The sequence below is a fragment of the Aptenodytes patagonicus genome, chromosome 15, assembly GCF_965638725.1.
Source record: "Aptenodytes patagonicus chromosome 15, bAptPat1.pri.cur, whole genome shotgun sequence".
Lineage (NCBI taxonomy): Eukaryota > Metazoa > Chordata > Aves > Sphenisciformes > Spheniscidae > Aptenodytes > Aptenodytes patagonicus.
The window spans coordinates 12,729,446-12,844,806 of record NC_134963.1 but is presented as its reverse complement, the minus strand read 5'-3'; the positions used below and the strand labels follow the sequence as shown (position 1 = coordinate 12,844,806).

Here is a 115,361-nt window from a genome sequence, read left to right as displayed (position 1 = left end):
TGGAGGTTAGGGGAGGGGCAGGGCAGCAGCCGCCTCTTTTCCTCCCTCATCATATAAGGCTTAAGGAGAGATTGTGTCTTGGAGACCTGTCTCTAGCCAGGAGGTTTTGGCAGTCGGGTACTACGAGAAGTTTTGCTTTTCATTTAGTTTGGACAGTTGATAAACAAACTTGAACTGGAATTCAAATCATTTTTGTAATATTTGCGTTACGATGCTGAACATGCAAACCTGGAAGATATTAACTGCAGCTCCGTAGGCAGCCTGGGGGCAATGCCAGTCTCTGGCAGCAGCTTCCGGTGGTGCTCGCGCCGGCTTTGGAAGGCACGCTGACCCTCTGGAAAGGCTGATGGCGAAACCCCCCTGCTAAGCCCATCCACGAGGCAGCCAGGGGTGTCTGCCTCAAAGGGAACCCACTGCTCGGCCACCTCCTTCCTGCCTGGCAGGAGCTGGCTTGGGGCAAGAGTCAGGCATATAGGGGGAGAAGAGCTATTTAGAGAAATTTAATTACTTCGACTCCGCTCAGGTGGGGGGGAGGGACAGTCAGCAACAGGAGGAGAGGAATGCCTGCAAAGGCACCAAGGATTTCTTTGCTTCATGTAAGAAACCTCACGGAGCAAGATCAGCAATGGGAAAACAGGCTACATGGTGCACGGCATTAAAGAACAGGGTGGGAAAGAACAGAGGAGAGGAACAGGGCTGCGTGCAAGACAGGAAAAGGAAAGAGAAACATAGGTGTGGGTGAATAAAGAGCAGGAGAGTATGAGGAGTAAATAAAGACAACTGGGATAACTGGAAAAAAGGAGTGAGGGAGGAGAGAGACCACCCCAATTACCACAAAACAGCAAGAGGGATTGGAGCCTCGGGGCGGGGGGGGGGAAGGAAAGAGGTCTGCATGGGATGGAAAATAAAAGTAAAACATCAAGAGAACTTGTAGCATAGTGAATAGGGATTCAGCATAAAACAGAAAAAAGGAGAGGTCTCTGAAGGACAGTAGGAGATTGCAGGCTTCCACTCACTGTCCTGGAAATGATGGCTAAGGGGAAAATCGGACAGCCCTTCCTGCTATTCTCCCTCTCTACAAGCTCTAAAAACTACTATGTGGTGTCTAGTCTCCATGATCCTATCTAAATCGGTCCAGCAAACAAGGGAGGAAACACTGACTGCTCAGCTCTAACACCTGAGCTGCTCTGCGCACCGAGAGCACCCAGCACCGCACCAGCCTGGCCCCTGCGCAGGTGCCACCTCTCTGCAGCAGCTTGCAAAGGGTCCCCCTCTCCGAAGAGGAGCTGAAAACATTTTCACTTCCCATTATTTTCTTTTTCTTAACACAACACTCCAAAGACTGCATATAAAGTGACAGAAAACAACAACAGATTTGAAAAATGAGACCTCTCTCCTCAAAGGTGCCCTGAGCTCCACCTTCCCTCTAACCTCTTAGTTACCATTTGTCAGAGACTTTCATCAGTCACTGCTTTCTGCTCCATCCTTGCTCCTACCTAACCTGTCCCCAGGCCTCACTCCAGCAAGCCATGTAAAGGGGACCCTTACCAGAGCATCCGCTGTTAAGAGGCTCTTCCCCAGCCCGGAAGCGGAACATTGCCTCCTGCTCATCCCCTCCTCACCTGGAAGCTCAGAGCTTCCCACGGGATGATACAGAGGGGCCCATTTCCCCACTGTTAGAGAAGAGAGATGAGGACGGATGCAACAGAAATCCACCAGATGTGCTAGACTGTTTTAAAGAAGACATTGACTAAACTGTTCCTTGTGCTCACTGAGGATAAGGCAATGGGCTCAGTTGGCACAGAAGGAGATAAAGGTTAGATATTAGGAGAAACTTAGCAACTACGAGGATGGCTAAAGATGGGAGATGTCGGTCAGGAAAGCCAAGGAATCCCCATCCATGAAAATTTTTAAGAACAAATTAAGCAAATGTCGGTTTGGTGATCAGGTTCTATTTTGTCCTTGCCTGTTGCAGAGGTGACCTCTTGGCACCACTTTCAATCCTCAGTTTCTACAGTTTCTTCCTTACGTGAGGTGAAAGGACAGAAAGAGTTTGGAGTAAAGGAGGCAACAGTGAGGGCTTGTCTAATAGAAAGGGGAGTTCTGAGCGTGTTCCAATGCATAGATGGAAGCTAAAGAGAGGAATAACACAGAGAAGTTTAAAGGCTGTGGTCCACGGGCACGTGTCAGGGCAAGGAACAGTGCAGCATGGGGCCAGGCTGTACCAAACACCACCAGGACTGGAGAAAAGGTCTGGGACCGAGTTGGGTAAATAGGGGTAACAGAAAAAGGTCTGGGTCAGGTTTGAGAGCATCAGCCAGCGCAACGGCTGCCAGGTATCTTAGACAAAATGGGTTTCTGTATTAACATTTTTAAAAAGTATTAAAGTTCTGTATTAAAAATAAAATCCTGTGTCCCAGGGGGGGAAGAAAAAAACCCAGACACACCACCACACCGGACACAGCTTTTCCAGTGCCTCCCTGCAGTGACACTGGTGGGTGCCTTGCAGCCCAGTCTGCTGGGCCTCTAGTAACCAGCTTCTCGGGCAGGGACCAGTGATGCTGCACTATCAGTTGATCTGCACATCCTCTGCAGGTCTGACGCATGTGTGAATTATTTATCCAGGGCTGAAGTCAGCACCATGCCAAGGACCTCTCAAATCCACCTTAAAGATAGCAGAGTCCAAGGGAACACGGCAGCAAGGGGAGAACAGGTCTCAGGGGAAGGAGGACTGGATCCTCCGCTGAGATGCTTGCAGGAGGCAGAAAACCTAGGTACTGGCACTGTCCCAGAGCAGCACCAGAAGGAAGAGGCACTTACAGGAGCAAACAGAGAACTTTTGGCTCAACACACAAACGGGAGCTGAGCAAGCAGAAGCTGTTTCTTCATCCCCTCTCTTTCAGGACATAATCAATTTCCTACCTCTGCTATGACACTCACACTGGCTTTTAACTCTCCCATTTCTTCAAGACTTATTTTCTAATCTAAGCTGACGGGACCTTTGCTCCACAAATCCCATCAGCACTTCTCAGAAGACAACTTTATAGCATTCTGGTACTATGGTGGTGTAAAGTAACTGAGACTACACTGTTAAACTTAACAGCACAAAATTGAGAAGGTTTACAGATTATTTGGAGGAACAAACAGAAAAGAGCATCTTTAAAATCCAGGGTGCGAGCTGGAGCTCCTGAGACAGGAAAGGTTCAGACCAAGGCAAGTGTAGAGGACAGAAATACACGCTGTAAATCTCCTTAAGCAGCTCAGCCTGTCCTGGTTCCTCAAGGTTTTCCCAAGGTATTTTGTTTGTACTTGTCACATGACTTACATCGGGCATCACATCCTAATCAAGACGGACACCAGTGTCTTCCCAGGCAAAGCTCCCATCCTCAGATTGCAGGAGCGGCTTAGCTGCTTTGTACACGTAACCCCTGCCCGAGCCTCCTCCCTGCTGACCGGGGAACGGAGGCAAGAGAGGCTGCGAGGGTCCAGGTGCACTTGTGGTGCACCAGAACGATCTCTGGTCATTCCTCTGTTTGCCGTAGAAGAATAGTCTACGGCAAGCCACAAACTCGCCCAGCGGGTGTTGTACTTAGAAGAACTCCCGGTTTTCTACAGCAGTGCACCCAGAACAGACGCTCTGGGGCCAGGAGTGGTATCCTCCAGAGACAGAGGGTTTCCCCCACCCAGGGCACAGCACCTTTGCTCAGGCTTACAGGCTCCTGATCCTTCCAGGCTAGGGAATGTGAAAGGAGGCAGCTGTTACTAAAGATTCCAGCTGCAGCAACCTACACCAGCTTTTAAATATGTTGAGTTTGGAACTGGAAAAGGCTCAAAATCCATTCTTTGGTCCCAAGACACAGCGATTCCCCCTGCCCACAGACCCAGTGAGCTAACGTCTCACTGAAGACAAGCTCTGATTCTGCACTGCTCATAGTCTAGTGGGAAATACTTTGCTCCTGCTGCTACTTGTCCATTCTTGCCCTTGTATCTTTTGCTCACTTTTCACAGCCTTTAAGCATTTATCTTTTCACGCCTTTGCCTGCTCTGGATTTCCCTCAAGGCTGATTTTGCTACATCAGGGTCCTTATGCCATTTTCTTTTTTTTGATCCCAGGCAGAACTTTCCCACCTACCTCATGCCCTTGCAGTTCCATGAGCTGAAGTAAATGGAGTCACTGACCCTTTTCCCACCAGGAGCAAGAAGAGATTCACGAACTATATTCCTCAGAGCTCCCAGCTGGCTGGTGGCCAAGCCACCACAACGGCAAAGGACCAGCTCCCTCCAAAGTAGCTGTCCAAAACATTCTTCAGTGCAAAGCTGGGATGCAAGCAACGTGGAGATACTCTGACAAAAGCAGGGGGGGATGCAGAGGAGCCGCAGGAAGCCTCTCTCACCATGGAGGTGCACAATATACATTGGAACCATCCCTTTACTAAAAGTAGGAATGAAACAGTAACCTCTGCAATTCAAAGTCTGTCGGATACATGTATCAAAATGAGGAATATTAACATTAAAAACCCACTTAAGGTTCCTACAAAACTTTAATCTAATTAAATGTTTTTAAGATTTTAGTTCCATCTACCTGCCACAGTCCTGATCTATCAATGAGCAGATTCTGCTCTCCTGTTTGCAGGAACGAGCAGTACAGCTCTGGAGACACCAGAAGAGAGGAATCTCATGAGTTACACTGGAAATAGTGGGATCATACTCAGGCTTGTGACATCCTGACTCACTGGACTTGTAATCTGATTATACGCGTGTTTTTGGAAGCCCTGTTTAGTAACGTCCTGCCCTGCTCCAGCATTTCCCCTCTGGGGATCACCAAGTTTTCTGCTTCACAGACACCCTTGGGGTTTGGAAACTGCCCACTTGTGATGGATGGAAACAGTGACACGTCTTCCAAAACCTCCCATCGATTTTGAGTGTTTGAGTCAAAAAGCTGGAGATGCAGTAAACGTTCCTCTTTCCAAATAAGGCCTGGGGAAGCTCCGGGCATGCAGCATTTTCTGCAAAACAAGCATGTGGTGTCTCAAGGTGTGCACCCAAGATCTGTGTTTCTTTATACATAGTGGCGTAGGTGACAAGGTCGAAAGCGTAACACTTGGATAATCTATACCTTCTCTATGTTTTTAGCCGCAATAGCACCCTGTCCCCTGTTTACTGGCACTCTGCTAGACACCAAGAAAGCTAGTACGAGTGTTTTCCTATGTCAAAATTTATCATGTTCCTGTGACATAAAGTGTATTTAAAACAAATCACATTTTAGAGGGTGAATCTAAAAAAGCCTCTCTGGTGTTTGAAGAAACCTGGAGATAGAAGAGATGTTTGCTGGGAGAGCAGCTCTGGAGCCAAGCAAGTTTTTGAAGTTGGAAAGCTCCTCTTACACACTCCTGCTAGTCAGACAAAATGTGCTCGAGTTCGTTGGTCATTCTGGAGCCTGAAAGCAATGCAGCGTCTGGTAAATTCATTCCCAGATGCTGGGGGAACAAGGGATTGTGGGAGACAGTTTAAGATGGGGAGGGATTTACTGCAGAACAGAGAAAAAGCAAATCAATGAAAGTTTGTTCTGCCTTACTTCCCCCCCCTTTTTTTTTTAGTGAGGCTGCAGTAGGAGAAATTTTGGGACTTTATGCTTGTGTTGCTTTAAGGATAGGAATGCTGGAAACAGAGGTATTTGATACCTTTGCTGCTAATTACAGTGCAAGCTCCCAGTGTCCTGACAATGCCCTTGTCCCTGACCTGGAGGGGCCTCACTGTCTCAGGGTCAGCTGTAATTTAGTTTTAGGTCAGACCTGGGACTCTCCTGCCAAACTAACTGCACTTTGTTTTGAAGTAGAAACCATTTACTAGCAAGTCTGAGACCATCAAACTCATTTCACTAACGAGAAACAGGAACGAAGTGCAGAGCCCCAGAGACGAAGGTCAGTGTTCGACACAAGGAAAGCTCAGCTGCATCATGAAGGAAGGGGCTGTTCTGCCCACCAAGCCACACAAGCGCATGAGCTCAGATCTTCTGCTCCCTTCAATTACACATGTTTATTACAAAAATACCTAGGGACCAACTAAGCCATTCCAGTCCCCGAGCAGGCACAACGGTCCTGTCAGCCCCGCACCTTAGAGAGTTTACCACACAGTTGCTGCACTTCGCAGGAGGCTTGAGAAAGAGGACCGAGCTCTTCAGTAAAGCTCATGAGTTGTTGGTGCGGCTCCTACTTCTTCTGACAGATTGGCCGGGTGATTTGGGCCAAGAAACTCCGTTTTTCTACTTGAAAACTCAGATTTTTTTTTTTCTTCCCTACCTCAAAAAAATTAAAAATGCTTTGAGATCTTCAGAGAGAACATGCTGCAGAAAATAACCCAAAAGCTGTAAAGGGAAATACTTTTTAACTTCCTCCAAATAATCAGCGCACTCTAATTCCCAGGGAATGAAGTATTTTTTCAAACCAACAGATTTTGATCCAATCTTCTTCCCCCTCACCATATTCATGGACAGAGATTATACTGTCACGATACCGCATAGCATTACCTGAAATTAACTTGTCACTTAAAGAACCATTCTTTATAATTTGTGGGTTAGTCTGAGAGCCCAGTGCATTTTGCATATTTTCAGAGTCCCTGCTCTTTTGCATTTATGTAGACATAGGACTGGGTTTGCTAAAGAAAAACCTATCCAGAGCACAAATTTTTTTCTACTCTGCACATCACTGCGACAACAGGCCAACTTGCACTTACAGGAAAAAAGCTGGATGAAAAATTTGTGCCAATTTACTAAACAGTAAAGGTCTTTTGACAGCAAAGGAGTGTTCCATGTCCAAATCTATGAACACATGAATGAGACAGACAAGTATAGACCCAAACACGCTCTTTGGGAACAGCAAAACATCTTCAGCTCTAGATGCTGGCCACAGTTGGGGCTGGTAATCAGATGCAAGAGACCACAGCTATAGTGAGAAACAGGACCGCTAAGGGATGTTCAAATCTTGCTTTCATAAAAGTTGACTAGAAGACTGCAACGCACCCTGACGTGCGTTAACACTTGTACGCTGCCATGCTTGACAGCTGCAAGGCAGTGTGGTAGAAAGAATTACCAGTCTTACAGACTTTCAAATGAGTTTAAGATGCCATACCACCATTGCCAGACACCACAGGTCCCTAGGTACACGTAAACCCAAATCTCTCCTCTCACTATTGGTGCCTCTGCAAATATCAAACCAGCTTCCAAGAGCTCATCTTAATTACCAGGGTTCTTTGTGGGACAGGTCCCAGCTACCCAAGAGCTGGGTACCTCCTTCGTGACTCCCGGAGAAAGCCACGTGTTTCAGGAGCAACGCAACTGCCATGTACCAGGAACAAGGCCCTGGAGCAGAGCAGATAGCCTTCTTGGCAGCTGGCCCGCAGCACTGGACCTCGCTCCCAGGAAAGATTAGAGGGAGTAAAAACCTCATCGCCATCAGAGCAGAGCACTCAACCTGCTTCTACCAGGGATTTCTCACAAGAGCAAAAAAAATCCAAAAGTGTCTCTACAAATAGGAGGCTGAGGGAACAGAAAAAAGATAACCCAGTTAATGTCATGCATACAGCTTTGCTAACAGCTCGGGTAATGCTGATCAGTGAAGGACAGGCAGAAGCTCTGAGCAGAGCCTGTTTTACACCAGGAAGATTACCTGACTAACATCTGGACAGAGAATTGCCTCCCCACATAAAGTCACCCAAAACCCAGAGCTGCAGTTGCAAAGCTTCCAAGTGAGGTTTTTTAATTTGGAAGTTGAATAGCATGAAATATATTCTATCCCCCAGATGACCTTCTTGAACATGCTTTTTTTTTTATTTTCAAGGCATGGCAGAGGACAGAAGCTACCCTCAGGTTCCCAAGTAGCACAATTTATACCCTGAGGCAGGTGAAAGTACAAACTACTCGGACTCGCTTAGACTTTGTGTGCTTTTGGACTCTCCTGCTACTTCAGGTGTCACCACATCTGTGTAACCCCTACAGCAAAGAGGAAAGGAGAGGGTTTTCACTGGTTTCAAGGAAGGCTGAGCTCTGCCCACAGACAAGGTAATTTTCTGTCTACACACAGAGCACTCTGCACAGACAAGCTGTTTCCCAAGGGTGCAGCAGAGCCCTTTCGGAGGCGGCTCCCAAGGCTGGAGCTCTTGTGCAGCAGGGCAGGACGTGGGCTCACCCCCCAGCCCAGCAGGCTCCCGGGGACAGGGCCATAATGACCATGGACTGCACAGTTAACTGTACAGAGGTCATCTCCTGTCCTACGCTCCACTGCCACCGAGGTAGGGCTCTGCAAGGTGGAGCACGGAGCTCTGGGCAGGGCTGCGCGGGCGGCAGCCAGGCCTGGGAACTCAGGAGCAGCAAGGAAGGAGAGGATGCTGGAGTGGAAGTGATTTGAATTAGAACAAACTGGCTGCTGAATAGAAGCTTTTATTCCAGCATGGAGAAGGCTTTGTTAGTCAAGCACATGTGATGCACAAAAGCCTCCACTTGAATTCATTGAGTTTTAATTGGTTCTCAGGTGGGGGAGGAGATGGGTGTTAGGAATTAGGGATTCCTTAAAGAGGCAATATCATTAAATCTTAACGCCTCTTCCCGCTCACCCTCAGCTTTGGCTTAGGAGTCTGGCCTCATTCAATTGTCTTATGTTAGAGAATCAGAAAAACTGAGGGAGAGAAAGGGTGGGAGGGGGACTCACTAATAAAGCCTAAAGGGAGATCAATGAACAAGGAGGGTGAGGGGCAGGAGGAAGACTGAAAAAAGAAAGAGGCTGGTTGGGAAAGGAGGGAGGTCACACGCAGGCAAGGAAGGCAGGAGAACCTCAAAGGGATGAGGGAAAGAGAATGATGACATTCGAGTCAGGGCTTTCTTTTCTCCCTGCATTCCTTCTTTTATTGAACACTTGAAACTTCCCTTGGAGATCCTCTAGCTTGGCTCTGTGAGCTCGTGCTCCAAAATAACAGAGTCGATCACCACAAGGAAGGAAGCAAATCCTGGGATAGGCATGGGGTGCGTGTGCATGGGGAACGACGGCAGTGAGAGAAACCTGCTTGGAAGGACCTCGCAAGAGCTGCTGCTTGTTTTGCCAGACACAGCACGTTTCAGACAGAAGTTTTGTTACTAAGAGCCTGCTGCAGACATAGCTGAATCAAGGTCCTTGTGAGTGAAAGAGAAAGGGAGTAATCGGGAGCCAAGGAGATTTCAGTCGGCATTGTAGGAGGTACAGCACGCTGCCCAGCTTACGAAAGGGACCCTGGGTACCTGCAAGCCAGACCCTGACAGGCAACTGCTACACTGTGATGGGGGACACACATCTTACAAATGTATAATGATTTCCATCAGTCCAATACACCATAGGAGGATGAATTAATGTTTTACCTATTACATCTGGAATTTAGATAGGTAAGTGAATGACATACCAAACACACTGCCAGCAAACACCAACTCAAACACATTTTCTTTTAGAGTTCCTGACAGAAGAATGCTGCTTCTATATTTAAGCCAGTTTATCCTGTATAAAGCCATACACAGCAGATATTATTTGCAGAAAGCACTGCCTACTGTTTTACTATAATTCTTCATTACAAAATTAGACTGCACAATCTCCGCTTGTAGACACCATGGCACTAATCTCCCCCAAAACAGGGGCACTGCAACCAATTACTATACGGACTCAAACGGGAGGTCTCTGACTTCTGCTCGAGAACAGTGTGGGGTGCTGAAAACAGCATTCCCGTGGTGGCTTCTCTCTAAGAGACTGTCTGATCCAAGTCACTTACTGTGGTGTGAAATCTGAAGGAAACACAAGATCCTCCACTGACACAGCTGTGGTACAGGGTAGCTCTCACATACACGTGGGTTATTCATGTTTTTCAGGGCACAGAAAAAAAAAAAAAAGATCAGTGAATTCACCCATTGAAAGTGTCATAGGATCCAGTTTTCCAACCCCCCCTCCCTGAAATATGAGCCTAAGTATCATTTAGAAGTGACACAGAGTCTGAGTCTCATTTGGTCCTTAACTCCAACTAAAAGCAGACGTGGTCTCCACCTGGCAAAGGCATTCGTGAGCAGTGGGCCGCGACAGTGCCTGGCATCGGCTACACAGAAAGCGTTTAACCACACATGGAGAACAGCTAACACTACTTGCCTTGATTTTTAATACTGCGAAGTCTACACTCTGACTCTGCCAAGCTGCCTATTGTCATCACTTGACCAGTGACAATCCACGAGAGCCCTGCCCTACAGGAGCAGCAGGGCTTTCCTCCAACAACGGAGTCTCCCCTGGAAGACTCATGTAAGAAAAAACAAACAAAAAGCCCCACAAATTGTATTAGAGATACTTTTTTTCCCTTCTAAGCAATGTTTCTTGTGTGCTTCAGTTTGCCTCTTCTCATAGCGCACCCGCATTACAGGTAGCATACACATTACAGACAGATTTATTTCATTTTCTATCTTATGAGTTTTAATTAATCCACAGGCATAATTTCAAATAATATCTGACTCCCCTGAAGCAACCAGCTGCTCTTCATCATCAACAGTAACATTTGCGAGTCCATCTTACTGTGCATAGTTCTAAACATGATCCCTGCCTCGTCAGAAAGCCACATCGCTCTGCAAAGGACTAAGCAATTGTACTGTTTCCTACAACCCTGCATTCAATGTTAGAGACAGAGCAACTCCTGTGACTGTCTTCCCAGTAACAAAATGTAGGAAAAGGCTGTCGCGGTAAGGATGGGCAAGGTCACACCTTCAAGATTGTTCCCTGTATTTATCCTAGACTTGTTGCCCTGGATGCATTTGCCCTCCTCCCAGCAGTTTTCTAGTAACAGCCTTTCCTGTAATTGTTTCCTTCTCTTTCAGATACATTCAGTTTATCTTTATACTTCAGTGCAGGAGTATTGGTTTTCCTGATACCACCTTGTTTCTCAACAGTTCCCTATTTTGTAGCTTCCAATAGGATTAGACCAAATGCCATTTCTGCCTTTGGAAAGAAAAATAATTAAAAACCCCTCCTATTATGCTCAAAAATCTTGTTGCTCTCCTACAGCTTTCTGTAGGCGCCTTTGGTAGTTGGGATCCTCTTGCAACATTTTTCCTAGCGAGTACCATTTCCACAGCCTTTTGGTATGCGACAGCAGGCACTTCTGAACTGCTTCACTACACAAGCCACAGATTTGTCTGTCACAAACACTGTCAGTTATCACAGCATCAAATTTGCTGTGTGCAGCAGGTCTCTTTAAGACTGCCATGAATTGAAAATTGTTTTCCTACCTCTTCTCAATGCCTGATGGAACAGGTATTTCAGCAATCAGCAGTGGCTTTGGGGCAAAGTGTGACTGACACATCTGTATCAGCTATCCAGTTAATTTTATTCCCGGCCTGTTTCGTTACATTAAACCTCAAGGTGTTCACCATATTTTCTCCTTTCCAAGCAGGAGAGAGAGCAAAACCATCCTTTCAGCTCCAGAAGAAGTTTAGCTATGGCTGCTCCACCAATTAGACTGGCTTCACCTCAGAGGTCCTCCTGTAACCAGAAGATTGCCTCTTTCTTTGCGAGTACTAACATTATACAAAGACAATCCTAAGCAAAATTCAGCCCTAACAAGGTATCGCTGCCAATTTCAAGAGGACCACAACAGATATGTCCTGTGCCAAGCCACTGGTCAGGCACAAGTGTTTACCTTCTGTTATCCTCTGTGAAGCAGCAGATTTATGTGGCTGCTGACATGGTTTCAAGAGTTATAATATGAAGACCACCTACAACACAGGTCTTTACAAAGCCGGTCAGAACGCTAGTGCAGAAACATGCTCTACCCTCCTTGGAAATCACCTATTTCTGCTCCAGTGGACAAGCCCTCGCAAGGACTTTGGGAGCACCCATCCTTTGCTCTGTCGATGGCCACATCAGCATCCTGTGCGTAGCCCAAGGGTTTCCTCCGGCTTGCCTGGCAGCGAGACAGCTTGCAGCTTCCCATGCTTCTTCATCTGAAGCTGCAGCCCCCCGGCAGGCTCCACATGCAGGCTCCTGCCCCAGCCCACGCCAGGGCTGTAGTTGCTGCAGGACCAGACATCCGAACACTCACAGCTTCTCTGGGCCCAAAGGCCACGTCCAAGTTTGTGCAGGAGGAGGACAGAGCTGCACTAGAGCCGGGCACTACACATTACAGAGACAGAATGAGGCTAGGATGACTAATGAGAGAAGCCAGCGCTGCAGAAGCTTTCCAGCCCAGTGCCCTCACAGGTTTCTGTGCAAGATGGTAATACTTTGCACATTTGTTGGTGTAATATTGCATGCTTACGTTCCTTAAACTTGCACGAGCCCACACCTCCATGGCCTCACTAGCCAGCGGACCTTGCTTGGAAAGATCTTTACAAATGCACATCGCTACTGATAAACAACACACAAGTTACCACTGAACTTCAGGGGAGTGCTCTGCTACTTCAGTACATTTGCCCATTGTACCTAAACATGTTATTTCTCTGAATGATATCAGTGCTCCGTCTCCTGTGTTTTGACAGGTAAGTAGACAAGGGGCACTGTGGCTTTAAGAAGGTCATTTCCACTGTCCTGCCGGTGTAATTAGCCTGCTAAAGAAAGGGCAGAGGCTGGAAATTGGATTGAGAAACCAGGCTTTAGCCGCAGGATGAAGGCAGAGCCCCAGGATTGTTATGTTAATCACCTGAGCTCAGCAGGCCCTGCCCTTCAAACCAGTACAAACCCAGTGCAAACCCAGGATCCCTCTGCAGAGCAAACCCAGCCTCGCTCAGGCTCCAGCTGCCCTACATCATCTCTCTCAACCTCTCGGGATGCAGGAGAGACCTGGGGCCACCCAGCACTGGGAGGGGATCCTCTGCCTGGCCACAGCCACAGCCCGTGGTCATACAGCTCCTCTGATCCAGAGCACCGGGCCACAGCTGCCGGCAGGGCGAAGACTAAATGGGGGTCATGGGTGACGCTGTGAGCTGATGGGCCAGGGCTGCTTTACACCAGCTGAGGATCCAGCCCCGGCCGTGCTGAGTCAATAAGCACGTCTGACAGCACAGATTGCTTACTGCTATTTCACTGATGAAAAATAGCATTAAGAACAATAGGCCAGATTCGTATCCGGCATAATAACGGCTGTAGGCAGTGGAGCTGCAGGCGAGTTCGGTTGGGTGCCAGCCCCTCTGCAGCAACAGCATGAGCCCCCTAGGTCCCTGGGCTGCCAGCTTGTGCTCAAGTTCAGTGTCTTCAGCACCAGAGCTACCCCAAGTTAATCCCAGGGGCAAGTCCTGGGGGTACAGCCCCCCAGCCTGCCCCTGCACTCTCCTCAGGAGTGCAGCCACGCTCTATACCAGAGCTGTCACCTGCACCAGGCACTGGCATCACCTCCAGCACCAGCTGGTGCAACACCACCGAAGCAAGAGGCACTGCACAAACCAGCAGCAGTGGCGAGCCTGGCCCAAGGTGCCCCGTTTGCTGAAGGGATGCATTTGCGGCACAGCCAGCAAGAACTGGCCATGAATCGCTCCCAGTCACAGCCGGCTGCCTGCTGCCTCCTGTTTTGTCCTCGCTGCCTCTCCCCTCCACGGGAAACAAGGCTGGGGTTTACCTCACTGCGCTTTACTAGCTTGTGTCCCCTGGAAACATGCCTTTTTGTCCCCTCTCTGCTCAGAGACTTTGGGCTAGCAGCCTTCACTGCCGCCACCACCAACCACCCACCTTCTTTTTAAGGCAGCGACCCAGGCTGGCCATTGTCCCCTCCTTGCTGCCCCTATTTTCTTAGGGCGAGCTCGCGCCTCTCCCCCGCGTCGGGCCAGCTGGGGCTCCGCGTTACCTCCCTTGTTCTTTGGCGCATTTTTTCACTGCGCCCCTGCGCTGCCAGGGAGGGGGAGGGAGAGGAGGAGGATGGGAGGGCAGCGTCTGGCCCCACATCCAGCGCGCCGGATGGCATGGTTTTGGAGAGGCCTGGCTTAGTGAAGTTATTCAAGCCAACGGCAGCCTGGCAACCAGGCGGCCACAATGGGAGCGCAGGAGGAGGAATGTTTCCACATGCCTGATCAATGGGAGCAAGGGAGACAGCAAAGCAAACAGAAGCTGGGAAAGAGACACAAAGAGAAAGCAGCCTTTTCTCTGCTCAGTTCCTTTCATTTGTCACAGCTCTTTGTGCAGCTGATGACAACGGAGGCCCTTCGGAGGCTAGTTTTAGGGAGTTTGGTTTTTCTAATTAAATAAAACGCCGTGTCCTTTTTCTTCACTTGTCACCTTCCCGCTCACCACGAAAAACCCTAAGACCAGCCCCATCTGCGCTTGAGCCTCCCACTCCATGCACCTCCCGGGAGCCCCAAGCACCTCTTTCTCCCTGGGAAGGTAGAAAGGCACAATCACGCCCTTGCTTGCTCAAAAGCAGCTCCTGGGCTGGACACAGTGCCCTGTCCAAGCGCCGGCAGGGCCCTGCCCAGGGGGCCGGCAGGGCCGAGCAGCACATGCCACCCGCGCCCCGCTGGCTGCTCATTACAGGAATAAAGAGCCCAGCGAAGGACAACTTCTCTGGAGGTGGTGTGCTCCTGGCAGCAGCTGCTGACGAGACTAACGGGCAACTTTCTATGGGAACGAGGCAGCGTTCAAAATAGGGTTAGAGGAGAGTTGCCTTGGAAACTTGGACCATTTCTGCTGAGGGGCTACAATTTCCCTTGATAGGTCCCAGACAGGATTTACCTGGGAGCAGACTGTGGGACAGAAACTCCTGCAATCTGCAAAGCAGCTGCCCCAGAGGGGGGATGGAGGTGAAGGAGGGGTTTCTGGACAGAGGCACCAGCTTGCTGGTGCTGGGCTGCACGGTCACAAACAGCAGCCGAATCCAGCCGTGTTGCGTAACCAGTGGTGGGAGCCTGAAGTTGTTTCCTCTAATTACTATGCAAGAGTTCACAGCAACAGGCCTCCTCTGTGCAGGAGTTTACAGGAAAGGTCCTCCCCAGCTCTAAGGCTACACTAAGCAAACCAACAGGAGAGAAAGTTTGTAAGCTTTCCTGCATTAAGGCCAGAGCAGAAATTATTCTGTCTCTTTAAAAAAAAAAGTCTACCTGGACGTACGTAGCCCTGAAGAACAGAAAAATCTGGCTGCTGAGGAATAAGCGACAGGACACCTGCCTCCTCCACACCTCCACCAAAACGCAGGCTTCCCCTCCTGCGACCAGCTCCATCCCCAAGTGGCTGGGGCTGCAGCTCAGCTCCAGCCCTCTGGCCATCACGTGTGCAGGAAGAGGATTAGTGATCCTGCCTGTGCCTTAGGAAGGGGGACCTTTAGTTATAAAGATGGCAACATTTAGGATCTCACCAGTCCTTTGTTCACAGTTAGGTTCAGGATGTGACCAAACTGAAAGGGAACTCCGGCAACATGAGTCAGTGAATGGCAGCGTGAGCTCAAGGAAACAGAATGAAACTTGGTCCTAATCATGGATGTAGCACTGGCTCAACAGCACAGGAAGATTCCTGCCCACTTCCAACAGCCAAAGACACAAATGGCTAAATACAGGCTTCTCAGTCCCCATGGCCAGATGTTCAGAGGTGCAGGTTTACTCACTGTCAGGCTCTCCAGGCAGACAGCAAGTTCTTCTGCCAATACTTGTTTCTATTCCCAGGATTGCTGCTGAACCCTGGGATAAACCTCTTGGCTCCTCAGTAGTCCTGTTTCTCAGTCAATCAGTGGGGCTAATATTGGACCAGACATTTTGACAGTCAGGCTCTGAAGTGATAAGGACATGTAGTCTTACCAGCCCTGATGCCACCCCACCTGACTAGCACTTCACACCCTGCATCTCCACCCAGCCCTCTCCTTTGAGGGTTCAGGCACACCCCTGTTGCCTGGTCATGTGAAAAAGGATCCCATGAGCCATTTTGCATGAAAACTGAATTCCAGCACCGTGGGGGTTTCCTCTGCTTCACTCTAGAGGCATCAAGGGGGTGACATGCTGCCTCAGTTTCACTGTTTCCCCCACCTCCCAACAGCGTCACATATGACGTTTTGCTGGGTAGTGTTTGTGAGGTGTTTGTTTAACAATGTAAGTGCCTCTAAATAATAATAATAAATTACTAAAGAATAGGATTCTACCCTACCCCATGTCCCCTTAACACTTGTTTGCTCCATATAATCAGCAAACTTGCTTTTGGGAAGCGTCTCTATTTCCATATCAAGTATATCACTGCCATCCCACAGTCCTACCTGGCTCTTCCACTGCCCCCAGACATGCCCTAAGTGCCAGCCTGCAGCTGAATGAAGATCAGGAATGTCCCCTCCCCGACTTCAGAATGAAAACTCACTCCACAGGCATTGCCTACTGCTTCAAAATTATTCCAGCACTCCTTGAGTGCCTTCTTGTAAGGAAGGAGAAATCCACCTCCACTCCTGCTCAAAGGATTGCTTTCATTAGGGCCTCTATAGATTTGCAATGGCAAGTATTTGACCTGCGTCAAAAATATTCACGAGACTCTCACATGCATTCAGTAAGGGCAGACAAGCAAAATCCTCAGCTCATGTTCTCCTGGGGTCTCAGGGTGCTGATGGCAATATACATCCTAATTACAATATATACCACATTGAGAATGAGACCTTGTCAGCTCTGGTGACTCTTTCTTTGAGTCAAAGAAACAATCTGGAAGTGATTGTGATTATTTCTCAGTAGATCAGAAAAAAGTCTAACCACGTGAGAGTATTTTTAAGTAACTGCCCTTTTCCCTGGCCTCAGTGAGAAGCTTCCAAGACAGGCCACAGGGATGATTTGAACTGTACAAGAATATTTAGACACTTCCAGAGCTCAGGTTGTGTAGAACAGCAGTGTGCTGCTCCTATACCATGGGCGAGGGGGGGGAAGTCTTGGGTACAAAAACTGCCAAGATAGTGCATTACTGTATTCACTAAGCTCCAAAACAAAAAGATTGCCCTTCTTTACAAACAGTGCATTTGAAGTGTCACAGCATAACATGCATGGGACAAAAAAAGCAGGAAAAGCAGCATTCACTCACCACAAACAAGCACCACAGAATGCTAACCAGTTACTGCAGCCTTCCAGAAATGTTGCAGAGCAGCGCAAAATGCAACCCAAGTGGTCCCTTATGAGAAAGAAAAGCAAAGTGTACTCCCTTTTAACACGATCACTGCAAGGCAAAGCAGTTCTCACATAGCTAGTGCTCTTCTTTCACTCTTGCACCTGCTGTGAAGACACCGTCCTGATAAGTAGCAGCACTCTGGTCTGCCTCTCTCAACAAGACCCTTCTGTGCTGCCTATGGATTCATCTCAAGATAACATTCTTTGGTAGAAGGACAACCTGCTGATGGACACATGCAATTAGTAGCCTGCTGACAGGCACCCTTTCAGCCTCTCTGTGGCCCCTTTTACTCAGGTAAAGCTGGCACAGTGATCCAGCCACCCATCCTTTGTTACAGCTCTATAAAGTGGAGGAAATAATTCAAAAAGTCTTAAAGGGAACCTTAGGGTGGGAAGAGAAAACATCACAGGTATTTCATAACTGAGGGAGAAGCAGCATTTCATCACTGTTGAAATGGCTCCCACTACTGAATCAATAAATGCTTGAGCTTTTTATGATTCTCTTTAGCACAGGTAATACCACAACAAAGCAAAGAGCTACCACCTGCAAATATATAAACAAGTAAATCTCAGAGGGGAGAAGGTGTGGGGTGGAAAAAGAGCATTTCTTTCAGGGACTACTGCATTAATCCCAACTGAAAGGGGAATACTTCCTCTAATATCCTTCCTTTCAGTCTTCTGACAATGTGACCCTGATGCAGACAGCACACAGATGATGCAGACAGCACAGACAAGGCAACTGGGATGGTGGTACTGCCCCCCCCGACCTGCTGGTGTCCTGCAAGGTATACAGCGCACACCTTAACCAGTGACTAGATCTCCAGGCAGCCTAATTACACGACCTTGCCACAAGGGTCAACCCCTAGGGCGGGAGGAAAGGAAATCCTTTCAGGCATATCACGTCAGAGCTTCTTGAGATCCTTCCCACTTACTCATGTCTCAGTCCCACTAGCACACACGGGCCAGAGCCTTGTACAGTTGTTTTCTGAACAAAACTAGAAGCAAAGTGATCCCAACTCATTTTGGTATGGATCAAGCAAAACAACTTCACGTGGTTACAGGACAGACTGCAAATACTTATTATAACAGCCTCTTCCAACCGCAGCCGTAGATCCCTAATGAAAATCAGAGAAACCCATCCCCTTGGGTACAGTCTGTTCATGGCCACAGCACACGTGGATGCCAGAGACAAAGCACAGGGCAGATCCAACCCTGTTTCCTTCGCCACTTGAGACCCCGACCTTGACCATCCACTTGGCAGAGGATGTACGCGGTGTTCCGAGATTGCTCCCCCCAGTGTTCAGGCTCACAGATACGTCACACAAAACACAGCCCAGACTTACCACAGGTGGTATGTAATTGTGAAAAACAGCCATCCTGTCTGTAAAAATCCACCAGTCTCCCCTTAGCCTGCCACAGCCCACTCAGACGTCCCTACAAAACCAGGGAAAGTGGCTTTTAATCTTTTCTCATTTGCAGACCCTTACAGGTTTTTCACTAGAAATACGGAGCTACATATAGTGAACTTCAGCTTACCAAAAATACACCACATTTCTCTTGTCAAAGCACGTAGTAAGAATCCTTCCAAGCTAGAGAAGCAGAAGTTAAGCTGGGTCAACCAGGATAACAAAAAAAACCTACAATTCACTGCCTTTACCTAGGGAAGAAATGTTCCTCTGCTCCAGTGAAAAAGCTGTGACTTCCAGAGAGCTCAGGCATGCTGACTTCTACAGCCCATCCTTCATTTCGCAGCGATCAGCTAGACTGTGCAGTACAAGGGAGAAATCTCTTCTGGCTTGACCATCTGACTTAATGTGGGGGACCAAAGAGCAGACACGTGAGTGCTACCCATAACCTCCACTGGAATTAAAAAGTCATTCATACAAAGCCATCAGTAACCTCCGATACCCTGCCAAGGTCTATGACCAGACACAGAAGTGCCCTCCTAACAGCTCTGCAAATTCCCTTTTAGAAAGGCTGTGACAGCTGATCTCTGTTACACCACTTAGCACCTGATGAGCAGCAAATGGGAAGGGGATGCTTACAGGTGACCACAGCGATACGCTTCCCAATACTGGAGGCCTGTCAGTGGCAGAGTCCTGCACAGTTCTAGGGGAAAGTGGATTTCATCACCCTGAAATTCTGCCAGTACAGCAGGTCAGCCCTCTTCTGCATCGTCACTCTGTCCTGCTGGTTACAGACAGCTGGCTCTGACTCCAGGAGCAGCAAAAGCTACTATCTCATTTCCTCTGTCATCTGTATTGTCTTAGCACTAAAAGCCGTATGAATCCACAGAGTTAAATCCACCCACTGCTGCTATTCCAGAAGCGTATGCATCCTTCTATCCTATTAAAACTGCCACACTAATGGTGCCCAGCAGCAAGTCCTCCATGCTGCCCATTGGCCATTATAGCTCTTAGTGGTTCTCTCTCATGCTAGAAGAGTTTGTCAGCTTGTCTCACACCCAGTTCTGGGGATACCGGTGTATCCAAAAGGCATCTCACAACACCTATCACAAAAACAACCACAGGGCTGAGCACTGAAACTGGCCACGGGATGTCTGCCCACAGCTCCGAGAAGCTAATTGGAATCAGGCTGGGCTGTATGGACTCAGTAATTAACAAAGAATGTACCTGAAGCCAGTATATTAAGGGGTGAGAATGCATTTCAGGTCTAGAGAATCAAACCATTGTAATCAGAGAAGAAAAAAAAAAACCTGAAGTAAAATCCTTGCATAGACCTTGACTATTCCCTTAGCAGGACAAACCTGATGACTAGTTGTTGTTTACAACGATAAGGTCAGAGGAAAGGCCATTTCCTCTCAACAATTGTCAGAAGGGATTAAAACCTGCATTCAGGCTTGCTTTGAACTAGCAGGTACTCCATTCCCCGATGGTATCAGGATCCATTCAGCGAGGTCTCAAGCAGCCTCCAGGGCATGTCTCCATAATGCCCCTATTGTGGAAATATGCAGGACTGCTTCCTGCATTCACTCTATCTTTATGAAGCTTCACCCTTGTGGTCTGATACCCAGGTCAGGAAGCAATCCTGCAATCACTGTTTAATTAGTCATTTCCCAAGTCTGCCTCAGTTGAGAGTTGCTGCTGCTTGTCAGCTTCTGAAGAGGGAGGTTGGGAATCAGAAACATCTGATTGGGAAAGAAAAGTTGCTCGCAGGGTTTGAGACGCGTTTGTACAGCAGCTCGGCATGCCACATGCTCCATTTCCACTTTTTTTTCCCCTAAGTAGAAGGATTTGAGAGGATGAAGGGGCCATTGCACCTTCTGCAAGTCAAGGCAAAAGCTGATTTATAACAAAAGTGGTTTTATTTTTGTTGATTTGTTGTTATGGGCTGGGCTTTGGTTGGCTTGGGTTTTGTTTTGGTTTGTTTTTTTTCTCCTTGAGAAATAGCGTCTTTGATACAAAGCACATACTTCAAGAGAGGTCTGTTCCAGGAATTCCAGTTGCATACTTTCCTTTGTGGAAGTCAGTACTGAGCCTGAGAGGTTGGATACATGCAGCTTCGGCTTTTCCAAATGAGCTCACTGGAAGAGGTACTTCTTGCCATACAGGCACCAATTTGAAAAGAATGAGAGTTACGTAGTATTAAAATATTTGTCTAGATAATGAGGGTTTGTGTGTGGAGGAATGCTAAAGGAAAAATATGTTTGTTGAAACCCAACTGTTTTGAAAAACATGGTGATTTTCTGTTCAACAAAATAAATGAGGTATTTCAATAATGTCAAAAAGGCCTATTTTGGCATTTTCAGTGTATTGGACGTTGTTGAGAAAAGCTTTTCAAAACAAAAAAACCCAATTATATAAAAAGTTACATAAAGCTATATAAAGTAACTTTTTTCAGTTTAAAGACACTGAAATCAGAGGAACTGCTCTGACCAAAACAAAACAAAGTTTTCAGAGTTTCATTTTGTAAGAAAGTTTGATTTAAAACATGATTCATTCTGGAATGGAAAAGGTTTTGAAATCTCAACATTTCCCAGTAAAATGAGAACTTCTGTCTTTCTCTAGTTCCAGTTTCCTTTGCTGTAATGAAATAATTGGAAAAGTGGTGTACATGATAATTTCTTGTGACAGTGGGACAAACCTGCTTTTGATAAGTGTGTGTGAAGCAGAAAAAAAAAATTCAGAAGAAGAAAAACCCTAACAGATCAGTAATCCCACTGAGAATTTTACATAAATTTCAAGAAACAATACTGGAATTCACAGAATATTGGTATGAGGGAAACTGACTCCAGTGGGGAGTAGAACTGGTGAGGGAGTTATAACATGAATTATTATATCTATCATATAAGAAGTTCCTGCTCTCTCCCTGGATCTAGCGTGTCACTTCTTATAACCTTGTTCAAATCATATCTTGTAACATGCTGTACTGGGCTAACGCACATTGCTTGCAGCAGCTCTGAGCACAGGCAGAAAAAAGATGTATTTGCTACAAAAAATTGTGCAAGTATGTCCTCAGAAGGGCTTTTTTTCCTCTTTCTCCCACTAAGGCTATACTAACCCTGGCAACAGCCAAATCCAGAAGACACGGGGATGAGATAACGTCACATGAGCATTCTTTCTCCTCAGCCACTCCTTTGCCACTCAAGGAGACAAGCGGCATCTTCTCCATGCTCCTTTCCCCTGATTTCCTGACAGTTTCACTTTCTGCAGCAATGTATCTGGGATTACCCTATGCAGTCTTCTGTTACGTGATCTTCCTCTTAAGCTGAGGTTTCTTGCAAGGTGCCAAAACACAATAAGAAAAATTATTTTTAAGACCCACACTGATGAGAGAAGGATGCAGAAGAGAGCTGTGAAGAGAGCTCAAGAACACCTGTGAGGTTATCATCTCCATCCCCTCACCTGGGGGAACAAAAGCTCAGCATCCAGCATTACCATAGCACCAACAGCCATCAATAAATTGCTCTCATAAGAAAAGAACAGATGTGACAAAGATTGTTCCAGGGTCTATAGCAGACCACAGCCAAAGCAGAAGAGTCTAAATGTGCTGGGCTGGGATGGCAAGGGAAGTCACAACTGGGTTCCATCTAGGGGGAATTGTTCTTACACTCAATTCATCAATTTATGGGCAAGCGATTCCACAGGCAACGTTGACTTGATTAAACAGAGCCATAATGACAGTGAGTGTAGGGAAGCATCCAGCCAAGTATGCAAACTAGCCTTCTCAGCCTAGAATAAAAGCTTCCTAACCAATAATTTCATGCTTTTATCTATACGATCATTAATACAGATACCAAACAATGCCAGCTCGACGTGGTGTCAAAGGCTCTGACAACCTCTAATTGATAATAAATAATTCAATTTCTGTCCCAATCCAAAACTGCTGAATCTTGGGACAGGTTCCAAATAAATGATTAAAAAGAACTTTGAATGTAATTATATCTAACACAATTGGGGATATTGCCCAGATGAAATTTACAGCAACTATTCAGAGCTACCAAATTTCAATGACACTGGCAACTCTTTATGCCTACTAGAAAATGAAATGTTCTTTACTCAGGCAATGGCACAGACTGCATTTTTTATCTGACAGCTGTATGCCAGCAACTCACCCAGGCCAACCGTGCTTCCCACAGAGGTGCAGTGTTTCCCAAAAGCACTTGAGAAAATTTGGAAACAGGCTTTTACCACAGCCCGATCTTTATTGTTCTGTACATGCAGAACTGGATCTTCTTTCTGATACAGCTGATTCTTCCCCTCCCCCAAAACTGCTTATGTTACAATTAACAAAAGTTTCTTAAGAAACTAACACCTGTAGTTCCTGGAGTGAAACTAGGACGAAGTATTTCAGCAAGGAAAGTGACCATCAGCACAATTCTGAAGTGATGAATGCAGCATCTCAGAGGCACACCGATTGTTCCCAGTAATTCCCAAACTCCAAAGCCAGAAGGAACTCTGAACACTTATTAGTGAAGACACAGGACACATATTTACAAGAGCATCCTTATACAAGATTTGACTCCTATTTTTCTCTCACTTGCTTAAATCCTTGCTGAAATCTTAGTTTCTGCATCTGTAAAACAGGGATGATGACATTCACTTTGATTTCTTTGGATGCAAATTGTTTTGAATGCCAAATTTTTCTTTTTTTGGGTGAACAATGTATGTAACTGACCTGAAGAAGTGGTGACTCTTAAGAACTTTTTAGATCTGCAGCAGTTACCTTACGGAGCTCATACGGAAACAGTAGAAATGCACTTGCCTTGTCGAACCTGTCCCGTTTCTTTATAGCCAGTCCCTTCTAGAACATCCAGCATCAGCATCACTGGAATCCCCGTGCTCACAGGCGGGACAGCGACAGCACCAGTGTGAAGATGTACAAAGAGATCTGTATTGCCTGTCAGAACTCTAATCTCTCCCTGGACCTACTTAGGCATATTTCTCAGTCTTTACAATACAACTTGCTATTTGTGAATACAAAGTGACAGAAGAAAACAGCTTCATTGTTCACAACACACTGTTCTGGACTTTGATGCTCACTGTGTTTACCTGGCAGAGTGGTCAGAGACAGCAGCCAGCCTGAAGCAAAGGCAAAGAGATCACCTGCAATGTCTGCAGGATCATGAGAACATCTGAGAAAATAAAGTAACTCCATAATTTGGTGAAGTTCTCAACTGCCATGACCAGATGAGCCAGGCTTTCTTCAAGAAAACAAACATAAGGGAGAGAGGGGGCAGATGAGTACCAGAAGTGTGCCTGCATTATCCAGAGCTGCACTGTGTGCCCCACATCACATAGGTACTACATGCAGCCTGCTACTCTCCGGCAAACCTAAAGGCACTGCTGTGCTCTGAACAATGTCAGATATTGCCCAGTTAGACACCTCTGTATTAGTCGCCACATGACAGAAAGAGGCATTTATATCATTAATTGGAAGAGCCAGTTACATTAAATAGGAGACAATTTAACGGATTTAACAGATCTTGGATCTGCAGTTAGTAGACCACTTAAACATACGCTTAGCTTGAAGGAAGGATGTAGTCCTACTGGAATCAGTGGTTTATTAGAGCCTATGGGACCAGCTCATATGCTGAGGTCAGAGCTGGGACCTCAGTTCCTGCTGGATATTCACTTTGCCTCACCTACAGAAGAAAATTCTGTTACAGGTGAAAAACCAAGTGACTCTCTATTGTACATCTTCTTATACTAGATACTTTCTCTGAAGTATCTACTACCAACCCCTGTAACAAAGAAAATGTTATATAAACCTACACTCCAATCTAGTGGTGACAAGCTAATAAGAATGATGAAACTTTGCTGGCTTCCTTTAAAAAGGTAGAAAACTTATAAACTACTATTAAAACCTAATATTTGAAATGACTAGATCTTCTTTCACAGCAATATTCACCGTAAATTATGTTAAGTTATATAAAGTAAGTTATATAAGAGTAAGTATATATATACGTAAGTTATATAAAAGGGAGAGTGGCTAACAGAAAAATTAAATATCAGAAAATATAAGGATGCTTTCCTTATGCAATCTCAGTTGCACGCACGAACTAGCCAAAGATCTCATATGTCTTCAGAGCCTTGGTGAGGTTGATACTATTTTTCTAGAAACCCTGGATAGTGGAATAGTGGAACCCAAGCACAAAAATACTGTAATGTCAGAAATCACTCTGGAAGTTGATGGGAGAACTGGATTGAGCTCCGTGACCCTATAATATTTTCACTGCCGGGTCACAGGTACAGAGTGTTTGTTCACAAAGTAACTTAACAATCATTAATACTTTGTGGTTAAGCCATGTATCTATAGGAAATGTTTTCCAAACACTTTGTTTTGCAAAGTTCATTAAATGGGATTTTGCAGCAGTTCATTCAGAAATTCCACATGGCAGAGTCCTTTTTGAAAGAGGAGAAGCCAGTGGCAGTAACAGAGTATGCAAGTTAATATCCTGATTTCTCACTGCATGCCTGCAGGTTGGAAAGGGCAGAGGATCTAGAACAGCTGTATGCTTCACCTCTAGAAAACCAGGCAACACATCCCTGCTAGCAGCTCTTCGGCTGAACGGAAGGGGCAGCACTGGAAGACTTAATCTGATCTGTTATGTCAAAAAGAATTTCTCTACTAAAAAGCCCCTACAAACAAAACAAGAAGGAAAAGCATTTCAGAGCTCCAAGAAGCATCAGAAATGGGATAAGACAGAAGTAGAAATGCAGATGTATTAAAAATGTCATCACCTCTTTAACGTGTTTTGTCTTGTCAGCTGTAAACATCCATAGTTGCTCCATTTGCACTGGTACAGAAGATGGGAAAAGGCTGAGCTTGTAGCACCAGCCGTACTCCGAGGACTGGGTAGCTGGCTCCAGCCTTTCTGAACAGACACAGGGTGAGTGCTGCTGAGGTGAACTCAGTTTAATAGGTTGCTACTTACAGGCTTAGACTGATTTACAGGTGTTTGCCCCGAAATATGACCATCCATGTCATCACTGCTAATCCTCTCCCATCTCTGAAACCCTCCCACTTTGACAGATAGCTATTTTTGGAGGAGAAAACCACATACATACCAAAAAGCAACAGTGCTCTCTAAATCTCCTCCCACAGGAAGGAGATTTAGACTGACTATCACATACCTGACAAGTTGTCTAGTACAGCACAACACCAAAAGCCTCGGTTGCCTCTGTCACGGCGGGTGTCAGCCATCTGCATGCGACAGTAATAACAGGGATGTCACAGGGAGAGCGCACACAGACCTCGCATCCTCCTCCCCTGCAGCCTGGTAGAAAACCTCCTGTTGGCAATGCAAAGCCTAGGAAGCATAGCTGGGCTGCATCCTGGGGAGCAGTACTTTCCATCTTTCTCTGCTGAAGACTTCTCTTCTGCTTGCTCTCTCAGGCTTGTGACCTCTTTTCTGCAACTGAGTTTCCATCCAGCTTGCAACCCAGTTTTGGATCCTCATGCACTGCTGGAGACCCAGCCTGATAGATCCAATGGCCGGAGCACTGTGACACTGTACCCGGTGAATCAGTTTCTATTCCCTGCATATACTGCTCCAGCAATGTGGTAAGGATTTGCAGACATAAACGAGAACAAGGTTCACAGTATAGGTAATCTAAACAAAAAAATTATCTTGGGATTGAAAGTAAGTTTACAAAAGTAGATAACCTTTTTTTACTTAAGTAATATATCATAGGTACTGACTGCATTGCATACATCTGTCTCTTAGCTTAGCTTAGCGACTGCTGAGTACAGCTTCTAGAAATCTACCACTCACAGCAAAATACAGTTTCTAGGAGCTCAAGGCCATGCCAAGTCTCACATATTGAGCACAAGACCCAGTATTCTGGCTGCTATGCTTTGCTCCATACCCACAGAACCTGCATTTTAGCTATTTTGAAGCATAGCATCCCCTTCTCTCTGTCGCTTTGGGATTTTCATGTGGCAGATATGTTGGTTTGGCAGGTCACGGTGAGTTTCATAACTTTGCCAGGTACCTGGGCACACTGTGGGAGAGGTGTCTTATCCATGAACCACAACCAGGAGAACTGCTGCTAGAAGGAACAGCCTAGTGTTGGGGGCCCTTTCCCATCACGTAGCCCAACACATCTACCTGGTGGGAGATACACAAACCTATCACAGAGCCCAAACGATGACTCCGGGCACCAGGATCTCAGTCAACTCAGTGTATTCCATAACTTAGAGAATCAGATGTATAGGCACAGGTCTCCCATTTTGGTGGTCTGGACTCTGAAAAAAGTCCAGAAAGCTTCTAGAAATTTTCGCAGACTTTCCAAGCACCCAAGCAAAAGCCAAACATGAAGCCAAACTACATAAGTTAGAGACAGAGATAAAACTGAATGAAAGTCCACAGGGATTGTGAGTTTCATATCCAAAATAGCAGAGAAAATTCATCTCCGCACTGCTGTAAATAAGTCACATTGGAGCTCACAACACTGCAGGAACAATTCCGTCCAGGACTCCCCACTTCTTTTCAGTGCTACAGAACCAATACCTCCAGTAAAAGCTGACAGTGACTCTGAGTGCTGACGGTGCAGGGATCCCATTCCCTGCAGCATGGAGTACAAGGGACTCCTCACACGCTTCAGGTTTCATCTCCATCTCTCCTATTCTTGGCCTTAAAAGAACAACAATATTTTGAGGCATCTGGGTGCGTGCCAACACACTGCAGACTGCCCTTCAGTTTCTGTGGATGCTACCACTCTCCAAAAGTCTTCCTTGGGACAGACAGTTGCATATGTGTATTTTTACCCTGTTCAGTTTTCCCAGTGGCTTCCTCATTCTACCCCCTCCTGGCTCTTTCTGATACATCCTGCTTCTGTTGTTCCCGTGCTATGTGAGCAGTTCTCTGTCTATTCTTGCTTCTTTTTGCTCTAGCTCTGCGCAGCAGCTATTTGTTAGTTACTCAGAATTCTAATAATTTAGGTCAAAAAGCCCGGTGAATCTGATGTGGTTTGTTTCACATAAAAAGAGTGAAATTGAAAACCACCTTATTCTTCTCAGCTGAAATGCTGCATCCCTATTAATTCAGGTGTATAAATAACACTCACTAATGCTGCATCAAGGGCTCTGCTGTGTGATTAAACCTGCTTCCCTGACCTGTAATTAGAAACTTTGCCTCTGAAAGGCAGTTTGCAGAGAGAAAAGGAGAAAGAGAGAGAGAAGGAACCAGCTCTCAGACCCAACAATTTTGTTCTTAATAAATTATTCAGAGTTTTTGAAAGTTGAGCTGGATTTCCATCTGCTACCATTAAAGACCCAAAGGGAAGAAGAATTGCAGGATTCTCACAGCAGAACACAACAGTACAGAGCATGGGGCTGGAAACAAGAAGCCAGCCGAGAAGTTCACTACATCCTCTGCCTGTCCCTGTTCAGCTGCTGCCTTTGCACGCCTGGACTTCCAACAGGTCTTGGAACAATGCAGAGTGACCCTCCACCAGAGTCCCACTGAGCTAGAGTCTCACGTGTTTGGGATATAACATTAGAAGAAAACCCCAAAATTCAGTGAACGCTTTACGAATATCAGCAGAATCAGACAATGAACACGCAAAATAGATGGTGATGGACACGAGTACAGAAGCAATATAGAGACCAGGCTGCATGGTCCCACACAAGTAATATATAACCTTTTCAAGACAAGTAATTTAAAGATTAATTCATTAATGATTAAACTGATCTTTCGCCCCAGGGCCAGTTCAACAGTACAGACCATTGTACTACTAATGATGGTAGTCACTGTGAGTTGCAACCCCAAAGGTACACCTGATGTTATAAGGTGAACTTCTCACTTGGAAGTGTGGAGATAGTAAATATATTTTTCTCCTGGAGTCATAGTAAGAAAAGTACTATTCCTTCAGCCAAATATAGATTCATTTTAACAAAAAAGCAAATAAAACATTCCAGCTTCTACAATGTATGTCAGTAATCTTTCCTCTTTCTACAAATTTGGGATAGAACAAGCTTTAGAGCACTGGATAACACAAGAACTGGCCGCAGGATGAGAGGTCTCTGGCCTTGGGTATTTGGCAGCTGTTTCCAGAGTTCTGCTTGATTTCAGATCAGAGAGATTTTGTGATGAATTCCTCCTCTGGTTACACCTATAATCTTTGTGTTGAGGGTGTGACTGACATCATCATTTCAGCCTTTTATGTTTTCAGGCTCAAGTTTGCAAGGCCTCACACTGGGAGGGAATCAAGAATCTGGTAGTTTTCTGTATAATTGGCTTTTTCTAGGAATTTCACAAGGTTGATCCAGGATTTCAGGGAAGCCTTATGAATTGAGACATCAGGTTTAAGGGGACTTACGTGAGAGGAGAAACCTAGCATTTACATCTCAAGGACCCTTTGGTCAAAATACCAGACCTCACTGAATTCTCCAATGCTTTATGTCTTCTACTGTGTTTTAGACATCCACAATTTTAACTCGAAGAAGAGGTTGGACCTACCAAAATATTAAATTGTCACTAGTGGAAATGTCTTCATCCCAGGCTGCCTAAGTTTGTAAATGTATGAGGTGCAGAGCCATGGAGACCACAACCCTGGTAACGAGGGTGTAGGACTGCATGAAACAAGAGTCCTTCAAATTCAATAACAACAACTTTAAGTAATCTTTTGTGTTTGTAATGTGGTAGAGTCCAAGTTTATCACAGAGCTGCCAGAACTTAAATCTGATATAAAGTACTTTGGATTAGACAGCGCAGCAGAAAGAGCTTTACTGGGGTATTGTGACAAGTTTTATGAACTTCTTAAAGAAACAGAACCTGGAAATACTAGCAACGTTGTTAAGTTATTGCCTTGTGGGCTTGAACACTCAGCACTAAGAAGGAAAGAGGAGAAAAGTAACAACTTCAGAAAATAGAGCAGTACTTGGAACTTACATTAAGGCACATTTGTTTTTCAATTAGAATTTTAAGTCAGTTGTAGTTAAAGCTGAGTCCTGTGAATCCAACATGCTCTACCTTCCTCAAATGCAACCATGGGCTATCCTCCCCCCATTTTTACAAATCCTCAGAGTAAGTCTAGTATCACTTCACCACTCTTTCCTCTGAGAGTCTTTCTCATCTTTTAACATTGGTGGGCAAGTACATGAACAAAGAGGTAAAAAGAGCTAGGAACTTGCCATACACCAACTTCCAGAGATCACCTGCCTCTGCACTGTACTTTCACACATAGGGACTGCCCGGTAGCCCCTGAGATGCACCACCTCCACACCAGCATGGAGAAGAGCAGCCAGGCAGGCAACTTCAGCTGCTCTGCAGGGACCAAGTTCACAGTTAGCTGCTTGTGTGGCTCTGCTCAGAGCTCTGTCCAGCCCTGGGCTCCCCTCTAGCCTGCCTGAGTTACTAACCAGTTTCTCTGGTTTTCAGCAAGTCATACATCAGCCAGAACCAGCCCACATGGTTTGAAACAACCTTTCCCACTTGCTGCCTTGGTCCCCCTCGCTCTTGGCAGCTCTGTCAGCATAACTGCTCAGTGCGAGATGGCTGGCCTGCCCTCTATTTCTCATTTCTTGAGGGCAGTTCACTATCTACAGCTGTTCCTTTGAAGATTTTGCTCTCTCATACAGGGATTTACTCCATAAGCCGCACTCCCCCCCTGCACAAATGCCTCGTATGCCACTTTTCCAAACCTCTCAGCTCCCCCCCTCCAATGCCTGGGGCATGTGCATGCCCCCAAGCAGGCTGTGTATGGGTTGCTGTGATTCCAACATTTTCCTCTTCAGGAATCCCTCATTCTCTCCTACAATAGCATTTTAATGCCCCATCTACCTCCTTACCCTGAGTAAATGGGTCCTCTAAACGTCACTATCAGGGTTTCTGTGCACACCTACACTACTGCTATAGCGGGGTACCCTCAAGTCCTTCATATCGGGGTTGCTGTGTCCCCCCCATCCTTTTTCCTTCTAACTTTGGATCTTCATTCTCCTCCAGTTCTGCAGAGGTTGCATACAAGTCCCGTGTTTATCTGGTGGCAGATCTTTCAGTGTGCTCACATGATAACTTTTCTGGAGTCATAGACAGAGATGAGATAAGGGTATTGGTATGAGAGTGCTTTCAGCCAGTTGCTTCATCTACAAATGCAGCGGTATCTGAATTACTGCTGCTCCTCTGTTTTTCCCTTTTTGATTTCCCAGTACTTTCACAAATTAGTGGTGTTGTCTCCCCCAGTAATAATACGAAGTCTCTGAAATTTTTGCAATTGATCAGACGGAGCATTTAGAAGCTGTCCTGTTCCATGAAGTCAGAGAGAAACGATGTCCAGATGAGCACGCAGCCTCACAAGTTTAGCCGTAAACATTGTGAAAAATCAAAGGGAACCTTTCGTCATTCCAACCTTGCATTGAATGAACCACAGTGGGACAACCTTCAGTTGGTCTTGGGAAAAAGAGGGTTTATGTGAGGTTTTCTTGGTGACATCTCAAGTGACTTCCAAATCTCAGAATAAAAGGAAAGGTGGATCCGATGGTTTGCACTATTCCCAACCTCCAGACTGAAATATGGTACTACACTGAAAAATTACTCAAAAAAAAAAAAGTGGAATTGTTCTGCATCTATTAAGCTCCAGTGACTCTGAAGAACACCTTCCCTGTTCCCTCAGCACAAATATTTTTCCAGCTTTCAGAATGCAGAGAAGGTTCTGAAAATCGAGCTGGGTTTCTATGCATCAGCCGAGTCAGAAGGTGCCATTTCTACATAGCAGCTTTGCAAATATGATTAAAGCCTGAAGCACAATGCTGTGCTCCATGGGACATATCTGACCCATACACTGCCTTTTCAACTCTCTGCTTTTTCTAAATCATGTACATTATGAGTGAATAGGAGGAAAACGTGTAAACAAGAACAGAAAAGGTTGTTGCAAGTTCATTAATTCTGATCACTTAATAAGCTGTAAATTGAAGTGCATGAATTCCATTCTCTTGAACACCAGGATAAATTTGAAGAATCTCTATTGACTTAATTTACACTGATATGCATTAGAATAGTTTCTGGCACATTCAGAATCAAAATAATTATTACAGCAACATTCAAGACCGGAAGGCACCTAGTTCCCATTTAGATAACTAAATAAGGGCCAGACTTCCAAAAGTAGAGAATTCACCACATTAAAAAAAAAAAAAGTCTTAATTCTTTTTTAAAGGCAAAGTGCAGAGGCACAGCCATGGGGCCCAGACAATTTAGGGCTGCAGGACTGGCCTTAAGGACCAGAGTGACACTTTGCACCTAACTAATGGGAACACAGTGCTGTGCAGAAGAGTGACTACTGTCCTCCGTACCTGCTTCTAACAGAAGAAAAAGATGAACTGTATACAAGGAGGCAGAACTATTTGAATAACTTTGTCAAGCCAATATTCAGAGTGGTACTGATACATTTCAGAGCTTCTTTGCTTACAGGTCCCCTCGGAGGTCACGAGGAATCCAGGAGGATATCTTTCCATGCAAAGATAAGCATTGCTTTGGAATTCTTTACTCTGTGGTTAGGATGCTGTCCATAGAATCTTATACTAGCTTTCTTGGAAGATAAAACACTTGGCCCCTTCCAGGGACCAAAAAGAATCCCTAACATCTTCAGGAACACTTTAAGTTTCTGAAACAATGACAGAGAAAGACATCATGGTGGGAGAAGGAACCTGAGACATCTCAAAAAAAAAAAAAATCACTGGAGCTGCTCAGTTGCAATGCCACGAAGTTGCCTCTGTCTTCTGCTGCTGCTGGTTTGTCTGCAAGGAAGTTCCTAGGAAGTAGATCTAAACTGATGCCCTTGAAACATGCAGCTATGACTGTCCGAAAATGATCCAGCGAAATGTCTAGAGAGCTCCTCCTGCCGGCTGTTTTCTTAGCGGTCCGAGCTCTTGCCAATACACCCGATTTTCAGTTTGTCTTTTCAGGAAGTTGGAAATGAAGGGACGCAAAGCTAATGCCATATCTTATTTGTCGTAGCAATAAACCAGCATGATCCCACAATGTCTCTCATATCGCTGCCCATTTACTCTCTGATTTCTCAGACAGATGGAGATGCTGTGTCTAGAAGGCTGTGGCTGATGCCAAGAGCAGGGCAGTGCAGCAGCTGCAGAGGAGCTTGGGGAGCACAAGGAGCAAAGGCGAGCCTGGCTCACAGCAAGGCAGGCAGGGACAGAACCTCAGTGTAAAGGGGCACAGTGCCACAGTGACCAAGCAAGAAGAGCGGAACAGGTCCAGTGACGGTAACCACATTTAGCCAGGAGCCCAGTGACTGTCAGACAAGCCCACAGGGATAAGCCAGGCCTGAGGCCAAGCCAGAAAGTCAAGTCAGGGTCAGGATCAGCAAGGTCCACGGTCAGGTCCACAGCCAGGCACAGACACCCCTACAGCCTACGCCAGACGAGGACCGAGGACAAGGGCAGCTCTGTGCCGTGGCTCCCAAGGGAAGTGGGGAGGCCCCAGCAGGCTTCTCTCAGCTCTTTGGCACACAGCTCTCTTCACAGCACTCTGATCCCAGGTTACACTCCACCATATCAGGGCAGACCTTAAACAGAGGCAGCCAAACCTGTAGGACAGGGGGAAGAGGTTGCAGAGTCAGCTGGTGCACCCAGGGCCCTGACAACATGCTGCCCAGCACCGTCAGTGAAGAACATAAAAATTAGTTGAAGTGCTGACAAAAGAACCTGGGTACAAACATGCCATGGGGGTTGGCAGTGTGAAAGACTGACAATCTGTACTTCAGCTGTTTCAGGGTCTGGTCAGGAATGACCTTTGCAGGGCACTATATGTGTGCTTTTGTTTTGCCAGTCTGTTGGGAAACACTTCTTTCTAAGCCAGAGTAAATTTAAAACTGCCACTGGGATGTAATGACAAAGCCCCTCCAAGTTTTTCACCTATAACTTAAAACAGAAAAAAACAAATGTAAACTAATCCTGGCTTCCTATTAAAAAAATCCATCCATACCACATACCCCTCTGTGACATTTCAACTGCTCAGCTCTTTGGTCAAGCTATGTCCCAAAAGACGAAAGCAGACAAGACATACTGGCATCACATTTCCTACCTCCTCACTGGTGAAGTTGCCATAACCCTGCATTGGCTAGATCTCGCAGGTATGTGTGCCAGTCCAAAATCCCAACCCTGCCTGCATGAGGAGGTAAAACACCCTGAGGTGACAAAGCTCAAGTGGCAGGTAAGAACTATCTTCAAAAAAGGAGCTTGTCAAATCAACAGGGGGAAGACTAACCCTTTGGAAAAGGGCGACCGTGATTATCTTACTGAGTTAGAACAGGAAAAATCGAAGACAGACACAGAGGGGAAGGGAAACAATGTGAGGTGAGCATCCCAGTAGTGTTCCCAGCTGGACTGACACTGATACACTGCTTAGATAAAGCTAGTCTGCCCTGCAAAGGCTGCGTGGCTACAGCAGAGAGCAATGGTCTACTGGAAAAAGAATGTCTTTTATCAATATTGATAAACAAACATCTCCAGATTATGTAAGCTATTTCAGAAAAAAATCACATTTACAAGAGGGACCCATAATTTTGCTGAGATGGCCAGGGATATATTCTGTCTCCTTCTGTATAGACTACTGAATGTATACAGGACTGTTACTAAATGTGGTTCCTCTGCCAAGCAATTGTATTCCTGTACTCTGTATTTCCAGTGTGAAAACTCTAATGAAAGATTTTAAACCAAAGCCGTTTCCTTGGAGCTGCCTCTGACCTTCTTTTCCTCCTCTCTCAGCCGAATCTCCCTGCCAGGATGAATTCAGACCTAATGTCTGCTCCTCCCACCAGGCTTTTGGATATGCAACAATATCCTAGTCACTGGGAGCTGTGCCTGCTGGTGTCCATTGCTTGTGTCCAGTTTGGGAGAGGGCTTTTAAGGAAAAGCCCAGAGTGAAATTTATGAAGAAGAGTCCAATGATTTACAGGAATGGCCAACCACGTAGCTAGTTTCTGCATGCATCTATCAGCAACTTGTGAGTCCTTGGCAATTAATTCACAAGGCTCCAGCATAGCAATGGTTCAAGGCTCAAGAAGAGGCTTTTGAAAGTTTAAAAAAAAAAAAAAATTGAAATGAGGGACCAATCTCAAAATACTACAACCCTGTGCATCAGCTAGAGCTGTGGTAGGATACTGGGGGAAGCATAGGGGGACTGCCTACCAACCTGCCATGCAGAGCCTGTTACATTCCCTAACAGAGTCCTGACAGGCACAAAAAGGGGATACACACTGACCAGAGAAGAGCTGCTGGCTGTGCTCTGTGGAATGCATCTGTTCCACCGGTTCGGTGACAGGCACAGCATTGACGTGCAGTCTGATCACAGTCAGTGCTGAGTACAGCCAGACAACTACACCAGGACACTGAGGTCCCAGTGCAGTGAGAGGAGATAATGTAGGGTCCAAGAAAGGCGCTGTTTGTGATGGAGATGCTGAGTAGGGTGCATTGCCCAGGTGGAACAGGAGTGGTTCTGTGGGACAGGGGGTATAGACCATCAGCCAGATGCAGCAAAGTGCGGCTGATGCAAGGCGCTGGATAATCCAACAATGATGTTCACGGTATGGTGGGGTACTACCAGAAGGAAAGCAAGTTATATGCCTTATTTTCAATCAGTCATAATCTGTGGGGACATTATATGCTCATACCCCATAGTGTCATCTGTGTCTCACTTTGTATGATGTCATCTATACTGCCTGCCCTATATAGTTTAGGTACATGAACAAATACACACCTTGGTAGAAAGTAAAACTGCTTTCTCTGTTAACATCTCCTGTAGTCACACTGCAAACAGGGTGCAAAAAACTTTGCAGATATCTATCCAATTCCCACATTAAATCAGTACGTTACTTGACAAATGCTTTCATTTAAAGACCAACTACCTGCTAGGAATTCACAACTAGGCTTGAGCCCTTTGTCTACAAACTCTTAACTTTTCTTCTTCAGCCCCTTGTCCCCCCTTCCATCAGTGTTCTGCAATTTGCCAGCCTCCTTTATGTCTCAGTTATGTCTGCACAATGTGAGGCAGGCAGACCCATGTGCCCACAAACAGAAAAGCTCCTCCAGCTCACAATAACTCAGCAGGCTTCTGTGATTTTCAGAGACTGCATTACTGTGTGCCCATGCCTGCTGTCAAATTACTGCCTGGACACAGGCTCCATGGCTAACCTCAGCCTTACCCCAAACATGACACTGTCCCCGAGCCCTCAGAAACATTCATCTTCTCTTGCAGCTCTTCTTACAAAGTGGCGTAAGCCTGGCTCATGCTTCTAGGAAATAAAGAACACGCTTACCCCTCCGAAGACACATTATGATTTTATGTCCTCTTTCTGCAACATACTGAGTGTGGCTGTGCTCCCTATCATGCATTTAAAACACAACAAAACAGATTTGAAGGGTGGACAGTCCTCCTGAGGTTTCTAAAGGAAAATGGAGATAAAAGCCATAAAAAACAATCCTTCACACATAGCAGAGGTTGAAAAATAAAATCTAAACCTAAGTTCATTTTCCTCTTTAGTGCAAGACCTGGCAGTCCCAGGACTGTTCTAACTTCTAGCTGCTTGTCACAGCTGTAACATCACAGCAGTGAGGAAAAACCCTGAGCGCAGTTACTCCAACCTTAGCTGCCTTCCCCTTAAAACACCCACGCTGCCCTACTCTATCTGAGGCTGAGAAAAGACAATAATAATAGGAAGCTGTTCCTAGAGCTCCTACAAGGGAAACAGCTATTTCCATGTCCTGCCTTGTTTTAAATACTTGTACATAGGAAAGATGGCATGCACAGATCACACACAAACCTGCAATCGAGGCAAGATTTTCTCAAGTCATAGATGTTATTGACTGTAATTGCTGTTGTCTGTTTCAACCTTCTCCTCGAGGTGTCTCCACCTCCCATTACAATGTCACAGCAAAAGAAGTTCCCTGGTGGTCTGCAAAGAAGCAAAAGGAGCAAATGGCAAGACAGAACTGACGTTGTTTGTATAACATAAAATTAATTCTAAATCAACAATTCAGAGAAAGTAACATTGTTGCATAAAAAGTAGACAAAAATAGTTATTTCATTGACAGATGGTGCTACTAACAGCAACATTTTGCATATAAAAAGCACTCTGTACCCCAAATCCTCAAAATGTTTTAGGAAAAGGAATACACTACTGTTCTTCAGTGTTTTACAGAAAAAGTGAGGCATAAGGCATTGATAGGGCTTTGTCAAAGTAACTGACAGTTTACCACCAGAATGAAGAACAGAATCCAGGCATTTTAATCCCTGTTACTCAGTTATGTGCATTACTTTAAAGCAGCCCTTGGATTTACTCATTTTGGTGTAGGCTGGGTAAAAAGGAGCACTAAAGCAGAAAGAAACATGTGTTCTACATCTTAAAACAAGGTTTTCCTTGTGGAATGGCAATAAGGATACCCTGCAGCCTTAGGTTTTCTATGCAGCCATAAAGCCTTCATCCTCTCGACTGTGCTGGTAGCCAGGATAACCCCCAATCCATATTCTATGCCCAGCGCATGCTGCGGGAGGCAAAGATAACAAAGGCTGTGACAGAACTCCATCAGGGAAGTCCTTTTGGGCCCCATTTCCATCAGCTCATAAAAGGAACAGCCTGGACCCACATGCTGGGCTCTGCTAAGGCTGCTCCAGGCTGCAGCTCTTCATTTGCAAAAGAAATGACCCATTCATTTCTCTCTGACCTCTGCAGACACTTCAGGCTGCTGACCTCATCTGCCGATGGCCGCCACCACTACTGCGAGCTTCCTCAAACAGGTGCTCCCAGACTAAAACCTCTGCGTTCTGCAAACTGAACTAACACAGCTTCAAGAATCCCGTATCAGGGCTCCCGGGGGGGCTGTTTGTGCACAGGTTGGGAACGTTCAGCCCTCAAAGCATTTATTTCCTATCCAGAAAAGCAGAGGCCATATGAAAAGGAGGTGCAGATGAGAGGATGTTATTTTAACTGAGTCAACTGAAGTTAAAAAATACACTTGCTTGTGTGTGCGTGTACACTTGACAACACAGATCTCTTCCCTGCAACTACTGACTGCTGCGCTTTGCAGCTGCACCTCGTACTAGCGTGTGGTTGTACAAGCAAGTCCTGTGGTTCCTGTAAGAGAACTGAGTGGCTTGTGACTGGAGTGTTCCCGTCTCTGCAGTAGATATCCAGATTCAGTTTTGTGTCATGGATGAAAGGTGACAACCATGCTTCAGCAGGGGAATCCCCGTGCTTGCATTGCATTCCAGGAAAAAGACACATCTCTTCAGACGTGCTCATCACCCACATTTACCTTGGCATTCGCAGCCTTATTACCAAGAGTATCACAATCCATATTGACTTTTGTTCTTAACAGCCCCATTCTAGAGAGACGATTACGCCATTTCACAGCTAGGCAACAGGGTAGTGAGTCTCTTGTCAAAGGTCACAAAGGCATTCGGTGGCTGAACTGGGAATTCAGTGCTGGTTTTAAGTCCAAGTTCAGAGCCCTGCCCACTGGACTAATCTCTAGAAAATAACGTTTTTCTACTTGGCAGAGAGATAGGAGCTTTCAGGCATGTCATACCTCAGAAATGAAATACATACCTCAGAATACTGTGGTCCTCAGATGGAGTTACAGATACATGCAGCACAGACTAACATAGTTTTTCAATAAAAGTGGCATAAAAATAAAGCAAACTAGGTCAGTTCTTCCATTGGTCTCCAAAGAACGCTCAATTATCAGAATGAACATAACCATCTTTAATAAGTAAGCTGGTTTGGAAGCTGAACTGTTTGTTCCAAGTGCCACATACACACCAGCTCTTGCTACTGGCAGAAGAGGCCTGTGAATCAGAGCCCGAAGTCTGATGCAAGAGAAACTTGGGCATCTCAAGCTGCCTTCCCCAGCAGAGAACAACCCTATTAGTTTGAGAAAGTCCCCTGCCTGCTTTCTCTCTGAGTAATTAAGAGTGAAATCCTCCTCTCTGTGACCCCAATGCTCTCAGCCTAGGCTGATTTACACATGAAAAGAACCCTCTGAGGGGCTTTCTCCCTTTCACATTCACAACCAGGCAGGACCTATAAATAAAACCTTTCTGAAAACAGGAGCTTTCAAAAAGGTCTGTGTATGTGCGCAAACGATATACGACAGAAAGGGAATGGATGTGTGCACTTCAGAATGCATGTGTGTTTGCATGCATATGTGAAGAGCGGGTGAGAAGAACGTGCATTCATACACCAGCCTGCATGCAGACAAGTGTACTCGGAAAAGCATCTACACGGATGCGTGAGTGTGCACAGGTAGTTGGGAGCACTTACAGGAGCGAGAGGGCCTGTCCAGGCTGATTTCCAGCTAGCACAGTTCCAGGGGACATTCACCCAAGTCAGCTCAGTCACTCTAGAGTTACACATGAAAAAAATGAGAGCAGATTTAGACCCAGTTGTGCATATGAGAGTATGCCTGTGATGCACTTTCCCTCCACAAAGCGGTAAAGTACTTGCAGAACAAAACACTAGTGTTTTACATTGCTTTGGATATAATGTGGGACGTAACAGAGAATCAGGTCTCGTGGCACATGTTCCTATGGCTTTGACAAAAGGTGAGATTTTTAAAAGGCTGCATCTTCTCAGCAGCCTGGGACAGAGAGAATAATGTTGCATTTTCCAGGGCTGTCATTGTTCAAAAGTAATTTTTACAGTTTGTTGGAACACAAAACCCCTCAAAGTTTGAAAAATAAACAATGGGAATGATGCCATGAAAATGAAGGTCAGAAAATCAAAAGGACTATGACTGCCTTTACAGTAGCTTATAAACACAAAAATTCCTAGATACGAATCTGTACTCTCCCTCCCCTGCTGTCCCGTTCACCCGTGTGTCTACGCAGTCAGGATATTTCCCCTTCCATGAGGCCTAAAAAGGACCCTACAGTTTCCAGGAAACTGGCAGTTAGTGTGACCCTGCCCTAATACAAAACAGGTGACACAGAGCTCTGAGCCAAGCCAGGACAGACTGCAGGGTTTCATAAAGCAGGTATTGGTCTATGAGTCTTTGCCCCTGTAAGAGGAGGCTTTTTAAGACCTGGCTACAACGTGATAATTTGAGAACTGCAAACTATTTTACTCCACTACTCCTGACCAGCTGAATCATTTGCTTACTGGAACTGCATCCGTGCTCTATGCTAATGCCAGCAGTCGGGCTATACATGCACTAGCACCGCTGGAGCTGCACCACTGCTTGGTGGGAGACTCCAGGGTGCAAGGCAGGAGGGGTGCTGCACCCTGCACCGTTCTGACTTCATCGCTGCTAATCGCAGCTCTTAGATCTTTCCCCTACCCAATTCTTATGCAAACATTTAGAAGAAGCAGGCCGAGAAAGGCACAAAGCAGGAGACATAAGGAGTGCAAAGCCTCACAGAAGTGCACAAAGCGCAAAATGTCTCTTCTGCCAGTTCAAAAAACTCTTCCCAGCTCCTTGCACTAGGCAGGAGTGTGTGAGCAGGGATGCAGAGCTCCCCTCCTACTGAGCTCGCAGCTAAAGCCCTCCCCCAGTTCCCAGGGTCTTCAAATGAAGATTTGCATAGTACTTCCAGATCATTCCCCAGAGAAGGGACAATGGCGCTCTCAACGCCCTCTTCCCCCCTCCCTCCTTCACTTACAAAGCTGATAAAGCCCTGGAGAAAAGGGGAACAAAGGATTTACAGATGGCAGAATATTGATTTCTGCAGTTCTGGGACTACAGGGAAGAAGATGAAGAACCCCCCAGAAACTCTGTGAAGTTTGAGACACAGGCGCTATCTCCGCAGCACAAACTCCGCATTTGTTAAGACAGTATCTGATGGAGGAAACATTGCTATTCGAGAGGGATGAGCAGGTCCCCGAAAACTTGAAAATGCACAGAGATGAGATTACAGTCTGAAATCCCAGTGAGCGCGTTTGTTGTTCTCAAACCTCCTAAACAGAGAGGCGCTTCCAGTGAAAGCAGTTTGCCACCAGGCGGGCCAGTCCGGCATTGCTCTGAGAGCCTTCGGCCCCAGCTGACGGCATCGAAGGCGCTTATAAATCGCATCTCATCAGTGATTCATGCTGTTACCCATGTCCTCTTCTCCCTGCTATCCACCACTGCAGCTAGGAAAAAAAAGAAAGGTGAATGACAAGTCTTTGGAAAGTGGCCTTTGATTCTGAATTACAATGGAACCTCCCTATCTCAAAACTCAGTAACTTTTAGAGCCATTACCTGAAGGCTAAAGCTTCCTGCCTCCGCAAGCATTTCCGTGCTCAGTACGTATAAACTCAAGCTTTCTTCCATGCTACAAACATTCTTTTTCAGCTTAGCGAGTCAACTCCACCTCTACTGAACACCAGCTTACTGCAATCGTTCAAACTTTGCTAAAATGAACAGCGATACAATCCAAAGGGTTCAAATTGGATCCTGCACATCACTGCTGCACATCTAACAGGAGACATTTACTGTGTAGCCAAGTCAGATTACAGGAGTTCTAGCCTGACCTCCACCTGTCCCACCACCACACTGAAAACAGCTTTCCCAAAGTGACTTTATATATATATTTTTTTTTTCCTTTTTCAGAGCTAACTTTGTAGCATTTCTGCACTCAGAAGGCTCCCAGGATGCTGGATCTTTTGGAAAAGTGTATATGTTGAAACTTCCTCAAAATGTTGGATTTAGGACCGGATTTTTAAAGGCGATAAGCTAGTTTCTAAATCAAGCTATAGGCCCTCAAATAGGTCACCTTTGGAAAAACTCACGAGTCCTTTCTGCAAGGCAGTAGTGCATACCAGCGAGTACAAGAGGGGGTTCCCACACCACAGGTCAATAATCCAGACAGAGCTTCTGAGCCAGTGGCAGAGTTGAGTGTTCATTCACCAGCATTTTCCCCACACCTTTGTAAAAACACATGCTGTCAGGATGAGTGCAATCATCACCGTGACAATAACCATTACATATTGCACAGTTAAGCATATTTCATACAACTGTATCAAAACATTCTTCACAATACTTTTTAAAATATCTAGGTTTCTTCAAATACCTGTCTGTCTTATCTCAGTAAGAAGAAATTTTTCAAATGGAATCTTTTGTGTCTTCTAGCAGTCACTCCCAATTTACACCACATTTAAAGAAGAGGTGAATCAGACCCATTAGACTCCTGACACACCTAATACAGAGATTAATCACAGCTGTTGGGAGGATAAAGCCTAAGAAAGTCCCATTTTAAATCAGTGTAACTCAGACTGTAATGAAACTGCCACCACACTCAGGTTCAGGACAGGCCCGAACCCCATTTCCAGTTGCTCTCCACAAGCCCCTTGGAGCAACATGGGTGTAAGAAGTGCTCACAAGGAACTTCTTTTAACCTGGGGCAGCTGTGCTGAGTTGCCACTACTACATACTGCTCTCTGTCAGCACCTTCTGCTCTGAAGGGCATTTTCAAGACTGTCAGAGGAGTGAAGGTGTCAGGGAGAACTAGGGAAAAGCACACCTTGGCTGCTCTCACCTCCTGCTGAACGCTTGCACGTTGTCTTTTGAGGCTACTGCAGCAGCACAGCTCACAAATTCTTTTTATTTTAGAGAGTACCACTTTATGCTTCTTTCCTCATCCTAGACAGAGTTTGCTTCTTATTTTGCTGATCCTTTTTTGTTTTCTCTCCTTTGTAAACATTAGTGTTTGTTGCTTACTTAAGAGTTCTTTTTGCTACAAACAAGAGTAGTTTTGTTTATGTAGCTCCTGCTATAAAACAACATTGTAATTTGCTTTACAATACAGAACTTAATCTTGGTTTCATCACTTAAATATTACACAAAATAATTCTTCTATCTTCTATTCCCAAGAAAAGTCATATGCAAATTCCTTTTTAAAAGTCTGATATTAAACGTCTCATAATCCTGAGTCCAAAGGATGCATGTGGAAAAAGGCAAAATCTACCTCCAATGTGGACAAGAACTTCATGACATTAATGTTCCCAACCTCATTCAGCAAAGCAGGTGTGCACACACACAGTGACGCACAGGGTGAGCTGCAGTGGTTTCAGGTCTGTACTGTACAAAATGCATCACGTCGATGAAGACAGAACACTTCTGTAGGTACGCACAATCCACCAAGGAATAACTTCTCCTTTCAGTATGGAAGCAAGACTGTTCTTAAAATGATTTATTAAATGAAATAATATGAAAGCAAATTACTGGAAGACGTAATTGTGATTTTAAAAAATAAAGAGAGTAACAAACCAAAGTACTTATTAACAGTTTATACTGCAAAGATACAGTAAACAAACAACTGAGCAATATTTTTATGCCAAGATATGTTTCACAACAGCCTTCCAAGATCCTGGCCATCTTACCATTCCTATATGCTACACAGTAAATTTGGACACAAGCCCTGCTCCAAGTGAAAAAGGGAAAAGAAATCACGCTCCCCAGCAGCAAACACAGCTCCCTACCATCTAACAACCATGCAACTCAGCCACACTACATGCTTTGGTCTTGCCAACAGAAAAGTGATCAGTTTCGTGGGACCAAGGTGAAAAGTGAGCCTGTACTACCCCTGGCCAGAGCACTGTGTAGTAACATAATCCCAAACCAGGACGGAGCTCTTGCACTCTCCTTCAGCTCCTCTTCATCTTTCACAGATGCCTCCTTCATATGACAGACAAACCTTCTCCTTCCACGAAGGAACGTACCTCGGTAGGAGGAAAATACAAGTCCTTCATCATCATTTGCTCACAGACCAGACCTTACCACCGTCCCTCCCCAAAAGCCCCATTTCTGTGCTTTCCTACTCTGTCCTTTTCAGTCTCTACATCCACTGCAGGAGTCCTCTCATTTTACTGCAGGGTTTTAAGTGTTTGAAAAAGTACTCTCCATCTACGCAGCTTCTACCAAAGGTCAAGCAGCCAACCATCAGGCTCCAATAAAGAATTATAATAAAATAGTATCTAGGTATTTGCAAATTGATAGATTTTTTTTTTTCCTGGCAATCTTCTATTTATTCAAGTGATGTTATTTCAGCAGAATCATCCCAAGAATCCACATAACTAAAAACACACCAGTGGTTACAAAAATACATTTCATTACTGACAAACATCTTTTTACTGTTATGATTGAAACAGTTTTTATATCCCAGTGATGGGATTGGTCCCTAATGCGAAAGTCACATTGACAAATGTAACAGCCCTTCTCCACCGTTGCGTAAAAGAAACTCAAATACAGCCGTGCCATCGCTTCACCAAATTCTATGTAGAATGCCAGGGCTGCCTCCTAGGCCACCTACACTGAACAGTCTCTGAAGCCCACTCACGGACATCCACCCTGGGAGATGCCCCTCCCCAGCGTTCTCTGTCCACGATGCCATAGATCAGTATGTCTCCTCCTGCTCTGGAGAGCTGTGTGGTCACAGGCCCCGCCCGGTGCTGCCCTTCAACACCCAGTGGAAGGCAGTACAAATCACTGCCAGCCGCCACAGCCACCCCACTGCAGACCCCCTTCTCTGTGCCCCAGCCTGACGGCCCCTGTGCCCCTCGGCAGCCTCCCCCCTCCCCGCCCCCGGGCACCAGGTTCCTTCGCTCCTGCTCCCCTCCCGGCTGCCCCGGCTCTGGACCAGCCCCGCCCGAGGAGCCCTTCGAGCTCCTCACGCCTGGGACGTCCCTAGCACCCTCCCCGTCCCCACAGCTGCTCAGAGAACCGCCCCCCTGAGCCCCCACCAGCCCCTCAGCACCAAAATGGCGCCGATTTCCCCCTCTTTAACGACACACCGCGACGCCTACGTCACTAACGGCACCTCCCTCCCCCGCCCCTCAGCGATGGCGCATGCGCAGCAAGGCGGCCTCAGCCCGCGGCCGCTCAAGGTCAGGCTCGCGGCGGGCGCGGAGCGCGCATGCTCGGACCCGGCGGGCGGCGGTGCGCGTAGCTGCTCTGTCCCCTGCCGGCCGCCGTCGGTTCCGGTTCCGGTGGGCGCCCGCGGACGCTGAGGGGATGGCGGCGCTCGGAAGGGTCTCCCGGCTGCTGCTCGGCGCCGCCGCCCCGCGCGCCTTGCCGGGGCGGAGCATGTCGGCCGCGGCCCACGAGGGCGGCGGAGGTAACGGGGCTTTTCGGGGCGAGGGCGTAGCCGGGGCCCGCGGGCGGCGCACCGCTGCCCTTGACAGCGGCGAGCGGGGCTGCGCCGCGGAACGGGGGCGCTCGGCAGGCCCCGGCGGTGTGGGCCCTGGCGGGGGGCGGCAGTCTCCCCGGGAGAGCGGTGGTTGAACCATGAGCCCAGGATCCCCGCAGGAGAGGGGAGCTTTCTCTTCTCCCCGTTAGAAACGGGGGGAGGGGGGGGGGGACGGACCCACGCTCTGGCGAGGACGTGGAGTGCAATTCCTCGTTACCGCACTAATTGCACGTAACACGCGCTCAGGTCACTGACACTAATGGAAACGGTGGCTGTCGTTCCAATTCTTCCCACTAGCGCGCCTGTGGAAGCTCTTGACCTTCGTCGTGGCTCTGCCCGGGGTCGGCGTGTGCATGCTGAACTGCTACTTGAAAGCACAGCACGAGCACGAGAGACCCGAGTTTGTTCCTTACGCTCACCTCCGGATCAGGACCAAGGTACGTTTGCCTGCTCTGTTTAGAGGCCCTTTTGATTGCAGGGCTTCATCTGAGATTACTGCAACGTCTCTTGCTTTCTTGTCTGCTATGTGAGGTGCTGCGTTCGTAGCCATGATCTCAACTCATGGCTTTGTTTCTGAGGCAGCAAGAAGAGTTTCTCACAGCTCAGGTGAAGTACCCGTGGTATTCACAGGCCTTCCCACCCCCAGGCAGTCCTGTTAAAGTCTTGCTGAAAAACGTTTCGGTCCTAGAGCTGCTGTACTTATCTTAAACTAATACAGATCTAAAAGCTAGCAGAGGAGATCCCAAATTCTCAAAACTGGGGTCCTCGCAGTATAGCACAGCTGATGTTTAAGCAAGAGCAAAGATCTCGTTGTCTGGAGACAGTGGCTCCCAGCTAAGGGAGACCGTTTTCCAACTCTTGCTTCCTACAGCCTGGGAACAGATGCCAACTTGCTGAATTCATCAGCCCATCAAGCTGTGTGATGTTTGAGTCCATATTGCTGTTGATTTCCTGTGCCGTATCGATCAGTTAGCTGCCACTGGCTTATTTTCTTTCTTCTTTCAACAGCCTTTCCCCTGGGGTGACGGGAACAAAACTCTGTTCCACAACCCCCATGTTAATGCTCTCCCGACCGGTTATGAAGATGAAAACTAAGACCCTGACCACAGCCAGAACTTTGGCTCTTCCCTTCTTGGACCAGAATGTCGTGTGGGAACCATTGTTTAAGAAACTCCACATTCCTTCTGCGATGAAGCTGAATGGCGTTGTGGCCTCTGTCTGTACTTGCGTAGAGGTCCTTTAAATAAACAGCTCTGAACTTGAATTTAGGATCTGCCTTTTTTCTTAATCTGAATCCTTAGAAATTCTTTAGTTCAGTCTTTGCTTAAACATTGAGGCTTCCCACAGGATACAGTGCAGGAGCAAAGGGGTTTGACTGCCTGAATGTTAATACCTGCTCCTGTATCTGACAACGCTAACAGGAACGCAGTCAGCATAGGACATGACTCGATTTCATATTCTTCATGTCTGGTTTAACCGATCACTGTAAACCCACAGCTCACAGCCAGATGAACAGGTATTGAGCTAATACTGTAGATTAAAATTCAGTATATACTGAAGCACGTTCTCCATAATCAGCTATTGCAGTATTTATTAACAGTCATGAAGGCAATTTTCTCTTAGCGCCTTCTGGGAGAGGGAGTGGCAGCAAAGATGTTTAATTAAGCTCTGTGCACCTTCACAACGTTAATCTTCAGCTCTCAAATGTTCTAGTATATCAGCACGTATGTTGCTCACAACTCTGCTTTTCATAAAGCTGCGGTCTGGTTGTACAAAGTCTCATACAGGCGTTACAAACGAAAACACCGTTTTTGCTCCACTGCATACGTCTGTATAATGTATACTGTGTGACTCAGAAGCTTCTTCACCTAGAAAAGCTTAATTACCTTCCATAGTTAACAGCCGATTCTAAAGCCCTGAGTCTGTTCCAGTACAATATTAATTTTGAAGCTTTTCTTCTCTGCAAGTTGACTATTTTCCAATTCCTTCTGCAACTTCTATATTTTTTTGCATGGTATGAAAGAGAGAGCTATGTCTTAGCTGCCATTAATACTGTTTTTCCCCAAAGGAAGAATGCAGCAGCTGACTTGACATCTTGCTGCTGAAAGGAGTGATGGACGGCAAGTGACAATCTCAAAGTGGGCACTGCGGGACACCCCCCCGTTTCAATGCAATTTATTTCATCCACATACTAGTAAAATGACTGCTAAGACAAGCTTTTCTGTGTTAGAAGCACAGAACAAGGCACTAATGGACACAGTAGTGTTCAAGCTAACCAACAAAGTCGCGCTACATTTATTCCTACATGAAGATCATAGAAAAGCAAACTGGTTGTACGTGTTATTCCTTAAAAAAAAAAAAAGGCCACATACTTGACAGTCCCCAACATACTATTTACGGTGCTCTCAGAAAGACCTTTCCCTTAACTTACTATTTTTATTTATACCTGAGTGACCCAGCAGTTTAAGTGTCAAGAGCTTGTTTTTTAAGTGCTACATTTAACCCTGTACCAACACTGCACTACCTGTCTCACGCGCCTGAGAAAAGGAGCGTGGCTAACCCAGGCTACCTGACTGCGCTCCAGCTGACGTGTTCAGGCCACCGCTGAAGACACAGGGAACGACGGCCCCCGCCTGCTGCAGTTCCTGATCTTCTGCACATGTCCCACAGTACTCTCAGTGTCTGGGGGCGTTACTGAGGAGCTGCAGTGCAGACAAGCCGGCTGTATGTTTGGGAACAACTTTTTTTAAAAAAGTAAAACCTCTGAACGATCCTTCAGGTAGTGCTTAAAAGCTGAGAGAGTGAAGCTCGCTTTTTTCCTCACTGTAATTCTAGGAGAATTAGGAAGTTGACTTCTCTTTTGTCCCCAGGCCATAATATTTTTTACTCTTTCACCTGTGTTGGTGTCATGAGAAGGGACAGCTTTTGCCCATCTCTGTATGAGGATCAACGGAAATCTCCTCCCCTGCCACAGTGCTCACAGGGCCACTGGACGGGACGGATCCTGATCCCTTGCTTCTCTTCCAAACCCCCTTTTTCTAGTTGCTGCAAGCATTTCTGCAGTTCACAAGCCAGCGTAAATAACTTTCGTTTGCTCTCCTAGGCGTAAAGTACACATGGTTCAGGAGCAGCTTCACGAGCAGGCAAGATCCCCAGGCGGCAGCTGGGGCTTTTAACATTATCAGCTGTCAAGCTTCAACCCCATGTTTCCCTCATTCAACGCACGCCTTAACTACCACAAGCAAAAGTCTAACAGTCATCATGGCCAGCCTGGTGCTTTGTGGTAGTGTGGAAAAGGACGGCCAGGGCTGCGATGCAGTTTTGCTGCAGGAATGCACAATGCTAAAAGAGAGAGAATTCAAGTTCAGGATTGTTTCAGTACCTCAGAAAAGGTTGAAGAAGTAGCCTCTGCATTAAAAGTGTCCAGCTTCTGTTGCAGGCCGTCTCCGTCCCTCCTAGAGGTCACAATCAGATTCTACTGGACAGTTATCTACTTGAACAAAATATAACCTGGTTATATTTATTTTAGCTAAGTTACTGCAGGTCCAATAGAGTGTTTTTATACCATCTCTGCTGCTGATACAAAACAATGCTTTAGCCCCTCAGCATTCCGGATCATATAAAACAAACTTCTTCCACCAAAATTCAGCAGCATAGGGATGAGACAAAATAAATCAACCTCCTTCATACTCTTTTTAAACACTTTCAAGTATTATATAAATAAGCAAGAGAAACTGGTCACAAAGCAACTACTCTCTCAGCCCACTCTAGTAATAAGTATTCTCCCATTATAGAGTACATTCAATAGGAAGTTAGTTCAAACGGCTTTTCACGCTGTTAGATGCTGAACCACCACCAAAATTCATTGAAAAGGAGGCAGTAGTTACCACATGATCCGGCCTTTTTCTTTCTTTTTTTTTTTTTGTGGCTGTTTGTTTTTACAAGCGGAGAAGATTCCTCGCTTCCTAGAAAGCAGCTTAACAAAGGTCTTATCCGAGTGGCATCTAGTCTTATGCCTGGTGATGTTGCTTAGTCCAAAGGCTCATATTAGTGACTCCATCCATACAGTTGAGGTCAAGAGGAGTTTTCAGTTTTCCCTTTGCTTGGGCCCATGAACTCCAGGCCTTCAATGGGTATGTCCTTTTCCTTGATTGCTTTCTGAAAAGACGAAAAACAAAACCAAAAAATTAAACTTGACATGTCTTTATAGTGCTAAGCAATATAACCTTTGGTACAAAACATGATCTAGAAAAAGTAGTCTTAAGGCTGATTTGGATAAAGCTTCAGTATTAGAGATGCCCAAGCATACACCGAGAGCTGCTGCTGAACTACAATCCAGATCCTATCACATAAACGTACCACAGCCTCTAGACCAGCAGGCTTAAGAAGTTACATTAACGGGAAAAATACAGTAAGAGACACCTGTAAAACACTACACGTCACGACCGGCAGCAACAGGAGACAAGAGAAAACGCGGAGCAGCGCGGCGGGGCGCGCAGCTGCGGGCGGAGGCTCCTCCTGGGGCTACCAGGCGAGCGGCGAGAATCATAGAATCATTGAGGTTGGAAAAGACCTCTAAGATCACCGAGTCCAACCGTCAACCCAACACCACCATGCCCACTAAACCATGTCCCTAAGCGCCTCATCTACACGTCTTTTAAATACCTCCAGGGATGGGGACTCCACCACTTCCCTGGGCAGCCTGTTCCAATGTTTAACCACTCTTTCAGTAAAGACATTTTTCCTCACGTCCAATCTAAACCTCCCCTGGCGCAACCTGAGGCCATTTCCTCTCGTCCTATCGCTTGTTACTTGGGAGAAGAGACCGACCCCCCCCCTCGCTACAACCTCCTTGCAGGGAGTTGTAGAGAGCGATGAGGTCTCCCCTGAGCCTCCTTTTCTGCAGGCTAAACAACCCCAGTTCCCTCAGCCGCTACTCATAAGACTTGTTCTCCAGACCCCCCACCAGCCTCGTTGCCCTTCTCTGGACACGCTCCAGCACCTCAACATCCTTCTTGTAGTGAGGGGCCCAAAACTGAACACAGTATTCGAGGTGCGGCCTCACCAGGGCCGAGTACAGGGGCACGATCACTTCCCTAGAGGCACTGCAATACCGGGACGATGCGCGGAGCGGAGGGAGCAAGCTCCGGGTCCAACTCCCGGCGCCAAAAATCCGTTTAATATAAAGTCCTTTCATCGAGGAGGTATCAGATATTAAACTGATAAGAACAGATACTACACTTGATCTTAGCCAAAAGGCCGAGAAGCGGCCGAGAAGAACGAGAAGAACGAGTCCGGCGGAGGAACGCCTGGGGCGGAAAGCGCGCAGGCAGAGCCAAGAAGCGGCGTGAGGGTGCCCGTGTGCCGAACCAGCGGCGACAAACCGGGCGGCACCAGCGCCGCACGCACCTGCACGCAGAGCTGGTAGCGCTTGAAGAGCTGCCCGCAGGGGTCCCCGGCGCTCTCGCCCTTGAGGAACTTCTCGGCGAACCAGCGGTTGAAGCACTGGTCGTACTCGCGCTTCAGCTCGGTGCAAGCCTCGCCCACGCTGTTCATGGCGGCGGCCGAGCGCCCGCCCGCGCCCCGTCACCGCGCCCGCTCGGCCGCCCCGCCGCTCTGACGCGCTTCCGGCGCGGGGAGGTGACGTAGCGGGGCGCCGCCGTTAGCGCGCCATGCGGGCGCCGTGCCTCGGCCGCTGGCTCCGCGCGGCGAGCGGCGCGGCCCGGTCCGGGGCGGGGCGGCTGCCGCTGCCGGTCCCTCCTGCCCGGGCCGTGCTGACGGCGCCCGGCGGGTCCCCCGCGCGGGTCCCCCCGCGCCCGGCGTGGCAGCACGGCCAGCGGCTGCCGCCCCCGCAGGTAGGGCGGCTCGGCCGGAGCAGCGCCCGGAGGGGAACGGGAGGGACGAGTGCGGCCCCGAAACGCGGCTCCGGGGGGCGGTTCCTCCTGCCCGCCCCCCTCTGCCCCGGGCTGAGTTACCGGAACGAGCGCCAGCTCCGGTTTGCCCTTCGCTCGGCAGGAGATTAGAAGGAGGAAAAAATACCGAGTTCGATTAAAGTTAATTTTCCAAGAAGGTACAAGAAACCAGCGCGTCCCAGCGGATGCGAACTCGGGGATTTGCCACGTAACGAGTTTTTAGTTAAGAAAATAAAAGTAGCGCTATATTAAACTTGCTCGCCTTTGCCTTTTCTGTCCGTATTTGTCTCTCGTACAGCAAGAAGTGACGGTGGAAGTGCTGGATCGCTTGGAGCACCTGGCCTTGGTTGATTTCCGCGATGCAGAGGGCGTGGAGCGGCTGCAGAAAGCAATCCAGTTTGCTGACCAGCTTCATGAAGTGAACACCGATGGAGTAGAACCGATGGATTCGGTCCTGGAGGACAGGTGATGAGTCGCAGCAGCCTCCTTTTAACTGTTAATGCTTCAAACTATTTGCTTTTGTAACTTTTTTTTTCCCCCCTGGGAATCACCCTGGTTATGCATTTGGCCCCTTTGCTTACTGAGAAGTCTTACCGTGGTTTTGTGTGGAAGGATGATGTCACTGGCACCTTTATGCGTAAGCATCGCAACGATGAGCTCCAGTTCCTTTGTGCATCTTGTCATGAATGATCTGCACACGCTGCTTCCCAGATGCCTGTCAGTGGCGTTCTTAGTTGCTGCAAAATGTTCCAATACTGGTCTTGCCACTTACTTAAGACCAAAACCAGTTTAGCGATAAGCTGCACTTCATATTTCATATTCATAGAATAGCTTAAGGACAGGCTGGTAATCTTTGTTCTTCAGGTGTCTGTATCTCAGAGAAGATGATGTTACAGAAGGCAACTGCACGAAGGAGCTGCTGAAAAATGCCAGAGAGAAAGTAGAGGAATATTTTGTAGCCCCACCAGGTATTGTCTTGCTTATAAAAAACCTCTTAACTTTGCTTGAATTAACCTGAGGAATGTAACCTGCCGTAACTGCATATACTTTCAGAAGTATTAGCCAGTAATAAGGAAGTACTAAAATAAATAACTGAAGCCATCTGAGAAAAACAATCTATTGGTCCAATAGATTTAGTACAGAAGCTAACCTTTCTCTAAAGTTACCACACATGTTGAGCGATTATTTACACAAGTCAGAACTTACTTTTCTTTCTTGTGCAGGAAATTTAAGCTGCCTGTAAGTACCTAGAATAAACTGGAGAAGCACTTTACTGCTAAGCTGTGCTACCCAGAAGGTAACTTACAGCTTGGTCTCACACAATTTTCTTTCTGTTTTCCATCAGGTAACATCCCTCTACCAAAGCTAGAAGAAAGAGAGACTTTCCTGCAGGGCTCTTAGCGAAAGCCCAGAACCCAAATGCCGTTTCGGTATTTTATTTGGGAAAACTAAGGTTTGTGCGGTCACAGCTGAGAAACCCTGGCATGCATTTTGATCAAAAGAAGCACCCTTGAAGACAATTTACAGAAGGAGGAAGGTGTGAAAAGTTTAGCAGTACTACTGAAATATTCAGTGTTTATGAAGCTGGAAGGCAGCATGACAGATGATCTTGGTGCTTTTATTTAGCAAAGTGAGTTTGGCGTTATTCTTCAAGATACAGAATGGCTTAAAGGTTTTAAAGAGAACATTAAAAGGTGATGATTAAAAAACCCGGAACACTATACTTTTCCTCAACAAGTTCGTCAGGAGAACAAGAGAGGCTGGAAGGCCGTATTTGCCTATTTCTCACCTTTAGCTTGACTTAGGCTCTGACCCTGTCAGAAGTAACAAAGTCAGTCTGGTATGGAGGAGTCCGTAACACCGCTGAGTATCTCTGTGATGTACGGACAGAACTCGGATTTTCATTATGGAAGACAAGGCACTTCAGGAAGGTGATTCACTCAAATATTTTGCTTCTATTGAATATTTCCATTTTATCTCCGTGTTCCATGTCCGTGTGGGTTACCTTCTGTTTCCCACTTTGTATTTTTATTCTCACAAATTAAATACTAGGGGTTGTACAAAATTTGAGAAAGAACTTTTCATACGCAGAAATAGCTGCTCTAAAATTAAAAATCTTTGCCATAAATATTTCTGTACACCAGACGTGTATCTCTAGTGATACTAGTGATATTTTCTGGATTAAACCATTGTTCTGTTTCAACCGAAGCATTGCAGTTGTTTGTGTTACTTAAAATATCCTGTGTAGCTAAGCTTGTTATAAATAAAGAATGTAATTACTTGTGAACTTGGCATTTTTGTTCTGTTGGCACAATGAACTAAATACGCACTATAACCATTATTTTGTTGTTGGAACAGGTTTTAGAAATACAAGTACTGCAGTACCCTTTAGTGTTGCAGACAGACATTGGCAGCAGGAACCTAGTAACAGCTTCAGTAGAAGCAGCAGTAACTTTTCTTCCTGGATGGTGCCCCGTCCACATACAGATTTAAGAATCCAGAATGATTTATTCCAATTTTCATGATCTTTTCTAGTACATAGAATTACGTCCTGAGCCACAGTGGAATTTTCTTCAGAAGTGCTAGAAAAGACCCCTGAAGTTATTGTAATAGGATACTACTAATCACCAGTTCTGAGTCTGCTCTTACAGCTCTTGAGAGCCTGACAGAAGGAACGTAGGCTCCTCCACGACTGTGCAGGCACATGCTTCCCCTGAGGGCTGAAACTCACCTCATGAGATCATAACTTGATGTCATCCAGCTTACACAGTGCAGTTCTGTATCTTCTTGCAGAGAAAAGCCATTACTCCCATTCTGTCTTTCTGTACATCTGCATAATAAACACCACCAGCTTGGTGTGTGTGTCCCTTCAGGTCCTGCCAGCTGTCTGATAGAGACAGTCCTGAGCGTGGCCATAATAACTATTTCTCCTATGAACTGCATTTTCCACATCCCTGCAAACAACAGGTAATATAAATTAGAGATTAATGATACACATGCGTTGTTTCTTAACATCTCAGAAGTCCACCAAGCGTATTAGAAGTATCATAATTTGAAAAACTGAAAAAAATACTAAAGAGTTTGAATAGTACTGGTACTAGGTTCAGCCATTAGTGGCTTGCTCTTAATACCGTGTGTACAAACTGCTTTGACAAGCTCCCTCTCAGGCCATTCATTATGTGCCACGTATTTAATGGAAAACCTAGGTTGAGTGAAAAGGACTACAGCTGCCTTTGCTGGTGTAAAAAATCACAGCCATTGGGTAGGATCCATTTTCACTCGCTACCCTCAAAGGTTGCATGTTTGGTAAGCTTTGAACTGGTTTTTTTTCTGGAACTGATTTTTTTTTCATATTTTTCTCTGGCAGGAAGCGAGAGCAAACACTTGTCCCACTCTTACTTGTGCAGTTACTTCATTATTTGTCTAAGCTTCCATAATATACACACATACATATACATACATGCATACACATAAAACATGTAATTATTACGATACTTGAATTCTTTCAAGGGTGTTGAATTAAAGTCTCTATTTAACCCCACTAATCCAATTCTCTGCAAAGCTGTAGCACTGTATTAGTGCTTTAGTCTCAGGCTTTTCAAGATTCAGACCCTGCAAATGCTGAAGTCTTACAAATATACAAGCTCAGCCTGAAAGTCATCTATGATGCATATATAAATCATGACAAGGAAAGACCTCAAGTCACACCATACAACAAGCATGTTAGCAGAGAATTCCCAGTTTGAGAAATCCTCACTTGTTCTATCCATTTTGGCTGCCTCCTTTGACCATCAGAGAGAACGGGGACAATGTTATTTACATGGAAAATGGTAGAGGAATTTGAGAGTCAACCGCATGACTGCAGGAGCTTCCAACCCGATACATCAAGTATCTATTTAAAAGCAACAACCAAACCAACAATTTGGACAAAGATGATCCCACATTCCCAATGCAGTACAGGCTAAGCTTAAAACTGCCAGTTCACTGCTGCTCCCTTACCCACACGCTCCAGTGAGAGAACAGACTGCCCAATGTTTGTTCCCTGCGGCCCAAACTGCATTTAAAGTGGAAAACACACATTTCCTTAATAAAGGGCTTTGTTGCAACTTCACCACTAATAAGGGAATTACAGCCCTGACTTGGACACCGGCAACCACCAAAACAGAAACCCTAGCAAAGGCCAGATGAGCTGCCTATGGGGCAGAATACGTTAGTGCCTCAGCCTGCCCTCGGCGTGTCTGATGTGGTGGGTGCTGCGCCACACGGGATGGCGCAAAGCCCCACTGGGCCCTGGCTGCACCCAGAGGTGGGCACGAGACGCCCTTCATGGTGCCAGTTCACCTGCTTTCACCACAGGGCCTTGACGTGCAAGTGGGTCCGGATCTGGGTCAGATCTTTACAGTATTCTGCCACAATGCAATTTATAAACCCTGGCAAGTGAATAAATATAGTTAAGGACTCGTGTAATAAAATTGCTACCTGTAAATTCCTTGTAACTGCAGGGAGGCAAACATGATGTATATTTGTGAAATAACTCATCTTTTCTCAGTGCTTAATAGATACAGCAAAAAGAAAAAAAATATATCTGTGTGGTTAAAAAAAAACCAACAAAAGGAGGCCAGATTCTGAGATGATGTGAATGGATCTAGTTTCCCTGGAGACCATGGAGATAACTTGACTTACACCTGCTAAGGTTTTTCCACTACTGTGTAGATCATACATATAAAAAATTGGATATACATATATATATATATATATATATATATATACATACATATAAAATTGGATTAGAAGCCCTAGCATACAGATTCCAGGTTTACAAAGAAAATTTCAAGGTGGAGATTTCTTCAGTTTTATGAAAAAAAGAAAATGGAAGTTGTTTTATTGCTAATAATGATTATTTTATGTTTTGATAGTAACTAGGAGCCCCAGGAAAAATCTCGATTAGATATAGTGATACGGTATTCAACACAGAGCAAAAAAAAAGCCTCAACTGAAAAGTGCTTACAATCTACCCTCCATCTGCAAGAGGAATCTCATGATACGCCTTATCCATTACCCAATTTTCTTTGGCACCTCCTCTACTCCAGCTATCAACTCCTATGTGCATTTGTTCTGCCTTCCCCTGCAGCTCTGTCCTGAGGGAAACTATACTTTTATATTCTTGATTAACAAGTAAGGCTGTAATGTTTCTCTTTAAAGCCGTGTATCTCAGGCTTTAATGTTTCTCATTAATGATGTGTATCTCGCCCACACTGACATTTCCTGCAGTCGTCATCACATCTGTTCCTTCAGCTAACCATTTCTTAATAAATGCATAGAAATTTGCCTGCAGCTACCAAACACAACCACCTCCTCAGAGATTCATGGGTGTTTCTGAAGTTAATTGTAAGCACTGGGAAGATTGTAAAATGGTTCAGTTCTGTCAGCACAAAACTGTCTAGTACTCAAAGAACCATTGCTAGTGCTGCAGATACTACACACAGTTCTGTAAATTAATTGCTTACTGTGGCCCCAAGACTATTCAAAGCTTCTTCAAGTTGCCAGCACATGAGGTCTCATATGCCCTTTCATCTGCTGCATCAAACCAGGTAAGTTCCCTTAATTTCATAACTTTCAGAGTTGTCCCTAACACACACTCCTGATGGCAAGACAGAAAGCAAAGCTGTGCATTTCATCTCTTCTAATTGGAATGCTAAAACCTGGAAGCTAAAGTCAGAAGTTATTTCTGAGATATTCTAGAGTGACAGAAGTACTACATTACCCAGTTTTAATATTTTGGGACAGTATATTCTTCTGAGGTTGCCTCAGAACTTGCAAGGCAAAAGGCTGCTTGCAGTTATGCTGCTTAAGCTATGAATGACACTGAGCAGGTAACTATACTGTACTGATATGAAAAATATTTGCATTTCAAGTGAGGTGGATGACTGCTCTTGAGTTGCTTATTTCTACAAGGAAATGGCAGTCCCACCAACCAGTATTTGAAATCCTCTCTTAAGTCAGCCTGTGCTGTTTGCTATAGACATGGTTCAGAGTCCTGTTATTAACAGATCACCAGCTATGGAAAACTCAACAGCAATTCTCTAGCTGCTGACAAGAGTATAAGCAGAAAGTGCCCCAGGGAGAGTGAAACTAACAAAACCGAGCACTGGGGATCTCCCAAAACATCTTGCTTCATTTAAAACAAACAAACAAAAAAACCAAAACACCCCCCCCCCAAAAAAAAAAAAAGAAAAAAAAAGGCAGGAGTTGCAGAAATAGTGAGATCTGCAAAAGATGCCTTAAATGAGACTTAAGAAGTCTGATGGATTCAGTTCACTAAAGGAACAAAATTTAGAGCTGACTTGATCACACTCAGTACTAACATGGGTAAAAGATTTCTATCAGAGGTCACTTAGTCTGAAAGACAAAGACAAATTGAAAACAGACATATGAATAGGAAAGATGATCAAGTGCCATTTATAAGCTACGGAGCTCCTTCCTCCGACATGGGTGGGCTTTCCTCTCAGTAAAGGGTATCTTACCGAAAGAGCTACCCCAGTTCAAAGAGAAACAAGGGCCTGCTGCAGAGATTACTGGGTTAAATTCGGTGTCTCTGTGATCTGCGTTGGGGCAAGGAATAATGGCTTTTGGGGCCCACGTATCAGCTATGGAAAGGTGTTGTACAGAAACTCGTGGACACATTAAAATGCACTGGAGACTGAGCGTACTTCAAGGAACAAGTTTTTTGCCCAGGGTCACTAGATGATGTCAGAGACGAGTAGCATGGGAGCCAGGACCGGAGGCTTTCCATACACAGCTGAAATCTACGTTAAGATCCCCAACAGCATGCGCTCCGTCGGACGTGCGGGGCGTGCTCTCCGGTACCTCACCTGCATCCCGCGGCGGGGATCCGGGGCCGCCCCAGAGGCCTCGCTCCGGGGCTGCGCCCACGCCGCTGCGGCCGCCCGTCGCTATGGGAACGGACGCAGGCGCGAGGCATGCCGGTCTGAAAGAAAACGCACGAGTAAAACCCTACTAGAGCGCGGGGCCGTGGCCAATGAGCGCTCGGGGGGGCGGTGGCGGTGACCAATGGCTGGCGGCCGGTGCGGAGGGGGCGGGGTTGGGGGCGCTCGGAGGCGGCGGCGGCGGCGCGCACTACGCAGACCGCAGCGCCGCACCGCTCCGCTCCAGGGCCGGTCCCGCAGCGCCCGCTGAACGGTGAGGGGCGCGGCGTGAGGGGCAGGGTGTTTGGAGTGGGGCGGCTTCCGAGGGAGACCGGGACCGGCTGCTGAGCCGCAGTCTTCGCCGTGTCCGGGCACGCTGGCAACCGGCGCTGCCGAGAGCGGTGCGTGTCCCAGCGGCTCCCCCGTGCCAGAGCTCTTCCCCGGCGGCCGGCTCCACCTTTCCCGCATCCCTGGGAGCTCCAAGCGGGAGCCTTCCATGTAGCCGCGCGGGGCCCCGAGCCCTTGGCGGGGGGTGCTGGGCTTCGTTCGCCTCCCCTCGGCAGGGAAAGGCCGTCGGGGCCGGGTGCCGGAGCGGCTGCGCCCTCTCCCGGGGCACCCGGCCTGCGTCGGGCTGGAGAGGGGCTGGAGAGGGGCCGGGCGGGCGGCGGTGTCCGGCGGGGTTTGAAAGCCCTCCGGCGGTGCTTGTGTGGGCCCAGGCTGGAGCGGCCGGAGAGCAGGCGCTTGACGTGACCGGGCTTTTAAGCCGCCGCTCGTCTGGCTCCGAGCACGGGCTGTGCCTGCGCCTCTGACACACCCGGCAGAAATGCCGCACAGCCGCGGCTGTGGGCACAGCGCGGGCCCTGAAAGCTGGCTGTGAATGGGGATACCTGTGTGACTGCTTGGGGGGTGATTCCGGCAGGTGGCTGCTCCTGCAACTTTGAATTCTCCTCTTCTTTGCTCAACACAGACAACCATGAGTGATCGGAAGGCAGTGATCAAGAATGCGGACATGTCTGAAGAGATGCAGCAAGACTCTGTGGAGTGTGCTACTCAGGCCTTAGAGAAATACAACATCGAGAAGGACATTGCTGCTCACATAAAGAAGGTAAATGTTTGCTTGTACTGTCCTCACAAGATCTGTATGCACATGAAGAATCAAGCAGGGAGAATGCTGCTGGGCAAGTAGCTCTAGAGAAACAAGTTCTAGAGACACTAGATAATCAAGTTGGACTTTTTCTGTAGGCTGGTGTCCTTATGTTCCTTTCCCCATCCTTTGCGTGGACTTTTCCAGGTCCTTCTGCTTTTCTCTTGCAGTACCTTCTACTTAAGCCTTTTCTGCCACTGTCCTGTTGTCCAGGTGAACAGAGAGTGGCAGCTGACTGTCCCTGTGACTGATGAGCTGGTACAAAACACAGGGGCTCTGTGGAGCCTATTTGAGAAGTGGTGGTTTGCTGACCTTGTAATAAGAAGTGGTTTTGTTGGTTTGGGGTTTGTGTTTGGGGTTTTTTTCCCCCCTCTACCACATGTAAGACAAACTGTTCATGGTAATGCAGAACAGATGGTTCATAGCTTCCAGTTTGTCAGATTTTCTCTCTGACTCCTACTGGGAGCCTGATTGAGCTGCAAGTAATTGAAGGGTTTGGTTGAGCATAACACAAACTCCTGCATGCTCTCACAAAAAGTCTCTTCAGCTGATGGCTGTTACATACGACAGTATATAACCACTGACTGTGTGGTTTTACTCATAGTAGACTTGTACACACGAGTTTATTTGAAAGTCATAGCAGGCTCCCGACTACAGTGTGTAGGAAGAACATGGTCTCATGAGCTGATATCAAGGACGTGGCAGAGAATTTTCCATCAAGAGTCCTTTCAGCGTCCTTGTTGAAAACAGCTAATGAAGTCAAAATAATGGCTTAAACTGTATAGACTCAGAACAAGCAGTGAAGTTCTTAAAAGTTATGGTTTGAGATCATGGTATGACTTCTGAGGAAAAGTTACTTCCCCAAACATATGTTTTAAACTTATTCCTGCTCAGCTCAGAAGCACTTCTTATTTTTTTTTGTCTGACTAAGCAGCAGGTGAGTTATAAAATGACAGATGATCCTTGCACTTAAGAGCATATGCTGCTCCTTAATTGCCGCCTTCCAAAAGTGATACTTGCTAACAAGTGACATATCATTGCAAAAAGCCCCTGTACAGCATTAGTACAATTCTCACGAAAATGCTGAATTCCTAGTTCTCTCTTCCGCAGGAGTTTGACAAGAAATACAATCCCACTTGGCACTGCATCGTGGGAAGGAACTTTGGCAGCTACGTGACTCATGAGACCAAGCACTTCATCTACTTCTACCTCGGCCAAGTCGCTATTCTTCTTTTCAAGTCTGGTTAGAACCACAGACTGTTACGGAAACTTGCACCTGGTTACAGGACTGCACACCAACTCCAAACAGCCTCCCACCTTCAGCCTTCCTGAGGAGACAGACCTTGATCTTCAGGTCTTTTGTTGTATTGTTAATGGTCAGGGATTTTGCTGTAGCAGCTGGTATTTTCATTGTGGCTATAAAAAAGGCAAAAATGTCTTCCTTGTATTTATTTTCTTTCAAAAGATGGCTTCTTTGCTAATAAAACTGTCAGAACAAGTTTATCCTTTAAGAGTTTTCTCTACCCTTCTGCCCTCTCAGTGCTTGCATTACCCTCCTTATTCCACTGTGAATGAAGGAGGAACATCCCCACCTCCATTCCCCCCCTCCCCCCACCTCAAACCCACACCATCTGAAGCCTGAGCTAATCTACGAATATGTCATCAGTCAGTAACTGAGAGCAACAGGAGATATTTTCCCTGAGAGAAAAGAGACTGCTTTTCAATTCTTGATAAGCATATTTTCAGTATACACAACCTCCAGTGCAGATTCTGGAGTTCAGATACATGGTGTTGCTTTTCTGATTTCAAGCGAACTGGTGAGCTAAAAGCAATCGTCCTTTCATCTCCCAATTTTCAGAAGAGAGAAATCTTCATACTAGTTCATTACACAGCTGTCACTTAGAATGTAAATTTATACCTTCTCTAGATTTTTTTTTTTTTTTACTCTATCCCTGTATCCTGCTACAGAAGCATCTGTTCTTAAACAGCTTAGTTTAAAGAACAGAAGGAAACGCACAGTATTTTTATGTAGAGACTAGGCATCTAGCACTGACAAAGAGAAAGATTTCATATGGAGGTGAAAACATGTCATCTCATCCCAGAATATAGTTATGCCGTCATTCTCCTTCAGAAAAAAAACCCCTTTCTTAGAAAGGAAGCCTTCTTAAAAAGGTTAAAATATTGACTGAAGTGAAAAAAGTTGCTGCAGAGCTGTTTTATTTCACAAGCCTTCCATTTGCCTTTGACAGAAGTAAAGGAATCATGGGAAAAATCCCTTAGAATCCACATGACAAAGATAATGACAGCTTAATAAAAATCTAATAAATACAAGTTACTTCTCACCGGTACGATATCCTCCTTGAAGCTTAGTAAAAGAAAAAGGAGGCATCTTATTTGAAGACCAGTCAGTCTATTTCTGTATCCACACCACTGGTAACTGAAGTTGCTTCATTTGTTAGCACTGCTCAGTTTTGGCCATGTCCTTTACACTGCACTTGAAGGGAAATGCGAGTGTAAGAAACACCACAGGAGTCACTTCATCCACAGGTTTCTTGGGGGGGGGAAAAGGTAGCTGATGTTCTTCTGGGTCTGACTGCTGAGCAAGTATCTGTTGTGCAAGTTCTTAAAACTCCTCTTCAATCTTGATAGCGTTAAAATTCCACAGCCTTCATACTCCTCAGGAAAATTACACTTCCTGTGTTTTGCTACATAGACTCAGAGTTTGAAACCTGAGTGAATGGCAACAATGCCCAAGTTTAAATTCTGATAATCCACTTTAAGAAACCCTGCATCTTCTATCATTGCCTTCAACTCCTCCTGAAAAATAATAGTTCCATAATTATAACAACCTGAAGGCCTATAAGCCAGCTGCCTGCAAGATTATGCTGGGACTGTGTTTTGTGTGTTAGTGAATTCAGAAAAATACTGTCTTACCTGAGGGGGGAAACGTCGGATGCTCTCCACAAGATACTGGTAAGACTTCCAGTCACCAGCGATAACCTCACCCAGAACAGGGATAACCTGGAAACTGTATAGATCGTAGAGCCTGCACAGACAGACAGCAAATACGGATTAATACAAACAAGTTTAAAGTCAACCATCTCCAACACAACAAGTTGATCTCTGTACCACTATGCTATGGAGTCTGCATCTGATTTTAAAAGCGCACAATGAGGTGGCCTCAAAGTGTCTCCGTCTCTTATTCTGGCTGAGTACAAATAAGAGAGCCTTGTGACATGGCATAGTGTCACCATGTTTCTACCTGGAAAGAAGAGGGTTGCTGACGTGACTAAATTCAAGGCAGAGAAATCTTCCTCCTGGTTTCAGCACACGATAGGCCTCCTGAAGTGCCTGAGACAAAGCAGATGCGATAAGTTTGTTTCTGTAGAACAGCACCTGCCTATTATCATGCCTTGTGATGGCAACTCAGCGATGAACTGAGGGGAGTAAACAGAATCCTCATTGGCAATCTCCAATATTTACTTGTGGAGAAGCATCCCAAGACAAGTACAAAAAAAAACCCCAAACAACAAAACCAAGCCACAAAAACTCTTGCTGTTACATAAATAGGTTTATACCAGGCTTTGTGTCGAAACTATGATGTCAGGTTTGCAATTTTTGTTCTTTTTCCCTACTCTTAGTTGATGAATATTTGCCAGCAGAGCTCTTGTAATTACAGATCAAACCCAAAAGGGAGAAGGTGACTCAGCTACAAGAAGCTGAAAATGAAAAGAGGGCATGATAGATTTTTTTTTTTAATCAAAAGAAAAGATTTTGCTCAACTGTAAGGCACACCCAAAGGATCAAAGAAGAAATGATACTGGGTTTTGGATGAGCAATGTGTGAGAACAGGGAGGAAGGAGAGGGAAGAAGAAAATCTTTGGCTACTTTGAAAATTCCATCCTATATCCAAAATAAAACACGTAAGAACCACCAAGATAAAATTCTGTTTACAACTGTATGTTCTTTCATACAAGAGCACAGCAGAGTTGTATTCAAGAACCTCTGCAGGTTGTACATCTGCTTGGCTTCAATTGTCATGTTCCTAAGGGATAAAATATAAACAGTACACATACGTGATGGGAGCTCTGCAAAAGAATTGGAGGCTTGGATGTGTTTTGTATCGGGTCTCCAGGGGGGCTATGCTACCAGACTGCTGTATCCATGAAGGCAAAGAGCCTATGCTTCGGAAGGGTGCAGACGAAAAATCGTGAAAAGCCATCCACACTAAGGGAAGTTCAAAGGCATACAGTTCAAGGTGGTTTGGATCCAAACGCTACACCTTCCACAGAAGGAGCATTGCCAAGGTTGTAACACGCTCCTCCAAAACACAGACAACTAGTCCAGCTAGACAGGTGATCTAACCTATCTTTACCCCCAAGACAGCTAGTCATTCTCGAAGGACAGATGCTGTTTAGAACAAAGGGTACTACTCACCCTAATTAAAATCATACTAATTCTTCATGGGAAACTCTACTACCAGCCAGTGTAAAGACACTGAGCAGAAGTGGGCTGAACAGGTTAGTTCAACGGCAGTGGTGGCAGCAGCCCAGCTGCTTCCCGCTCTCTGCTCTGGAAGCTCTGCTGGCTCAGGCAGGGAAACAGAACGGGGCAGGAAGCGTTGGACCCACTGCGGGTGGGATATAGATCAGGTGCTTCAGGAAGATTTGAGACATGCAGACTGACTGCACTGTGCATGTGTAGATCCAGTCATACCGTAGGTCAGGAGAAGGTGAGGAATGACTGTAGCATTCAGCTCTTTTTGCCTTAGGAAGGGATTGTGTGGCTTGCGAAGGTGGAAGGATTGGGCGCAACTAGTATAAATCTAACTTTTTATGACAAAGGTGGGGCATTTAATTGCCTTCTTCATTAAACAAGTTGCACACTACATGCCACTTATTTTAAATGTTTCAGGAGTAGACAACGATGTTCCTTTATCCAAAGGAGTTCCTCCTTTGCTTCCTCTGCTAGAATAAAAAAAACTCAGATGAACCATAAGGACCCCATGTCAGGATACAGTATAGCAACTTACCAAATCAATACGAGTTACATTTCTGATTCCAAAGGCAATTGTGTAAACATCAAACTTGTCATCATCAAAGGGCAACTCTTCAGCATTCCCCAGTACCCAGGACAAGCCTGTAGTAAAAGCCAAGGACACAGAATTGAACTCAGACTGCTCCAGAAAGACTAGAACTTAACTATTCCAGAAGAAAATGATTATTAAAAAAGTGACTTTTAAAACTAATACTTCAATTTTGCATTTTTGCTGGAGGAAAGACACCTTGTTCTATACTCACAAACCTTTCAAGGCCCTGTACTATACAGCTGTCTTTCAAGCAAAGTAGTTAATTTTGCCAAATTAACATCAGCCAAAACATTCTTCTGCATATACACGCACGTTGTGCTCACAGTGCCTTAGTCTGCCAAGAAGATTTCACCCAAATCTTGCATCGTAGTGAACAACTGGCTTTCCAGAAATTGGCTGCCATTTGTTTGTAGCAAAGTTGCAAAAGGAGAATCTCTGCTCAAAGAGTAACTATAAACAATGATTAATGCTTTGCCATGCAACAATGGCCAAAACACTTAAAACACTTTGCTAGAAAGCTTCCATAGATTGAGGAACATGAAAAGCCACACTCCCTCCATCAGCACTATCAGTATGTGATCCTGTTGCAGCTGTGTTGCTTCCCAAACCCCAATGGATCAAGGCCATGTCTATCTGTGGAGCATGGATGTCCAGGTTATTGGTACCAAAAGTAAGACTGCTCAACTTAGAATTAATAGTTCTTAAAGTCACTGGTTTTGGTGACCCAAATGCAAAACAAAAAAACTAACAGAAAAAACCCAGAAGCCTTCTGCAACAGAGATCAGCAGTTTCAAAGGGCAGTATGCTAGAAAGTGACATGGAGGAGAGCAAAACACAACAGAAACAACAGTTGTTGCCAGGAGACATTTAAATTTCATTTTTACAAAATATATATGTTTATAGTTGTAGAAAGTATTGTATGAAAAGAAACATGCAACATTATTAAAGCAGCAATTATTAGTGTTATTTAAACCTAGACAGTCTGAAAAGACACCTAAGAAATGAGCATCAAGAAAAGGTTTTGAGCAACAGGAAAACTATCCCTCAGAATACACTGTAGTAAAAAAATCACAGGCCAGGAGTTTGTAAGTGGATACATAAAAGGGGCTGTCGACGTCCAACAAGAAGAACTGGGGCATGTGTAGTGCAGCCTACCACTCCTGCTGGCCAAAATGCACAACCAGCGATTGTGCAACAAACGTGTCTCTTTTCGCCATGCACAGCCCCCACTGTTGGTGAATGTACATGGGAAATAGTGAAATAAAACTCTGCCCCTTACAATTTTAAGAAAAACAAATTTTAGACCTTGGACAATCAACAGTTATCTGCAAGCTCAGAAATGAGATTACTATGCAGAGGCTGCGCAGGGCATACCTAATAGTGGTACCCAGGCACACAAAGTTTGGGAACCTCCTGGTATACTTTACATTGCTAAAGTATTTGCCAAATATCCGTAAATGAAGAGAGGATAAACAACTATCACACAAACGCTGAGCCATAAGCAGGACTTCTTTCTCTATGTCTTACTTCTTAAAATCAGGCTTTTCAATCAGGATTGGCATGATCCCCAACAAATTCTAGATATCAGTGAATTAACCCATTGACCTGCAAACTAACATTTAATGTAATTCAGTTTCTCTGAGTATTATTAGCATATGCTCTAACTGTGGAAAGTTTTATAGGTCCACAATATCCTTTAGTTCTTGCATTTTTTATTTGCTGCCTTGATTCTTAAAATACCCATTATAAGATCTTTAGTGTAATCATTCTAGGGGCTCTTTTGCACTATCTGCCTCGGTAAAATCAGATTTGTTAGCACAGACATAAACAGCAGGTTTAGATTATTTAACCAATTTTGAAGGATAGCTGGGTATCAGACCTCATGGACACTTCCATATATGTATTTCTGAAAGTTCAAGTATTATACAAGATCTGAACATCTGAACAACATACTACATACATGCTCACTGAAAAAGTAACTCAACATTGGCAAACATGCAAGCACAGCTATAGTATACACCATGGCTATATAATGTATATTATAATCCTGAAGTGGTGATTACCTGATGGCTATCATGCGTCAAATTCTTGCTATCAGGCATGCTACTGAAATGGTACAATGCACAACTTACCTTCGGAGTAGCCAAGATGTTGTGCTTTCTGCTTCCCAACTTTTAACATCTCTTTGTTAATGTCACAGACCACCACTTGGGAATCCCCTAGCGACTTAAATTTGTCTTCCTGGTAACTCTCAGAAATCTCCTGCCACGATAAATTCTGATGGTGCTTAAGCTTCCGCTGGAGCTGGCGTTCTCGTACAGAGCGAACATAATTAATAAATCGAAAAGCGATGTCACCTGCATTTGTTTTAAAAGAAAGATACATGTTTTGGAATGTTTTCTGACTCCAGGAAATTGGAACATAAGGATTTGAACATCAAACGGACTTAATATTAATTTTTTATATATATATATATATAAAAATAAAAACTACACACGGAGGGGGAGGAGAGAAAAAGAGAGAGAGAGAAAGAGAATATATATAAATATATAAAGGGAACATATTAAAAGCAAAGAATCCATGACTTCCCACAACTGGAAACAGTTTTCCATAACATATCATGGCAGTACTGTAACACTTTCAGAGCCTTGGAGCAAGGTATTACAAAACACAAAGAAGTTAGGTCTCAGCAGTTCTCTGTGAAAATCAAGTAGATGCTTTACTAGTTTTAAAGACAGGGAACTGGGGGGTTGGGGGAAGGCTAGGCAACTTAATTCTGAGCAGACTCAAACAGTTCAAAAACATTGTCATGTGGAACTCGCCAAAATTGTTTACCTGTTCCTCCAGCAACATCAAGAAGAAGTGTTCCTGGGGAAGGGTTCATTTTATGCATGAGGATATCCTTCCACACTCGATGAATCCCTAGAGTCATTGAATCGTTCATTATATCATATTTCTTGGCCACACTTTCAAAGACCTGGTAAACTGCAAAGAAGGGACAAGAAAATGAGATGCAACTTACTTTAAAATGCTCCTGTGGAAGTAAAATGTGTCCTTTATTGCCTGGTGGAGGTCTGCCACCATGTGGAACAGAAAAAGACCACCTGAAAGACCACCATACAAAAAATATGATCGAATCCTACTGAGCTTGTTGCCTGACAAACGTCTCTTTGGAGAAACACAGCCTCTTCCCGTAACCCTTCCGGAGTAGAGGGGAAAAATCGAGCAGGCATAACACTGATACTATTTACCAAGACTCCCAGTAACGTCTCAAACCAACGGCCCAGCTCCAAACACATCTCCAGCACGCCTTCAGCCCCACAGCCGATGGCGCCGGCTGCCCGGGGGCCCCGTGAGGTTCCAGCCCGCCCTCCCCCGGGGCGCCGCACGGCTCCACAGCGGACCCCGCCGCCGTCCTCACTTTTCTCCCTCCTCTCCGCCTCCGTCACGGTCTGGAAGCCGAAGTGCGTCTCCTGCCCCGCGGCGAGGCCCCGCACGGAGCCGCAGAGCGCCCGCAGAGCCCCGCCGCGGCGGGCGAGCAGCGCCCGGCACGGGCACAGCCCCGCCGCCGCCATCTCGCAAGGGCACGACCTCTGCACCCCGCTCGCCGCCGGAGCGGCAGCACCGCCCGCCGCGCCGGGCCCGACGGCTCCGCCAACCGCAGTACCGGCGGAAGGCGCGGCCACGGCCGGCCCCGCGGGGGCGGGAGGCGGCCCGCCGGGACGGCCCAGCCGGGGCGGGGGGGTGGCGGGCTGCGGCCGGGCTCCGCGCTCGGCCCCGGCCCCGAGAAACGCGGGGCTCAGTGCCCGTACCCTTGAATGCCGTACGGGGTACTTACACCGCGACTGCACCGGCCCCAAACAGCCGCCAAACACCCCAGTGCTACCAGCTGCTTATGTGCACGGCTGAATCCGTCCTGGTAGTATGTACGTGACAGGGAAAAAAAAACTAACCCCAAAAAAACCAAACCCAACACACCTCATACAGCATATTTCGGTAATTTTGCAAATAATTTTCTCTAACTTCTTTAGGTTTTTAATTTTGTAGTTTCCTGGCTGAAGTAAAACCTCATGGGGGAGTAGGAAGGAGGGTTGGCGTGTGGGTTCTGATGAACTGAGGGGAGGAGTGAAAAGTTGCCTCTGATTCCTGTTAGGAACGTTAGTACAAATTAGGGACCTTTTCTGCTAATTTTTTTGCAAAAGCTGCCCTGCTTATCATATTGTTTGAACGATCCAGAAATTCTGTCAGCTTTGTAGATACAAAGAAGCTACTTAACCCTTTCTCGTAAGAGATTGCATCACACTGTTAAGAAATCAGACCAGAGGCTGCATTCCCTGAGTATGAGTTGGTCTCCCTTGCATGTCTTTCTTTCATGTCGAGACTTATTAGCACCATCCTCAGATCCTACCATGATTTTCTCATATCTTATCTACAGAATTAGGCAAAAACCTAAAATTTTGGTTTTTTTTGTTCTATGTTCTTTGCAGCAGGATGCCTTGCAAAGCATCACATAAGCTTATTGGGTTTTTTTTGTCTGCCTCAACTATAGGGAGAGATGATCTTTGCCTACCAGAGAAGTGACCGGGAGAGCCTCTTTCACGCTGTAGCCACAGGCCTCTGTACAGACGCCAGCAACCAGCCACATTCAGGCAGCTTCAGCCGTGAGGAAAGAAAGGGGAAGGCTGAGCAGAGGCTGCACATCGCCTGAGAGCAACGAGCCCAGGCACACCCGCAAGCAGGGTGCTGCGACGGGCCATACCCCGGGCTCGCCCCGGCGGAGGCTCTGGGGGATCCGGGACCGACCCAGAGGCCCCACTCCCGCCGAGCCCAGGGTTGGGCCTAGCATCGCTACAGCCGCCCGTCACTATGGGAACGGGTGCAGGCGCGAGGCATGCCGGTCTGAAAGAAACTGCTGCAGTAAAATGCTACGAGAGCGCCGGATCCTGGCCAATGAGCGCTCGGGAGGGTGGTGGCGGTGACCAATGGCTAGCGGCCAGTACGGAGGGGGTGGGGCTGGGGGCGCTTGGAGGCGACGGCGGTGCGCGCGGGTCGGTTAAACCGACGCGGCGCCGGAGCGAGGTGCGTGGCCGCCTCTCTTTGTGCCTCGCCCGCTCCGTTCCACACAGGGCTGGTCCCGCGGCACCCGCCAAACGGTGAGGAGAGCGGCGTGAGGGCCTCGAACGCTGGGATGGGGCAGCTCCCGAGAGGGGCCGGGTCCCACCCGGGCACTGGGAAGACTGAGGGTGGGCAGCCGCTGCCCGGACACCCCGGCGGCCGGCTCCACCTTTCCCGCATCCCTGGGAGCTCCAAGCGGGAGCCTTCCCTGTAGCCGCGCGGGGCCCCGAGCCCTTGGCGGGGGGTGCTGGGCTTCGTTCGCCTCCCCTCGGCAGGGAAAGGCCGTCGGGGCCGGGTGCCGGAGCGGCTGCGCCCTCTCCCGGGGCACCCGGCCTGCGTCGGGCTGGAGAGGGGCCGGGCGGGCGGCGGTGTCCGGCGGGGTTTGAAAGCCCTCCGGCGGTGCTTGTGTGGGCCCAGGCTGGAGCGGCCGGAGAGCAGGCGCTTGACGTGACCGGGCTTTTAAGCCGCCGCTCGTCTGGCTCCGAGCACGGGCTGTGCCTGCGCCTCTGACACACCCGGCAGAAATGCCGCACAGCCGCGGCTGTGGGCACAGCGCGGGCCCTGAAAGCTGGCTGTGAATGGGGATACCTGTGTGACTGCTTGGGGGGTGATTCCGGCAGGTGGCTGCTCCTGCAACTTTGAATTCTCCTCTTCTTTGCTCAGCGCAGACAACCATGAGTGATCGGAAGGCAGTGATCAAGAATGCGGACATGTCTGAAGAGATGCAGCAAGACGCTGTGGAGTGTGCTACTCAGGCCTTAGAGAAATACAACATCGAGAAGGACATTGCTGCTCACATAAAGAAGGTAAATGTTTGCTTGTACTGTCCTCACAAGATCTGTATGCACATGAAGAATCAAGCAGGGAGAATGCTGCTGGGCAAGTAGCTCTAGAGAAACAAGTTCTAGAGACACTAGATAATCAAGTTGGACTTTTTCTGTAGGCTGGTGTCCTTATGTTCCTTTCCCCATCCTTTGCGTGGACTTTTCCAGGTCCTTCTGCTTTTCTCTTGCAGTACCTTCTACTTAAGCCTTTTCTGCCACTGTCCTGTTGTCCAGGTGAACAGAGAGTGGCAGCTGACTGTCCCTGTGACTGATGAGCTGGTACAAAACACAGGGGCTCTATTGAACTCTCCTACGGTTTTCTTCTGAAAGAAAGCCTGTTCTATATAGTTCTTGGTTTCAATTTTACTGAACTTAATCTTAAGGATCTGTTCACAGTTCTGTCCAGTTGGGCCAAAAATTGCAGGGAAAGGTAGTTTTCTGCAGGTCTACTGTAATCACATCTCTCCTTATATAGTGACATAAGCAAAAAAGAAAAAAAAAACCCCAAACAAAAAAATCCTGGTGGCACTGATTATCTGTTGTTTTCAACGTCTGTGTCGTTCTTTATGTAGGATTAACAATACTGAACATGGGAAAGATCTAGTTCTGATTATATTTCCTGCTTCGTCAACTCAGGAGAATGGAGAAATCAAAGAGTGTCAATGGAAGTTAAACTGATCTGAGTGGAAGAGCTGTTTAAAAAGTAATTCAACTAAGCAGAATGATTGCTTCCACTAGAGAAATACTAGTTTGCTATGCCCGCAATACAGAAAGGCATTTTTTCCCCAGATGCAGGAAGTACCTATGACAGTGGAAAAGAGGGAGTTTAGTGTAATATTTTCCCGGTGTTCTTTGTAGCAACTACTGGGAATTTGTAGAGGATTTGTTTGAAACATGTAACATGCAAATTCTTAGATTTGTTGATAGTACTGGTGTCCCAGAGCATGTGGCAGAGAATTTTCCACTGAGTCCCTTTAGCACCCCTGTTGCAGATGAACAATGAAGTCTAAATTACAGCTTAATCTCTGGGTGTAAAACTAGTGGTGAAGGTTTTACTCGAGGGCTATAGTTTCAGATCATGGTATGACTTATAGGGGAGAAAGACTTACTTTCCCTGAACAAAGGTAATGTTTTAAAGTTACTGCTGCTCAGATAGGAAGCACCATGGCGCTTTTTTTGTGGATTTTTTTTGTCTGACTAAGCAGCAGGTGAACTATAAGATGTAAATAAGATAATCCTAGTACTTAAGAGCATCTGCTCTTCCTCTAATTGCCTTGTTCAGAAAGCAAATACCTGTTTGGAAGAGTTCTTAATTCCTAGTTCTCTCTTCTGCAGGAGTTTGACAAGAAATACAATCCCACTTGGCACTGCATCGTGGGAAGGAACTTTGGCAGCTACGTGACTCATGAGACCAAGCACTTCATCTACTTCTACCTCGGCCAAGTCGCTATTCTTCTTTTCAAGTCTGGTTAGAACCACAGACTGTTACGGAAACTTGCACCTGGTTACAGGACTGTGTGCTGACTCCTCTGACTAGTTACTGCAGCCTTCCTGAGGACGCAGACCTTGATCTTCAAGGGCAATGGCAGGGATTATGCTATAGCAGATGATGTTACATTGTGGATATAAAAAGGAAAAATACCAAAAAAGTCTTCCTTGTATTTATTTTTTTTTTCAGAAGGCTGCTTCTTTGCTAGTAGAGCTGTTGGAGCAGTTTTGCCTTTGAGAGTTTCATAGCCATCTACAGTATTGCCCAATTACTGCTTGTGCTATGTAAGTACTGACAGCGTTTAGTTCTTTGTGTTCCAAACCTCTCTTGTTCTTCCGATGTGTTTTTTGCCAGTTTTCCCCCTCTTGTTTTGCTGGGTGTACTGCCCCAAAGCCTGAGCTGTTTCTTCTGCTGCTGCTGCCTCTTGGAGAAGCGCTTTGGAAAATAAAGGCCAAGATCTGCCCCAGCCGCCGGGTCGTTATTTCTGGCCGCTTTGTGCCGTCCGGGCGGTGGCGGTGGGTGACTCGGCCCGGGCGAGGCCGCCGGTCCCGCAGCCCTGTGCGGGGCTGGCTGCCGAGGAGCGCTGCCGGAGGGGGGGTCGGCGGGGGCGGCCCGAGCCCTTCCTGCTGCCCGGCCGGGGCTCGGTGCCGGAGTCGGGAGCGAGGAGAAGGCGGCCGGGGGTGGGCCGGCTCGGGGCGGCGGCCGCGGGCCGTGCGGGTGCCCGGGGCGTCGCGGGGGCCTACAGCTCCCGGCGTGCTCCGCGGCGGCCGAGGACTACGAGTCCCGTCGTGCCCGCGGGTGCGCCCGGGAACGGCTCCATCCGGGTCCCGGCCAGTGCTGTGGGCGACTCGTCGCCATTACGGGGCAGCGGCGGCCTGTGTGACCTGAGCCATGGACAAAAGCCGCTCCGGTGCTCCCGGCAGCGAAGGGCAGCAGCCCTCATCGTCCGGATCCGCCTCGGCCGGGCCCGCCGCGAGGGAGCGTGAGCCCGAAGGCGGTAAGAGCGGGAGGAGCGGCCGGCGACCGAGCTACAGGCGCGGGGGGCCAGGCTTTCCCGTCGGCCCGCCCGGCCGTGGGGCTGGGGCGCTCTGAGGTCCGTTAAACCGCCGCCGAGGGGGAGCGTGCGCCCGCTCCGCGCAGGGCCGGTCCCGCGGTGAGGGGCGCGGTGCGAGGGGCGCGTCAGGCGGCCTCGGGGTGGGTGTATGGGGCGGCTTCCGAGCGGGGCCGGAGCCGGAGCCGGCCTGGGGAAGCAGGAAGGCTGAGGCCGGGCAACAGGCGCCTCCCCTCGGTGGGGAAAGGCCGTCGGGGCCGGGTGCTGGAGCGGCTGCGCCCTCTCCCGGGGCTCCCGGCTATGCTGGGCTGGAGAGGCACGTTCGATACAGACATCCATGGGTGATCAGACAGCTGTGATGAAGGATACGGACATGTCCGAAGAGATGCAGCAACATGCTGTGGAGTGTGCCATTTTGCCCTAGAGAAATACAGTGCCGAAAGAGAAATTGCAGCCCTTATAAAGAGGGTAAATGTTTGTAATATCCTTTTGTTGAACACTATCCACACCAGAAGTCAAGCAGGGTGGGTGTTGCTACACTTTTTGGAAAAGCAAGTTCTGTGGACACAAGGTACATTGGACTTTTCCTGTCGGCTGGTATCCCTGTGTTCCTTTTCCCACTACTTACATGTACCTTTCCTGGTTTTTGTTTTGCAATACCTTCTATTTTTAATTGTTTTTTCATTATCTCATTGTCTAGCAGAATAGGAGAGTGATGGCTGGCCTCTCTCAGTATGACTGATTAGCTGGTAGGAAATACAGCCCTTTGAAATCTGCTGTAACTTTCCTCTGAGGGAATGCCTTTTTTTACCTAGTCCTTGACTTAAATTGTGTTCAACTTAAGGTTCTGTGCATAGGTCTGTAATAGTTGTGCAAGATTGGCTAGCTGGTTCAAAAATTTGCAGGGAAAAGTAATTTTCTGCACATCTTCTGTATTTGCATCCTCTTTTTATGTGCTGAACCATGCTAAAATCCCATGTCTTGGAGCACTGTTTATCTGGTGTCCACAGAATACCTGGTTTTATATATGCATGAAGAAGACTAACAGATGCACAAAAGATCTAGTTCTGATACGCTTTCTGCTTTGCTATCTCAGGAGAATAAAGAAATCTAAGGGTGCCAGTAGAGGTTAAATACTGCATGAATCTGAGTGGAAGACCTGTTTGAAAAGTCATTCAAATAAATGGTACAATTGCTTCTGTTGGGGAGGTCTTCCTTTCCTGTCACCCTAACAGAGGTGTAAGCAGGTTTATTTTTTCCACTTGTGAGAACGACATTCTATGTTAGTGGAGAGCAGAGGGTTCAAGCTCGTCAGATTTTCCTGGAGGCTCCTAGTTGGAACCTGAGGAATTGTGGTGAGGAGGTAATTTATCCAGGGTCATAATAACTGATCAGAAATGCTTGCGTGCTCTCACAGAAAGTTTCCTCATTTGAGAGCTATTGGATGTGACAGTATATAATGACTGACTGGAATGTTCTGCTTTTAGTAGGGTTGTACATCTTGCTTTTTGAAACGTGTGGTAGGCTTCTGAGTACAATGGGAGAACATGATCGCATGACCTGATAACTTCAATGGTGTAGTTTGAGAACATGGTATGACTTTAGGGGGAGAATTGCAGTCCCTGGGCTTATTCCTGCTCAGCTAGGAAGTGCTGTGGGATTTTTTTTTGTGTGTCTAAGCAGCAGGTGAGGTATAAAAGGTAAGTAGCACAATCCTTATGCTTAAAAGCATACACTGCTGCTTAATTGCCTTTTCAAAAAGTTGTACTTGTTAAGAAGAGACACATTAACGACAGAAAATCTGTAGTCAACTTCTGGGTGAGAACTGTGCTAATACTAAGTTCTTAGCGATCTCTGCTGCAGGAGTTTGAGAAGAAATACAGTCCCACTTGGCAGTGCATTGTAGGAAGGAAATTTGGCAGCTGTGTGTCTCATGAGACCAAACACTTCATCTTCTTCCTCATGTGTGGAGTAAATATTCTTCTGTTTAAAGCTGGTTAGAGCTGTGGATCGTTGTTCAGTTGCTTGTGCTTACAGGACTGCACACTAACGGCCGCAGCTTAGTGCCTTCAGCCTTCCCGAAGAAGCAGATCTTGGTCTTCAGGGGTAACGTCAGGGATTTTTCTGGAGTGGTTGGTGGTTTTGTTGTGTTTAGAGGAAAAAAAGAAAAAAAGAAAAAAAAAAAAAAGCCTTGTATTTATTTTCTTTCCAAAGTCGTGTTCTTTGCTAATAAAAATGTTATGTGTGTTCCATCTTTAAGTTTTATGGCTGTTTTTCTCTCTTTCCCTAAGATTGCCTGTGCTCCTCCTCATTTCCCTGTGAAGAACCACCTTTGAAAGAAATCTCTTCTCAAATCCAGAATATCTGAATGCCGAGCTAAACGCACAAGTCGGTCAGTAACCCAAAGCTGCACAGAGGAGCCCTGCGGTTAGACAGGACCGTGCTCTGTCAGGGACAAACAAGAGTTGGAGCAAGCCCTTGGCTTGGGTCGAAGGCAGTCCGTTTGTCCGACGGCTAACTCCCCGTGACGTGGTGTAGTTAGGGACTGTGCTGGTACACGTGGGGAGCCTTGAAGATAAGCTCAGTGTCCTGTATGTGTTTTCAGCAACCAAAGTCCCTGCTGACAGCAGCTTTCTTAGTGAGAAACAGCTCAGAAGCTGCTTCCCCGGGTACTCTTGGGAGCTTTTTGGCCGGTTGGAGGTAATGGAGGGCGCGCAGCCGGGCACTGCTTTACAGTAAATCCATCTGCCAGAGAGCACCCGGGGGGCTTTCAGCTGAGTCTCCTTCCGATTCACTTGCAGCGTCCTCCGTGTTACAGTAGCTTTAGAAAGTGTTCAGGCTGCAGCCGGTCTCCCTCGGTGTCCCCGCTTACCGCGGGCAGGCGGGGCGGCCCCGCCGCCGGAGCGGAGGGGCGGCTCAGCCACCGCGCGTCCCCGTCGCTATGGGAACGGGTGCAGGCGCGGGGCATGCCGGTCTGAAAGGGAACGCACCGCCGAGAGGCACCCGGTCCCGGCCAATGAGCGCCCGGGGCGGGCGGTGGCGGTGACCAATGGCTGGCGGCCGGTGCGCAGGGGGTGGGGCTGGGGCGGTCAGGGGCGGCCGCGGCGCGGGCGGGGCACCCGGCCTGCGTCGGGCTGGAGAGGGGCCGGGCGGGCGGCGGTGTCCGGCGGGGTTTGAAAGCCCTCCGGCGGTGCTTGTGTGGGCCCAGGCTGGAGCGGCCGGAGAGCAGGCGCTTGACGTGACCGGGCTTTTAAGCCGCCGCTCGTCTGGCTCCGAGCACGGGCTGTGCCTGCGCCTCTGACACACCCGGCAGAAATGCCGCACAGCCGCGGCTGTGGGCACAGCGCGGGCCCTGAAAGCTGGCTGTGAATGGGGATACCTGTGTGACTGCTTGGGGGGTGGTTCCGGCAGGTGGCTGCTCCTGCAACTTTGAATTCTCCTCTTCTTTGCTCAACGCAGACAACCATGAGTGATCGGAAGGCAGTGATCAAGAATGCGGACGTGTCTGAAGAGACGCTGTGGAGCGTGCCATTCAGTCTCTGGAGGAACGCAACGTTGAGCGTGACGTTGCAGCTCAAATAAAGAGCATAAGTGTTTGCTCATAATGTTTTTCTACTGAATGCTCTATGGACTTCAAAAATCAAGCAAAAATGTTGGTGGGTAAGTAGTTCTAGAGAAGCAAGTTCTGTGGACACTAGATAATCCAGTCAGACTTTCTCTGCAGACTGGTGCCCTTATGTTCTTTTCTGTACCCCTTATATGCACTTTTCCAGTTCCTCCCCTTCTCTTTCACAATTCCTTCTATTTAAGTCCTTTCCTCCACTCTCCAAAGACAGCACTTGAACAGTGATACTGAGTTCCTGGTGGTCTCTTCTGCAGGAGTTTGACGGGAAGTACAATCCTACCTGGCAGTGTGCTGTGGGAAGGAATTTTGTGACTCGCAAGACCAGTCGCTTCATCCTCCTCTGCCTGGGTCCTGTTACTGTTGTTCTCCTCAAGGGTGCTTAGAGCCCTGGACTGTTTCTCAAACTCTTATTTCGTTACTCAGTTGTGTGCTAACGGGACAAAGCCTGTGCCTTCAGCCTTCCTGAGAAAGCAGACCTTGGCCTTCAAGGGCAATGGCAGGGATTTTGCTAGCATGTTTTTATTGTAGTTAGGGGAAAATAGCAAAAAAAAAAACCCACACCCAAACTTTCTTGTATTTATTTTCTTTCCACAGCTAGCTTCTTTGCTAATAAAAGTGTTGTGTTCTGCCTTTAAAAGTTTTACGGCTGTGTACCTTCTTTTTCTAGTATTGCTCGTGCTATTTATTTCCCTGTGAATGTGGATGACTAACTTTCTAACAAAGTTTATTTTCTCAAACCCAAAACATCTAAACGCTATGGTAACCACCCTCAAAATTTGGTCAGTAATTCCAAGAATAATAGACCTAAATAGGGAGCAAACAGGAGTTAAAAGAAGGCCTTTTATGAGGCTTCTCCTAAAATGTTATTTATTAGCTCTGCCCTTTCACGCTCCACCCCTACTTTTCTTGTAAGAAACCTGGGAACTGCTCTCCCAGTGCACTTGAAGCTCTCATCCCTAAAATAACGGGAAAGGGATCAACAGATGCACTCAAGATCTTTGAGTGTTATTTTAAGGGTTAATTAAAATGCCTTTAGAATCTCTGTTGCCCAGTGTTCTTTCCCCCTTTTCTTTCACTTTGAAGGAAAAGTTAAAAAGTATTACTTAAATTAGGCATTATAGAGTTATGTTTTACTTTCACAGTTGTTTGCTACAATTCAGTGGAAATACTTGATTCTTTAGATCCTCTCAGGCCTCTGTGTTCACAAGCTTAACCCCCAGCACCGTCAACTCATACCTGCTTAAGAACTGACAGCGTTTAGTTCTTTGTGTTCCAAACCTCTCTTGTTCTTCCGATGTGTTTTTTGCCAGTTTTCCCCCTCTTGTTTTGCTGGGTGTACTGCCCCAAAGCCTGAGCTGTTTCTTCTGCTGCTGCTGCCTCTTGGAGAAGCGCTTTGGAAAATAAAGGCCAAGATCTGCCCCAGCCGCCGGGTCGTTATTTCTGGCCGCTTTGTGCCGTCCGGGCGGTGGCGGTGGGTGACTCGGCCCGGGCGAGGCCGCCGGTCCCGCAGCCCTGTGCGGGGCTGGCTGCCGAGGAGTGCTGCCGGAGGGGGGGTCGGCGGGGGCGGCCCGAGCCCTTCCTGCTGCCCGGCCGGGGCTCGGTGCCGGAGTCGGGAGCGAGGAGAAGGCGGCCGGGGGTGGGCCGGCTCGGGGCGGCGGCCGCGGGCCGTGCGGGTGCCCGGGGCGTCGCGGGGGCCTACAGCTCCCGGCGTGCTCCGCGGCGGCCGAGGACTACGAGTCCCGTCGTGCCCGCGGGTGCGCCCGGGAACGGCTCCATCCGGGTCCCGGCCAGTGCTGTGGGCGACTCGTCGCCATTACGGGGCAGCGGCGGCCGAGCCGGGGCCGGGGCGGCGCCGAGGAGCCGGTGGGTGCCTGGGTGGTGCCGACCACTCGGGCGGCAGGCAGCGCCGGGCCCCGCGGGGCTCCGTGAGCAGCTCCCTCCCTCGTCGTCCGGAGCCCCGCAGGCCCGGCCCGGCCTCCTGCGGCCCTCCCCGGTTCGAGCGGAGCAGCGAGAAGATGTCGCCATGAAGGAGGCCGAGTCCGCCCTGCGCCGCCCCCGCCGGTCGCCCCCGCGGGCCATGAGCCTGGGCCCTCGCCGGCTCCGCCAGCGCCCGTCGTGCCCCCCCGCTCAGGGCCGCCGTTCGCCCGCCGGGGCGCCCGTTGATGCTACAGAGCCCGCCCGGCGCGACCCCCGCCTCAGCCTCCGCCATGGACAAGAGCAGCCCCTGCGGCTCCGGTGCGCCCGGCTCCTCGGCCGGCAGCAAAGGGCAGCAGCCGCGATCCGCCTCGGCCGGGCCCGCCGCGGGGGAGTCTAAGCCCAAAGGCGGTAAGAGCCGGGGCGGCGGGGCCGGAGGAGCGGCTGGAGGCCGTCCGGGCGGTGTGGGCGCAGGAGCGGGGAGTGGTGTCTGGCCGGGGGTCCCGGGGGTTTCAGGCTGCTAGTGATGGCCCCTCGGTGGCTTCTGGGTCTCGCTGGTGGGTCTGAAGTGGTGGGAGCTGGGGAGGGAGGAACGGGGTAACCATGAGTGGCATAAGGCAGCGGGGGCCGATGGCCTTGTGCCGGGGTTGGGTTTGTGGTGAAGCTGAACTTCTCCTTGTCGGGTTGTTTGTCTCTCAGATGGGTTTTAATAGGCTTCGTTTCAGGTCACTGCTTGTTTTTGCTTTCTTTTTCCTTCCTCTTCCGGCTTTGTTCCCTGTTCGGTGAGCTGCAGTTCCTGCTCTTCTTCCTTTAAGGATTAATGCTTTATCTCCATTAGCATTGGAGTAATCAGCTTGAGAGCCAAAGCTTTGGTTTTATAGTAAGAGTATATGTTTGCCAGTGCTTATTAAGAGAAACTTCAACTTTATTCTGTACTCAAGTTGAGTGTGCTTTTACATCTTGCTTAAGGAGGTGTGGTATCGATACACAGCATTCCCCTTACCGGCTGTATTTCAGTAACCTACTTTGGAGGAGTTTGGAGTTAGTTACATGTTGTTTGCTCATCTGGCATTTAAACCGAAGTGTTAACGTCTGTCATTGCAAACAGCTAGTTTTGCTGACATAGCAGTTCATGAGGAGCCATTATGGTTCCTGTCATCTATCTTTTCAAGGTAAGACCTGAGCCGCCTCCAGTTCTCTAAAGCTGGTTGGGACCAGAGTGTTCCTGGCAACCTTGTGGGTTTTTTTCTAAAACCTAGAAATGGGGCAGTAGTGATTAAAATTAGTGTTTTTAGTCCCGGAAGTACATGTGAGAGTGTCTACAGGTTGCTACAACGCCATCGCTGTACTAATTTCCTTCCTCCTTAGTGGTTTGTTTCAACTGTATTACTTCAGGTATCTGAGAAAGCAGCAATGTATTCCAGAGTATCTGGAAATGAGTATCTTGAAGATGTTGACTCCTTTTTGGACCTTCTAAATGCACTCGGATCCTGGATAACCAAGTATTACCTGCTCTTCACCTGTATTAACTGATCTTCCACAGCATAGACTGAAGTGAGTGACAGGGGAGTTGGCTCACCCACAGCTCCCCAGGTTGTGGTGTAACTGTGCGATTATAGTTAAGTTTTAACTTCAAATTCAAACACATGAAAGTCTTTTTAGGCAGAACTTTTTAGGCAGTCATTTCTGGAAGAACTCCGAAGTGATTTGCAAAGTTTTTTGCATCAGCAACAGGATTTAATGTGAGGGTCTTATTATCCCTAGCTACTGTTGTTATTTTTCAGTCTCTTACTTCATTTTTTTCCCCTCTAATGAACGGATCAATGGAAGCAGGGGATACCATGTGCTAGGTATGCAACAAGAGTTTTAGAACCATATCTTTGGCTTCTGAAGGAATAGCAAAGTATATAAACTTCTCTGCATGTATTGTGAGAGGCAGTGTGAAAGGCTAGCAGACATGAGGTTTTCCTGTTGTGGACAACTGGTTTCTGTCTCACCAAGAGAGACCTCATCACTACAGCTTCTTTTTTAGTGATGTGTGATGCTGTATGGAGGATTGTTCACAGAATATAAACATCCCTCAGAAAGGAGTTAAGATGACCTGTCCTGTGGCTGGTATGCCTTCCTGTAGAAGAAACAGTATCTGTAGTGAGGAAAGAAGTACAAGGCCTGTCATTCCAGCCCAAAATAAAAGCGTTAAGTGATCTTTGTGGAATGCCATCTCTTACAGGCTTAAAACAATGTTTCTAGTAGCAGAGGAGTAGGGAGGAGAGAAATCCTGATGTACCATACTCTTCTACTCCAATACAATAGACTAGCTTTTAATAAAAAAAAAAAAATTTTTTGAAGACCTCTTTTTTAATGAAACAGAAGGAAATTTTGGCTTGACATAATTCCGCTTCTAAGATGCTTGTTTCTTAACTACAATGGAGGGCAAAGGGATATGGAATGAGTTGCTTCCTCTAGAATCATAGAATCATTGAGGTTGGAAAAGACCTCTAAGATCACCGAGTCCAACCGTCAACCCAACACCACCATGCCCACTAAACCATGGCCCTAAGCGCCTCATCTACACGTCTTTTAAATACCTCCAGGGATGGGGACTCCACCACTTCCCTGGGCAGCCTGGTCCAATGTTTCACCACTCTTTCAGTAAAGACATTTTTCCTTACATCCAATCTAAACCTCCCCTGCTGCAACTTGAGGCCATTTCCTCTCGTCCTATCGCTTGTTACTTGGGAGAAGAGACCGACCCCCACCTCGCTACAACCTCCTTTCAGGTAGTTGTAGAGAGCGGTGAGGTCTCCCCTGAGCCTTCTTTTCTGCAGGCTAAACAACCCCAGTTCCCTCAGCCGCTCCTCATCAGACTTGTTCTCCAGACCCCTCACCAGCCTCGTTGCCCTTCTCTGGACACGCTCCAGCACCTCGACGTCCTTCTTGTAGTGAGGGGCCCAAAACTGAACACAGTATTCGAGGTGCGGCCTCACCAGTGCCGAGTACAGGGGCACGATCACTTCCCTCCTCCTGCTGGCCACACTATTTCTGATACAGGCCAGGATGCCATTGGCCTTCTTGGCCGCCTGGGCACACTGCCGGCTCATGTTCAGCCGGCTGTCGACCATTTATGGTGCATCGAAGAGGCCATGCAAAATTAGAATCTCTTTTAGTAGGAGTAGATGTATATTTGGGAATATCTTAACTGGAGGGTACCGAAAACTAAAATGAGAAGATTCCCTTGGTCAGACTAGGGCAAGCAACCACAGGTCGAACACACAGGATGCAGCTGTGTTAAATTGTGGCTATGTTTTGGTACCTGTTATATGCAAGACACTGGCATGTCACCATATGGGACTTTTTTCTTGAGTTCCTTATCATTCTACATGTAGCTGATGTGGTCCACCCAATTTCTGCCCTGTTTCAGGAAAGGTATAGGAAGTATTCTGAAAATCTTGTGCCTTCTTTGGAATGGAAAGTATTCTTGATGGACCACAGACCTTCCCCAAAATGCTGACCTTCTGTGGCATAAGTGACTTTTGCACTGATGGTCACTGGATTTGAGTCTAGTCAACCTCTTGCCATTTAGATGCTTTTCAGAGTTATCTGCTGTGATAAAGTCCAGTGGAAGAAATGAAGTGGATGTTTGTGAAACCTTACGGTAGCTTCTCCTTCTGTTTCTCTTGCAGTACAGCTTGAAATGGGCTAAATAGGCTACTGTAAGCTCTTGTACTTGTGGAAGTTGGATTCCAGCTATCTTTCAAACTTGGCCTTAGAAACTAAATTAAACTAGGAAGTTTCCAACAGAAAAGTTTCTTTGGGTTATATTAGTGCACCAAGTGCATTAGTGCACTAGTGACCAAGGAGTCACACCCCATTAGGATGGAATAAAGTAGCTAAGGGAAAATAGGCTTGTTGGGTTTCTCTGCAGTCCTCGAGACCTGATGGCAGCATTAGTTCTCACAAGCATTCCTGGGCCTTATTATTACGGTGTGAGCATGCTTAGCTGGGGTGCGTGACTGCTCAGTCACCTCTTGCTCACTGGGATGTTTGCCTTAGCAGCAACAATAGTTTCAGTGTGTTTTCATGAAATCACCCTGCGGCTTAAGTGTGATCCACCACCCAAACCCCTTATGCAATATGGTTGGCTTCAACACGGCTCAGCTGAAAAGAAGAGGCAAACAAAGACGGAAGGAAACTGCAGTCCTCACCCCAGTAGCAAACCAGTACTGCAGCTCCAGGACCAAAGTGGTCACCTACAGCTGCTTTTAGTCCTGTGAACTTGATCTCCTCTCTCTGGATCTTTGGAGATAGAGGTCCTCTAATAGAATGTGGCATCCAGCAGGAGAAACCACAGGTGTCAGGGCTTGCTCCAAAAGGCAAGACAGCTTTGTTGCTAGTTTTATAAAATTATATAGACAGTATTTTTTTATAAGTCTGTGTTCTCTTGGAGTGTGGATGGGTAGATATATTTATTATAGGTTAGATCTTGTGAGAACTGCAAAAGGACTGAGGACCTGAGTGAAGAGTAAGTACCTCACCAGCACTGTTGTTGCTCATTTCTAATTTGCCAAGAAAAGAAGGAAGAAAGAAACTACCAAATCCAAACCTACGCTACTTAAAACTGGGATCTAACAAGAGAGGATGGCAGTGAGAATCTTCCACTTTTCTCCCTGCGTGAGTGCAGGTAGCCCTGTCCTGCCCTGCTCTTCTTGGGAATGCAAGGAGGGATGATACAAAGCAGAGAGTTCTCTGACACGTGGCATGCTGGAAAGGTTGGAAGGAACAGCACTGCTTAGATTCGGGGTGGGGGAGAAGTGTTCCAGTTTACAAATGCATACTCCAAACTTTTGGTTGTCTGTTGACTGATTTCATTACTACTCTGATGGACCAGAATCCTCATGAGGGTAATTATTCTGGGAGGGGAAACTTGCGATCAGTAAAATCAGGTTTGGGGCGTTGTTAGACTGTCCTGTAAGGTCCTTCCTAAAAAAGGCACAGGCGGAGAGGACTTTACTGTAGAATGTGAGTCATTATAGTGACTCCCAAAGGCTCTAGGAGTTTTTCTGAAAGGACCTGTAGTATGACAGGAATGTGTGTAAACCAGCTGACCGACAAATTTGATGGTGACTAACTTGAGTAAAACTATAAGTGGTAGGAAATTCTTCTATCAGCTGCAGGTGCAAACTGTTCCTTGTTCCTGGGCCTTGTAAAGACCCACTTTAGACTGAACTCCTCCTCTTGAGTTGTTTCTTTTCCCCAGTTGATGATTGCAGAGAAACTGCAAAGTTGCTATAGACACAATAGGCATGTGCCCCTCCAGTGTGTTCACTGAAATTGCAGATTTAAGAGGGTGGTTGAGCTCTAAACTGACAAGCTCTGCTCCTGAATAACTGAAGTAGTAGTCCAAACCTCTTCAAAATGACTTAATTGTTTACCAGACTCAGTGGTGTTGATTATAGCCTCTTCCCTACAAACACTCTCAAAAAAGGTCTATCTAAATAATCATATCAGCCAGACCTGGTCACACCCTCAGTACTTGGCAGCTTCTGGTGTGTTTTTTTTCTTGATAACACTCAACCTGTGTCTTTTTAGCCTGATGTGCATTATAGCACTGCAAGCTATGCAAGCATGTGTTTGAGTTACACATCTGTGGTTCCGACAGAGTTGGTTTAATTCTGAATTAAAGGATCAGCCTTTTGAATAGCAGAGTAAATGACCAGTTCTGGTAATGAAGTTTGTCTGCAGAATGGCTCTGTCACACCATGTGAAAGTAATGATAGTGTCCTTTTACTTCTATAGCTGTAGTTGCAGGCAAAGACTGAAGTCTGCCATGTGCAAGAAACAGCAGACCACCACAACACCCAGTCAAGCCACTTTTATTACTTAACTTATTCTTAAGAAGTCGGATCCTCAGTGATGTACAATAACACACAGACCTTCCAGTCCACTGACCCCTCTTTTTGGGGGTGCAGGTGGGAGAGAAAACTAAAAAAAAAAGTGAGACTTTGTGTGAATGACCCAATGCCAGCTGTTTTAAATGCTCAGGTAGTGGTGCCGGGGAAGGGGAAAACTGGAGGCACCGGTAATGAAAACTACCCATATGAGAAACACGATTCTGAATCACAGTGGTCTGTTTGCCTGCCACATAAGATTTATATTAAGGGATGGGGAGGACTGCGAAGTGGGAAAAGGGAAACCAGTAGGCTTTTATAAAATGGATCTAGATATTGTATGAGGCGTTACTGTTTGTGTAACGCTTACTGACTATCCAGAGTGACTTTGAGGCTGGCTGGTGTGGATAGACATCTCACTGGGCCTGTGGAGTTTTGCTTCCAAGCTTATCAACATACCTCTTCTACAAATAAAACTTAGGGCAGTTGGTGGAAATGCTAGGTTCAGTGACAGGTAAGCAGTCTGTTGTGTCCTTGGGGCAACTCTGATCTTGTATTAAGACTATTAATACCTTCATAGTATTAATTTTCCATTCTAGCAGTCTAATGAAGCAGCTGTTTAGACACAGGAAACCCCTCTCAAGAGCTTGACTGATTTTTCTGCTCTTGTGAGCTTTATTTCTGCAGTATTTTGCTTTGTGCTTCACCACTGTGTCCTGTGTTAGGGTCAGTGGTGCGCTCAGCATGCTTTCGGGCAAACAGTTCTTGTTGCATAGGTTGGTGGACTTAGTACTTAGATATTTGGTATGTGCCCTGCAAGGCCAAAGCGTTGGGTTCGTGCTTCAAGATCGATTAGCATTTGTTGGCCTTGTGAAAGAAAAGAGTATTTTTAAAACAGAACTAGATCTGTTGGGGTCTTTTAAGCATAGGGGGCAGAACTGAGTGAAAACAGGCAATGGGGTCTTGCAAAGTGGGAGACTTCAAGACAAATGCAGGCAGCAGTATATTTATATAAGGGAACAATATATGATAAATTGTGTGTTTTCAGAAAATTGAATGAAAAAATGAACTAGTTGTTGTCAGTTTTTGTAATGGGGCATGAAAAAGTGGTGTTGGTATTTATTGCTTAATGTACCAGGCAACACACTAATGTCTGGTGACGGCAATTCCAAATCTGGATAAAGAAAATTCAACCATTCTAATAAAAGATAAAGCACAGCAAATACATCCTTCTTTTATACTCTTTGGCCAGTTCTTTGGGCAGTGATAGGAATGAAATAGTTTGGGTTGCTGGGGGGATTTGATGTCCTGATAAACACCAGCCTTTTAACCAGGGCCCAAGGCAGTGGCCAAGGTGAGCACGTCTCTGAGGCAAAGCTAGCTGAGGTGCAGTACATGTGGACAACTCTTGAGGCTGCTGATCTGATTCTTGTTTTTTTTTTTTTTTTTTCTTTCAGATGGAAAGAATGCGAATGGATCCAAACAGCGTTATAATCGTAAAAGAGAAACTTCATATTCAAAAAATGAGAACTTTTCCAGTCAATCCCGTCGCTCCAATTCACAGAAAAGCAAAGCTTTTAACAAGATGCCCCCCCAAAGGGGAGGTAGCGGCGGAAATGGCAAACTTTTTAGCTCTTGTAATGGTGGAAGACGAGATGAGGTGAGAATTGTAATGCCATGCTTCCAAGGCCTTCTTTCTTGGGACGAGAGGATCACTCTGACCTGCCTAGATAGGTCTTCTGTGTTCAGCTCCTGGGCTGGGAAGGGGAAGAGCGATAAGAGGTGCTAACATCGTTGAGATGCCAGAGTGAGTGTGAGCGGAACAACTTGGCAACAACAGAAGAGGAGTGCTCTCTGCTCTGAGAGACTTGCAATAAAAAATACCATCTGAGGAATGGGTACTTAGACAGGCCATATACATATCTCATGAAACAGAGGTCCTTCATGAAAATATCTAGTGATGCAATTTCTGGCTTTTAAGTCTGGGGTGATTGTGTCTAACCACTTCAGTGTACAAATTTGCATGTGATAGTGGTATTGGGAAAGTAATCGTATTAGCCTTGGTGACATCAAGATGGAGTAAAACCAGACTGAGGCTTTTATGCTGATGTGGGTCTAAATACTGTAGATGATTCATGGGTTTTCATTGATACTCTGATTTTTCAGTTTTGGTGGATGAGCAACACTGCTTACCTAAATTGCTGACTCTGTCAAAACTCACCTGCTGTGTCTGTTGAATTCTTACTCTTTGCTTCATTATATGAAAACTATAACCAAAACAAGTACAACCTGTGCAAATAGTAATCAGACTTGTATTACTGGCTGTCTGAAAGAATATTGTCAGGATTCAAACAACTTTCTTCTGTTATTAACCTTGACTGCTAGGTTTTGCCAGCTTTTACTTGTCCTTATGTGGGTGGTTTTTCAGTGTGGGGTAAGACCACTCAGTTCTAACTTTCAGGTTCTCATGCACTTCTAATGCTGCACTACTTGATTTGCAGAACTGGAATGGGAGAAGGTGAGTGAGTGGATGCTGTGTATTCTGTACATAATCACTGATGGGGCCTGGGTATCAACTTGTACTGATGCTTTTGCAGTAAATTCTAGCAAGTTCTAACAAATGCTGTTGTCTCTTAGGTAGCAGAGGCTCAGCGGGCAGAGTTCAGCCCTGCCCAATTCTCTGGTCCCAAGAAGATTAATCTGAACCACTTACTGAACTTCACTTTTGAACCCCGTGGCCAAGCAGGCCATTTTGATGGGAATGGACATGGCAACTGGGGGAAAAGGAACAAGTGGGGACATAAGCCTTTCAACAAGGAGCTCTTCCTACAGGCCAAGTGAGTGGAAGACCAGCAGGGCTCTTAGACTTCTACAGAGGCACTGAGCTGTAAGGGCTGATCAGCCAGGGAATTGTGTTTGACTTTGACTACTTGTATTGACTTTTCCAGGGTGAAGTTACCTCTCCGTAGTGTTTTTAGTGGTAATGACTATACTTGAAAGGGATAAAAATATATCAAGTTGTCATCTTTACCTATTTACAAGGTACCTGATGGAGTGAGTCCTTTCCATACAAACCAATTAGTCTTCTGCTCTAATTTTCTAGCATCGCTTGTGGAATATGACACTCCATTTGGGAAGACGTATGTAGTTCCCTTACGGAAGACAGTTGTTTTTCAAAAAAATAGTATGTTGAAATGGTAGGGGTAGCAGTTGCTGGATGAAAGCTAATCTGAATTTATAAGCCCCAGAAGCAATTACTCATATGGGTCTTAGTTCTTAAACTGCTGATTATTTCACAGGCCCTTAGGTATGTAGTGTAATCCAAATGATGATCAGTATAGTAATCCAGCAGCAGAATTGCTTTTGACTGGAAATAATGGTCACTTTCACCGGAATTTGAAGTGTGTTCAGGACTTCCTGTATCTGGTCATGTTAAAGATAATAAAAACTATTTTCAGCATCGATGCTTCTGATTTTTCCCTATTGTTTTGTGGCTTATTGTAGTGAAAGCTATTTGCGGGAACCCCAGTATTTCTAGTTTTTGTGAGCATTTTTTTTCCACTTGTGGTTTCCCTGTTTTTTAATAGATCCCCAATGGAGCTGGCTGTTTCTTACACGTTTCTGGAAAACCACTCTGCCTGGCTCATTCTGTCATTAGTATGTGGTGTTGTGTCTAACTGAGACTAGACGCACCTGTATTCTGGAAATCTGGTTGTGAATTGAACTCTTTTGGGTTTTGTTGGTAGAAATTACTGACTGCATCTGGCAGTTTTCTGCTGGACAAAGAAGCAGCTCAGAGAATCCTATAGGATAGTTCTCAAAGAATTTTTAGAAACAACTGAGTGGGTCATCTGTCTCTTTGCCTTTCCCCAGCTGCCAGTTTGTTGTCTCTGAAGAACAGGACTACACAGTCCACTTTGCTGATCCAGATACCTTGGTCAACTGGGACTTTGTGGAGCAAGTGGTCAGTTGTGATGGGCTAGATTTTTTTTTTTTTCTCTTCTTCTTAAGAAGCTCAACCTGTCTTTAACTGCTTCTTTATCTCTGTGATGTTACGTAAAACTCAGCTGTTTTTGAGTTGAGGCCTCTTCTGTCACTCCCACAATACTGGGAAAGTTCTGTCATGGAATATATTATGAAATACTTTCATGACAGGAAAAGAGAAGTGCTAAAATCTATTAGGAAAATTAGCAGCTTCTTCTTGCTTTCGCAGATGGGAGCTCATCAAAAATAGTATCTGACATTCTGTAGACAGAGTCCTTGTGATCGAGATATTAACAGAAAACTTGGGCATGAGTCCATGGAAGAGGACTAGAGTGTAGAATTTTGAAGAATTATTCTGTGCATAGGTGGCCCATCTTGCCTAGCAACAAAATGGAAAATCTCTTGAGAACTGCGGTCAGAACTTTGGGTTGCCTCAAGGAGAAACTTATTATTTGCCGAGACTAGTCGTAGTGTATGGTGTAGCTGGAGAGGAGGTAGGCTTACTGTTACCTGATGCTACAAGAGAGCTGAAAAATCTAGGTGCTTGCTTGGCAGTTATGTCTCTGCAACATACAGATGCTAACAAAGTATCTGACTAAACTAGCATGTTCATGGAAATAGGTAAGTTCAGTCTCACAGTTAAACAGGGCTGCACAAGTCTGCTTGTGTAAGTGAAGCGACAGAGCTCATTTGCTGTCTTCTCAGTGTCTGAATTCAGATGATGAAGATGCTGCTAACTCTTAGAGATGATGAATACATGAGGGGAACCATGAGAAGAGTCACTTTTTTAATATCATTAGAGTAGAAATAACAGATGGGTAGCTTTGAAGGTTATTCCATGTACAGTCTGAAGGTGTTACTTAGTTCACAGTGTACTTAGTTTCTTGGTAAATAAGCAGAGCCTAAAGAGCTGGAAGATTAATATGTTAGAGTAGATCTTACAGGTGGCTTATTCTGTAGCACAGGAACTGATTTCCAAGTCTAAAACTTGTACTGTTCTTCTCGTGCCATTTCAGCGAATTTGTAGCCATGAAGTGCCCTCTTGCCCGATATGTCTGTACCCACCAACCGCAGCAAAGATCACCCGCTGTGGGCATATCTTTTGTTGGGCATGTATCCTTCACTATCTCTCCTTGAGTGAAAAGACCTGGAGTAAATGTCCTATTTGTTATGGCTCTGTTCACAAGAAAGATCTCAAGAGGTGAGACTTGATATTTATTAAATGATGTATCTTTTTGAAATGTTATTTTTACCCTACTAACCTCCTCCTTACATTGCAGTGTTGTTGCTATGGAAACACGTCAATATGCAATTGGTGATATCATTACGATGCAACTTATGAGAAGAGAGAAAGGTGTTCTGATAGCACTGCCCAAATCTCAATGGATGAATGTGGTGCAGCCTGTTTACATCGGAGGTGAGTGTATCCAAGTACTGGTGGTTGGCATCCTGCTCCTAAGCGTGACTAGGACTTGTGCAGAGAGGATTTACCATGGCAATGCCATGCTGTCACCTTAAAATAAACCAGACTACAAAACATGGGATTTAGCAGCTGAAAACCTTAATGACCACATATTAATAATAAGCTTTCTACCCACATTTTGTTTTTTGTAAGGCTTTAACTTGTGTGCTGTTTCCCTTCAAGTTACTGCACTGCAGACTCCTGCCTTCTCAATCGTTGGTATTAGTTTGATGTGTGTTTTGTATCAATGACCACAAGTCATTGGTGTGACTCTTGCTGCTTTTGTTGGCTCCTCAGTGTCCTTAACTCTTTTTTCCTCCTGGCTTCTCATTATACAGCTTAGCAAAAATAACTGTCTCTGTGTCTAAACTATTTCAAGGATGTAATCTTCAACAAGGTTTTCATCATCTTCACTTATCAACTAAAATCTGTGAATGATATGAGAAAATAATCAAAATCATTGCAAACCTATTCCAAACATCTGTTGCCTGACTTCTTCAGTTTTCTCCAGTCAAATAATGTGACTTAACACATCATCATCTTATCTGTTAGTATCACAAAAAATTTGTGACTAAAGAAATAATTTTACTTAACATTGCTGTTTTGTGGGCTGTCTTGGCCCACTTCATTTTGCAGTCATATTTATGAAAGGCTGCGTGCATTTAAGCTCTCTGTAAAAAGTCAAGTCTCCTAACACATGATGCGTATCCAGCATGCAGGGTGTGTGCGTACGTGTTTCTCAGTATTTGAAAGTAAAGGACTTCAAATCCTTTCATAAAACAAACAAAAGAACAAATAGGGATTTGAGATCATTCTAAACCCAGGAAATTCAGCATTAACTTGGTGTTCTGTAGACAAGGTCGGACCCTTGGGGAGCAGTGAATATAGGGACTGTGCTAGTATGTGATGCTATCTATGGTTGCTGTAAAGTTTATAGTTAAGATAAGCTCTCTAGTAACAAAGAAGACTACCTTTTGCTAAACTTGCAATTCTTTAGCTTACTATTTCTGCTGTGCTTCTTGTAAAATCCTCATAATGTTTTGTATGGTCTTTAATACATACAGGCTTATGAACTAATTTGAGCCAAAACAGAGGTCACTTTTGCAGAACTTTCCAGTTGCAGTATTTTTGAGTATATAGAGAAGAGGAAGAAGCTGCAGACAGCAGTGTTTTAGGAAGTTTTGACCACTTAAGGCTTCTCAAAGGTGGTGCTTCCACAGCATAGATGTTTAGACTTGATTTTTTTTGATGTGTAGCAACTGAGTGGTGAAGTGGCGGGTTGAAAGTGGCAGATAAACTGCTGTGTGTGGGAGATGTGTGTAGCAGAGCAGGTATGTGGCACCAGCTTGTGTCATCAATGATATAATGGTAATATGCGGGGTCTGTATCAAACTCTTGCTAAGTATTGTCCGCCCTGGGGTGGATTAACTCACAAAACTGAGCAGTAACAAAACTTCAGAAGAAACAGCAGTCCAAACTGGTGCCTCTACATGCGGATATTAATGATCTGGTGCTCCTTCTGTTCAGATGACCAGCACAGTCAGTATTCAAAACTACTTCTGGCATCCAGGGAGCAGGTCTTGCAGCTGGTGATTCTGGAGGAGAAAGCGGCATTACTAAAACAGTATGAGGAAGAAAAACATACCCCAGAGGCTTGCTTTATTGAGGCAGCTATCCAGGAACTGAAGGTGAGAACCTCTTTGGAGGCTTTTAGTAACTTTATTTTTAAGAGTATGTTGAGTGCTGAGCATCTATGTTCTGCTGCATAAGTCGTTGTGTGTGATTATTCTGGTCTCCACGTTGTACATACTAGCAAGGTGGTGATGTTTGCTGCTAGAATAGCATTATAAGTCTTGGAGGAGACTATAGCCTTTGGACCCCATGTATCTGGTGTGATGTTCAAGATAACAGAACACAATGCTTTTTACGGAATGGTATTCCTTCCATAGATGTAAAGGAGTTCTGCTTTCAAAGGAAGATGTGTTTCCCTTTCAGGTCCAGCAATTTCTGGGATAATTTCTATCGGGCAGACATGAGCAAACCTGTAGAATATTCCTTTTCAAAGCCTTTAGGCATCCTACAATGGATGTGCTTTCCAGTAACAAGGAGGAGAGGACTACTTCTTGTCCTTCAAGGGTCACTCTTTGTTACAGATGAATTAGAAAACCTGAAGTATAGGACAAGGCTAAAAATAACTATGGTGATAGTCTCCTGGCTTAAATAGGAAATTGAAACTTGTTCTCTTTTGGATGACCTGTAGGAGCGAGAAACAGCACTCTCTGCTGACCAGGATAAAAACAATGGCATTGCTGGAATCAGTGCAGCTGTGGAAGAACTGGTCCTAGAAAGCTCCAAGGCTGGGGAGCCTGCAGTTTCCCAAGAGAAAAAGGTGGGTGGCAACTCTGCTCTGGCAGATCCTGTTAATACTTAATTCTGCCACTTTACACTGCATTGTATGGTGAACTGGTGCCAAAGATTTTTGCAGAAATGGTATCTTTTAAAGGAGGTGATGTAGTCCTAACTGTATGCTCTCTGCTGTGATAGTGTGGTGTGGAATATCTCTCTGCATTTGATGAGGAGCTTGTGGAGCCTTGCTCTGATCTGGCAAGTTCCTTTTCGCCTCCTGTGGAAGCAGAAGAGGCAGTGCTGGATGAAGAGGAAGTACCTGAGGTGGACACTGTAGGGGAACCCGATATGAACACTACAGAAGAACCAAATCCAGCTGAAACAAGCTGCCAAGAATCTAAAGATACAACTAGCAATGGACATCTTAGCAACTCTCCTTTTTACTATTTCTATCAAGGTCAGTGCAATGAAATCTTGGAATCATGGGGGCAGAGATGCCTCCTTTGGGATCCTTCTTGAGGAAGATGTTTGTCACTTCATTAGATGCAGCTAACCCCTGTGAAATAAAAGTCCCACAGAGACTCAGGAAGGAGCTTTAATTTTATTACTGGAGAATGTACTGAGGTGGGGAGAGGGGTATTGAAAATTAACAGGCAAAGAACAAGTGATGATACCTTATCTTACAGCGGAGGATGGACAGTGTATGTATCTTCACCCTGTGAACGTTCGATGTCTTGTTCGTGAATACGGCAGCTTGGAGAAGAGTCCAGAGAAGATAACTGCAGCTGTAGTGGAGATAACTGGCTACTCAATGACAGAGGTAGTTATTTTATCTTCTTACTAATTAAGAAGATTAGTAGGATTAGGCCCTTGTTTTAGCAGATTGATCATTGTGGCTGACAGATGAGACTTGTTTCTCTTCATTAGTAAGAAATAATAACTATGAACGGGTAGGCATGCTAATCTGTGAAGGGTATCTGTGTAAGGTGCAGTACCTTATGTTGCTTTTGATAAGTAGGCTGCAGTCTAGCTTTTTTTTTTTCAAGAAGGTAGGAAATTCTAGGAGTAAGAGAATTGCAAGCTTAAGATTGGTTTGTTGTTAAAGCTGTCTTAAAAAAAGTAAATTCTTTTCTCATACAAGACGGTAGCTTGAACTAGACAGATTATCTTTCTCAACCTGAAGAAGTGTTCTGCCTCTGTCTTGAGCTAACAGTTGTTTCTGAGCATCAAGGGTAGAGGTGGGATGTTACAAAAATAAAGAGGATGGAAAGAAGCTTCAGTGTTTGAGATAGAGTGAAAGTGCTTAAGGCACTGAAGTTCTGGAAGGGGACATGGGTCTTGAATTCCTTTACCTCAGATAAAGACAACTGTAAGAATCGGCACGTGCAGTAACAACTATAGATAATTCTTAATTCATCTTTAAGAAAGGATATGCTCAAGTAAGAATGGATGCAGAGGTAGTAGGGAGTTGTCTTCAAGTTTTTCAGCCCTGCAAGGAAAAATAGAAAACTCGGCTTGTTTCAGTCTAGCAAAGTGGTGGTCGTTGGTCCAGATAATTTAAGTGTAAAAGGCAAATTTGGTCCAGTGCAAAAACAATTGCGTCGGAAGACTGGTATTGTAGAATTTTCTTCCAGTGGTGTGAGTGAGAAGGGAGGAATAACAAGACAATCAGTAAGTGAGGTGGAGTCACTGCATCCAAATCAGATTATGATGTAGTTGGTGGAGATCTTGGAACATTTGGTTCTGACCCGGGGCATCCTTCATGTGTTTGTAGTTTATAAAGTGATTATTGTGTCACTGCTGCTATTTTTTTCCATTTGAATTTGATGAATGGTGGATGTTCTATCTCCATAAGCTATTCATTACTATGGCAGCCTCTAGACCTTGTTGTGATATGTCTGCTCTTTTTTTATCAGGATATAAGACAGCGTCATCGCTACCTCTGTCACTTGCCCCTCACCTGTGAGTTCAGCATTTGTGAACTGGCTCTGAAGCCACCCATCATCTCTAAGGAGACTTTAGACTTGTTTTCAGGTTGGTACTACCTTTATAGTAGGCTCTGTCATGTATCCGTCAGGGTGAAGGGGAAGTCGTTCTTATCTCTTAATGGCAGAAAAAAGAACATACATAGCAGCTTTACTCCTCTTGCACCAACTGTCTGATGACTACTAGACAGAACAACCCCAATTCACTGTTTTATAGACAACAATTATACAAAGAATAAAAAAGCCTGACTGCTTGGAAGAGCATATGTTGTTTGTAAGCATATTTTGTTACTAATGTGTTATAACTGAATACGTTGTTCTCAAAGCTGGAGAAAACATTGTCAAAGTATTGGTGTGGTTTTTTTGATATCCAATGCTGTGCATTGCTCCTAGATGACCTTGAAAAGAGGAAACGTCTACGGCAGAAGAAAGCTCGTGATGAACGACGACGTGAACGCAGAATTGAGATAGAAGAAAACAAGAAACAGGGCAAATGTAAGTCGTGATTGAGTATAACTGGTGGATTTCCAGTCATCTTTAGTTGCTGAGCTGATTTCTTGAGCTATAGGATGAACTCTAAGGCCTTTAGTTTGTAGCGTGTACTTAGAACAAGATTACAAGGTATTAGAAACAACATCTGTAGAGTGAAAAATATAAGCTGGTTTAGTCAGGATGTTAAGTGTTATGCAATTGCTGCATACTTGCACATTATGGGAGAGACAGAGGGCATTCAAGGGTGCAGCTATCTCCATGGTGTATATAGCTCTCAGGATTCTTAATTTCTGTTTTTATAGCAATCACGATATAGAGTGAAAAGTGAAGAAGGAAAAAAAAATGCCTAGGAACTGCTTCCATCCAGCAGCAGGGCTTGTACTGGTCTCTAAAATAGAGGGTGGAAAGAAAATTGAGTTGGCACCTCCTAGACTCCTGAAACAACTTGCATATTGACAGTCCTCCCCCACATTGTGTAGTGCTTTAATTTAAAACCTCTTTCTAGATCCAGAGGTCCATATTGCTTTAGAGAATCTGCAGCAGTTCCCTGCTTTTACCTCTTGCCCCGGAGAAACTACCAGCATTGATCATCAGAGCTTCTGTCTGTCTCCTCTTGGCAGAAGCCCTGTGTTTCAGACAGGTGAGCATCTGGAAAAACACATCACATCTAGCTCTTGATCATTCTTTTGGGATCTACTGCTCAGGTCATCACGCTAAACTTTCTTAATACTGATCAAAGACTGCTTCTTTCCTAGATTGCCTATGAGATCATACACAAAAGGCTGACACAGCCAAGAAACATTCTGGTCCTTTGTCTGCTTTTTACTACCTCTACTTCAGTGACAATAGATCTGCACTGTAGTTACCCCATCTTTTAAATCTTTGCTGAGTCAGAAGAAAAGAAAGGAAAAAGTTCCCCCAAAAGGGAAGAAAAGTGTGTATGCCAGGAAAACACTACTGGCATTTTTTTCTTTCTACCCTCTCCATCTTCCTCCACGTTATACTAAAATAAAACGTAGTTGCTGAGCACTCAGTTAGGTTGTTGTCCAGTGATGCTTTACCAAATGTTTTATCTTGCAGTTCATTAAAAAATATTAAATAGAAACTATTCTAAAATGTTTTTTGGGGAAAAAAAAATCCCCCCAAAAAAACAAAACAAAAAACCCACACAACACCCCAAAATAAGCAAACAAAAAACCCCAAACAAAAAAAAACCCCAAACTTTAAATCTTCCTTAAATAAAAAGATTGAGGAAATTTGAGAGGTCCCACTGTGTGACTAATGGATGGAACTGATGAGATAAAAATGGTTAATTACATAAGATAATAAAACTTTATTTCTGTTTCATCCTGATAAGCAGCATAATGAGTGCCTTTGCCAAATGCAACTGGCTTTAATTATCTGCTGCTTTCTCTGTAGAGTCTATTCCAACTCCACTGTCACCTGCTGCTAGCCAGGTCAGCCCGTTGCTCTGTGGGAGTTTAGAAGAAGAGTCTCCCTTCCCTTCCTTTGCCCAGGTAAGCCATGCAGCAGAGTAAATCTTGTCAGAATTACTTGTGTCTTTAGTTGGGGATTAGTCTGAGAACACAATTGCTTCCCCCACAAAAACAATGTGGGATAAATCTTACGGAGACAACATAGGGTTTGAGTGCTTGAAGGGGTTCCTAGATTTTCCTGCCACTTAGGGGATATGCAGCATTGTTCTAGTACATGGGATTTAATCATATCTTACAACTTTTTTGATAGATGTTGAGAGTTGGAAAAGCAAAACCAGAAACATGGCCCAAACCTGCTCCAAAGACAAGAGGTAAGAAAATTCGGTATTACTACTTCAGGTTCTTTACCATGCATCTAAATCTACAATATCTTGTAACTTCACAAGAAACATCTGGAGTGTGGAGGGGCATTTGCACTGTGAAAGTTTTATACAACATTCTGCCTCTCAAGGCCCTTTCCCTCTTTCAGATGAGAACGCTCTGGCACTCCCTGTGCCAGTGGATAGTGATGGAGAAAGTGACAGCTCTGACCGCATACCTGTGCCCAGCTTCCAGAATTCCTTCAGCCAAGCTATTGAGGCAGCTCTCCTGAAACTGGACAAACCGTCCACAGCTGATCACTTATCAGGTAAAAGGCGGGGGGAAGGCATGAAAAATTTCTGAAGGGAAATACTCAATATTTTCACTTTCTTCTTCTGGGAGAAGTGAGAGCAGCAATTTTGGGGACCAAAAATTGGCCGCAGAACAGTTCTGAAAATTGTCAGGTTGTGGTTTCTGAGCAGCTTGACTAGGGCTTCTGTTAGCTTAAAGCAGGTCTCTTAGTGGGAGCTGAGATCTCCAACTAGGAAAGAATCCCATTAGGACAAAGATGGCTTTTGACAATCATGTTTGCCATGTCTCTACCGGAACTTAATTTAAGCTTTATCTCAAGGAAGTTCAGGTTATGCACTTTTAAACTAAAAATACCTGAGCTGCTGAACTACCACTAAGTTTGACCAAAATGTCAAGGTAACTGCTAGCTGAAATTTCAAATTAGGGAATCTGGAACAAATTGAGATGAACTTAAACCCCCAAGCCTGGTGCTGGCTGATCAAACTCAATTATAATGCTCAGTTCTGATGTTTAGCTTTGGCTTCTGTTTGGAGACTACAGTGAATGATGGAAAGAGTTGGATGGGAGGGCCTGGGAGTTTCAGTGAAATTGAGTATCAGCTCCAGTTGTAGTGTTGGACATGGATGAAAGCAATACTTGTCTGAAAGGCAAACTGCTGCACGCTTGCAGTCCTGGGATCTGCTGTTGCAACAGAGTTCTAAAGCCAACTTTAGAATCAGTTAGGCATGTTTATAGGTGTGTTTTAGGTGTGATGGAGTCTCCCTTAGTTTGTCTGCAGTAATTTTTTTGTAAAATTAAACTACTTGGTGCTCAGTGAGTTGATAGGAAGTGTCACGGACCAATAGAAGTCATTTAGGCTAGGGAATACCATTTATCATTTCTGTGTGATGTTCCTGTTCCATGAGAAGAATGACAGTATCATTTTAATTCTTCACAGAGGAAAAGGGAGGCAAGAAAAGAAAGAAACAGAAGCAGAAGCTATTGTTCAGCACCTCTGTTGTTCACACAAAGTGATTCTGCTATTCAAGAGAAGTTTCCTCTCCTGGTTTTCTTTTCATTTTGCTTTGTTTTGCTGCTATAGTTTAAATATTTAAATTTGAACAGACTAAACTTGTGTTTCCAGGGCTTCTAGGGGGTTCAGGAGGAAACCATGACAGTATATGTTGAAGTAAGATCTTTTTGATTCCAACTGCTTAATCAGTTTATACTGAAACAAAGTTTTGAAAGAAACAACCCAGAGACAAATCAGCCAAGGCTTCTAGTCTGTGCCAAGTTGGTTCTTTTGGCCTAATAAGCAGTATGAAAGTCTTTACAGCTGCATGGCACTGCCAGAATACTGCAATATTACCTAAGTGAAGAGGCAGAGGGCCTTTATTTCCCTAGAAGTATTCATGGGCAGAAGTCCACCTGACTGTGACAGTAGTGCTGTTTCAGTAAAGCTGTCAAACTGCTCTCTTGAGAAACTGGTTTCCGCTGCACTGGAAATGGGCAAAAGAGCTTCCTGGCTTTAGAGTGTTAGCTGCTATATCTGTTCTTTTTCTAAAGAGCAAGAATTCCTCCTGTTCTCCTGTCTTGGAAAGATTTAAAGCTGAGGTGAGTGTAAAGCAGAACTTGGCTACTTGGTTTTGAAGTGACTCTTGATGAATTTGTGTATTTCAAAATGCGTACTGGCACTAGTGGTAGAAGGAACCTCCTGGCTTCTTTCAGTTGTTCAACTCTGTTTTACTGTGGGTGAGTGAGGCTGCTAATTTTATTTTTTTTTTTCCCAACCATGGGCTACGCATTCTTTGTAACCTGATCATCTAGAATAAACACTCCACCCTAGGGCTCTTGGTAACTACCTGAATGATGTTTTGACACTGGCTGCTCTTGAATTGGAAGAACAACTGATAGCTGGAGTCTGTAGATAACTTTTATCCCCCAGCAAAAAAACTGGGGTCTCTTGTACTGGGATAAGGGCCTGTATCCGCTTGGTTCTGGGATGTAAGTTGATCTGCACTAAGCACCTCAGGCTATAAACATGCCTCTTCTGGACCCCTCCCCGCTCTTTCTTTGGGTGGTCACATTCTGCACTGCTTGTGGTTTGATTTGAGCGAATGAATTAAGTGGTGTGGATTTTGTTGAATAAAATGAACTATAGGTGTAATGTACCAGTCAAGGCCAACAGTTGCAATAAATCATACGCACACGCACTTACAGTGCTGCACACTTCCTGAGCTATACCTGAACTGTCATATCAACGTGGAGCACAATACCACTTAGTTGCACAGAGTCAAATCTTACCTTCCTACTGACAGAATTCATGCCGGGGAGCTGGCGCTAACTTACAGTGCAAGACTGACGGGTGCCTTCTGTTATCTTCAGCCCTGCCTGCACCAGTGGCCTGCCTGCATTTGCACAGGCTTTAAAAAGTTGATGTGCTCTCTCCCTCCGACACTGTGACTCATCTGAGCAAGGAAGCGTGTGTTTGAGACCTCTGGAGTCAGGTGTTCTAACACCACTGGTAAAGCCATTGGTTGTGTCCCTATTTAGAAAGTTCATGTCAATACATCGATGCTTGATTTCAAAGCAATAGGCTCCATATTATACAAGTGCTTCCTCGAGGCACTTAAGCGTGTGCGCGTGGGAAGCTAGTACCAACAAGTATACTTCACAAAGCTCTGTATGCGGCTGTAAACCAGAAAGAAGGGGGAGAGGGGGGACGTAAAGAATACTTCAACTGCTGCAGGAGGATGGAGGAAACACTTGCAAAACATTCTTTGAAAGCAGCTTGACTTCATGCTTGGTCACAATTAACTACACCTGATGGAAAGACAGTACAGCTTGTCAAGAGAGTGCAAAGAAACTAAGCCAAGATGCCTGAAAGTGGTAACACATCTTGCTTTATGTGCACATTGGAAAATTATTGGTGAGGGCAGAGAAAGCAACTAAGAAAGATTCAAGCATGCAGCTAACTGCGTTCACAGTACTATTGTTTCCGATTTGTAATAGTCATTTTAAGCCATGGAACAGGAGTAACTACTTGGTGTCTAACCAGTATCTGTTGTGTTCTATTATCTCTGCACATTTATAGTCAACTTTTCTTTGCATTGGGAAGAGAGACAGAATAGCTGGAGCTGGTGTAGCTCACCTCCACATCTCACAGGCACTAGAACAAGTAAGGGAAGCGATGTGGGCAAGGAAGACTGTCCCTTCTGCAGGAGCAGTCTCCCCAGGGCAGCATCTTCAAGCTGTATCTTGTTTTCCTATGGATTCAAGAGATAATACCAGCAACACACTACTTTCCTGTAACTGATCGGTGTAAACTTAATAAATATCTAAGCAGTACTTGTACCTATGAGTTTTATAATGGGTCGGATGGAGTTGAGCCTTACAGCTCTACCTTGCGTTCCCTGTAATCTCTGCTCCTGTGTACACAACTGGTGCTTTTGTGACTCAAAACAATGGACAGCCCTATGGATAACAGGTGCACTTGAAGATAAGGTAAAAAACAGTAAGATGTTAATGCTTTTTCTGTACTTGAGGAGAATAACTACATTCCTTGTCCATGCCAACTGCCTAAAGCTCACTTCTACCTCAGCATGAAGATCACATTGAGCTGCTACACTCCTTAGGAGTGCAGGTGGTTTTGACTCCTGGGGTGAAACAGGCAAGTAACCTACTTAAGTAAAACTGTATTTTTAAATATTTATTTAAGAACACTCAGAATGGGGGAATGAAGTCTAAATACAAACAGCTGCCTTTTCTGTCCCCTGCTTTGCTTAACTCTGAAGATAACTGGTAACATCTTGATTACACAAGTACGGGACAGAGGTGAACAGTAACTAGTAACGTTCAGTCTGTCTCTGGGCCATCATCGTCTTCCTCATCTCCACTTTGAGAGTGCTCTTCTGTAAGGGAACAGCTCAACAAGGACTTCTGTATACACCGTCTTTCCTCTGCAATAAAGAGAGCAACAGAGGGTCATTACTTGATCTCTTCACATACACTGGAATATCCTCAACTTCTACAGGAACATTTCTCGGTTCAAGAATTCAGAAGTAGCCCAGCATATCCAACAAAACCCCCAGGAATTGAGTCTGCATTTTAGGAAAGTGGCTGGAGGAACTCACCTTCATTTGTACAGTTTTGCAACAACATCAGCAGCTGTCTTCTATTATACTGAATTAGAAATTTCTGACATGTTCTTATAGTACCTGTAGGAGTCACAAGAACAATATGTAACAATCTACAAAACCAAGTGTTTCAGAGCTGCTAGTGTATTTTCTGAACATCATTGTATCAAGCAACAGATGCCCCAGGCAACAACTTTACTAATGCAAGTGCTAAGAAGTGGCTGTAGACTTCATTTCCCCACTGTTGAGGTTAAGTGGTGGAATAATAATTTCTAACATGTAGTGTCCATTATTTGCCCCAAGTGGTTAATTTTCAGGACATGGATGATACTATACTTTGAAAATATATTTTTAAAAGAAAATAATGTAATGTAGTATTTGCTACTCTGGTTTTGTGTTAAATGTAATGAAGATTCAAGCAGAATTAATGAGGGTTTCAACAAAGAACTGCTGGTGCCTGTTTCTTATTTAGATCTGCTAGAAGCTTCCGAGTTAGTGACACATAAGATGGGGTCTCTCGCACCCACAGCAGTAAGATGGGGTTCTTCCATTTTAGCAGGCCTGGAAGGTACGATTAAGCTCCGCGGCCTCCCCCCCCACCCCCAGGCACCAGAGGCTCCGCGGCCTCCCCCCCCACCCCCAGGCACCAGAGGCTCCGCACCCAGCACCGGGGCAGCTTAGGCAGCGGCTGACCTCCGACGTGCAAGGTGTTGAGGGAGCAGGGGTACCGCTGGTTCCGGCTCTCCAGCTGCCTCACGAAGGGGAGCGCGGAGCAGAGCAGCCTGTAGGAGTCCTTGCGGCACCGCAGGAGCACGGTCCCGGTGTAGGCGTTCAGGTACTTCACTGCGGGGGCACACGCGCACCGGTGAGCCCGGAACCCCGCGCCCCGGCCCTTCCCCGAGGAGCCCCCCCCTCACTCCCCCGAGGGGCCCGGGGAGGCGGGGACAGCGCGTCCCGCCGGCACCTGTGAAGGAGATGGAGCAGCAGGCCAGGCCGTAGTCCCCGTGCACCCGCCCGACGGCGTCCCTGACGGCGAGGCCCACCGCGCGGTCCTCGATGCACTGCCGGCACCGCGGGTCCTCCGAGACCACCTCGCACAGCACGTACCTGCAGGAGAGCGCGGCGTCAGCGGCGCGGGACGGACCCGGCCCGACGGCGGCGGCGCCTCCGGCCTCACCTGTTCTTGAAGCGAACCATGGCGGCCGTGGCGCCCGAGCCGGACGGACGCTGCGCCTAGCCAATGGGCGAGGCGCCCCCGCGCACTGCAGCCAATCGTCGTCGTGCGGGGGCGGGGACAGAGGGAGAACCTCCCGCCCCGGCGTGGTCCCACCTTCCTTCATCAGCCGGCTGCGGAGCGTGCGCATGCGCGCCGCTTCTTCCCCCCCCCCTCCCCCCCCCCCCGCGAGCCGCCAGCGGGTCTGCCGGGGCGGCCCGCGCGGCGACCCCGCCGCCTTCCCGCACCCTCCGCGCGGGGGCGCGCGCGGCTCGCGGCTCGGCCTGAGGGGGCGGCGAGCCCTCGGCTCCGCTGAGTTTGCCGGAGGTTAATTCATTCGGCTTTAGCCCTCTTCGCTGTGCCGCTTCAATCCACCTTGGCTAAGCCCGCTTCGCCTGGCGCCAAAAAATCTAAATGATGGAGACGGGACGTCCCGCGCTCACACCCCCGCTTCGTCCGACCGGAGCCGCGGGAAGGTCCCGCGGAAGAGGGTGAGGACAGGCCCGGTGCTGCAGTCACCCTCCCTGACTGTGGCAGGTGGCGGGGCCGCCATCTGTCCCCCGGGGCTGAGGGCATTAGCAGAGTGTCCAGTGCCACCCCTGTGCTCCTGGAAGGGCGCTCTGCCTTCGCTACCTCACAAAACGGCGCTCCAGTATTTATAGCTCCTCAGGCTGCAGGCATGGGGTGTTTTGGGATATGTACTAACTGTCTAACAAATGAAATCAGCTGAGAAAATTGCAGAACAGAGCTACTTATAATTATTTCTGTAGTGGTTTTCAAAGCTGTGATCTCTGACAGATGATCTGAGGAAGCAGGGAGTGCTCTTTGAAAGATCTAGTACCGGAAGAAACTGGGGAGAGGGGAAGGTGGGGGGTATGGGGAAAGATAGGAGGTGGGCATCTGAATGTGAGGTGGGAGAAAGAGCCGGTTAGGGTGGCACATAATTCACAGGAGAAGCACTTTCACCAAGGTCCCTGGAGCCAAATCACAGGGGAGCACTGAGGCACTATAAATTAAGTGGGAACTCATTGCTAATTCAGAGTAGAAACATCATCTTTATTGACCTTAATTCTAGACAAAGAAAACAATGATAAACCCAGTGGAAATCCTGTCCTGGGTGATAAACTTCTGCCCTCTGAAACAGATGCCTGTTCTGCTGCTCTCTCCCTGTCTCTATTAACTCTTCTTTCCTTCACCTGTGATCACATTTTTGAGTCATGTTTTTCTGAGAACTGCAGAATATGAGTTGCATGAGGAGAAAAAAGCACAAAGTCCAGTATGGACTTGCCAAGAGACCTTTTCTTTTGTGCCGTGACCAGAGGGACTGGGGGAAATTTGTCAGTTTCTGAAGCTGATGCAGATAGAAGCATTTTCTCAATGAGAGAGACTGCATTGCATTGATCTTTGCCATATTGCTTTGTGTTTTAGTATCCAAACTGGGATCTAGCGGTCATCTGTTCCACTTGTCAATACAATGAGCTCCTAGGTGATGAGCTATTCTCACATTTTTGAACGATATCAAAGTCCATGAAGATTCCCAGGTATTTTCTTTGTGGAGTGAGGTCCCAGCTTAGCCTTCCAGAGTGCCTGCCAAGGTATATTTGCCTGCTGCCCTGTCTTTCTGGTGGCATCCCCCATCCTGCCTTCTGACTGGGCTCTGGTTGTCCTGGGCTGCTCGGGTTGCTTTCATTCATGCCCTCCCTCATTTCCTTCTCTTTGCAGAGGCACGGCTGGGTCTCTGACAGGCAGACCATGTGAGTGCACTCTGCCCTGTAATCCAATAGGACATGTGCACTGTGCGTGCTACAGGCTGGGCCTTATGTATAGCGAAGGCCTCTGTTTTCGGTCCAGAAGGCTGATTAGGAGAGACACGGTGCAAAGAGAGAGCAGTGTTGTGACAGAGCCCTGTCCTGCTTCATTTCACATAGGATATTGCCTTTAGTTCCCTGTTGTTGGTTTGGAGGATGCACGGAGCAGCCCTGAGCCACCGCAGCTCCCTGCACAGTCACTGTCTGTGTTAGTACAAGCCGTGTGAGTCCGGTCAGGCGTCATGGTGTGCTGAGCTGACAGCACAGGACTAAAAGGTTACAACATCTTCACATTTGTCTTCCCACCTCCTCACTCCCATCCTCTGCCAGCTTTGCTGTATTGATTCCAGCGTCAGTGAATTAAGAAACTGTCGCAAGCAATGGTGAGTTATACAGTCAAGGTGGGAAAGAACTGTCTCCTAAGAAAAGATCTGAGAGAGAAAATGCTATTTAAATTGAAGAGTGGGTCAAGAGAGCTGCCAGGAGAGAGGATGGATGTCTCTCCTGCAGACTTGGAGAGACAATGTGGCCTCAGGATAGCTTATCAAATAGAAATTATGAAGGACAGAGAATACGAGGACAGAGGGAAATAACACATTAGAGATAATTTATAAAGCAGTTTGAGAAATTTGGATAGAAGATTCTTTATCAACGTAAGTGTTCATCAATGATCGTTCAGTAAAGTGGTGATGCTAGGGAGGTGCAGGAGGAATTCTGAGGTCTCCTTTTCCCAGCTCATGTTTGTTACGTGTGGTAGCATGCATGTGAAGGGGTTATTCCCAATCAGTCCGGGTTGGTTTTATTACCATTTTAGTTCATGATTTGACCTTTTACTACAGGCTTGAAGATCTAGACCCTCATTTTAGATTTATATGGCATTTGTAATCTCCAGATTGTGGGTTAGATTGCATTTGTATTGTATAGAATTAATTGTGCTAATAAGCTGCAGTAGACATTGTGATTAAAGCATATGTTTTATTGTATGCAGCCAGCTCTTAGAGTTTGTATGTATTTTCTATAATTAAAATTACCAGCAAATGTGTTCGCTGAAAAAACATATATCAGTTAGTGAATCCTTGCACTCTTTTTAGGAAGTATGTTTCCATTTTATAGATGAGGAAACTGAGGTACAGGGGGATTAAACGATTTGTTCATAGTAAATAGCTGTCAGTCTGGAGATACAGAGCAAGGACATAATGTGAGTAGAGGGAACCAGCGTATTAGTGCATATTGTGTTGGAGTATCGGTCTTGTATGTTGCTCACGCATAAGGTAGCCAAGTAATTACATGCTGGAGTAAAATTAGGATGCACTGGTACTCCGTCCTTGTGATACCACAATTTGATCTTCCCTGCGTAGCCAAAATCATTATTTTTGCTTCCCCCTGGAAGCACGGAACTGAATTTGCCATCAGGTGCGGTATCAGAGTTGGGGGTGACAACCACATTTAGTTCCACTGTATGCACATTGCATCCCCAGATAACCCCGCAGTCGAAAGTACAAAACAATCTGGCTAAAATTAAAACTGCTTCTTAAATCCTCTGTCTGATGTTGCCTGAAGCTTTTTGTTCAGTTTATCTTCACAAGGTCACTGAGACAGAAGAGTGCATTCTCTGAGCATGTTGGCCTGGAGCCTTTCATGCAGATGCTTTCATTTAACATTTGGGACATTCTCCTTCTCCCTTCAATCCCTTCCTTTTTACTCCCCCATTTTATATATCTCTCTACTCTCCCCTTTTGACCTTAGGATCCCTCAGATCAATACATGTAGGAATAGACGTTACCCTTCTTTATCATCTTAACATGTAATCACTAGTCATAAGCTTTCTGGGCACCCAGGCTGTCACGGGCCAGAGACTGCTGGTCTGCCTGCCAGAGCTGCCACGCATGCTGCCTGCAGCAATGCCCTCATCTTTGCTGTCATCCTGCCACGTGGAATATTTGTCTTACAAAACCATGCGTTTGAAGCAAATTCTGCTTCTGCCTCTTTCAGTGGCTTGCAGTGTGATCTTGGACTACTCACTTAAGATCAAAATGGTAAATTCACATTTCTCTGATTTTTTTTTTTAATAGTCGAGAACAGGAAATTTCACTTCAGATTAATAGTGACTGCGTGCTCCAAGAGACATCCCGAGTGTTGTAAGGTGAGCTTCCGTTAAGACATTGAAAATTGGAAGCCACTCTGGAAGATTGAAGCCAAAGTTTAAGATCTGATAAAGGGCATAAGTGTCTATGAGTTTGGCATGTGCTGCCTAGAATGAACACAGAATCAGGCGTCTTCTCTTCCTGTGCAGCAAAAACAAGTGTGAGAGAAGAGCTGTGCAAAAGGGCTTTGTGCCAAGTGAGAAGCTGGCCCTAAATTTTCGAGCTTCATTTTCTCCACCTCTGCAATGGGAATAATTGCAAATACTTTACTCATAGATAAATGTTAAAAATTAGTAAAATGTCCACTCCAATGTTGTTAATTATCAAATATAGTAAAACTGCTTCTATATACGAGAGATCTGTAGGCAGCACACTTTTCATTTGCAGCAAGCTGCTGCAAGAAGAAAACAGTTGTTTCCAAACTAGCTAATTAAATTAAGGCAAAAACTAGATTATTAGTTCAGATGGTTCAGGATTCTCTTTTCTCTTTCCTTTCTGCATTAGGGAACACAGACTGAACAGTAGGCCACATAAGTTACTATGTAATCTGCTGTGTAAAAACCCCATATTTAATACCTCCTTAACGGGGATGTTAAGATGGATTAATTATTCTTTGTTCTGGTCTCTGAAGATAAAGGGTAATTACTATTAATTATGTGTAATTGAAAAATTGTTCCTTCACAAAGAATCCAATAGCATTAGTGGGATTTTAACTTCTTGCTACCTATAGGGAGGCGTACAACATTCCGTAATGTTATGGCAAAGACTGCCATAAACTTAAGAATAGCCTCAGAGAGTCTTACTCACTTTTCAGCCTGCACTTGAGACCAGTATTTTCAGAGATAACAGGTCTCAGAGCATGCTAGTGAGACAGGACTCGGTGTTTTGTACTGTGCTGAATGGCACTTACACAGAAGAAGATGCAATCTGTAAGGCTGGTTGTCATTGATGCTGCAAGACTTTTCCTCAGTAAATTTCCAGAAACCTGTGGAACAACCACAGGTAAACCAAAGGGAAAGTATTAGAAACAAACAAACAACAGTAACAACAACAACAAAACAAACCCTTGAGCTTGCCTATCTAGGAAGGAAGCTTTGGAAAAAAAGAAAAAACAACCCATGACTCTTTAGTAACCAGTGCATCACCTGTGGGTCAGCACAGACAGTAGAGGTGTCTGACAAAGATCGGAGACTATGTTGAGATATTTAAATTAAGGTGAAAAAAAAATTTTATGATTTTTACAAGGGCAGAGCACTTTTAATTATATGATTAGTAGATTAGTAAGATTAGTAGCCTGAGACCTGAAATTCCTAACTGCCCCACCGATTTATGTTGTTAACTGAAAATCCTCAGAATATTTAGGTGCATAGCTTCCTTTGACTTCAGTGGGAGTTGGGCACCTTCATATGCATAAAAGTCTGGCCCTTAAGCTCTCTAGACCTCAGTTTCACATTGGCAAAATGAGGATAATAACATTTTTCTACTTCAAGGAGTGCTACAAATAAATTAATGAGTTGTTATGCATTTAAATAATATAATAATTGAGATAATAGAAGCTCTTACAACATAAACATAGCCTAACCTGAGCCACCCACCTTCTTCAGATATGAGTTGGTGTAGAGGCTACTCTGAAACAAAGATGATGTGTCTAGTGTTGCTTGTCCTGCAGATATTTGCTCTCTGCTTTTTCTTTCCCCAGAATTCCCATGTGCAGATTAAGCCAAGGTCCTATTTTACAGTAAGATATATCTGCTTATGTCGCCATATACTGAACAGTCCTTTTTCTACATGTCTTTATGTTTAACTCCAGTAGCCTAGAGCAGCATAGGATCGGAGATGTCTTCTGCAGAGCACTTGTCTCCCTAATGAGGGAGGCAACGAAAAACACTTTCCAGTGCATCCATCATTCAGCAGCTGTGGCGCTGAGGCGAGAGGACAGGCATCCTGGAGCAAGCTTATATAATCCGTGCCTGCTGCCTGGCTCCAGCAGGGCAGCAGCAACGCATGCAGGGAAGGAGGGGGGCTGCGGTGGAGCTGCTCGGTGGGGTACAGCCGGAGCTCCCCTTGGCAGCTGCAGGGTCTCAGCTTGTACTGGTGTCAGCTTGGTGCAAAGGGCATGTCAGTCACTGCCTAGTTGGGGCACATGGGTCTCAACTCTGCCTGACCCACTCTGACAGAGACCTCCCCACCGTCTGTTCTTGCCTAGATCCAATTTTAGCTGCAGCATCCCACTGCCCAGCACAGTAAGTGAAAGCCCCTCAAAAGCAGAGCAGAGTGCAGTGTATGAGTGCAGATTTGGGTGGGGAGAATCAACAGCGACTCTTTTTATTTCTGCTGTGCTGACTGGGGGTGCTTACAAAGACCAGTAAGTGCAAACAGATTTCCAGAGGCAGTGGTTGTTATAGATTGAAGAAGACAAAAAGCACTGGAAGCATCTGACCTATTTTGGGAAGCTTGTTGGGGCTTTTTGCTTTTATTTTGTTAATTTTTTTTTTTCCCCTTAAAGTTGTGCTTGCACCTGAGTCAAAGAGACTGTAAATATTTGTCACTTTTCCTAACTGTGTGCATGATGAAGACAGAAGCAAACTAAAAAATATCTTGCTGCATTTGCTAGGCCGAATCCAGAGTTGCCCTGAGGGCATGGGGGTTGGAGCTGGCACTTGAAATGACTTCTGCCTGCTGCTGGTTGGTCCCAAGCTAAAGCTCCTGGTGATGCACATAGCAACCTTCTTGCAGTGCTTGATGGCATCTGCCACAATGGGATGATTTGGGGGCAATTGACCCAGGGCATGTCCCTCAGGCCGCCTCAGTAAAATTCCATAGTGCTCATGCTGGAACTCAAGCAGTTGTTGCTATGTGACCTTCTCTGTCCCTGTTTCATACCTGTGATGCTTAAAAGATCATGTTTATCCTGCTGTAACATTAGTGACTTAATTAGAGCTGAATTTGGTCCCACTGCCTCTGAACATGAGCACCTTCCATCAAGTCATCTAAAGGATCAGATCTGGTTTCTTCTCTCTCTCAGTACTGGTGGCATCTGGTTTCATTTTCCATCTTTCCTAAGAGAGCTCACTTTTCCCCACATTTCAGCATATGCCTGTTCTATGTCATCACCCCAGGCTGCCTGTGTCTCTGTGCCAAGCCAAGTACCACTCTTCCAGCCAACAAGGTACAAGATGGTGTAGAGACAGAATGTGAGATGCATCAAGAACTGGTGTTGTGGACTGTACGTAGCTTAAAACTAGTACCTGCTTATGGGTCAAGAAACTAAGCTGGAGCCAGTTGAGTGTGGTTGGTTTTTTTCCTCTGTGTAAGGTGTGTAAAGGTAGCAAGATTTTCAGCCTGTAGTGTCACAGGAGCCAGTGTTTTTGCACAGCGTGGCTCCTCTGTTGGTACCATAACGGGCGCTCAAGGGACTTCTCAGGGTAAACAGCAGGGTGGGGCACTGCTGATGAAATAGCAGGGCTAGCAGAGGACACGGTACTCCCAGCATTGTAACTTAACGTCCAGCACTGTCTGCATGACATCCCCATTTATTTCTAAATATGCTGACATGGGAAATTTTCTACATGTGATGGTTTGTCTCCAGGAGATGGATTGATTCTTTTAACTTGTTCCGTCTCTTCTCCTTCCCTGTCCCCACCCCAACCACTTGGTCAAAACAAAACTCCCTCAGCTTTGTTTGTGGCACACAGAGGGACAGCTATTTAAGCAATAGTTATGAAGTTCTTTTTTGTAAGATGCAGGATTTTAAAAAAGTGTAAGATGATGATTTTGAGTGCTTATTAGATTCCCCTAAAACATACATTCAACTTCAGCTCTCAACATTTTTATGTATATCGCTACATAGATAAACCTATTGCTTGAAAAAGCATATGTACTATTATTTCTCTATTACTACACTGTTACCCAGACTTGTAAGATCAACATCTGTGAGTCAGATCACAGACATTAACAAAATAATTTAAAAATAATTTTATTTAATTAATTTACTTAAATTATACATACTGAGCTCTTTTATTTTTGGGACTTGCAGGGTGCAGGTGTTTCTCTGTAAGCACGGGGGCAAGCAACTTCATTAGTCTTTTAATAGTCTCTTAGTATCAGAGACTGATGGTGTCACCTTATATTGAAGCTAATTTTTCAATAAAAATGCAGCAGTTTATAACATGGATACAGAGCTCCTGCTCCCATTCACGTTCCCTCCTACTCTACCCCGTATTCTCCAACAGAAAGATACCACAGTGACAAACACAGAAAATTGAAGGACACATACTAAATCTCAAGTTCAGTTCTTTAGTGTCTTTCACACATTATAGCTTTATAGAGGAGGAGATGTTGAGAGGACAGGGTAACTTCAGATTAAGTAATGGACTTAGGGACTTCATATCCAAGCAGACTGTCTTTCTGGCTGTCAGTGCCGTGTAACCATGTCACCGATATCCAGTCTGATGTTTTCTTTATTATTATTCATAAGCTCCCATGCCGAACAGCAATCAAACTCTTCAGGCTGTGCCGTCTTGGGGATTATCACACTTGCAGGGCGGTTAAAGTCACTTCGCCTCAAGTCTTCTGCCTCTGAAAAGTGCCCAAGGCTAATCACTGTGAAATGTGACGCCTTGTTCAAGTATGTGCGGCAGGACTGTCATTCACTAGAAGCCTTAACATCTGTTATTACATGGTAATCCTCACGCATCAAGCTTCCAAATAAGAAACTGGTGGAGCCCAGCAAGGTATGGCTCAGCCTTAGTTTGCATAATTCCCAGAATGCAAGGCAACTTGCTCTCCCTTCTGAAATCATTAATAAGCAATAAGAATATTATATAAGCTGGCACCTTTTTTTAAACCATGATAATTTCAAATGCTATTATAATTAGGACGAAGATGAGAGTTTGAGCTGGGGGAGGCAACAGACAAAGGCTTAAGCTGATCACCATGACGTTAGAAGGTGGCTTTGTCTGTTATATCCTAGTTTGGACAATAATGAATATGCTTTAGGCACATGAAGAGGCAAATAGACAATTTATTTAAAAATATTAATCCTTTTCATCCTGAAATGTTATCTCTTGCCATAAATAGGCTCACAGCTTTCCAGTCCACTTACATTCTGACTAACTGACCTTGCAGAAAAAGCCTGAAAAGCAATATATGTTTGGGTTGTATCCTGATGACTATCAACTTCATAGTCGTTTGGATAAAGTGGACAAAAATGTTCTGTTGCTGAGAAGATCTTTGTTTAAGCCAGAGTGACTGCTAGCTGATTGCGACTACAGTGTTATCACATCGCAAGAGACGTGGCCTCTCGAGTAGCGGGTCCCAAGCCATGACAGATCAGATGTGATGTTTTCATGAAGAAAAGTTTAGTGTCTGGATCGAGCAGGCAGGATTTGCTGGAGGAGGAAAACCAGGTGAAAGCGTGGTTTGTAGATATAACTAATAGGGCCGCTTACTTTGGAATAGGGAAGATTTAAAAAGTCACTTGTCAAAATCATTTTCCCTCTAATGCTGTAGCAGCCCTCAGATCTGAGCATGTTCCTGATGTTCCCCCTCACTCACATGCACAAACACGGGGAGGCAGGCGGGAGGAGGCAGCTGCACTGACACACTATGGGGTTTGCAAGAACATGATGGCAATTTAGCAGAACGATTAAAAGATTGCAAACATTTATTAATAGCTTTGCTGTTGCAGCAGCTCTGCCAGAGAAGCCTTGCTTCCTCAGGGATGCTCTTGCCTCCTGCCCGTTCCCTTCCAGAGCTCTAGAAATTGAAAAGTCAGGTTTGGACTCCGTTTCAGTTTAAAGCCACAGTTATGCACAATACTGCAGACCACTTTATCCCACTACCCAGGGGAGGGGACAGGAGGGGAACCTGAGTGTGAGAAAGAAACAAGAGAAGGTATGCAGACCAAAAAGAAAGGATTTTTTTCTTTTCAGCTACTGCTTGGCCTTTCTTTTCTTCCCTGTGCTCCTCTCCCTTTCTCTCATTGCTCTTCTTGACCCACTCCTTCTCTCCCTCGGGACAGAGCGACTTTTTGTTCAGTGCATTGGCAGTAGATTCAGATGTGGGTCTACAGTGTCTTTTTGAGACTGTGTAACAAAATCAGTGAAAGACAGGAAGAAAAGCAGTATTGGGGAGGATCTGCTGAAAGTCCTGCAAAGCAATCAAATTTCCTAACACGAGTGGCATCAGTTCTTTTGCGATTCTCATGACCGTGTCATTGTCTCTGTAGATTTTTTTACCTTTAACATTGGGGAAAGGGAGGAGGTGAAGGTTCAATACAAAAAAAAAAAAAAAAAGAAAGGAAAGGACAATTGGCTGAGCAAGAATTTATGCCTGATCCTGCTGAACAGCAGTAAACACTGTAAATGAGATCGGCAATTCTGATGTTTGAGTGCACAGTATCTGAGACATTTTTATCCCACAGACCAGATGATGGTGACTGACTGATACAAGTTTGCAACAGGAAGATATTTATCCTACGCATATGGTGACCTCCTCCATATTCCTATCCACGGTGGAATAATCAGTTTCTTTCACTTTTTTCTTAAACTGGGTCTTAAGAGAAACTGAAATGTCTGGACAGCCTAAAAGGAATAAATTTTTTTTGCTAAGCAATGATGACAGCAGATATGAATGCTTGCGTCCCCGTCATTATCTAAAATCCTGCCTGTAACTGGGTAGGATGACAGCGCACGTCAACCGTGGCTTTTCCCATACAGCATGGCCAAGCGACTGGACGTGCCATTGGGCATCAGCAGCTGACTACCTGTGCTTGACTTTTTAGTTCCATCAGGAGAATTTTTATTCTATTCATACACACAATTTAATCATGCCACTTGGCAATTTAAGAAAAATCTCATTGCGTAATCACTACATCTCTGCTTAATTATCTCTGTTCACTTCTGTATACTATGCTCTTCATGGGATGACCTGGGAAAGTACACAACCTGAGAGAGAAGTGAAAGCCCCTCAGAAAACTTCCTCCCTTGGGATGTTTAAGGAAAGTCTGTATAAATTTCTGGAGAGCTTGGTAGGCAGCCTCTAGGGCCTTAAAAAGGCCTGCTTTTCTAGGGAATGAATATAATACTTTGAATAATCCTAGTCTAAAAGACAGAGAACCCACCTGCAATTGTAGCTGATACCATGGATACATTTGGGCTAATTACTTTTTCACTTTTTGTCTTTAGGAGCTGGAATTCCCCGTGCTCAGAGTATCCAAAGAATGACGTAGATGAGGATGAAGCAGACCTGGATGTTGGAGAGGTATTGGGTCTCAGGTGAGAAAGGATATAGATAGGATCCTGCAAACACTAGTTCGACGGAAGGAACTACTTTCAGAGATACTTTCTCATTTCTTGTTTGATGATTGCAAATGGCAGGCCTTTTCAGGTAGTAGCAGCTATATAGCTTCAGCTGCTCTGTCAAAGTTCTCATCCTTTCCTAGCAGTAGCTATTTCATTTGCATTGGTTTCAGTATCTTTAACTTCCAAGTTCGCTGTGTGCGATAACAAGAGGATGCCTTACAGTCTTGGGACAATTAGGACACCTGTTGATGGAATTGTTTTGTTGGGTTTTTTTCACGTCCTGAAGGGCTGTTTTGGGATGTGTTGGCCTTTGCAAATATTTAAAGCGAGAAATTGTATTTCATCAGTATTTCCCCTGCTCCCATCAGAACCTCAACCCTCACTAAGGCTCTTGCCTCCCATATACCTCATTTTCTTTTTACTAACTGTTTTCTTGCTCATTAATAAAAATATACATTGTATTTCTTAAGTATGGGAACCACCATCCTTTCTGTTGTGGAGTAGTCACTCTAGCCTTTGCTATTGGCATTCCCTCCCATTGTTAGGACAGATGCTCCCTCTGGGTATACTGGCCATACCTCTTGAAGTAATTGGAATTGTATATTTGCAAATGAGCAAAGAATTTCCTCTCTTATGTATTGAGATATCTCTCTATGTCCTGTATCTTGTACTGGCTACTATGTCTGCATCCAAGTGGCAAGTAACAGGACTACAGCTATGGTTAAAATATCCTGCACTGAGATTCAAATATAACAAAGGACCAAACTGTTAAGTTTCTGAATTGATAAATACATTTATTAGTGAGACTAAAAAATCCTAGAGTGCTAAGACATTAATGAAATTCTGGGACTTCACCTATTCTATCCTTTTCCTATCATTAAAGGAAGATAGGGGTTTGACATTGTTACCAATGGATTGATAAAATTTGTGATTTCCTTTCTTAGCCATCGTACAACACAGGAGCTGGGGACAGCACTCAGGTACAGCCCAGATACATCCTTGGGACACAGTTAGTCTGCAGTTGTACAACCTTTGTAAAGCTTGGACTCCACAGAGAGGCTAAGGAATATAGCTGTCAATAGCAATGTGGCTAGATCTTTTCTCATTGCAAAATTTAGAGATGAGAGAAGAGGTGGCGAGCCTGTCTCTTCTGCACAGTGAAAAGTAAGGAGGTGAGGATCTTCTGTTGTTACTCACTGATACAGGAGCATTGCAAGAGAAAACAGATATTCTTCTTTGTAACCTTGTTAGGAGACAGAGAAGAGGTAATAATGAGGAAAGGGAGGAGAGGTTAGGGATGATAGCAGAAAGGGGAATTGTCCTTTTGTGGGTGCCAGGTACTAGTAAATAACTTTCTAAGTGCTGAGAAGAAGCTAGAAAGCAGGACAGGGGTCTTTCCAAGGTTTAGGTTCTTCTGTGGGGTAAGTCCCTTCTGTTTAGAAAAGAATAATCATAAAAGATAAAATATTCCCAGACAACATGAATATAGAAATGATGAGGTGGCACATGATGAACTTATGTAATTCTGAAGTAGGTTGATTTTAAAAATCTATCTGAACAAAGTCATTAACTTTTAACAGAATGTACTTTGTTGATTTGATGATGAATTAAAAACTGGAGGGAAAATGAAAAGGCAGCTCATGTAAAGCTGCATCATCCTCGGCCTCCATTGAGACAACACTGTATCACCTTTACTGGTAGCAAAAAATCTGCCAGGCTTTGTCATCTTTTTGCATCACAGCATGACCCAACAGCAAACGTACCCCCTGCTGTCACACAGTGCAGTGCTGGGGATCACTTGCAGAACTACAGTGGCCATATAGCTGGGGAATATTCCTCTTGTCAGTACTACCGAATGCTGACAAACCGAGGGAACTGAAATATATTGCTCTGTTTATTCTGTTTGTGTGGATCTTCATCAACCTTACCAGTTTTCAGTTCCAATAATAGCTATGTGTGAATTTTATTTTTCAAGACTCTACTTGCAAAGGTTTGGCCTCAACTGAATGCTAAGATATTCTTGATTGCCTGTGCTGTTGTCCTCGCTCACTGTTGTCCTGAGCTTGCTTTCTCACACAATACTTGAGTGAGCCATGGGCCACAGCCATTAAACTTAGTTATGGGAAACATACCAGAATCACTTTGATCACATTATCTTAAACTCTCCATTTGAAAGAAATGTAGCACTAGGAGATTTCCTCACTTCCTATCTCCAAATCTTTCTTTTTTTATAACAGTAATACTGGCTTCCAGACCCTGTTTGTATTCTTCTTTGGCATCCACTCTGTATTATCCTCCCTACCTGGTATTCTTTTCCTTCCTTTTAACCCAGTATTGGTTTAAATTATTTCCCCTACCATAAGTACTTACTCCCAACCCCTCCAATCTCTGCTAATCACAGTGAATTTGATATGTTTATCTTGGCTAGGACTTGTGCTTTACTTACTTACATAGGTGTTTATCCTAAAGCTCATGAAACATCTATCTTTATTCTCTTAGGCTTGAGAAAGGACACATTTCGGGAGAGCTTCATTTGCTTCTGAATAAAGCCCGCATGAACAAAGCAAATAATCGCTAGAATTCCTTTACTCTGGGCACCTGATGTCCTATGCAAGTTCAGGAAATCACATGGGGGTACACTCTGCTTTCCTGCAACAGGACTAGAAGAGATACAGCTGTCTATCGGCTCCGTGCATTGTCTTGTTTAGAAGAGGATGCGGGTCCTGGGTGAATTTCTCTCACAATGGAATAAGAAAA

General features: G+C 45.8%; 8 protein-coding genes, 1 long non-coding RNA gene, 1 other non-coding gene and 1 pseudogene across 11 annotated transcripts; 7 read left to right on the top strand and 4 right to left on the bottom strand.

Moving 5' to 3' along the window:
* The first annotated feature begins 44,472 nt into the window (after positions 1–44,472).
* On the top strand, positions 44,473–45,930 carry COX6A1 (cytochrome c oxidase subunit 6A1). Its single transcript, XM_076353320.1, has 3 exons — positions 44,473–44,594; positions 44,964–45,103; positions 45,675–45,930. Exons 1-3 carry the CDS (start codon positions 44,492–44,494, stop codon positions 45,759–45,761), a joined length of 330 nt encoding a protein of 109 aa, XP_076209435.1. The 5' UTR covers positions 44,473–44,491; the 3' UTR covers positions 45,762–45,930.
* Positions 45,931–46,240: 310 nt separating this feature from the next.
* TRIAP1 (TP53 regulated inhibitor of apoptosis 1) lies at positions 46,241–50,262 on the bottom strand. Of its 2 annotated transcripts, XR_012996574.1 has the most exons (3): positions 50,076–50,262; positions 48,554–48,824; positions 46,241–48,008 (listed from the first exon to the last, which is right to left on the bottom strand). XR_012996574.1 is itself a non-coding variant. In XM_076353321.1 (2 exons), exons 1-2 carry the CDS (start codon positions 50,220–50,222, stop codon positions 48,741–48,743), a joined length of 231 nt encoding a protein of 76 aa, XP_076209436.1. In that variant the 5' UTR covers positions 50,223–50,262; the 3' UTR covers positions 46,241–48,740. The 2 variants fall into 2 exon arrangements, 1 of the variants encoding a protein (XP_076209436.1); XM_076353321.1 differs by having other exon boundaries at positions 46,241–48,824.
* LOC143167694 (U2 spliceosomal RNA) lies at positions 49,742–49,937 on the bottom strand. The gene has a single exon (XR_012996584.1). It is a non-coding gene; the product is annotated as a U2 spliceosomal RNA (small nuclear RNA).
* A 76-nt stretch (positions 50,263–50,338) lies between the features above and the next one.
* Positions 50,339–52,865, top strand: GATC (glutamyl-tRNA amidotransferase subunit C). Its single transcript, XM_076353319.1, has 4 exons — positions 50,339–50,521; positions 50,877–51,043; positions 51,443–51,546; positions 51,924–52,865. The coding sequence occupies exons 1-4, from the start codon at positions 50,339–50,341 to the stop codon at positions 51,977–51,979; spliced, it is 510 nt and encodes a 169-aa protein (XP_076209434.1). The 3' UTR covers positions 51,980–52,865.
* A 4,833-nt stretch (positions 52,866–57,698) lies between these two features.
* On the top strand, positions 57,699–60,151 carry LOC143167656 (dynein light chain 1, cytoplasmic). The gene is made up of 3 exons (XM_076353318.1): positions 57,699–57,778; positions 58,472–58,609; positions 59,759–60,151. Exons 2-3 carry the CDS (start codon positions 58,478–58,480, stop codon positions 59,894–59,896), a joined length of 270 nt encoding a protein of 89 aa, XP_076209433.1. The 5' UTR covers positions 57,699–57,778; positions 58,472–58,477; the 3' UTR covers positions 59,897–60,151.
* Positions 60,152–60,848: 697 nt separating this feature from the next.
* COQ5 (coenzyme Q5, methyltransferase) lies at positions 60,849–67,312 on the bottom strand. Its single transcript, XM_076352966.1, has 7 exons — positions 67,159–67,312; positions 66,573–66,722; positions 65,870–66,094; positions 63,681–63,787; positions 61,911–61,999; positions 61,583–61,694; positions 60,849–61,465 (listed from the first exon to the last, which is right to left on the bottom strand). The coding sequence occupies exons 1-7, from the start codon at positions 67,310–67,312 to the stop codon at positions 61,364–61,366; spliced, it is 939 nt and encodes a 312-aa protein (XP_076209081.1). The 3' UTR covers positions 60,849–61,363.
* A 1,454-nt stretch (positions 67,313–68,766) lies between these two features.
* Positions 68,767–71,631, top strand: LOC143167655 (dynein light chain 1, cytoplasmic-like). The gene is made up of 3 exons (XM_076353317.1): positions 68,767–68,890; positions 69,521–69,658; positions 71,012–71,631. Exons 2-3 carry the CDS (start codon positions 69,527–69,529, stop codon positions 71,147–71,149), a joined length of 270 nt encoding a protein of 89 aa, XP_076209432.1. The 5' UTR covers positions 68,767–68,890; positions 69,521–69,526; the 3' UTR covers positions 71,150–71,631.
* A 381-nt stretch (positions 71,632–72,012) lies between these two features.
* LOC143167654 (uncharacterized) lies at positions 72,013–76,477 on the top strand. The gene is made up of 3 exons (XR_012996573.1): positions 72,013–72,162; positions 74,508–74,608; positions 75,676–76,477. It is a non-coding gene; the product is annotated as an uncharacterized LOC143167654 (long non-coding RNA).
* LOC143167653 (dynein light chain 2, cytoplasmic-like) lies at positions 72,407–74,491 on the top strand (annotated as a pseudogene).
* A 1,175-nt stretch (positions 76,478–77,652) lies between the features above and the next one.
* On the top strand, positions 77,653–99,347 carry RNF10 (ring finger protein 10). The gene is made up of 17 exons (XM_076352940.1): positions 77,653–78,166; positions 85,101–85,303; positions 86,281–86,480; positions 87,517–87,607; positions 88,644–88,828; positions 88,908–89,044; positions 90,617–90,777; positions 91,350–91,478; positions 91,634–91,892; positions 92,122–92,255; positions 93,352–93,469; positions 93,814–93,915; positions 94,418–94,552; positions 95,332–95,429; positions 95,659–95,719; positions 95,878–96,036; positions 96,958–99,347. Exons 1-17 carry the CDS (start codon positions 78,004–78,006, stop codon positions 97,032–97,034), a joined length of 2,412 nt encoding a protein of 803 aa, XP_076209055.1. The 5' UTR covers positions 77,653–78,003; the 3' UTR covers positions 97,035–99,347.
* A 346-nt stretch (positions 99,348–99,693) lies between these two features.
* On the bottom strand, positions 99,694–101,345 carry POP5 (POP5 ribonuclease P/MRP subunit). Its single transcript, XM_076352941.1, has 5 exons — positions 101,313–101,345; positions 101,100–101,242; positions 100,829–100,978; positions 100,133–100,216; positions 99,694–99,958 (listed from the first exon to the last, which is right to left on the bottom strand). The coding sequence occupies exons 1-5, from the start codon at positions 101,330–101,332 to the stop codon at positions 99,855–99,857; spliced, it is 501 nt and encodes a 166-aa protein (XP_076209056.1). The 5' UTR covers positions 101,333–101,345; the 3' UTR covers positions 99,694–99,854.
* Between the last annotated feature and the right edge of the window lie 14,016 nt (positions 101,346–115,361).

Excerpts from the sequence above, each read along its gene's own strand:
- LOC143167656 (XM_076353318.1), top strand. The coding sequence starts at position 58,478 with ATGAGTGATCGGAAGGCAGTGATCAAGAATGCGGACATGTCTGAAGAG. Across the intron at positions 58,610-59,758 it reads TTGCTGCTCACATAAAGAAG|GAGTTTGACAAGAAATACAA; the intron begins GTAAATGTTTGC and ends TCTCTTCCGCAG.
- GATC (XM_076353319.1), top strand. The coding sequence starts at position 50,339 with ATGCGGGCGCCGTGCCTCGGCCGCTGGCTCCGCGCGGCGAGCGGCGCG. Across the intron at positions 50,522-50,876 it reads AGCGGCTGCCGCCCCCGCAG|CAAGAAGTGACGGTGGAAGT; the intron begins GTAGGGCGGCTC and ends TCTCTCGTACAG. Across the intron at positions 51,547-51,923 it reads ATATTTTGTAGCCCCACCAG|GTAACATCCCTCTACCAAAG; the intron begins GTATTGTCTTGC and ends GTTTTCCATCAG.
- RNF10 (XM_076352940.1), top strand. The coding sequence starts at position 78,004 with ATGCTACAGAGCCCGCCCGGCGCGACCCCCGCCTCAGCCTCCGCCATG. Across the intron at positions 87,608-88,643 it reads GGGACTTTGTGGAGCAAGTG|CGAATTTGTAGCCATGAAGT; the intron begins GTCAGTTGTGAT and ends GTGCCATTTCAG. Across the intron at positions 91,479-91,633 it reads CAGTTTCCCAAGAGAAAAAG|TGTGGTGTGGAATATCTCTC; the intron begins GTGGGTGGCAAC and ends CTGCTGTGATAG.
- LOC143167655 (XM_076353317.1), top strand. The coding sequence starts at position 69,527 with ATGAGTGATCGGAAGGCAGTGATCAAGAATGCGGACATGTCTGAAGAG. Across the intron at positions 69,659-71,011 it reads TTGCTGCTCACATAAAGAAG|GAGTTTGACAAGAAATACAA; the intron begins GTAAATGTTTGC and ends TCTCTTCTGCAG.
- TRIAP1 (XM_076353321.1), bottom strand. The coding sequence starts at position 50,222 with ATGAACAGCGTGGGCGAGGCTTGCACCGAGCTGAAGCGCGAGTACGAC. Across the intron at positions 48,825-50,075 it reads GCTACCAGCTCTGCGTGCAG|AAAGCAATCAAGGAAAAGGA; the intron begins GTGCGTGCGGCG and ends TCGTCTTTTCAG.
- COX6A1 (XM_076353320.1), top strand. The coding sequence starts at position 44,492 with ATGGCGGCGCTCGGAAGGGTCTCCCGGCTGCTGCTCGGCGCCGCCGCC. Across the intron at positions 44,595-44,963 it reads GGCCCACGAGGGCGGCGGAG|CGCGCCTGTGGAAGCTCTTG; the intron begins GTAACGGGGCTT and ends TCTTCCCACTAG. Across the intron at positions 45,104-45,674 it reads ACCTCCGGATCAGGACCAAG|CCTTTCCCCTGGGGTGACGG; the intron begins GTACGTTTGCCT and ends TTCTTTCAACAG.
- POP5 (XM_076352941.1), bottom strand. The coding sequence starts at position 101,332 with ATGGTTCGCTTCAAGAACAG. Across the intron at positions 101,243-101,312 it reads ATGGTTCGCTTCAAGAACAG|GTACGTGCTGTGCGAGGTGG; the intron begins GTGAGGCCGGAG and ends GCTCTCCTGCAG. Across the intron at positions 100,979-101,099 it reads CTGCTCCATCTCCTTCACAG|TGAAGTACCTGAACGCCTAC; the intron begins GTGCCGGCGGGA and ends GTGCCCCCGCAG.
- COQ5 (XM_076352966.1), bottom strand. The coding sequence starts at position 67,312 with ATGGCGGCGGCGGGGCTGTGCCCGTGCCGGGCGCTGCTCGCCCGCCGC. Across the intron at positions 66,095-66,572 it reads TGATGTTGCTGGAGGAACAG|GTGACATCGCTTTTCGATTT; the intron begins GTAAACAATTTT and ends AAACAAATGCAG. Across the intron at positions 62,000-63,680 it reads ATGTAACTCGTATTGATTTG|GCACTTCAGGAGGCCTATCG; the intron begins GTAAGTTGCTAT and ends GCTTTGTCTCAG.